Here is a 144,179-nt window from a genome sequence, read left to right on the forward strand (position 1 = left end):
GAAATGAATTGTCGAAACATCATCTAAGGAAGGTTCAACAATGGAAGTTGCAAAGAGAGAGACTTCTCGTTTGCTATCCAGATGGTTGTAATTTGTGGTTGTTGGTTTCACATTTCCATTTGAAACCATATAAAGCTTCCCAATTTGGACAAGGTCATGCAAGGAATTTTCCAAATCACCGAAGACAGAGAGATGGATTTTATCATTAGCAGAATCAACAAGGTCAAACCCAAAGACCTTTCTGGAGCCTTGAGCATTGTTCTAGGAGCGAACGGATGTTTTTCCAAGCACTCTACCTTGGATCGACCATTGTTTACGATAGGGGGTTAGCACCATGAATAGAATGGAAACAGGCAAAGCAGAGGACCACTGAGTTTATGATGACACAGAATCTTGTGTCAAAGCAGTAGTAGACGACGCAGGGGCGTGTGACGTTGAAGATCCCAGTTGGTATGTGGACAGTTGTACAATTTGAAGAAGGTCTGAGTCGCCAATCAAAGTTGCATCACGTTCAAGAAATTCAAGTTCAATAATTTGCAAAGTCCTTAAAAGAAGGAAAGAAAGAGAAAAGCAATGTGGCATTAGTCGAAGTGACAGTGGCACAGAGAGGGAAGGAACAGAAAAACATGAAGAATATGGTAAAGAGTGAACATAAGCATAGTTTTGAAAAAAAATGCAAGTGACTTCTTTGAGAATGATAATCAAGCCCAACTGGAGGGCACCAAAGACGACATGGCCATTGTAAGCAGACGGAAGAAAAGTTATGTGCTGAGAGGTACCATCGGAGAGGGAAATGTGGTAGCATTGGGACGATGTCTTTGTGGAAGCAAGAAGGTCGAGTTCAACGATTTGGAGCGATGGTTGGATCATTGTAGAGCCAGTGAGCAACAAAGTGATGGCATTTGTTGTCAAGGCAACTTCCATGATGACGAGGAAAGGAGGTGTCCTAAAAGGTGAAAGCCTGTAAAATGTTGTCAACGTTGGAAGAGAAGCAGAAATAAAGCAGCGAGCGGGGTCATTCACAGGATTGGCATATTTGGAGCCAAATGAAAGAAGAATAATTTACAATTTAGATTGTTGCCAATAGTCAAAGGTAAGGGGAAAGGAAAAATGAAATGTTTAAGCATAGAAAGTTGATGTCCATATATCGTGTTTCAGAAACTCTACAGGCGAGTGCGTTGTACGTTGTGACAATGCACATAGTATTCTAAGTTATATACGCAGTATGAAAACATTGATACATGCCATTTGAGTTTGGAAGACGATATGGTTAGCAGGTTCTCGATTCTCACATGTTTGCTATTGAAATTCTGGGGCAGTTATCCAGTTGAAGGAAGCAGCAAGACATGCAATAGCAAAAGCAAGAGACCAGCAACAGCAACAAAAAATGCAACTCGAAAAATCAGCGGAATAGTGTGACATGAATAGGCTAAATAGAGCACATGCCCATCTACCAGCTAAGCATAGGGAGCAATAAATCATAGTCAGGACACGTGGCAGAGATCGCGGGGCTTCCAATGACAGAGATGTTTGTCTGAGCGAGAGTAAAGTGAGAATAAATGCACATAGGTGGGTCATTAATTAGATTATTGAATAGAACAGTGCTCGACGGCAAGATGTGTGGATAAGTTTCAAACCTTAATCAAAGGAAAATGTAACATATTAATTAAGTATACCTAGGAATTTCCGAATTTTTAAACTTTGACATGAGAAGAATCCTTTTCGAAATCTTGGAAGTCAAAAGTCTGATCTAGCATATCAATGTGGCTCGTTTGAATAAACGCATATACTAAAGTGTCGAGGGCATAAAACATATCAATTTCGTGCGAGCGAGAATAAAGAGAAAATAAACGCACATGGTTGGTCCATTAACTAGATTAATGAATAGAGTCGCTACCAAGTCCAAGATGCGTGTAGAGGTTTTAAGTTGCAATCGTTAAAAAATGTGGCATATTGATTAAATATATATCGGAGTTTTCGGGCATTGAAACCTTGACACCATAAGAAATATTTTGGAAATCTCCAAAAAAAAAGACCAATCCATCATATTAATTTTCCTTTGTACAGGGGCATAAAACATATGATCCTCATACGAGGGAGAATAAAATGACAATGAATGCACATAGTCAGCTAACCAACGGTAATTAATGAATAAAATAGACAACGAGAGCAATATACGTGCATAGACAGTGGATCTTATCGAAGTTTGTATTCCAAAAACTACGATAAGGGGCGGATGAGATTTCACATTTAAGTTTGGTATGATAAAACAATTGAGGTTGCATATTAGTGATTGGAGGTCCATAGCACAGTTCGGAGGTTCAGAATTTAGATATTTGTTTATTATTATACAAGACCAATGCTACATGTATCGAAAATTTCGAAAAGAATTTCTGCGATGTTATAACTCTGATATAACTCTATTATAAAGAGGTTTGTCCAACCAATAGACCAACAGGAATGTCCTGCAGGTCTGAGGTGTCACTGCCTAATCTGTTTCAGATATCTAGCGATCCTTCTCGGCATCCAAATGTCCTATTTTTTCAAGTTCCGACTTCCAAGATTGTTATTTGCTCTGATATCTGGACCCACTAGAAGTATGAAAAATAATTCAATAGAATATCGCATCCGCTCTCAACCTGAACTTTCTGAGAATGGCGCACATCTTAAAAGAGTGATATTGTGGGCACGATATAATTATAAGATGTGATTCAATCTAAGACTACCTTTGTTTACCAAAAATTTCTTAGTGACATATTTAAAATCGTTGATAATACAGATGGGTTCTTGAAAGAAAAACGGGTTTAATTTTGATTGTGTGTCCACCCCATATCAAAGCCTCCCAATATCGGCGAGTCGACGTTTCTTGCTTTGTACATGGTGTTAAAACCTCTGATTTCCATTTCTCTAATACCCCGCAGTGCTTGCCACTTGTCATTTCTAAGGTATACTTTGACCTCTGATGGATGCAATATTTTAAGTAAATTGTTTTTGATAGTCCTATCAGGGAAAAATCCTAGATCCCGCAATTCGGATGTGCTTGGTCATATCGGCAGTCAAAGGTCCTATGATATCGGCAATTGGCAGTCGGGGGTCCGGGCTATGTACTTTATCTTTGCAATTGAGGCAGAGTGACCACATTTCAAAAACGTCGATATGCGAGTTGCAATATGCGATGAAATCGTTAGGAATGGGTCGCCAGTGTTAAAAGTGTTGGGATGGACGATAACAAATTAACAAAGGATTTGTCTGTTAAACCAAAGAAGCTCGAGCCTTTTCTCTCTCCTCTCAAAGGGACGTGTGGCAATAAAAGATTGGATCCGATAATAGACACGTGGCAAACAATGATTGGATGCGTTAAGGGACGCGTGGCAGCGAGCAATTGGTTGTGACAAGTGACACATGGAGGTTGTCGTCATCATGACGTGGCAACACAGTTGACACATGGTAGGCAGATTCGACAGTTTCAAAGCTCACAATACACCAAAAAAGGGTGACATGTGGCATTACTCCCAAGGTGACATGTGGTAGATACGTGGCAGCGATGGTGTCACATATGGGAGATCGACAGTGGGAGGTTGAGGTGTATTGTACATCGAAGTAAAACCTCTGATTGATAACCTCCGATTGAAGGGCTCCAATACGGGGGCTAGACTACGGTCACATGAAGAGCCATAAGAACAAGGGCCAAACGCAAAAGATGATCGGTGATCGGTGATCGGTGATCGGCGAATTGACATGTCGTGCACCAAGATTACACCTCTGATTGGAGATTGTCGATAGAGAGGGCTCTTATTTGGGAGCTAGCACCACGGTCACAAAGAGTTTAAAGGAATCAAGGATTATTGGTGAATCAAAGGGGTGGCGGCGGTTTAAATATTTGTTCTGTCTATCTAAATCATGAAGTTGGGTGGACATAGGTTAACAAATGTTTTTATGTTAAGTTGGGAAGGAAGGGTTAACATAGGTTTTATATGATAAAATTTCTGGAAGGGGACTTCACTCATTTCCTCTCCATGTTGATCAGGCCACATCACTCATCGGAAATTGCAAGTTTTAGGACTACAACCAAATTCTACATTGTGAAATCATCGATTGCGATACCCCGATATTATAAAGGCCCAGGCGTGTGTGATGTGGTCCCATGAGTTACACATTGGAACCATTTGTAGCACAGTATTTTAAAGAATAAACCCCCTTTCCCAAGCTAAAGGGCTTAGCCTCAAAAGATTAAGCTTATGGCATTGTTCACTAGCTTTATGGTGTAACGTCATTTCCACAGTCATGATGTCATACTCTGCCATATGGTTGGCGCGCGGTTATTAAGAGTTAAAGAACCTTGGGCAGAGCAAATCGAAGATCAGAGGCCCATTGTCAATCACACCATTGAAAGGTATATTCTTTGAAGGCCAACAAATCTACTATAGTGTCGTGAGGAGGAACCTCACCATAAAAAGCCTATCGGCTTAATTACATATATTTAAAATATAAATGGAGAATAATGACGAGGTATGAGTTACTCCGATTAAATAATGATTTATAATTATATATATTTAAAATATAAATGGAGAGAATTATGTGTGTGAGAGAAATTTGTAAATTTAATTTATTAATAAATTAAAAGTTCAAAAAAAGTAATATTTAAAATAAATTTTATTATATGATATTTTGGGATGGTGGTTGTGGGAGGAGTTTTTATTAACTCTAAAAAAATATTGAATTTTCCTATTTATGGAGTTTAGGCTTGGCCTTTAACAATTAGGCGAAGTTTATGTTCTATCACAAGGGGTAATTTAGCTCTCTCTCTCACAATATTATGAAGATCATCATCCATGAACCCTGACTCAAAAAACACAATCTTTCACTTTTAACTAGGAATAACTCCCATGTTCTCAAGTTTGAGTTCTTCTATTCTTCATTAAATCCCACTAACTTTAAACTTCATTCTTATTGTAGAATTCTATCACGTTCTAAGGGCTAACAACACATAAATACACATGCAAACAACATGATTAAGTCAAAAATGAGGTGTGTGTGTGTGTAAACCATGACGAATCAATAACTCGTTGGAGGGATATGTTGATCAATGGCAAGTCCACATACGTATGCCATGATGCAAGCAATACATACCATGATTGGCACTACCCATCTCGTGTTTGAGATCCAAGAGGAATTGTTGCAAATATGTGGACCATTTTTTATGGTGATCATTCTATAACTTCAATGTGTTTGCATAAAGTGCAGGGGTTTGCGATCAGTGTGGATGGATGGTCGTATCCTTCTCCATAATTTAATGTTTTCACTGTCGACATGTGTGCACAATGGAATACATCTCTTTGTCATAGGTGGGATATCTCTCACAATATTAAGAAGATCATCATCCATGGACGCTGACTCTAAAAACACACTTTGTCACCTTCAACTAAGAATAATCCTCATGCTACCAAGTTGAGTCCTAGTCTTCATCAAATCCAACTAGCTTTAAACTCAAAGCTAACAATGCACAAATAGACATATGCACAAACAACATGATTGAAATAAAAATGAAGAGTTATATATATAAACCATGGTGAATCAATAACTCATTGAAGGATATATTGAGCAATGACAAGTCCACATCCTTATGGCATCATGAAAGTGATGAATACTATGATTGGTGCTACCATTCTCGTACTTGAGGTTCAAGTCGAATTATTGCAAATATGTAGACCACTTATGATGGCGATCAATCTATAACATTTATTGTGCCTACATGAAGTATGGGTATGTGATCAGCGTGGATGGATGGTCATCTACTTCCCCATAATATGATGTTTTCACTATTGACATTCCTACACGACGGAGTACATCTCCTTGTTATTGGTGGGGTATCTTTCGATAGTATCACAGAGTGCTTCACTATGATAGGCCATTGGATGCCCTTGGATAGTTCTTTCCAACAAGTTATTGTGGCCCTGAAATGGATATTGTATGCAAAAGTTGTGTCACCGAGAAATTGATCTACCAACTAGCCACCTTAAGGTCTACAAAACTGTTGTTGCTTCATCTTCTTGAGTTAGGGTATTGGACGTCTAAAGTACTGTTAGGGTATTGGACGTCTAAAGTACTTTCTTTATGTTAAAAGGTCATTTTTTCATCTCTCTCTCTCTCTTCATAACTAGTTATCACCATTCGAACAAGTTTATGTTCGACAATGTTAATGTTATTGCATTTATTAATACAAGCTGGGTTCTAACCATATTACTATGTTTCCTATTATATGACTTTGTGTGTATGTTTATTTCCTTCCTTGTCTTTCATTTCATACTTTTACTATCCAATTATGCTCAAGGTTTCTGATGGTGGTTTCAAGTCTGGAAGTTAATACAAAACTTAAATTTACAAAGGCCTCTTAGCAGCAAAATGGAATCATTTTATAAATCATAACATCATAGTTTTCTAAAACCAAGGTTAAGATTTTATCAAAAAAATAAAGCTTCAAACATGCTCACTACCAAATCAAGATATGAAACTTCGATACAAATCATAGTGTTGTAGTTCTCAAGGACCAAGATGATGAGCTTCCACAGACCAAAAATGAAGCTTCAAGAATGCTCACTACAAAATCAGAATATGAGGCTTTGATTAAAGAAACTTTGAATGGTCAAAAAATATGGTGGTGAATGAGGATCTAGCAGCGAGCTTGACCCCTCAAAGTTTGCATGATTTGGCTTGCTCTTTCCAATAAGATTCTTATGTGAGATAATGGGAAAAAAAGGAATTAGATTGTCACAAATAAGTGTATTTTGTCTTTTGTTCTTTCTCAAAGGCTATCTGGCAAAAATTGCTTTAGGTTGTCAATAACACTTTCCACAAGGACAAGAACCCTTCGCTTGACTAATTAAAATCATGGATTTCAAGGACCATTCAACTCTGCCTTGCCATGTCCTATGGGGTTTATGGCTTTCTCAAAACAAAATGATTAATTCAATCCTTCCTTAAAAGGCCTTGTGGGTGGTTTGTGGCTTTCTCAAAACAAAAATGATATTCCAAGGAAAAAATCTATCCATTGGTCTAGTAACTCGTAATCTTAGGTTCCTGTATGGAAAATTAGATGGCCCCTAAGCTAAAGGCAATAAGGATTTCAAAGTAGCTTGTGATAATGACTAAATCTTAGGGATCCTTGGATGGTGCTTGCCCAAGAATCCCAAGTTTGTGTGGTGCTAGGGTATATTATTCATATCACAGCGATTTTTTATCCATTAAATATGGTGAAGGGCTTGGGACTAATAACACCATTGAATTCTTTGCATTATGGTTTTTTGAAGTTCGTTGTTGGGGACTCCAAGTCGTTGATGGACTACACTAACAAGAATTATCAAATCACGAGCATATTGTGCACATATTTAAGTTTGATTTCATCTCCTTTCCATATTTTTTTTAAAGTTTAATTCAAAGATAGATTCCCTCTCTTACATAAGTGCTTTCTTTACATGAGAGAGACGCTTTCCTCTTAATCTACATTGTACCTTCTCAAATATGTACATCATTCTAGTTTAGTTTAGTTGGAGTATTATGAATGGGGCTCAAGCTCTTAGGATGTTAGATGGCATAGACAAGGAGGTTGGTATATTTTGATTTTTATTCAAAATAGCATATTTTATTTTTGCTAAGTTTACTCATGATTGATGGCATTGCAAAAATAGTTATAAGAGAAATATTTAGATTGCTTGGACTAACTAACAAATATATCAACTTTACATCCAAGTTTTGGAAGATATTTTTTTTCAAAAAATTGTTTCTACCTAATTTAATTTCAGTGCTACTTACCATCCACATATAGATGAACAAACTAAAAGAGTAAATCAAGTGATTGAACAATGAATTGAATATGGTAGAAGGTGCAAAAGCACCAGTGAGCTAGGATAATCCAACATATAGAATTGTGCTTGGGCCGGAAATGTTGATTGGGGCAGTAAATTGGTATAGTCAAATAGAATTTTAAGTTTGCCCAAGAAAAGTAAAACAACTATGCAGATAAAAATATAGTACCTAGAAAATTGTCTGTCAAGGATCATGCTTTCCTTCGAGTGAAGCCAAGGAAGAGTTTGTTGAAGCTTGGAAGTTGTGCCAAACTGACACCACAATATTATGATCATTTTAAGTGTTTGATAGGATGGGGCTAATTGCATGTAAAATTGCATTGCTTGTTAACTTACATATCTGAATGAATCATCTTGTTTCGAGAAAGCCATATACCCGACAAGACATTGTAAGGCATAGTTGAATGGTCCAATGACTCAATATTAGGTTCCTATATGGAAAATTAGATGACCCCTAAGCTAAAGACAATGAGGGTTTCAAAGTAGCATGTGATAAACACTCAATCTTGTAGATCCTTGACAATGAGGGTTTCAAAGTAGCATGTGATAAACACTCAATCTTGTAGATCCTTGGGTAGTGCTTGCCCAACAATCCCAAGCATGGTGTTGGTGCATATTATTCCTATCACATCATCATTTTTTATCCATTAAATGTGGTGAAGGACTTGACACTAATAACATAGTTGAACTTTTTGCATTATGGAATTTCTTGAAGTTTCTTGGTGGGGACTCCAAGTAACTGATGGACTGCGCTAACAAGAATTGTCAAATTACAACCATATTATGCACATATTTAAGTTGAATTTCATCTCTTTTCACATATTTTTTGAAAATTTAATTCAAAGGCAGATTTCCTCTCTAAAAGAAGTGTTTTCTTTGAACGAAAAGGTGCCTCGATTATTCAAGAATTCAAGGGAGAGACACTTTCCTCTGAATCTACATTGCACCTTCTCTGATCGGTAGGTCATTCTAGTTTAATGGTTGGAGTATTATAAGTGGGGCTATAGCTCTTAGGATGTTAGATAGTATAGACATGCAAGTTGGTATATTTTGATTTTTTTGAAATAACAAATAAATATTTTATAGGAATATTATTTTATTCAAAATAATGTCCATGGGGTTTTGGATAGACGATGATTGGGTCCTCTGTTAAGGCACTCCTTGATGTGAATTCAAGGGTTCAATTCCCTGCCCCTATAGGGGTGATCTGTTGGACATGATGAAGATGCAGTCCTACCAAGCTTACAACAACAAAAATTAGTATATTTTATTCATGTTAAGTTTACTCGTAATTGATAACATTGCAAAATTATTTATTACAAAAATATTTAGATTGCATGGATTACCTAAAGCAATTGTATCTGACAAAGAAACCAAGTTCTCATTCAACGTTTGGAAGATATTTTTTCTGAAAACTTAGTCTTTACCTCATTGTTTACAATGCACATATAGAATCAACAAACTAAGAGTAAATCAAGTTATTGAACACTTAATCGAATATATTTGAAGTTTTTATGGTAGAAGATGCATGAACACAGCCCCAGGGGTTAGCTCAATTGGTCGAAGCCCCATTGCTAAAGCACCTCGCCATTGGGAGGTCACAGGGTCAATTCTCCTCAATGCCCTCAGGGTTAGGCTCTGATTAGTTTGGCCAGCAGGATGTGATCCCTTCAGGTGGATCTGGCAGGATTTTCCTCAGAAGAGACAAACAAAATATGCACAAACACTAGTGAACTAGGATAATCCAACAAATAGAATCGTGCTTGGGCTGAAAATGTTGAATGGAGCAGGAAATTGGTATAATCAGATAGAATTTTAAGCTTGCCCAAGAAAAGCAAGAAAGCTATGTAGATAAAACTATGGTGCCTGCAAAATTCTGTGTTGAAGATCATGCTTACCCTTCGAGTGAAGCCATGGAGAGTTCCTTGAAGTTTAGAAGCTGTGCCAAGCTAACACCATGATATTATGGTCCATTTGAAGTGTTTGATATGATAGGGCTAGTTGCATATAAAATTGCATTGCATGTTAACTTGAAAATAACATGTACATAATCCTAACCATGTGATTGATTGGAACATGATCTAGATAGGATCAGAAGAGTTCCAGACAGAGCCACTATATAAGCTCAACAATAAAGACTTAAAGAACAGAATTAAAGAGTGACTTTCAGACAGTTTAGCAAAACTATTTTGCTGATCCTTTGGCGAAAACAAAAAAATTACATTTTAATCATTGAAAAGATTATGCTTCCTAGACTTATAACTGCAAAGCTCATTTAGCAGGCAGTTCAGTGGGCATCAGCAGCTCAGGACATGGCTTCCAATATACCAACCAAAACAGACCTAATGTAAATATGAATACTTGTAGGAAGTTGCTGGAGGCACACCACTGCCAATATTGTAAGTTGCTGGAGGCACACCACTGCCAATATTGTAAGTTGCATAACTGGTTGATCCATGAAAAGAGCCAGCCCCATACAACGATGACTGTAGACTGTCTGATGGATATAAATAAGATCTTGACAGAGATGATGGGTTGCTTCCTACGACATAGGCTGACCGATAGATGCCTTCGCTTCCCCTATCATATACACCCTGACCAGGTAAATTGTAAGACGGGATACTGACCACTGGAGAAGGACGATATAATTCAGAAGAATTGGAAAGGGCAAAGACATTGGGAGGGGTAGGTTTAGGCAGCAGTGCAGAAGAATTGGAAACGGTAAAGGCACTGGAAGTGGTAGTTTTAGGGAGCGGTGCAGAGGAATTGGAAATGGCAAAGGCACTGGGAGGGGAAAGTTTAGGGAGCAGCGAACCATCATCAGCACCAGCACCAGCACCTGCAACACCACCACCACCACTAGGATGAACCCATTTAGTTTGAGACTTGATGTCTTCTGCAAATATTCTCTTCTTGTTCTCGGTTTGAGCCCCTTCAGTTTGAGACGTGACGTCTTCCGCAGATCTTTTCTTCTCCTCCTTGGTTTGAGCCCCTTCAGTTTGAGACTTGATGTCTTCTGCAGATCTTTTCTTCTTATTCTTGGTTTTCTCCAACTCAACCACACGCTCTTCAAGATCTTCAGTAGGCATTTCTGATTCAAGTTCGTGCTCTTTAATGCACTTAATTACAGTATTCAATGATTCAATTTCTCTTTTGGTTGCATCATTCTGCGATCGAACATGAAAGACCTGTGCCCCAACAGCATTGCTTTCCCTTTCTGCTAATTCCTCTAACAGTTCCTTTTGCTCCTTCAGATATGCCTTCAACAAAGGCACAGGTGGAATTTTTTCTACAAGGTCAAATTCATAGATAAACTGAATAGCCTCCATTTGCTTTCCACTTCTACTCAATTTTTCCACTACATCTGCAAGAAACAAGACCAAACATGTCATGCAGGATCTCAACATATCCATTGAAAGCTGAAATTGTTGCAAACAACTTGAGTAAAACCCATCTTGGAAAGGTAACCCAACTTTGTAAGAAATTTCAAAATAATGTAAGAGTCAGCAAGTTCAAGGAATTTTTCTGCTCAAGGCATAATAAGCATAATAATCATCTATGTTTGAAGAATCAAATCATCAGCTAACCAGTATACATACAGAAATATAAACATCAATTTGTAAACAATTGGACCACGATGGAAACCCTTGCAAACAAATTCAGTCTCACATATCACAATGAGTAGATCCTTTGAGCTTCCCTTTGGACAACCCTACATCTGAAGATACAAAAGACTCTGAAACCCTTTAAGACAACTTAGAAAATCACAGTTAGCAGGCACCTAATCTTCTGCAAAAAGAACAAGAATCTTTCCGAAGAACCAAAACATTAAATGATTAACAATCCAGTCCTTAAATTGGCATTCTTTTAAGTGGGGAAAACTGTATGGTATAGTTCACAAATGAGATTAACATTCATTTTATTTTGGGAAATTAGATACATATTTGAAAAAGGATTTTTATGCATTTGGACTACTAATCTAATAAAATCACAAGCAGTCACTTATAAATGCACCTATTATGGACACAATTACATCAAAATAATTGCTCGACAAACTACCCAATACAAAAACTATTCAGAATTGCCTTTGGCCATTACCTGCACAGACAAGTAAAACTGCTCAAGTATCATTCAACCCTTCAGCCAATGGTCCATGTTCTAGAGAAGGCTATAGATAAGTAGTTCAATTGTTTACCAAAATCAATTGGGTTACGAAACTAAACTAACCTAGCTCAACATTTCAGCCATCTGTAAAGTTCTGACAGGATATTGATAGGTAAAAAGAACTTCGAAACAAGGATTGGACAGTTTATCCTATCTTATTTATATCATGATTAAAATAATATCAGTTTAGTGGAGGGCAATGAAATTTGAAACAAGGATTGGACAGCTTATCCTATCTTGATTATTATGATTAAAATAATATCAGTTTAGTGGAGGGCAATGGGTTTGAGTGGGAAAGAGCTGGGCAAGGAATTAGCCATCCAGGTATATGGAGGGTTCAAAACGATACCTGGATGGCTAATTCCTTGCCCCAGGGGACCTTGGAGCAGGTTGTGAACCTGTTCAACCTGTTCATTCAACTTGTTCAACCAGTTTGACTGGTACAAACTGTCCATTTAAAAAAAATTACTAAAATTTGAACATTTTGTGTATTTTTAGCTAATTTACCAGCATATGGATACAGATCCAGATCAAGATAGATCTGCCGTATTTCTGAAAAGCCAGGATTCCTTAACATGGCATGGAAATGACAAATAGAAAAAGATATAAAATAATTTTCATAATAAATCTAAAAAAACAGAGACAAGATTGAACCAGTTAGGAATCACAGGAGTAGAACTACAGGTTGTAACCAAAACCAGAAAAACAGAATGCTCATCCATGTTAATATTCAACATTAAGTGAATTTTGATAAGTTGTAACCATATTTGATTATTGATGCTGTTGAGGACCATTTTGGTGTGAGCATGTAGCAAGTCATGGCTTATTACAGAGTTTTTGTGAACCAGATCCACATGTCCATATCAGCTGTGAATACAGTGGTTTTCTTGAAGGCTAGGGCATGACTAAATAACAGTGTCAATGGAGTGACCAACACTATAGCAAATTAGATTAGAGCAGACCTTAACCATAATGATAGATCAAACATTTTGAACAAAACCTGATAGATCAGACCTCAACAGCAGGTCTTGACATTAGGATAGATCAGGGCTAGGAATGGGTCTAGGATTTTAACCTTAGGATATTAGGTCTTGGAAGTTTTCTTTTCATTAAAAAATATTTTTTGGGGGGAGGACCAAAGGGTTGAAAAGGCACTGGAAGTTTCAGGATTCATTTCATGGCCTCAGGATCTGTTTCCTTCTCCGTGGGATCCACTTGCACGATAGATCCCACCTGGGCCTTGGCAGATCCATGGATCCTACACATAGAGGTGGCACAGATCCAGTAACACATATTTTTAGTGAACAGATTCATAAACCTAGTCATAAGCCAATTCCGATCCCAGTCTAAACTGACCCTGGATCAATTACTAGTCCAATTTCAACTTTTAATACATTGGTAATTTGAAAATTCAACATGTACAGCATATCAAATAAAATATTAAAAAGACTTTTTAAAAAGAGACCAATATATTCAAAGGTAATTTTGGACTTGAAATTTTACATCTTGAATGGGCTTATTGGTTAAGAACATGTGCTTCCTTCTAAGAGGTCACAGGTTCAAATACAGAGTGGGGTAGAGTATGTACCAGTGTTATTGGAACCAGTGAAACCGGCTGGTCCGACCGGTTTGGGGAACAAACCTGTCCAGTTCAAGGTCTGGAACTGGAAATGGTCAGTTCAGTACTGAACCGGGCAGTTTTGTCATCAAACCGGCCCATTCCATACCAAACAGGTCTTTTTTCACTAAACCTGCCGGTTTCATTCTGTACCGGCCAGTTCTATAAAATTTGGCCAAATATGCTCAAAATGCAATTTGCTTTAGAAAAGACAAAAAAATTTGAGTGGGACAGCCCAATATTCAAACCTATGGCCCTAGTATTGCTATGCAATTCATGGTAATGTTAAATTCTTGAAGTAAAATGATGAAAATGAGAATGTCACTTTTACTTAAATTTTTAACATTACCATGAAATGACTCGAGATGTTTGAGAGTGGTTCCGACCTCATTGGATTTCATATGCAGAAAGTAGAATTTTAGATCACTTAAAATCCAGCAAGCTTAACAGTTTTTCAAGATTTTGGGATTGGGCGGATTGCAAAATCTCCATTGGATTTTGTCATGTACGAGGATATGGAACTAGTATTTAATCAAAAGCACCAAGCCCTCATTGGTTATCGAACTCCTTTATCATGACCCTATTAAAAATGTACCCCTTGCTGAAACAAAATATTGACTTGACATGCTACATTTTTTTCTATGTTGCACGGGGACTCGTCCCCACCAAAATTTATGGTATTTCCTTTGTCTCAACGATCTAAGTACATTGGAATTCGTCGAAAATGTCCCCAATTGGCCAAGGACGCCATTGGGGACAGGGGGATGTGGGGACTTCTAGGTCGTCCCTCAAAAAAATGGGGACTTTTAGGGGACGTCCCAAAGGTCCCTCAATAAATCGGGGACGTTATGGCGTCCCCCAATATCACGCCTGATTTAAACTTTAGAAAATTGAAATTTAAAAAATAAAAACTAAAGTTCAAAATTAAAAATAAAACTAAAGCTATCCTAAACCCTAAACCTATCGCATACGACCACTCGCCATACACTCCACTCAAGGCAACGAAGGTGAGAGAGGTGAGACAGCGGGCGAAGTCAAGACGGTGAGTGAAGATCACTAATGAGACAATAAGTGAAGGTGGGAGCAAATAATCTAGTTAATTTGATTGAGAACAGACAGGCATAGAAGGCATTTGATCATCTCGCCGTAACATTAGTGGTATAGTTCTTAGACGCAGAGTAAAAGCACGTGTAACAGGGAGGAAGGGAGGAAGCAGATTTCCTTCACTACCAGATTAACGGTGACGAAAGGAAGCGCTTGTAGCCATGGCGTGAGGAAGGGAAAAGCTATTGCTTTAGTGAAAGGAAAATGGCCTGAAACAAGTAGCAAATTCAACCAATTGAGGATGTTCATTGTTTGGAAACAGATTTTAGTCTATTGTCTCAGATTTTTAATTTTTCTTAAAATTCTAAAGCAATATATTGCATTTTTAAATTTTTAAATGTCATTTTCTTTTAATTTTAGACATCACCTCCAAAAACAGATCAAATGGACAACAATACTTCAACAATTGCTCAATCCGAGGGTTAAACATTAGTAGGGGGCAACAGAAAATTATGTTTTAGTTAAAAACAAAGAAACCCTTGCTTCAATTTGTCAAAAAAAATCACCAAGAATAAGAAGAAAAACAATGGTGGTTGAGAGGATTAGGTATGTAACTTTTACAGTCATAATTTTAAGGGCAACTACACTAGGGTTTACGATCATCTTTTGGCTATTTCTCGAGATGGAGTAAAGGCATGCACCTGTTCATTGGAAAATAGAATTGAACTTACTAAACTTCACATGGTTGCCATAGGTGGCATTGTAGAGATGGAGGACAGCCCTACTGTCTTCAAAAAACAAAAAGTTTTAAGCACATAAGAAGAGTACTCTCAAAGAGAAATCAATGAAAAAGATCCAACTGATTTATTTGGGGGTTATGGTTCCAATAAATCTAGTTCAAGTAAAAAAGCCAAGTTGTTGCGACAGAATGGTTCAATGTGCAATGCAAGAATGAGGCAGAGGATGCAATGGTTGAATTCTTCTTTGCCAATGGAATATCATTTAATGTCGCCCATTCCCCTCAGTACAAAGAGATGATGAAGAAAGTCATTGTTGTTGGTCCATCATTTCAACCCCCTCGTTACAATAAATTGAAGACAACATTGCTAGAAAGGTCACAAAAAAGCAAGGGTGATGGACGGCCTTAAAAAATCATGGGTTGAATATGGGTATTCAATCGTCATGGATGGTTGGACAAATATTCAACAAAGGCCTTTGTTGAACATCATTGTCACCTCTCCAACTGGACCATATTTCTTAAGGGAAATTGATTGTACCAAAATATGAAGGATGCAGCCTTTCAGTATGAGGTATTAAAGGATGTAATTGAGGAGATTGGTCCTACAAACATAGTTCAAGTTATCACAAATGTTGCACCGGTTTGTAGGTCTACAGAGTTGATGATTCAAAGCATATACAAGCATCTATTTTGGACTCCTTGTTGTGAGCATGGTTTAAATAATGCACTTAAAAACATTGGTAAAATTCCTTGAATCACTCGCATTATTTTGGATGCAAGAGAGGCGCAAATGTTCATTTGTAACCACCATGCCTCTCTAGCTATTTATAGAAGCTATGCAAAAAAGGAGTTCTTGAAACCAACAGATACAAGGTATGTCACCTACTATATCCTTCTTGCCCGTATGCTAGAGGTGCAACATGCCCTAAAGGTCATTGTTATAAGTTTCGAGTGGTCTACATGGGGGGAATAGAAAATAGATCAAGGAAAGAAGATAATGCAGTTGGTGTTAAATGATGATTGGTGGGTTGATGTGAAATACATTGTCTCTTTCACTGCTCCAATGGTGGAGCTAATTCGTCAAAAGAGCCCTCTTTGGTGTTATTTAATGAACTCCAAAAATTGATAGAAAAAAAATGGAACACGTTAAGCACACCTCTTCATATGGTTGCTTATGCACTTAACCCAAAGTCGTATGTGTTGAATTTCCACGAAAATTCTACAATTGGTATGATGAACAATCTGAATCTAAAAATCTCCTAAATCCTAGCACAAAACTGGTAGCAATAAGTCACTCTATCACAATGTATTGACTCCTCCAAAGTACGCACTCTCAACAAGATCTCTCACACACACGACCTTGTGCATACAAAAATGAGTAAATTTGTGCCTTCGTCCATCCTTTATAAGTTCGATCCATGCTAAAATTGGCAAGTACAAATTTAGAATAGTTGTTGTGATTGACTTGTTAACTAAATTTAACTTGTCTCCAAATTGACTTGTTTGACTTGTTAACTTGCCTCTAACTCGTCCTTGCCTCAATTAGAAACTGGAGCTCCCAACTCATTTTATCTAAATTTATAACTACAACTTGATCTGTGGTCAAACCGAAGGAAGAATCCTCATAACTTGTCCTCCAACTCTATGCATGAATTCTCCAGCTCCATGAAATCGTCCACGGTAAAAAAAGATTGACTGTGGTCTTTCTCTAGCTAAGGCACATGCATAGAGAAGACCTTCTCTCACTACTATTTTCAACTGTATGTGGAGAGGGAAGGCAGAATTTCACCAGTAGATGACCATGAAGTGAAGCAAGGCTTTATTGATCCCATGGAAAAGATGTATAAACTAGAGCAAGCAACCATATTTCAAGAACAGTTTCTTGATTTTGCTTTGCTCAGTAACCCACTTTCTCTAAAGCTACAAAGGAATATTTGTTGGTAATGGCACAAAGAAGTCTCAGTGGATGGTGGAGGATGTATGAGGACAATGCACCAGAAACACACACTCTTGTTATGTGTTTACTATTTCAGGTTGCTAGTTCTTCAGCTGCAGAAAGGAATTGCTCTACACTTAGCTTTATCCACTTTATTAAGAGGAATAGGCTTACCTCTAAAAGAGCGGAGAAACTAGTTTATGTGCACAACAGTCCTTACCTTCTTACAAGGAAGACACTAGAGTATTTACAGAGATCTGCATCACAAGGGGATGTAGATCTTGAGGATGCTTCCCAGAAGGATGATGACGATGATGATAATGATGATGATGATGGGCCATCTATCCATGCAAGATTGGTTAATGTACCATTAGATGACATTGTGGCATTGTGCCGCAGTTGCAAAGTATTGATGATTATGGGAAAGAAGAAAGTGGTGCTCAAGCATTTTCAGATAGGCTTGATGCAAAAGATATGAATTATTGAGTAGCTTCAGCCTTCACTCTACTATGGATATTGACTCATACTTCCTTTTTTGTTGTCTTGAGGCATTTTGATTTTTCCATTTAGCACCTACACTAGTGACTATGTATTATTTTTCCATTTTGGACTATAGTCTATAATTTATAAATTTATAACCCATGGTCTTTTAGACTCTTAATTTTGGATTTATAATTAACTTCTAAAATGATTCATCATGTGTCATAGGATGATTATGTAGACAGTGGTAGATTGTAGGATGTAGCAAACTAATAGTACTTCTTACATTCTTGACAATGGGCAATGATGATGAGATTTGTTTTTGTGATGCACAATGATGATTAGATAGTATTAGTATTTTATTTTGTAATTTGAATTTCAAAATTAGTAATATTTCTTATTTTTATATTTTAATGTACCATTCATGTTTACGCTAAATTACTAAATTTTATTTTCATTTTCATTTTTTAATAAAAATAAAAATTAGTTGTCGCACTTGTCGTCCCCAACCTGTCATCCCCTGAAAATTTGGGGGTGTGCTCTAGCCATCCTGGAAACTCATCCCTCCGTATACTCCGTCTCCCTATCCCCACAGCGAGTGCAACATAAATTTTTTACATACATTTTTTCTATCTTATTTTAATTCTTGGAGAGTGATATCGATGACAAAGATTCCAATATGAGCAATGATTTTAATGATATGTACGTATTTGTTGTAGCGTGATTTTTTTTGGAAGCTCGAGGCCATCTAGAGCCTGTTTGTTGAAGTATTTTCGATTCGGAAATGGACTGCACTCAATGCTATTTTGGTTATGTGCAGCTTTACATGCTATATAGATGAGAAATTTTGCTTATTTGTGTATAAATGGTTTGGACCAATGTTACTTGGAAGCGGGATCAGGAGTGAAAACGGGTGTGGGAGCGACTTTTCAGAAGCTCCCAGTTTAGGAGCGAATCCCAGAGCGTTTTTTATATAATATATATATATTTTTATATTTTTTATATTTTGATACATATATGTCAACAAAAACATGTAGAATGATGAATTAGATATACAAATAATATCTAACATGAAATGAAATGTTATAAAATTAAATGAAATGAAACAACTTTCAACTTTCATGAAGCATCATATTCATAATTCATTACTAATGAGCTAAGTACCCTAACAAGGGGATTCGGGATTCGTAGGATACGGGGATTCGAGAGTCTGATTCGGACACGTTGACCCACCGGAACAGGACACGTAGGATTCGTTATATATTATTTTATTAAATATATATATATATATATATTAAAAATTAGATATTTCTTACACAAATTCTCATTAATGATACAAATTCATTGATTTCAAACATAGATCATCTAGATGTTAGTTTTATTGTTTACAAAGTAAGTTAGTAATAGTAACATACTAACATTATAGCAATTAGCATGCATAGTACATACCAAATTCAAATACATCAACATGTCATATAAAATGATAAATCATGATTCATAAATGAAAGACAACTTACAATTACAAGATGGTAAGACAAAGACACTAACAGCTATAGTTTTCTCATTAAGTCATCAAATCAAAATGTGTTACATAGGTAGTGCAATGGCAATGCCGCAATGGCAAATAGAAATAGAAAATATAAAACAACTACAGGTATACAAGCCTCAAGGCAATAGATAGCCGAAGCCCATGACTCATGAGTCAACAATCCTCATAGTCATCATCAAAATCAGCATCAATGTCCTCATCATCATGGTCACCATTGCTCTCCTCTGCATCGTCCTCCTCCCCTGTATCCATAGTCGCCTCTGCATCTACTGGTGTGGAGGATGACCCCTCGAAAATATCACCGTCATCAAATCTAATAGGCTCTAGCACTGGATCATTAAGATCCATGTTGGCCAATGCCAACTCAACACTGTTGTCCAGACCCATATCATCAGGAAAGACATCCCACATCTTTGTCTTTCCCCTCAACCACTCTTCCCTCTGCCTGTAAATAAGACGAAGTTTGGTGTGCACATACACCATTATCACTGCCCTGGACTGCTCAAGCCTGCTCTTCTTTACATTATACAAATTCCCATATGTGCTCCAAATCCTGTTGCAACAAAAGGATGAAGTCACCTGAGAGAAGAGACTCATGGCTAACTGCTGAAAAAGAGGCCTTGTTGCCCCATGATTTTCCCACCAAGAATAGGGCTTCTTAGCCCCCTGTCTCTAATCACATCATATCCTGCAAATCGACTAGTGCCAGTGGAAAACTCTGCAAAGGCATGCTCCACCTCATCAAGGGATGCACTATCCTGGAAAACCCGCTTAAATGCATCTTTCCTCCCCTGTGAGATTTCACCATCCATGTGAGGAGGGAATTTGTGGGAAGGCCCACCATTCAGCCACTCATGGTTGTAGTATTTTGGGTTCAATGAGTGAACCAAACAATGTAAAGGTTTTGACCTCCCTCAACCTATTCAACATCATGAATGAAGAGGCAAATCATGTATCAGCAATCTTCAACAATGATAGATTGTTGTACTCCTTGTAGATAGTGAGGGCATTTGTATGATTTTGCACAAAGTTACGGATATGTCATGCATCCTCAATAATGTTACTAATCCAAAGCATATCAGAAGCAATGGATTTCAGTGCTAAGTTTAATGAATGGACAATGCAAGGTGTCCAAAACACCTGTGGATATTTAGCTTCCACAATCATGCCAGCAACCTTGCAAACAAGTGCATTATCTGTAATGATTTTCACACAAGACTCAACACCTACATCTTCAATAACTTTAATAAATAACTCACCCATAAATTGTGCATCCTTGTATTCTCCAAGTGTATCCACTGCTTTCAAGAAAGCTAGACCATTCAAGGAAGACACCATGAAGTTGATGATTGGGTGTCGTGCTAGATCTGTCCATCCATCAGAAACAATGCTAACCCCAGATGTTGGCAATGATGCTACAATAGGCTCAAGCATTTTTTGCACCTCTTTTTTTTGCCTTCGTCAACAATGTGGTTCTAAGCTTCTCTGAACCAGGAGGCACATACCATGATGGAGACCTGTGAGTTAGAGCTCGACACATCTCAATAAATAGAGGTGAGCGTGCAACATTCAATGATATGAAGTTTTGATAGAAAAAGAAGGCAATTGTGAGATCATGCTCTTCCCGTTTCTCTTTTTGAAAAATCTTGTCCATTAGACCAAGTGTAATTGCTCTTCATTTTGCTGCTTGTCCCCCAATAGAACTCTCAAATGGAAATTTGGTGGTGCCTTTCCTCAAAAATGGAAGGGGGTCTTTGTTCTTGGTTTTTCTTGATTTTGTAGCCACATTTTCCATACCAACAGTGAACTCCTTTTCCATTTCTTTCCTCTTTTGTAAAGGAACAGCTTTACAAGCTCCAATTCCACAACCTGGTAAAGCCAACAAATGGCCTTTCACACGGTAATATGTGCTTTTGAAAGAAATGTGGCAAAAGTTGCATCTCCATTGCACATTGCCTCCTCCCTTCCCCTTGGTGCTTGTCCCATCCTCTCTTGTGACATATTTCCACAAGGGATATTCTCAATGTTGCCTTTAGGTCCTCCTCTTCCCTCAACATTACTTGCAGCAGACTCTAATGATATTGGGGGAGGAGGGGCATATCCAATGGAGACATTCTTCCCCTTCCTTTGCCCCCTAACTGCTACCCTTGATTGAGCCATGAATACTGTAAAAAAAAACAAAAAAAACAAAACATGCACAAATTTGTAAAAAAAAATTCATATACAAACTGTTGTAATAGAAATGCAAAAAAATAGAGATGAAATGCACTTACCTGGTGCTTGAATCTCCTTGCCGAATGCTCCACACCCTTAGCTCCTTGCTCCAAACCCTTAGCTCCTTGCCCACAGCTCAATGTATGCAAAATTGAAAGAGAGATGGTAAAACACTGAAAGAACAACGCCTTTTTTATGCCCGCGGGTTTCTTTTTTAGGGATTCGAATCTCAAAATCGGGACACATTGTGTCCTAACAGGACACATACGAGATTCGTACGTGTCCCCTTCTGGGATTCGAATCGTGTCCAATTAGCGGGATTCGGACACGTGGCCTCCTTTCAAGGAATCTGCTATCTTAGCTAATGAGTAATAATTGCCAATTTCAAACTTAAATTGTCATATATTGTTTAAAAAATATATCATAATAAATATGAAAGAGTCAATAGTTATAAAAACTATTAGAAACTAGAAAAGACAAGTAAATCTATGTTATAATTGGCAACTAGTGCCAAACTCCATGTGGGTCATCTTATTAATGGCAGCTGATATTTTTATTGGATCCCTCTCATTGAGAGGTGTAGGATTGATCTAAAGATCATCCGATTCCGATAAGTATTTATGAAGTTATGAATTTATTTACGTTATAAAACAAATTGTCAACTCGGCCAACATCCTATGTAGGCCCAGAAGCCCAATAGACGTGTCCATTCATCATCCAGGTTTTAGTATAAATAGGAGAGGACTTGAAGTCATTTGAAACACACTCTTCATGTGATCTCCTCCTCTCCACGTCTTGGATTTTTGGTGAAGGAGAGACACACAAGAAGATACGTTGGGACAAGTGAATGATGTCCTAGCTTATACGCAGATGATGCCCTAGCTTATACACTGTAGTGGAAACTCCTAGCCGCAGTAAGGGAAGGAATTCATACGATCTAATGGAGACACCTAGCCGCAGTAAGGGAAGACATCATATGCTATAACAAAGACTCTAAACGCACTCTATACGTAGCAATATATACGCACAGCATGGATCACTTATATGTTGTCCAACATAAAGGGTAGCCGCAGTAAAATAAACGAAGCCGAAGTCATAAAAGGTAGCCGCAGTGATATAAAGGAAGGTGCAGTCAAGACCTCGCATGTATGGGAGCATATCCGCACTGCAGGAAGAATGACATTGATCTCAGGTGAGTACAGGTTCTTAATATCAAGTTGCAGGTTCAGTGTTTTGTAAAAATACAGTGTTGGTTCAGTATGTATGATAAGGGTTTTGGTGAAGTAATGAGGATGAAAATCAAACCCTTGCAACCCGCACTACAGAAACATCACTTCAGACCTACCTTCTAAACAGCGTCAACACATGAAATATAAATGTATATGGGTACTCTCTCAAACACTGTCTCAGCTAAATGGAGATTACATTAAGTGATTATCTTAGTCATGCATATATATGTTACTATCTTGGCATAATAGTCACAATGATGAAATATGTGATACTCGACATACCTGTGACCTGAAGGAAATATCTTCAAATGAATAAATCAGAGAAGGCTAATGATGATCTCAATATATCTATGAGCAGCATCTCGACATACCTGTAGGTGTTGTCATCAACCAGATGGAGCTGAAGGATCTTATGTCCTGTAACAAGGATCTCAGCATACACTTATATTTGTTTCTATTAACTCACTTACCTCAATCATGAACAGTCTCAGATCATGATGATGAAAGATGCAACATGATGGGCGTGTTAGTAAAGGATAGCATGATAATGGATGCTGCATAATAAGGAGCAGCATGATGATGAAAGCAGATGAGAGCAGCTCAGCACTGTGATGGTACAGCATGGTGCCACATGGTAAGGTGCAGCGAATGGACGAAATGCAACACTACGATAGGTGAAGTCGTCACCTTGGAGAATCAGTTGAAGCAGAATGTCTCCAACTGATCTCATGTATCATCGTTATAAGAAATGATCTATGCTCAAATGTAAATAAGTCAAAGTGTTGACTTCTGTTGTAAATGTACTCTCTCTCTCTCTCTGCTGAACTTTGAAGAACATAAAAGAAGAATTGATCAAGGGTTTCCCCACATTGGGGTTTGTCCCAGGCTAGCGCCACATCTTGTGTCATCTTGTCTTGGCTTGTCTTCTGCGATTTACATTTATGTCCTATCTGCAGTTTACTTTATGCTGATGTGACTAATCTGGAAAAGAAATTGAAATAAATTGTTCTAGCATAGAATATACCTAAAATTAACATGGTATCAGAGCTGAGGTGAAGACAATGCCCAAGCAAGAGTGAAAGAGCAATCACCGAAGACAATTGGGATAGGACAAAAGGATCAATGAGTTCCTCATCCCTCTTCAAATCCACCGAGGGAGAAGTCGAAGCAGAGAATATTATCAAAATGGTGCAGCGAAAGTTTCTGATGGCCTATCTTAAGATCACTTCATTGGAAGACCGAATATCAAGATAGGAGGAAAGGCGGATGCCTTGGTTGCAATAAGTTCGGCCATTGTGTGAAGGAGTGTCTAAATGGCAGAGACACATCTCTTGATGAAGATAACAATCATTCCAGGGACATCTTCAATGATTAGAGGAATGACAAGTAATGCAAGTCATCAAGGAAATGGCCGACTCTTCAAAGAAAGCAAGGAACCCCAGGTATGAAGAATCAAATATTGTTTCTGATAAGATAAAGAAGTGTTATCTTGTATTGGCCCTCTCCTTCAGATTCTTTGGGAATCTGGTTTATTGATTGTAGTGCTTCAAGGCACTTCATCGGAGAGATGGGTGCACTCTCTAATTTGGTAAAGATGGAAACAATCGTGGGATTATACTTGGAGCCGATGCCACCTATCCCAGAAAAGGTGTAGGGAATGTTATCCCTCAATTGAATGAGGGTAACTTGATTCATTTACAAAATCTCTTTTATGTACTTGGTCACAAGAAGAACCTGGTGTCCATTTCAGCAATGAAAGTCAAAAGTTTCAGGGTGGCACTCATCGATGGAAAGGTACGTGTTTCAAAATAGAATTTTCAAAGATGTTTTTGAGTTCAGGGTTGTATCAAGTTGCAAGAAATCCGCTAGGGACCATGCCCATTGACACATAGCACCGAAGGTCTATGAGTCAGATGGTGGCAAGGATGCCTGAATTCAAAAATAGCATGAAAGCACGTCTGAGATATACCAAAAGAAAATCTTACAAGGGGACCATTCCCCTCATGTAGCAGGTTCGCAGGGTTGGAACAATCTGAGGAGTTTGAGATTCATGATCACGAATCTCATACAAGTGAAAGAAAGCCCTCTATGGCTTGAGGCAAAACTCCCCGGGCATAGTATGAGAGGATTGATAGCTGTCAAATGAAGCTGAGATTCACTAGGAGTGAAACCGATCCAAACCATTACACGAAGGTTGTGGATGATTAACCTCTCATACCAGCACCTTATAAGGACGACCTATTTCTGACAGGTGCAGACCCTCTCATTTGCAGAAGTAAGAGGGAGTTGGATTCCAGATGTGAAATGATAAACTGCAAGCCTGTGACTACCTCGAAGATCTTAAAGTTATATGGTAGTGATGTCGGACCAGATTTGGGAAATGCCTCTGAGTTCCATAAACTCATTCACGTTGATGTTCTTGGTGAACTTCAGTTCGGACATATGTTTTGCAGTTAGTATGGTGAACTCATATTTGGTTGAGCCTCATTGGATTGGTGCCAAGAATCTTCTTAGATATCTTCGGGGCACTATCTCTCATGGATTAAGATACACTGTCGGAAATATGAAACTGCATGATTATTTGAATGTTGACTGGGCAAGCAGCGTGGAGGATCACTAGAGCACTTCTCAGTGTTGGTTCTCTTTGGATTCTGCTTCGATAGCATAGATGAGTAGGGAGCAGAAATCGGTTGTTATAAGCACCATCAAGACTGGATACATAACTACGAGTATGACCTTGTATGAAGCTGCCTGGCTGAGGAAGCTCTTCAGAGCGTTGTTTTTATACATGATGAATACCACTGTGATTCTCTGTGACAACCAGAGGCAGGATTCGATTATTGAGGAATCCCGTATTCAATGACTGCTCCAGCAAATAGACATCAGATACTACCTTATCTAGGATATGGTGTGTCATTGAGCAAGGAAGCTCCATCACTGTGAGATGATGTACAGGTTGCTACACTTTGTCAAAGCCCTGGGGGAAAGATCAAATCTGTGATTTTCCCGAACGACTTGGTGTCATCGAGAGACCCTTGTAAAAGGGCCCTACATGTTGCATTCATTGAGCTCTGGGTGCTCTAAGGGCCTGGGGTTCTTACTGAAGCAACATACAACCACAGGGTGACTCACCCTCCCCTGGTGGCGCGTGCTGAACAGGATGATTCGTTCTCCGTGGCGACTATGGAACAGGATGATTAGTTCTCATATGGGCCTGGATGATGTGTTCTCCATGGCGATTGAGGACAGGATGATTCGCTCTCCTGTGGACAGGATGATTTGCTCTCCTGTGGACAGGATGATTCGCTCTCTTGTGGGACAGGATGATTCGCTCTCCTGTGGACAGGATGATTCGCTCTCTTGTGGACAAGATGATTCGCTCTCTTGTGGGACAGGATGATTCGCTCTCCTGTGGACAAGATGATTCGCTCTCTTGTGGGACAGGATGATTCGCTCTCCTGTGGACAGGATGATTAGTTCTCCTGTCAAGGCATCCTACCCATGCAGTCCGAGACTCATGGGAAGTACCTCTCATCTGATCAATGAGCAGGGAAATGAGGATAGGGACCATAGTAGTACCAATGGACACATCATTGTATCTACCGTACTCCCTATGCTAGGATGACCTTCATTGATCTGGGACCAGTGGTAGGAGTTGTACCCACTATGACACTGACTTCGGGTCAGTAGAGGACTAGTCTGGGACCAGTGGTACATACTCTGAGACTAACTTCGAGTCAGTAGAATACTGGTCTGGGACCAGTGGTAGGAGTTGTACCTACTATGACACTGACTTCGGGTCAATTGAGGACTGGTCTGGGACCAGTGGTACACACTCTGAGACTGACTTCGGGTCAGTGGAGAATGGTATGACACATTCTCAATCAATTCTTCTTCTTCATGGTTCAGCAGAGCTTAGCAAAGCAGAGCAGATCAGTGCAAGGGCATTGATGGCAGAGATAGTACAGTCAGGACATATGGATCAGCGGATGGAGTTCTCCCTAGTTGAGAGGGAGTGTTGAAATTGGAAACTAGGGCCAAACTCCATGTGGGTCATCTTATTAATGGCAGCTGATATTTTTATTCAATCCCTCTCATTGAGAGGTGTAGGATTGATCTAAAGATCATCCGATTCTGATAAGTATTTATGAAGTTATGAATTTATTTATGTTATAAAACAAATTGTCAAGTCAACTAGCATCCTATGCAGGTTCAAAAGCCCAATAGACGTGTCCATTCATCATCCACGTTTTAGTATAAATAGGAGAGGACTTGAAGTCATTTGAAACACACTCTTCATGTGATCTCCTCCTCTCCACGTCTTGAGTTTTTGGTGAAGGAGAGACACACAAGAAGATACATTGGGACAAGTCAATAATGCCCTAGCTTATACGCAGATGATGCCCTAGCTTATACGCAGATGATGCCCTAGCTTATACGTAGTAGTGGAAACTCCTAGCCGTAGTAAGGGAAGGAATTCATACGATCTAATGGAGACACCTAGCCATAGTAAGGGAAGACATCATACGCTGTAACAAAGACACTCTAAACAAAGTCTATACGCAGCAATATATACACACGGCATGGAGCACTTATACGATGTCCAACATAAAGGGTAGCCGTAGTAAAATAAAGGAAGCCGCGGTCATAAAAGGTAGCCGCAGTGATATAAAGGAAGGTGCAGTCAAGACCTCGCATGTATGGGAGCAGATCCGCACTACAGGAAGAATGACGCTGATTTCAAGTGAGTACAAGTTCTTGGTATCAAGGTGCAGGTTCAGTGTTTCATAAAAATACAGTCTCGGTTAAGTATGTATGATAAGGGTTTTGGTGAAGTAATGAGGATGAAAATCAAACCCTTGCAACCCACACAACAAAAACATCACTTCAGACCTACCTTCTAAACAGCGTCAGCACATGAAATATAAATGTATATGGGTACTCTCTCAAACATTGTCTCAACTAAATGGAGATTACATTAAGTGATTATCTCAGTCATGCATATATATATGACTGTCTTGGCATAATAGTCACAATGATGAAATATGTGATACTCGGCATACCTGTGACCTGAAGGAAATATCTTCGAATGAATAAATCAGAGAAGGCTAATGATGATCTCAGTATATCTATGAGCAGCATCTCGACATACCTGTAGGCGCTGTCATCAACCGAATGGAGCTAAAGGGTCTTATGTCCTGTAACAAGGATCTCAGATCATGAACAGTCTCAGATCATGATGATAAAAGGTGCAGCATGATGGGCATGTTAGTAAAGGGCAGCATGATGATGAAGATGCAACATAATAAGGAGCAGCATGATGATGAAAGTAGATGAGAGCAGCTCAGCACTGTGATGGTACAGCATGGTGCCACATGGTAAGGTGCAGCAAATGGACGAAATGCAACACTACGATAGGTGAAGCTGTCACCTTGGAGAATCAGTTGAAGCAGAATGTCTTCAACTGATCTCATGTATCATTGTTATAGGAAATGATCTATGCTCAGATCTAAATAAGTCAAAGTGTTGACTTCTGTTGTAAATGTACCATCTCTCTCTCTCTCTCTGCTGAACTTTGAAGAACATAAAAGAAGAATTGATCAAGGGTTTCACCACATTGGGATTTGTCCCTGGCTAGCGCCACATCTTGTGTCCTCTTGTCTTAGCTTGTCTTCTGCGATTTATATTTATGTTCTATCTGCAATTTACTTTATCCTGATGTGACTAATCTGGAATTGAAATTGAAATAAATTGCACTAGCATAGAACATACCTAAAATTAACAATCTATTATCTATTGCTTATGCTTGGGCCTCTTGCCACCACGAGAAATGTCTAATTTTTTAGTCTTGTTGGAAAATCAGGATCTTTGTCATTAATATCACCATATAAGCATTAATATCCATAGGTATCTTTGTCATTACCTTTGTATCTGTATAGGGATCTTTGTTATTAATATGACCCTCTAAGCATTAACAAAAGATAGAAAAAGCATAGCATGTCAAGTCAAGATTTTGTTTGAGTGACGCGTACATTTTTAGGAGGGTCATGATAGAGGAGTTCAACAACCAATGTCACTAACATCAAGGTACATAGAGGGATTGGTGCTCTTGATTAAATACGAGTTTCATACCCTAATACATGACAAAATTCAATGGAAACATTGCAATCCCCCAATCCTGAAATCCTGAAAAACTAATAAGTCTAGTGGATTTTGAATGAAATCTAAAATTCTAGTTTCTCCGTATGAAATCCAATGAGGTCAGAACCACTCTCAAACATCCTGAGCCATTTCAGTTAAAAATTTAAGTAAAAAGATGAAAATGAAGATTAAGGAGAATGTCACTTTTACTTTAAGAATTTAACATTACCATGAATCGCATATCAATACTAGGGCCATAGGCTTGATCATTAAGCTGCCCCACTCAAAACTTATTTGTTTCTTTGAAAAAAATTGCATTTGAAATATTACTACACAAAAAAAATTGCAAAAAAGGCTAAACGCTCCTGAAAACGCAGGGAGCGTTTTTTTTTGGGAGCGCGCTCCGAAGCCGCTCCCGCTCGGAGCACAAATTAGGAGCAGGAGCGAGAAGGGGGCTCCCCCACAACCCTGGTTTGGATTGCCCATGAATATATATGTTTTTCTTTAAAATATGAATATTTTATGTGTTTTTCGTCCACTGGTTTTTTGGTCTAGGTTTTTACCATTTCCAGTACAATTCTCGGTTCAGAAGGTTTTTCGATTCAATCACCGGTTAGTTTCTTATAACATTGATATGTACACCTCCATAGACTTTGGCAATCAAATCGTTGTGTGCAAGTGGGTCCCTTGTTCCACAAACAAGGGAGTCTCATACACCAATTTGGTGTCTAACTTGGTCGTGACTTTAAATGATTACTATTATTACATCTTAATGAGACTCATTAGGAAACACGGGGTACATGAAAAGACACTAAAAAGTCACAATTCTATCCATACACCACACTAAATTAAGCTCTAAACTAGGCATGCAAATACACAAACAGCACAAATCCTAATATTATATATATTTTAAAATCCAACTAAAAATTGTTCAAAAAACAAAGTTGTTGCAACAATCTACCTATACCAAGTTTATGTGGGTTTTGGTCAAGTGGTTAAACCACTAAACTTTAACAACTCATACCCAAGTCCAAACATGCAGAAGACATAGTTGTGTTAATTTGGTCAGCAAACATGTAATGTCCCCATCCACTTAGGAGGCATAAGAGGAAGATTTCACTAGCCTAATTAAGTTCACGTAGGCTAGGATGAGAAAATTAATTAAGGAAACACAATTCGCCCAAGAGAATGTTAGAAGATCGAAAACCCAGAAAGATTTTCTTATATAAACAATTACTTGTGTTCTTATTAACTTTGTTTATGTTCTTTTATCTTCTTTTCATCAAGCAATCATCGAATCAAAACATGAAGATCAAAGATACTAGATATAGGTACTCAGCCAAGGCTAAAACCCCTCTATAGAGGAAAACCTAGTCAAACTCTTCCACTAACAAATTCAAATTGAGATAGACCAAGTCCTAGACTAAAAGACCTTCCTCCTCCACCAAGTCAACCCTTAAATTGTCCTTCCAAAATTCAAAGATCAACTCCAACAATATTGCATCACTGACAAAATTACGGCCCTACTGCTTCAAAATTTTGGTCCAGCTTCAAGACTGCAACTTCAGCTTCTTCGCACGTATGAGATAAGTGAGAGAAAATTCAATTTCTTTTGCTTGACAGAGACTTCTTCCTCCATCGCTGGGTTTTCCTCCTCCTTCCTTGAATTTCGCACCCTTTTCCTGCTTCCAGATACTGCAAATCAAACTTCTTGAGATGTGCTCCAAGTGAGATCGAGTTGTTGCCTATTTATAGTGGTTGTAGCTCCCTTTTGAGGCCAACTTGTCCTTCTTTGAGACCGAAGTGGTGGAGTAGGCTTAATTGACCTATTTTATACAAATAAATTTCTTTGTTGATTGATAGTGCCTAAGAACGGTCTATTACATTATGACATGGACAAGGACACTTGACATAAACCCTAGAAGCCTACAATGGAAGCTTTGACCTATAAACCATTGGTCCAAGCATGAAACTTTAATAAGTCAATTTATTTCATAATAAAATTTATTTTTCTTTTTTTTGAAAAATACATTACATCATGACTCAAGTACAATTACGAAGACCGACACTAGTTACATTTTTCAATAGAGAAGACTATATAAAAGCTAAAATGGAGAAAAGGAGAACATGGGTTCTAGGCTAATGAAAATTCAATTTTAAATTATAAAGTGAGAAAACCCACTAAAGTGACTTTATTAAGATAAAAGGTAAAAGGGTGACAAAAGGGTCAAGTGAGATATAAAAAGGGGAAATGGGAAGTCTCTCCTCATTCTTGCATATGTTCACTTGAGAAATAGATTTTGGGAGAGCTCTTAAGGAGACTAGGGTTTTTGGAAACCCTCATTCTGATAGAGTTGGTTTCAGTGTTGAAACTATACACCCTAGCTAGTGTTGGAATGGGATCACTCAGATTTCAACATTGCACTTCATTGTTGAGGAATATGAAGGCAATGACAAAAATGGGGGAAATCTAAAAGTGTTATTAGTTGATTTTATAAGTTGTCCTTCACTGTTCCTTACTCATCTATACAAGCCAAGTTCTAGGTTACATTTGGGCGAAGTTATTTCTAGGTAGTGGGTCGAGTTTATCTCCTGTTGTTGGTTGCCGAGTTGGGTTATTTAAGGAAGCAGAGTCTCATTTTCATAAGCCAAGAGCAACCAAGGTGGGGCAGAGATCCATCCCTTTTCCACAAGTCAAGTCACACTTATCTTAGGGGAAAAGAGTCGCCCTCTTTGTCTGGCCATGAGCACACTAATTTAAGTGGGGCCAAAACTTCCTTTTTTGTAGGTCGAGAATATCCCTGTTAAGTGGCCAAGGACCTCACTCACTAAGGACCAAGTGCATATTTGTTTAGTGGTTGAGTATCCCATTTTTGGAGGCAGAGGTTTTATTGATAATATTCCTGAAGGGGTCGAGTTCCTTGTTTCCTTAGAGTTGAGCAGACTATTGTGTATGGAGGGTAGTTTCCAGACTATTCATATCAGACTTGGGGCCTGAACTTTTGAGTTATTTACAGAGGAGCTCAAAGGGGTCATATAGTAGCAAGCGTTTATCAATGGCAATTACACCCTTTGAAGTTAATATAAATTAATTACTATTGATTTGAAGTATTTTTCATTTTGGTACTGTGTACACTTGTTAAAATAAAAAATAAATACACCTACATCCATACACAAGCAAACTGTTTGACAAAGCACCATAGGGACAAACTTAAACAACTACTAAAATTTTAGTGGGAATTTCAAGATATTCCTATGAGGGTATCTTACAAGACAAAATTACCACATCTGAGATTGGTGGGAGTCTTGGGCATCCTTGACAAGCAATAGATACCAAGTCTCTAAACAGATGAGACAATGTGCAAATATTGCGAAAATTTGAAAGAATAGCCCCTCTAGTTGGACCATTTGAGCCAAAGGTAGAGTTTGTAATGTCCCCATTGAATTAATTGCAAAAGGGAGGATGCAATAGCCTATTTAATCCCATAGGCTATAGTCATCATTATTTGATGTTAAGGTAACCATAGATAATAATAGTTAACTTTGTGGCAAATGGAGGGAAACTTGCTATTCACTCAAAATTGAAATTAGGAGGGAAAAGCCACAAAGAGAAATTGTAAAAATGAGAGAGGAGATTCCTTATGATCATCATTGATTGTCATTCTTCTTGATTTTAGGGTGAGGCACTGGGAGGGTATTAAGATCCCTTTTCTCTAATTGGTTTCAATGATGAAAGAATCCATCCTAGCCAATCCTCCTACCTTTCTTTGTTACATGACCAAAATCTAGCTAGAGGATCATCATTTTGTGGTAGCGAACCATCTTTCTGTGGAAAACAGGTGCTCGAATCTTAGCTTTTGTGGTAGCGAGGGCTAGAACCAAATCCTTCTAAGGCGGTGAACGATTTTCCTGAGGTAGTAAAAGGCTGGGATTATCAGTCAAGGGAAACGAGGGCTGAAAAGAGGGCAACAATTGAGTTACCTGTGGTAGCAAGGAACAGAGGTTTATCTAAGGCCTCAAAATAGTTGGTTTGCTACTCCAGTACAACATAAGGTCGACTTCAAGGCAACTGATGGCCTACGAGGGTCATGTTCAGGGTTTAAAAGGTGCGACTGATTGAAGTTGAAGTAGTGAGGGTCATTACAAAAGTACAGAAGCAACGAGTTAGGCACATAACGTAGTCCAATAGCAAATCTAAGTAGTATTAGTTAAATTAAGGTTAGGGTAGTTCCTGTGACCAATTGTTGAGTAACAGAACCGTGGATAGTTTCATTTGTAAATAGAAATTAATTGGTGTTGTTAGCCCTATTGGTGGGGTCTGTGGAACTTGAGCTACATGATAGATTGATGAGTATTGCAACACTATTATGAATTACAATTTTGTCATATATTTATTGAAGCCTTAACTCATAATTGCATCCCAAGGGAAATTCCAAGAAAGGGGCACTATAATGATATCAAAGTTGTGCATCCTGCCAGCCTGTGAGCATATAATTTATGGATGCTCCCAAAGGATACGGAAAACGTTACAATTAGGAAAAAAAGGGTACCAACAATTCAATCATGGTGAACAAGGAAGAGCAGCCACTAGAAATTAACCCCTTTAACATCTTGGGGAAGCTAGCAAGAGAGAAACAATAGATGGCTCAACAGATGGCACAAGGGCAGCAACATATGACTCAACTTATGGCACGGGGTCAGCAACAAATGGCCCATCCTTTTACCTATGTTTTGGCAAATTTGAATAATGCAAGTAACAATGCTACTAATGGTTCAAATGGAGGCAACAAGAATTTGGTCGAAGGAAGCAACAGCGATAATCTTGGTCCTTTTAACATCTTAGCACAAAATCACACAAGTGCAACTAGAAGGAGGACCCCTAGACCTCTACTACCCTAGTTTCTAGATGGTCGGGTTAGCAGTAAACCGAGGACCTACAAAAAAGAACAAAGATTTTTCAAAATATTCTAGGGAATATGCATCAGTAGGAAAGGATGTTCGAGTAGCCATAACCCTTATGAAGTTCAGTAACATTAAGTACAAAAACAGGCCCAGGGATCATAACAAGGGCACGTAGCGAAACTACAACCCACTATGCAAGTTTGGGAAATTGTTCAACCCCTCTTTTGATGGGTCATCCAATTACTCCACAAGAACCTGGTACAAAAGTTAGAAACCTACTTCCAACTTACCCAATGATGGAAGCAAAGGCTATCAAATATTATTAGGTAAACTTGACTCAGGGAAAGAGTCAAAGTTGACTAGGTCAACAATAACGGTTTTGGACCCATGGTTTTTTGGTTGCCCAGTGGTTTTCTTTCCATGGATTGCATGTAATGGAGCCTTTAAAAGGCTGGGATGAACTCTATTATAATGGGCCAAGGGAGGTAAGCGGTGAAGGCTCACTTGACCGACTTGGCTAGGGTTTTGGCTAGGGACTAATTGAATTCCATTAGCCGAGACATTCCCTCAAGTTGCGGTTTTCCCAAGGTAAAGATTATGTTCATTGTATTTATGCTTTGTGTTTGGTTGTTGGTTTGATTTTCCTCTCCATAAATATTGTTTCTCTCCAGTTAAATTCTACATTTGGTATCATAGCCAAATATTGGCTTCAAAGAGACACCTAAGTTGCCAAGGGTTTATATCTCCTGATGAATAAAGCTACGTGAGGGTTGTTTAAATTGAACGAGGTCCAATCTACTGCATTGATGCAGATCACGATGTGGAAACCAATGGTTAGAGGAGCTAGCAATGGATCCCTATGGCTGAGAAAGGGCGGCATAGAGTCAACAAAAAATATGGTGTGAACTGTGTGTGCTCCGCAATAGAGCCACTGGTGATCCCCGTGGCCATGATGGCGAACGCCCATTGGTACAAAAAATATTCATCGTTGGCGGTAGATGTGGAGCATGGAGCTAGAAGGCAGGACTCAATTGGCTCTGTGAGGTCATTTGCAGCCAAGGTAATGGTAATGGTAATGGAATGGTTCTGGTAGAGGACAAAGCTTGGGGTTGGGCGAGGGTTCGTTCTCGAAGAACGAGATGACATAGAACTACAAGTTTGATAGCCGAGTTGGAAATGAGAATGAATTACATGTAAGTTTTGTGTGTTATGTGAGTTCATTTTGGGAGTGGATGTTGTGGATAAGTGGTTGTGGGCACGACAGTGTTGTGAATGGAGCTATTCGTGGCCCATAAGCATCAAAGAAGTAAAGCATTATTCGATAGTACTATAACATGAATGATTGTTGTGAGGGGGCTTAACATTTTAGGCAGTGCATTTGCAAACAAATTGGAAGTGGATCGATTTGGAGATTATGCTTAAACGACCAAAGAAATGTAGATTAGATGTGGAATTTCCAAGATCAGCCTGAGTAATGGCCCTAGCAGTGCTGGTGGAAATCATAACAAGAGCAACAACAATGTTGCCAAGAGGCGCGTGGGAATGAAATCAAGGGTCTTGGGGTTATATGTTACACTAGCTAATTATAAGTGCTTCAAAGGTTGGTCAACCCTTAGCAGAAATCCTTCTAGCCTGGTGATGATGAGGACGATTCTAGCTGACACCTTTATTAAGCTAAGGAGTTCAGGAGAGTATTCAGGATCAAGGTTTCTTGGAAGCAAAAGCGAGAAGCAGCAATTTTTCAAAAGCTTTTGGGTTAGGAGCGATTTTGGGAGCGTTTTTATATAATATATATTTTTATATAATTTGATCCATAATGTCAACAAAAACATGTAGAATTATGAATTAGTTATAAAAAGAATAAAAACATGGATTAAAACTATATAACATCAACCACAAGTCCACAAGTTACAACATCTCGATTCTCATCATGTTGGGTGTGGAGCCTAATTATCTTCCTAACTTAGAAATATTGTTTTGGCCATGTTTGGATCTTAGTACCCAATGGGGGAGTGTGGGGGGGCTTGTCCCCCCACTACCATTGCAGGTGGATCCAAGGTGGGCAGCAAAATTGCCTTGTAAAATATTGTAATTGTGTAGTCAATCTCTACAGTTCATTAGGCAAAAGATGTGATAATAGAACTCATATTAATTTAGGGTTTTTTGCTCTAGAAGGCAACCCTCAATTTGTATGAGAGAATTGTATTGCGACTGGGTATTATTTTGTATCCATTCATATCTTTTGCTAGCACTTGATCACAAGTTTTGACACATACAAACTTTTATTTTGATCACATTGCATAATCTTGTAGAGATGCTTTCTTACACAAACATATGAACTAGTGTAGGTTGTTTTACAATGGGAGCATGTAAATTTGTTATTCCAACCCTTTTCCTTCTCACTAGCTTTGTCGCATGATTTTACAAGGGTGTTAAATAGTAGATCGGAATTCTTTTTGCTTAGTGATTTTTTTTCTTTTTTGCAGGAGTGCTCTCCTAAAAATCACTCCCAAACAAAGCGATTTGGAAGTGTGCTCCTTGTTTTGCTCCCTAAGCACTTACATTCGAAGCACGCTTTAGAAGCGGATGTGGGGGGGCTGGAACCCCCCCGCGACCCTGTTTAGGATTAACCCAAATGTATCACCATTCCACGTCAATGAACATGCCCCTATGGTTGAAAAGTAACTAGAGTTCTATGAAATCCCAACATATGGCAAACCCTAGTTTGGAAATAGAGGTTAATGCAGATAGTTTATTTAAAGATCGGACAACCATAGAAATTTACTGCTAGTTGTAGCACCTATGATTTGTAAAAGCAAACTTTGTAAGGATGGATCTTAGAGAAAGTAGAGTGGGTTGTGGAGAAACGATGGTGGAAAATGTCATGATAGTAATTGTGGTTGGAATTAGTTACAATTAAGGGTTTTGATAGGGTCAAGGACAGCATCGAGCCGAATGGGTTATACACATTAACTAATTATGTGAGTTGGAGACATGTCTGTGTAGGTTAGTGGTTGTAGGTATGTTAAATGTTTAAATGAGAAACAACCATGGAAATTAGCTTTGGAGAGGAGAGAATGAGGCTTGGAGCATGTCAAGGCAATAGGATGGATCAACATAGCATCAACAATAAACAAAAATTATTATATGGAGTCAAAAAGTTAATTGCATGTAAAAGAGCATATTGGTGTAAGACCTAGTAAGGCATGCGTACCCCTGGGAAATAGTCGGTAAAGTCTAGAGTTAGACCTATGTGATAGGGGGGCAAGCGGATACCTTGGGTATAAACTTTGAGGGGGGGATGGGCTAGAGTAAGCGAGTTTGACTCACTGTAGAAATTTGATCGAAATTGCAACTACTCAAGATTTCAAACTGAAAAACAACAGACACAATTCTACTCTATTGATCTACGGAATGAAATTCACAATTAAGAATAACATGCATAGACATGCAATAAGAAAAACCACAAATACATTGATTTCTAGGGGAACCAACTGGGAAAAACCCCTCAAGGCTCTTTGCATTAATCAGTTGGATAGAGAAACTATTACAATTGCTAGCGCCAACTCTGAGCTCAACCTGCAAAAGAATAATTGTTCCCCTGCTCAATGAGAAACTTTGGCATAACACTTAATCAATTATTTGTTCAGCAAGCCTCCTATTCCCTTGCGCAATTCATGAGGAAATTTGCCCCTATTATTTAGGAATTTCCTCCTAATTGATTGCACAATTCCCAAGGATTGATCTTCTGACTCATGCAACACTTGTACACTCAAAACTAGTCTACAACTAATGTTACACTGCCTTGTCATCTCAACTTCAACAGAGGAACTCAAATTCCTTGCATGCACTAGCTATTTTGAGTTGATTGATCAGTTAACTGACAGATCTCTGAGTTAAACTATTATCCCATTACACAACTAACCTTCAACTGACTCAATCAATAGTTAGAGGTCAGCTAACTAAATACAACTGAAAATAACTAAAACGGATTACTAAACTTTAGCAATCACACTTGCATAACTGAACTCCAAGCCCTCTAACTCGAATTTACTGAGCTAATTGAGTGGCAATATCCATGTCACACTAGTTAACAACCTCCAAGTTGTCTTGTTGATGTGGAAATTCGATTTTACTCAACTTGACTAAGGCTAAAGTCAAATTGATTCTTTCTTGCTACATTTTTTCAACACTCCCTTTTAGCAAGAAAGGGATTTTCACCACACCTATCCTGCACCTATGGAATTCAAATTTACCTCTTGACAATCCCTTTGTCAAGATGTAAACATATTGCTCCTCAATTGGAATGTACTATAGCATCATAATTCTCCTTTGCACACAGTCTCGCAAATGATAATATCGGATATCAATGTGCTTGGACTTGTGATGAACACTGGATTCTCAAAGAGCTTAATGCAACTCTAATTATCACAATATATCACTGTTTGATCCATCCACTCATTGAAAAGACCCACAAGTACTTTCCTCATCCATATGGCCTCACATGCTACTTGACTTGCAGCCATGTATTCATCCTCTACTGAGCTAAGTGCCACAGACCTATGCTTCCTGTTGTACCAGGAATAGTTGCAGACCCAACACTAAAGATAGCACCTGAAGTAGTTTCCCTGTCTGATGGACTCCCTGCCCAATCTACAACGGTGAAGCCTTGGAGCTTCACTCCCTTTGTCCTCATGTACCATAATCCATACTCAATAGTGCCTTTGAGATACCATAGCACATGCTTTGTTGCCTTCCAATACAGCTAGGTAGGCCTCACCATAGCTTAACTAAGTCGGTTTACTGCATAGCACATGTCAGGTCTTGTGTTCACAAAATACATCATAGACCCCACAGGCTGCCTGTAAATGGTAGCATCAACCTCTTCACCAGAAGTGGCATTCTCCTTCCTCTAGTTTATAGCTAGAGGTGTGTCCATGGGCTTACAATTCTCCATGTGAACTCTCTGAAGTATTTCAAAAGCATACTTCCCCTGAGATCTAAATAATTCACAATCACCTCGCCATACTTCCAGCCCAAGGAAGTAATGCATGAGGCCCATGTCTTTCATCTCAAATTCCCTTGGAAGATCCTCTTTGCAAGAGCAGATTAGCTGCTCATCAACTGTCAATATTAAATCATCAACATACAAAACAAGAATAAGCAACTTAGCATCTACCACAGTGTGATAGTGGTTCACATCTGCTTCACTTTTTGGTGAAGCCCAATCCACTGAGATAATTGTCAACCCGAGTGTACCATGCCCAAGGCTCATATTTGAGACCATACAATTCTTTTTTGACTCTGCGCACATGTAACTCAATCATATCTCAAATTCTGGCTACTTTATGTAAGTTTGTTAAAATTGGCAACTAGGGCCAAACTCCATGTGGGTCACCTTATTTATGGTAGGTGATATTTTTCTTGGATTCCTCTCATTTAGAGGTGTAGGATTGATCTAACAATCATCCGATTCCGACATGTATTCATGGAGATATGAATTTATTTGTATTCTTGACAATTTGTCAAGGTCGGCCAGCAAGCAAAACAGTGTTTTACACCCCCAGCTTATCCTCAACGTGGCATATAAAAGGAGGAGACCTTGTGGCATAAACACACTCATCTCATCATCTCATTCTTCTCTCTCCTAGCTTGATTGAGTATGCGTAGGAGGAGATGATCTCTCACACATGTGGCTAGACAAGAGGACACAAATTAGGTTAGGGCAACATTGTCTTGGGTTGACCAAGGTGCAGGTGGATTGATTTTTGGCAGCGTTGATCAGCGTAGGGACTCCTTTGACTGTGGTTTCGGTTGGGCAGCCTCTCCTAGGCTAGCCGCATTTCTGGGCAACAAACATTGACCTGATTTGACCAGCATTGATTGTCAAGGGTTGACCACAGACATGTACCTGCGTTGATTGTAGTTTGACCATCATTTTGGATTGTTTTGGGCTATACATTCTTGTTGTTGGAGGCCGAGTTGACTGGGGTTGACTTGAGGTCAATTCTGACTTGTTTGACCAACCTTGACTTTGTTGGTTAGGGTTTTGTTGCAGCTGTCATAAAATTACAGATTTGTATAATTGTACCATCTCTATCTCTACTGAATTATTGAAGAATATAAGAAGAATTGATCAAGGGTTTCGGAGTCAGTTTCTCCGCATTGGGGTTTGTCCCTAGCTAGTGCCACATCTTGTGTCCTCTTGTCTCGGCTTGTCTTCTACTGTTTATATTTATGTTCTATATGCATTTTACTATCATGCTGATGTGATTGCTATTCTAGAAATTGATATTGTGTTAATAAGAAAATTTGCAGTAAATTTCTCTTAAGCATAGAACATACCATAATTTAACATGGTATCAGAGTTGAGGTGAAGACAAAGCCTAAGCAATAGTGAAAGAGCAATCACCGAAGACAAAAGGAAAGGACAAAAGGCTCAATGGGTTCCTCATCCCACTTCCCGCCTGAAGACAAGCTCCATGAGAAGTCTGACTATCATGGATGGAAGATGTCTCTTGATCTGACATTAAAAGAGCAAGAAGTGTCGAACTATGTGAGGGGTAAAATTTTGGAGCCTCCATCAAATGCACCGGCTGCTACAAAGAACAAGTACACTAATGGTGATGTCAAAGCAAAGAAGATTATCCGAGATTCAATTGACAAGTGTCTGGTAGCCTTCATTTCCGAGTTGAACACCTCCAAGGAGATCTATGACAGATTGGTAAGCTTATTTAAAGTTAGTGATGCAAATCAAGTTTTGTTCCTCAAAATTAAGTTGAAGGATATTAAGAAGGGCAAGGACGAGGATATTCAATCCTACTTCTTAAGGATCACTGAGATCAAGAATGGTCTTCTATCAATTGGAGAAGTCATTCATGACAGGGAACTAACTATCACTACCCTTGGAGGGCTCCCATCTGAATGGTATATATTTAGAACCACTCTTCTCAACAATGATCGAATTCCGGGGTTTGAAAAATTGATGTCGAGATGCATTCGAGAAGAGACAAGGATGGTGGAGCAAGAAATGCATTCTAACAAAGGCAACCCCACTGCCTTCTCCTCTCATGCCAAAAGGAGAAATAATTATGGGTTTAAAGGTCATTTCAAAGGAAAGCCCATATCAAAGGGTGGAAGGAAAGGAAGATGCTTTGTTTGTAATAAATTTGGCTACTATGCGAAGACACATCACATGATGATGATCAAAATCACTCCAGGGGCAACTTCAACAACAATCAAAGGAATGGCAGGTTCAATGGCAAAGGAAAAAGGAATGCGGGAAATCAAGGAAGTAGTCAACCCTCCAAGAAAGCAAGAAACTCCAGGTATGAATCAAATGTTGTTAACAATAAGCAAGATGAGTATTATCTTATATCGGCCCTCTCCACTACCTCTCCTCCGGACTCGTTGGGAAATTGGCTTATTGATAGTGGTGCCTCAAGGCACTTCACTGGTTACAAGGAAGCTCTCTCTAATCTGATAGAGAAGGAGACAAACTTGGAGATTATTCTTGGAGACAATTCCACCTATCCCGTAAAGGGTGTAGGGAATGTTACCCTTCAATTGAATCAGGGTAACACGATCCACTTGCAAGAAGTCTTATATGTACCTGATCTCAAGAAGAACCTGGTGTCCATTTCGACAATGGAAGACAAAGGCTACAAGGTGGCATTCATCGATGGAAAGGTACGTGTTTGGAAAAAGAATTTTAAAGATGCTTTTACTCTTGGGTTCCAGGTTGACTCTTTATATCAAGTTGGAGGAAGTCCATTGGGGGTCATGTCTTGCAACACATCTCTACAATCTGAACTATGGCACCGGAGGTTTGCCCACCTTCATTATAAGGCTCTACCCGATGTGAGACAGATGGTGACAGGGATGCCCAAGTTCAAAGTAGAGCATGAAGGTGTATGTTCAGAATGTGCTGAAGGAAACTTAAAAGGGGACCATTCCCCTCAAGTAATAGCAAGACTACAGAAATATTGCAGTTGGTCCACTCCGACATATCTCGTATGATGACCGTAAACTCTTTGGGAGGATATCTATATTATCTCACTTTTACAAATGATTGTCCTCGCAAGACTTGGATCTACTTCCTGAAAAAGAAGGATGAAGTGTTCACCTAGTTTTGTCACTTCAAAGCCTTGATCGAAAATCAAACCGAGAAGAGAATCAAGATATTAAGGACTGATAATGGGACCGAGTATGAATCAAATGAGTTCCATGACTTTTGCAAAGAAGCTGGCATTAAGAGGGAGACCACAACACCATACACTCCTGAGCAAAATGGTGTGGCTGAAAGGAAGAATCGTACGATTGTGGAAGATGTTCATGCCATGCTCCATGATCAAAAGCTTTTGAAGTTTCTATGGGCCAAAGCTGTGAATACTACCGTATATATTCAAAATTGATGCCCTCATCAAGCGTTGGACTCAAAGTCTCCCAAAGAAATGTTCACTGGTAAGAAACCCGATGTCTCTCATTTTAGAATTTTTGGGAGTCCCGTATACATTCATGTGCCGAAAGAGAAGAGAAGCAAATTGGGTGCATCTGGAAAGAAAGGAATCTTTGTGGGCTATAGCGAAAATTCTAAGGGCTACAAAATTTATGTGGCTGGTCAAAGGGAAGTCGATATAAGTCATGATGTCACCTTTGACAAAGATATGGCTCTTAGCAAGGTTGACAATCTACCTATTCTAAGGAAGGATAAAGAAGTTGACACCAGGAAACCAAATGAAAAAGAAGATGAAACGATGTCGGATGTTGAAAAACCTATGGATCCTATTGATCCTCCTCCTCAAGAGCCCTCCTCCTCTAGGAAGAGGCCCTCATGGCTTAGGGAGACTCTTGAAGATGCCGAGAGACATATTGCACCCAGAGGGACTTTCCATGAAAGCAAGAAGCTGACCAGGTATTAGGGATACTTGACCATTATGAGCACTATCATTCAAAATGAGCCCACATCTTTCGAAGAAGCCATGTAACATCAAGTATGGAAGGATGCTATGAATGAAGAATACGAGTCCATCATGAAGTATGATGTCTGGGATGTGGTCCCCAAACCCCAGGATAAATCAGTTGTCACCTCGAAATGGCTTTACAAAATTAACCATGGAGTTGATGGTAGTGCTGAAAAGTACAAGGCTCGCTTTGTTGCTCAAGGCTTCTCTCAAAAGGAAGGTGTGGATTACAATGAGATATTGCACTAGTTGCCTGATACACCACCATTTGCTCGATCATAGCCCTTGCTGCATCGCAAGGATGGAACCTACATCAGATGGATGTCAAGACCGCATTCTTGCATGGTTCGATTAAAGAGGAAGGTTATGTGGAACAACCCAAGGGGTTTGAGATTCATAATCGGGAATCTCATGTATGCAAGTTGAAGAAAGCTCTCTGTGGGCTGAAGCAAGCACCCCGAGCTTGGTAAGAGAGGATCGATAGGTATTGGATGAAATTGGGATTCACTAGGAGTGAAGTCGATCCAAACCTTTACTTTAAGGTTGAAGATGATAAGCCTCTCATGCTGGTGTTTTATGTTGATGACCTCTTTCTGACTGGTGCAGACCCTCTCATTCACAAAGGCAAGAGGGTGTTGGCTTCCGAATTTGAGATGAAGGACCTAGGACTGATGCACTACTTCCTAGGGTTGGAGGTCTGGCCAAAGACAGGAGAAATTTTCCTATCTCAAGGAAAATACGTGGTGAAGATATTGGAAAGATTTGGGATGGTGGACTGCAAGCCCGTAACTACCCTGGTGGAGCTTAACTTTAAGAAATTATGCGGTAGTGTTGTCGGACCTGTATTGGGAAATGCTTCTAAGTATTGTCAACTCATAGGAGCATTGATGTTCTTGGTGAACTCCCGTACGAATATATGTTATGCAGTCAACACATTGAGCCAATATATGGTTGAGCCCCATCACTCACATTGGATTTGTGCCAAGAATCTTCTGAGATATCTTCGGGGCATAATCACTCATGGACTAAGATACACTGCCGAAGATGTGAGACTGCATGGTTATTCTGATATTGATTGGGCAGGCTGTGTGGTGGACCGAAAGAGCACTTCCGGATGTTGTTTCTCTTTGGGTTCTGCTTCAATATACTGGATGAGCAGGGAACAAAAGTCGGTGACTTTGAGCACCGCTAAGGCCGAATACATTGCTGCGAGTATGGCCTCCTGTGAAGCTGTCTGGTTGCGGAAGCTCTTTAGTGAGTTGTTTGGACATACGTTGGATACTACCGTGATCCTCTGTGACAACCAGAGTGGGATTTGTTTATCAGAGAATCATGTATTTCATGATGTACATCGATATCAGGTACCACTTTATCCGAGATATGGTACAACGAGGAGCAGTAAGGCTCCATCATATTGGGATTGATGAGTAGATCGCCGACATTCTAACGAAGCCCCTGGGAAAGGTCAAATTCTTAACTTTCCGGGAACGACTAGGAGTCGTGGAGAGACCCTCTTATGAGGGTCCTGTATGATATACACATTGAGCTTTGGGAGCTCCAGGGGGCGTGGGGTAGTTCTTGGAGGTATGAGCAACCATAGGGTGAGTGATTTAGCCTTCCCCTAATGGTTTGCTATGTACAGGGTGAGTGGTCAGCCTTCCCCTGTGATACCCCGTGGCAACATGTAGGTAGGATGAGTGGTTCATCCTTCTCCAACTGAGACATCCTACCCATGCAGTCTGGGACTCATGGGAAGTACCTCTCATCTGGCCAATGAGTAGGGAAATGAAGATAGGGACCATAGTAGTACCAATGGACACATCATGTAACTATTGTACTCCCTATGCTAGGATGATATTGATTTGGGATCAATTGAAACTGACTTCGGGCAGTAAAAGTGGCATCAGACACTCTTTATTTAAAACTAATTTCGGATCAGTAAGAGTGATATGACACACTCTCTTCATTAGGATTGACTTCGGGTCAGTAAGAGTGCTATTAGACACTCTTTTATCTGGGACTGACTTTGGGTCAATAGAGGATGGTATGATACATTCTCGATCACTTCTTCTTCATAGTTCAGTAAAGCAAAGCAGTGCATTGATGGCAGAGATAGTACTGACAGACAGATGGATTAGCAGATGGAGTTCTCCCTAGTTGAGAGCAAGTGTTAAAATTGGCAACTAGGGCCAAACTCCATGTGGGTCACCTTATTTATGGCAGCTGATATTTTTCTTGGATTCCTCTCATCGAGAGGTGTAGGATTGATCTAACGATCATCTGATTCCGACATGTATTCATGGAGATATGAATTTATTTGTATTCTTGACAATTTGTCAAGGTCAGCCAGCAAGCAAAACAGTGTTTTACGCCCCCAGCTTATCCTCAACATGGCATATAAAAGGAGACCTTGTGGCATAAATACACTCATCTCATTCTTCTTTCTCCTTTGGAGTCTTGGGTTGACCGAGGCGTAGGTGGACTGATTTTTGGCAGCATTGACCAGCGTAGGGACTACTTTGACTGTGGTTTGGGTTGGGCAGCCTCTCCTAGGCTAGCCGCATTTCTGGGCAGCAAATGTTGACCTATTTTGACCACCCTTTGACCAGCGTTGACTGTCAAGGGTTGACTGCAGACCGGTATCTGCATTGACTGCAGTTTGACCATCATTTCGGACTATTTTGGGCTATATATTCTTGTCGTTGGAGGCCGAGTTGACTGGGGTTGACTTGAGGTCAATTCTGACCTGTTTGACCAACCTTGACTTTGTTGGTTAGGGTTCTGCTGTAGCTGTCATAAAATTACAGATTTGTGTAATTGTACTATCTCCATCTCTGTACTGAATTATTGAAGAATATAAGAAGAATTGATCAAGGGTTTCCCTGCATTGGGGTTTATCCTTGGTTGGTGCCACACCTTGTGTCCTCTTGTCTTGGCTTGTCTTCTACTGTTAATATTTATGTTCTATCTACTTTTTACTATAATGTTGATGTGATTGCTATTCTGGAAATTGATATTGGGCTAATAAGAAAATTTGAAGTAAATTGCTCTCAAGCATATAACATACCATAATTTAACAAAGTTTCCTCCACAACAACATCGTTGAGAAAGGTGGTCTTCACATCCATCTAGTGGATTTTCCACCCCATCTGCGCAGTGAATGCTAGAATGGATCTGATTAAGGAATATCTTGCAAATGGTGCAAAAGTTTCATCATAGTCCACTACCTCTATTTGAGAAAGTGCTTTGGCTACAAATCTGGCCTTGTACTTCTCGATGCTCCCATCAATTGCATGTTTCACTTTGTAGATCCATCTGGAACCAACCATTGATTTCCCTTCTGGTCTCGACACCACCTCCCATACATTGCTCTTCATGATGGATTTGTATTCTTCCACAATGGCATCAACCCAAACTGGTTGATAAACTGCTTCCTCAAATGAAGAAGTTTTTGTCTCAATGAGCTCTATCATGAGAGCCATGTAACCAGTGTACCTGCCAGGTGACCTCCTCTGCCTGCGCTGTGATGTGGGAGCTCCCACATTCTATCTTGCATCTTGCAACAATCTATCAACTTCTTTGGTTCTCTTTCTCCCCTCTCTGGAAGATTCTCGTTGAGAAGATACCTCCACTCTGTCTCTTATCTTTGTTGCATGTGGCTGCTCCACAACCTCTTGAAGCTCATCCTAAGGCTCCTCCTTTGGAACTAGAAGCTCCTGCTCCAGTGGGATACTCAACACTTGTTCCAGAGAGCATCTCATGGCCTTCTCCTCATCGAACTTAATATCTCTCCTCACCACTATCATCCTCAGAGAAGGTAAATACACCCGGTAATTGTATGGAGTTTCGGTGTATCCTACAAAAACTCCTAGCTTTGTTGTAATCTGAAGTTTCTTCCTCGAATCCTTGGAGACATGACAATAAACTGAAGCTCCAAAAATTCTAAAATGGGACACATCAGTCTTTCTCCCAGAGAAAGCTTCCTTTGATGTGATCACAATGAGGACTCCGGTCCTGCAAGTAGATTGTGGTGTTGCATGCTTCTGCCCATAGATGCAATGGCAGCCCTTGATCATGCAACATGGCCCTTGTTGCTCCCACTATGCTCCTGTTCTTCCTCTCAGCTACCCCATTTTGTTGTGGGTTATGGGGTGCTATCAACTCTCTTTGAATACCTTCTTTGGCACAAAAATCCTTGAAGGCATGCAAAACAAATTCACCTCCATTGTCGCTCCTGAGAGCCTTCACCTTCTTCCCAGTCTCCTTCTCAACTAATGCCTTGAATTCAACAAATTTGGAGAAAACTTCATCCTTCTTCTGCATGAAGAAGATCCAACATTTTCTAGAGAAATCATCAATAAAAATAACATAGTACTTATGTTTTGTTGTGGAGGTTATAGAAAAGGGTCCACAAACATCATAGTGGACTCGCTCCAAGATTGCATATGTTCTGCTCTCTTGGTCATGTTAAGTGGATTTGACATATTTCCCCAATGTGCAACCCTTACAGACATCTTGTTGGTCAAGGGAGCCTTTAGGGAGACCAATGGTAATTTGTTGCATGATCTTTAAGGCACCATGGTGTAGATGACCAAATCTCCTGTGCCAGAGTTCTCCAACATCTCTACTCTACAGTTTATCAGCCTTATTGCTCAATGCAGCACAATCTCCCATCTCAAGTTTGTATATGTTCTTTACTTGAACCCCGATCTGCTTCACCTGCCTGATAGCTATGTGTCTCAAAAAGGCTTTCCTTCTACTAAAAATAACATCATAGCAACAATCCTCCAATATTGCTATGAAGATCAGGTTCTTTTTCAACCCGAGTACAAACATAACATCTTTGAGGCGAAGAGGAGAGGCTTTCTCCCTCTCAAAGGTGACAGTACCAATTCCTGTAGCATTGTACCTCCCATCATCCCCCATTTCGATATGCATCTGGAGATCCTTCTTCTCCAAGTTACTAAAAATTTCCTTACACCTTATAATATGGAACAAGGCACCAGAATCAAGGTACCACACACTCCCCATAACAGTGTTGTCCATGCATGCTATTAGGGTGAAGTCTAATTCGAATTGTGAAGCCAGTGCTTCACTTCCTGCTCCTCCTAAAGGCTTCTTGGTAAACTTCTTGTGCAGACATTTTGTTGCACAGTGCCTGAATTCGTGGCAGTGGAAGCACTTGATCTTGCTCAAGCCTTCTTCTTGCCATTATTTTGGTTGGATTCAAAATTACTCTAGTTCTTCTTCCCTTTTCCCTTCTTTCCCTTTCCAACCAAGGCAAAATTCTCTTCATCCTATGCTCTAGATGAAGTTCCATCTCTAGTATTTCTCCTAAACTCTTCGTGAACCAAATCGGACCACAACCTTTCCTAATTCGTTAATTTTTCCCTTCCATTCACAAAGTCCTGGTAACTGTGCCAAGATTTTGGAAGGCCTAGAAGAGCTAAGCTCACCAGGTAATCTTTTGCAACAGTCACCCCAACCCCTCTAAGCTCAGCACGAACTTGTGTAAATCTGGAGAGATATTGTGGAATTGTGACATTCTTTTGCATCCTTATGTTTCGGATTTCGTCTTTCAGGACCAATTCTCTATGGTCACTCCTATTTTCGAATAGCTCCGTCAGCGTCTTCCACATAGCAAATGGTGTCTCTTTGCCATGGGGATTTGAGACCACATGGTCTCTTACACCTTCTAGAAGAATTCTCCTTGCCTTTGCAACATCCTTCTTCCATTAGACTAATTATTGTGCATCCGACTATTGGGGTTTTGCAATATCAGTTTTACTATATCTAAAACACCATTGTCATCGAGCACTGCTTCAATTCAATCCTTCCAGGCTATGAAATTCGAGCTACCCTCCAAGGCATACTCCAATCTCAATCCGTTGAAAGCCATTCTATCGATCCTAAAGAAAAAATTGTTTCATTGAGCTGCAGAATCAAAATTCTTGAGAGGCAAGTTCAAAATACTAGTTCTAATGTGATTTTAGGGCTCTGATACCATGTAGAAATTTGATAGAAATTGCAATTGCTCAAGATTTCAAATTGAAAAACAAGAGACACAATTCTACTCTATTGATCTACAGAATGAAATTCACAATTTAGAAAAACATGCATAGACATGCATTAAGCAAAACCACAAATACATAGTGATTTCTAGGTGAACCCAACTGGGAAAAACCCCTCAAGCCTCTTTGCATTAATCAGTTGACCAGAGAAACTATTACAATTGCTAGCTCCAACTTTAAGCTCAACCTACAAAAGAATAATCGTTCTCCTGCTCAATGAGAAACTCTGGCAAAACAAATAGCCAATTATTTGTTCACCAGGCCTCCTTTTTCCTTGCGCAATTCCTGAGGAAGTTAGCCCCTATTATTTAGGAGTTTCCTCCTAATTGATTGCATAATTCCCAAGGATTGATCTTCTGACTCATGCAACCCATGTACACTCAAAACTAGTCTACAACTGATGTTACATTGCCTTGTCATCTACACTTTAGCTGAGGAACTCGAATTCCTTGCATGCACTAACTATTTTGGGTTGATTGATCAGTTAACTGACAGATCTCTAAGTCATATTGTTGTCCCACTACACAATTGACCTTCAACTGACTTTATCAATAGTTAGAGGTTAGTTAATTGAATACAACTAAAAATAACTAAACTCGATTACTAAAATTTAACAATCACACATGCATAATTGAACTCCAAGACTTATAACTCGAATTTACTGAGCTAATTGAGTGACAAGATCCATGTCACACAAGTTCACTGCCTCCAAATTGTCCTACTAATGTGGAAATTAGATTTTACTCAATTTGACTAAGGCTAAAGCCAAATTGAGTCCTTCTTGTTACATTTTTTTAACACTCACTTCGCCAGTTTGGCCGAATTTGGTCAAGGAAACCCCAAGTCAGGTTTAAGGGGAGATTGTTAGGCAAGTTGTTGTGGTGATAAACATATATGGGCAGAGGTTGATCATGCTCTTCATAGAAGGATTAGTCGAACCCCTATGTGGCTGGGTCGAGGCCTTCAAACACACCACTTTACAAGATGCCATCACCAAGACACGAGACATGGAAGATGCAGTAACTAAAGCTAAATTTCCATCCAAACCACTCATCCTTCATAAGAACAAAAACAAGAAGCCATTTCAGAGAGAGTAGGTTAGCAAGGACAGGTTGGATGATGGGACTCAGAAATAGTTGAGAAGGAAGAAACTCTACTTCACTTGCAAGGAACCACGAGAACCAAGTCACAAACAATCGAGCAAGAGAAAGACCCATTATATTGAAGTAATGTCAAGCAGCGACGATGAAGAAGATACAATGCCAACAACAAGCAATGAGCCTAGCAATTCAAAGGGGGAGCAATCCCAAGAGGACGCTAAACGAGTTGAGAAACCTTTTACAAGAATTAAAGGTGGTACCATCGCCGCTCTTTCTGGAGTCCCTAGATACTACACCTTCAACTCGTTTAGCGTCCTCTTTGGTCAATGGTCAACCAACCCATAACTTCATCGATGCAGTTTTGGTGACAAAAATAGGTAGCCCCACAGAAGAGTTTGATGTCTTTAACATAGTGGTGGTTGATGGATGTGAAATTATGGTCACCCCGCAGATGCTATTAACCAGTTAATTATTTCTTGTCACTTATTTACGACAAATGAATTGATTTACTAGAAGCAATGAATAACAATATAAACAGCACCAATCACAAACTGAAAATGCAGGAAAATTTGCGAGAAACCAATCACACAATTTACACTAGTATTTTTGGACAAAACGTCCCTGGAAAAACCCCAATGTGGGGAAACCCAGTTTTCAAATCTAAGGGATTTTATTATTATTCAGCAAATAAGTTTCTATTGAAAACTACAACTACTTGCCTCTCACTACCAAAGCTCCGGAAAAACATTTCTATACGTTTGTTAATCTGGAAAACCCCACGACTTCCTTTTTCCATAATTCGCACTGCCTACAACAAGACAGGCTAGCCTCTGGCAATTCGCACTGGCTATTTTTGGCAATTCGCATTAGCTTCCAGCAAACTCAATCCGCCGTCTAGAATACTCGAATGACCTCCAGCAAATTCACATTCGCTTCAAGTGAACTCACGCTAGCACTAGAAAACTCGATCTGACCTCTAGAAGACACATTGGCTTTTGATAAATAATCCCAATCTCCTCCTGCTCCTCCATACAATTAGTTGTCCATATAATTCAAGGCCTGACACTGCCTGCGCTCTCTGGCTCTTTGGACTGTCCATAAACGTTTTCTACCATACTTATTCCACTGAAAGCTATCGCCTCCGCCATTATCGTGAGCCCATACAATCTGTTTGAGGAACACTGGTGCATGAGTCGAGCTACCGCCATCACTGAAAGCCATCGCCTCAGCCAAGGTTCTAACTATTCAGGAAAGGGTTCTTTTCTTGGGTAATCTTTACACTTTCGAATCAATGCTCAATATAAACGTTGTTTCAAGTTTTCCACATAACGCTGCTCCGGTATTTTTTAACGTTGGACTGACAGAACGTTGCTGACCAACAACAACTGCAACGCTGAAGACCAACCAAGGCGAGTTGAAGGAATTCAAGGTCGAAACTCCTCTGGTTGTGGAGGAGTGCAGTGCCTTAAGGGATAAATTGCAGCCCGACAGCAGTCTTGTTGTCGATCTGGATGCCTGCATTTTGGAATTGGTGGTGAGCTTCCTCTAGTTCAGGAAAATGATAAGAGACCAATTTCTGGGCAATGATTTAGTGAACAGACTGGCCTGGAAACGATATTGAACTTGTATCTCAATCTGCCGCCTTGCTTAATCAGAAATGTCACGTGAAGAAGAAGGATATTCGAAAGTTTTTGGATAGTATATATGTAAGTGAGAGAGCCACTATTGAAGATTGAAGGATGTGCTCTCCCATCAGACAAAATTTTCTCCATCATTTTTAAAGATGCGGAGTAGTGCATTCGCTTGGGGTAGCGAATTGAGCTTTATTTCAGGGTTTTGCTAATCTAAACACATAAAATTCATATTTTTTTGTGTTTGAGATGATATCGTTATCGTTGGCATATACTTTGAAATTTTTTGGTATATACGTTGAAGACTTTTTTGACATGTAAAATGTGTACTCTTAACTCTGTTTAACACATGGAATTGTATAGAGCCCCTTATTTTTGGTACGCTGACTGCATGGTATTGGCGTCCATATTGGTATATAAGAAAGAGATTTGAAATCTTTTGAGAATGCCCTTTTGAGTACAATTTTACTGTATATTGGCATAAGTATTTTTCTATCAGCAGAAATATTTTTTTTACAGAATGCATTCAATCATATCCATGGTGGGAATAGTTCTCACTGGCAAGGAGAACTATCCTGAATGGTCTGGGATGATAAAACACACCCTCATTTTCAATGAGTTGTGGAAAGAAGTGTGTGTCGGAGACGGAGACAATGAACCAGTACAGCCTACCTCAGGCAAAGAGCTCGTCATTTGGGAAAACAAGAACAGCAAAGCTTATGCATTAATTGCAGCATCTGTAAATGAAGAGGTGAGTCACCATATTTCATCATATTCAACTGCCTTTGAAGCCTTACAAAATCTTAAAGAACTCTATGACTCACATTCTTCACTTGAAGTTGTTCAACTCATGATTAAACTTTTCACTCTTGAACTGCAAAATAATGATCCTCTTGCTCTTGCATCTGAAGTAAAGTCTATAATGCATGATATCAAATCCACTAAGGTTGAATTGGACATTCCTCTTATTGCTTTTCTCAAGGCACTTTATCCTACTTACTCCAATTATCTTGAGTCATTGCAAGCAAATGGAAATCTCAAAGATATAACCTTTGACTCTCTTGTGAAAAGGTTTGCTAAAAGAGAGAAAGCTTTTGAAAAGAAGACAGCTCTTGAATCTTCTGAAGAGTCTGTGTGCCTTGCTCATAAAGAAAAGCATCCTACTCAAGATTCTACAAGAGGAAGAGGTGATCGAAGAGGAAGAGGAAGATATTTCAGAGGCAGGGGGGCAAACATTCTCAAGGAGAAAAGGCAGATTTGCACTGCATACGCTGCAAAAGAAATGGATCACATGATGCCTCTACATGCAAGCTACCATGGGACAAAATTGGGCAGAAAATAAACCAACAGAAAGGTAAAACTGATGATACAGACAAAGGTAAAGCACCTGAATCCGCTCACTATGTTGTGGCACAATGTAACATTGGAGTAAATGAAGATTTATTTAATGTTTCACTTGCTTCTTGGAAAAATGATTGGTTGCTTGATGCAGGAGCAACCTGCCACATGACTCATAGAAAAGATTTTTTTGAAGATTTCACTGACAATGTTGATGGAGCAGTATACTTTGCAGACCAATCAAAAATCAAGCCATCAGGGCTTGGCACAATCAGGCTTAAACTGCTTGGTCTTTCTGCATCATGTTCTATATCTCCCACAGCTCAAGAGAAACTTGTTGTCCTTGGTCCACATCCACCAGCAAGGTCACTCCATTCATATGTTTGATGGCAAGCTTGAGGTAAGAAAAGCATCTGACCACTCACTGGTCATGAGGGGAATAGAAGAAGAAAGGCTTCTCAAGTTGCAAGAAACCTCTGCTCGTGCACAACATTTCTCATACAATTCTCATCATGAAGAAGGTACACTTCCATCAAGTTTATTATGGCATGCTAGATTTGGACATTTGAACTATGACAGTCTCTGCTTGTTGAAGAAAAATGGTGTCGCTGGTTTGCCTACAATTCCTAGGAAACTTATGCAATATGATGCTTGCATTCTAGGAAAGCATAGCAAACAATCTTTTCATGATTCACATTCAAGAGCACATAGAAAACTTGAACTCATTCATTCAGATTTATGTGGTCCAATGCTTGTTCCTTCTGCAAATGGAAATAAATATATCATGAAATTTATTGATGACTACACTAGAATGTGTTGGGTTTATTTATTGTAGAACAAATCTAATGCTTTTCAAACATTCAAGAATTTTCATAAATGGATTGAAAATGATCCACAATCTCATATTGGGTCTATTCGCACTGATAATGGAAAAGAATTCACATCAAATGAATTTGAAAACTATCTTCGACAACATGGAATCAAACATCAAACAACTGTGCCTTATAATCCCCAACAGAATGGTGTAGCTGAAAGAATGAATAGGACAATCTTAAATATGGTACGATCCATGCTCTTCTTCAAAAATGTAAAGATCATGTTTTGGGTTGATGTTGTTCTACGTGTTGCATATATAAAGAATAGATGTCCATCTAATGCTATAAGAAACAAGACCCCATATGAAATGTGGTATGGATATGTTCCTTCGGTAAAGCATCTCAGGGTCTTTGGTTCCACCTGTTATGCCTTGATACCAAAGGTACATAGAAACAAACTTGGTGCTAGAAGTCGTAAGTGTATCTTTCTGGGGTATTCAAACACCTCCAAAGCATACCGCCTCTATGATGAAGTAAATAAGAATTTTGTTGTATCTAGAGATGTAATTTTTCTTGAATCATCCAAAACTGACAATGTTGTTGAGCGGCAACTTGATCGCTTGGATAGATTCGCAAAAGCAAAATCATTTCAAGAATTTGATAATCAGATTCCACATCTTGAAGGGGGGATTCCTATACTAGATCAACATGTGGAATCTTCTTCTGAAGAACACTCTCCCCCGCATGAAACTCCAACAACGGATGATGCCTTAAGTGATGTGATTGATAGAATAGAGAGACTCAATCTTGATTCAGTCCTAACTCAATCAACGCAGCAGCCTGGACCATCTGAAAAAGGCCCTCCAAAGAGGCTGACAAAGACACTTGTAAGTGTTCACCTGATGAGGTTGGGAACACAGGAACTAGAAATTCAAACCGGCAAAATGGAAGTGATGTGGATGACTCTAATTCACCTATTGATATGGATGTTTCTTATGATTGTGAATTGAACTTGTCTACAGATTTTGAACCAACTTCCTTCAAAGAAGTTGCTTCTCATGATGAATGGAAAGAAGCAATGCAAAAGGAGTATGATGCCCTCATAAAGAACGGCACTTGGAAGTTGGTTGATCCTCCATTAGGAACCAAACCAACTGGCTGCAAGTGGGTCTACAAGAACAAGTATAACGCTGATGGCTCACTTGACAAGCACAAAGTTGGGCTTGTGGCAAAAGGTTTTGCACAGAAGGAAGGGGTCGATTATGAGGAGACTTTTGCCCCCACAGCAAAATGGGCTACCATCCAGACACTCTTTGCACTAGCAGCTCAGAATGGTTGGAAAGTCCACCAAATGGATGTAAAAATTGTTTTCTTAAATGGAGATCTAAAAGAGAATGTTTTTATGCCCCAGCCTGAAGGATTTGTTGTGAAAAGACATGAACATAAAATATGCAAATTGGCGAAGTCCTTGTATGGCCTCAAACAAGCACTGCGAGCCTGGTATGAAAAACTAACTGAACATCTTCTGAAACTCAATTTCAAACATTATGATTTTGATGATGCAACTTTATTTGTCAAGAAAGTTGGCAAAACAGTTGTATATCTTGTGGTATATGTAGATGATCTTTTGATAACATGGAACAATGAAAGCTACATTGCATCCATAAAGAAGGAATTGGGGAAAAGTTTTGAAATGACTGATTTGGGCTATGTTCATTACTATTTTGGCATTGAAATAACCCAACATCCAAAGTCCATATTTCTTTCTCAAAAGAAATACATTGGAGATCTGTTGAACAAGTTTGGCATGACAGAGTGCAATCCTCTTACTACTCCAATGGAACAAAACTTAAAGCTCACATCTATTGAAGGAAAAGAATTTGAGGATGCAACAAAATATAGACAATTTGTAGGAAGTCTCAACTAACTAACTACTACCAGACTAGACATTTCATTTGCTGTTGGAATCCTCTCTAGGTTTATGCAAAAGCCTTGTGAGGGACAATGGTTTGCTGCAAAAAGAGTTCTAAGGTACTTGAAGGGAACTCAAGACTTTGGAATCAAGTATACACAGGGGGACGACTTCAGCTTGATTGGATACTCTGATTCAGACTTCGATGGAGACAAAGAAATTGGGGTATCTACTTCAGGGTATGCTATGAGTCTTGGATCAGGAGTTGTCTCCTGAAGATCATGCAAACAATCAGTTCCAGCAGATTCCACAACAGAAGCAAAATACGTGGCAGCAGCTAAAGCAACAAAAGAAATTGTGTGGCTCGGGAAAATTCTTGAAGATTTGCAGGTAAAACAAGTACAATCAACTCCACTCATGACTGACAATACCTCTGCAATAAAGTTGGCCAAGAACCCAAAGTTCCATGATCGAACGAAGCACATCAATACTAAATATCATCTGATTCGACATCATGTTGAGGCCAAAACAATCCATCTTCGTTATTGTTCCACAAATGAGCAAATAGCAGACATCTTCACCAAAGCGCTTGGAAGAGAAAAGCTTGAACGATTCTGAATGATGCTTGGACTCACCAACATCCCTTCAGATTAAGGGGGAAATGTTTACACCTAATCCTTGTGATTGGTGAATATATGTAAATAGATAAATAAGAACTATGAACAGTCATCGGGAGATGAACTGAACAGTCTCTCCCTCATGTATATAATGAAGACCTATCTGATGGAATAAAAAACACGAATCATTTTTTGCCTTATGGAGTTACTACCTGGCCTGACAAAATCTTCGAAAGGTCTTTCCTCAATCATCGATGTTAAAACCCCCTGGTGTCTTCTGAAAATCACCCACTCAAATACCTGTATATATTTTTGTGTCTCCAATGCTACCCATCGATCTCTTTTATAATCTCTCATTCATCAATGAATGGCTACAATTAGAAGTTCATTTGATCTAATCGATTGCTAAGATCGTCTTAGAAACTTTCTATAAGCGGTTAGAGGAAAATCGACCTTGTCCCAATTAATATCAATTAATTATTCACCTTTCCTAAGTTAGACTTAGGAAATATCACTAATTGGCTTAATTAAAATATCTTTCCTAGATAAAGCTTAGGAAAAAAATTACATAGGCTTGGAGATAATTAACTCATCTATGTCTTTAGCCTCATTGACACCTCTCAAGGCTAGAACACTTGTGAGAGCTACAAAAACTAACACTCCCTCTTAGCGAGGAAGGCGTTCTCCACTATACCCAACTTATCCCTAAAGAAAACAAACTTTGCTCTACCCAAGGCCTTCGTCAAAATATCTGCAAACTATTGATTGTGGTAATTAACTGTAGTTGAATTGAACCAGGTTGCACCTATCATGGAACACTAGATTCTCAGATAATGTGATGCAACTCTGATTATCACAATAGATATTAGTCATCTCCATGCTTTGAACAAACAGTGCCACTAGCAGCTTCCAAAGCCATATAGCCTCACATGTAGCCATGCTCAATTCCATATATTCTGCTTTTGTAGAAGTTAGCGCAACTGATTTTGGCTTCCTATTGTACGAAGAAACAACCCCTAATCCAATACTAAAGTAACACCCTAAAATGCCTTTTTGGTCCACTGCACCACCTTCCCAGTCTACATCTGTATATCCCATCAACATGACACCATCACCTCGAGTATATCCCAACCCACACTCGATTATACCTCGTAGATACCATAGCACATGCTTCATTGTTGTCCAATGCACCCTCTTTGGTTCCACCACGAACTGACTAAGAGTGTTGAAAGCAAAGCAAATGCCCGGTCTCTTATGTTGACCAGATACATGAGAGAGCCAATAAATTGTCTATACAAGGTGAGGTCCACCACTTCCTTGCTTAGACGCATCAATCTTCTTCTAATTAACAATCATAGGTGTAGACAGGGGCCTACGATCCAACATCCTCAATTTCTTCAAGGTCTCCCTAGCATATCTCCCTTTACCAAGGAATATCTCCCCACCTATCTGCCATACTTCTAGACCTAGAAAATAGTGCATCATGCCCAAATCCTTCATCTTGAACTCTGTTGCCAAGTCCCTCTTGCAATCTTCTATGAACCCTGGTGACCCAATCAAAAACTATTCATCCACATATAACACAAGAATGAGAGGCTCACCTCCTACCATCAAATAGTAGAGGTTCGAGTTTACCTCACTCTTCACAAAGCCCATTTGTTGCAACTGTTAATATGACCATACCATGCTCTAGGAGCTTGTTTGAGTCTATACAGTGCTCTCTTTAATCTGCATACATGGGTATCCCTCCCATGTGTCTCAAATCCTTTTGGTTATTCAATGTACACCTCCTCTTCTATCACTTCATTCAGAAAGGTTGTCTTGACATCCATCTAATGGATCTATCATCCCATCTATGTTGCAAGTGAGATTATAGTTATGATGGAAGTATATATGGCCACTCGAGCTAAAGTCTCCTCATAGTTTATTCCCTCCTTTTGAGCGAATCCCTTGGCCACGAACCTTGCTTGACTTACAAATCCAACGAGAACGAACAACTGCCCTATCCATTAGTCTAGTCACCACCTCCCAAGCATCGTTCTACATGATGGAGTTGTACTCTACCACTATAGCATCATGTCACACCTAGTGTTGTGCAACATCTTGATAACAGGAAGGCTCATTGTCAATGAGCTCACTCATCAATGCCTTGTACCCTAAATATCTCTTTAGCAGTCTCTTGTCCCTGGTGCTCGATTTAGGAGCTCCCACAAACTCCTATGAATCTCTTAACATCTAAAGCACCTTGTGATTCCTTCTCCACAAATAGTGGATGGAGCTTCATGCTCCTCATCCTGTTGTTGTTGCTCCACTTGTTGTGAACTCTCCTATGCACCTATACCTGCATATGTACTAGTCACTATACTCGTAGTAGTGCCCTAAGCCTGAGATCCATGTTCATCCCTTGGAGCTTTTGTTGGTTGACTCTGATTAACTGTCGCAACTCATGAGATCTCCTGAAGGCTTTCACCTCCTAGAACTTTACATACTATCTCACAATAATCTTCCTACTACTTGGAATGTATATCATGTATGCCCTCGATGTTTCTTTGTAACCAATTAAATATCCCTTCTCTGCGATTGAATCTAACTTGGTGTGTTTTTCGTCTGGAACATGACAATATGTGATACTACCAAAAAACCTGAAGCGTCTGACTTTTGGTTTCTTCCCTGTAAATGCCTCTACGAGTGTTATCTTTCCCAACAACTTGTGCGGGACCCTATTCTAAATGTACACTGTGTTGTATTTTTGTAGCTATGGTCAGTGTTCATAACTTATATTTTAGCCCTTGTAATGTATAAAGAATTTGTAAGACATGTTTTTCATGTTATTTTGATTATTTAGCCTTTGAAAGAATTTATATAAGACATATTCTTCATGTCAGATTCAAAAGAGAAAATTTCCAAATTTGAATTTTGAATTTTGGGCTCCAAGATAGTCAAGTCAACCCTCCCTCAAGTCAAGTCGGCCCAATGAAGAGACACAACCATTCTAGACAGGAAAAATACTATATAAAGGCATTCAACCTCCCCCACAAAGGCACCATTCAACCTCACACAAGAATGACAATTTTCGAGCGTCTAAACGAAGGACAAAAAGGAGGAAAAAGATCTCTCTCTCTCTCTCTTGCATTTCTCTCTCTAGACCTCGCACGTGTGACTTTTTGGGTTGCAATTAGTGGGCAAGCCAAAGTTCTGGGTAGGCTAAAATTCTGGGAGGCCGAGTTTTATGGGCATATTCTAGAGGCTAAATTTCAGCCTAGGGCAGATTGGAAGGCTTGACTTGAGGGTTGTTGACTAGGTTTGACCATAAGCATTGTTGGTCTGTTTGACCTCATAGTTGACTAGCTGCATTAGATGTATCCCTTGTCGAACTGAAGAAGTTCTCTAAGAAGTTTGTTGGGTTTTCGCAAGGCAAATCTTGTGTTTTCTTTATGCATTGTGATCTCTACTATCCTTATGATTTTATGGTTGAATTTATGAAGTCTAATTACTTAATGATAAGTTGGAATTGTTAAAAGAAGAACTATATCATTTGAAGTAATTTTCAGTATTTCAAAAATATTGTGCTTGTATCTATTGCGCTTGAAAACTCAACATGATGTCAAAGCTTTGTTGACAAAAAGGACATTGAGATCACTCTAGAAGAAGCTTCTCAACATGATGTCAAAGCTTTGTTGACAAAAAGTACATTCAGATCACTCTGAAAGAAGCTTTGGTAAGAGATCACTCTTAAGGAAGACCTATGTCTCAATCTATTGCTTGTCTATGACTATGGGTTTCCATATGAAGGCAGAAAACAAATTAGCAGGCTCTACAAACTTTAGGGCTTGGAAAACAAGGATTGATCTTCTTCTTGCAAAGGAAGATCTCTTGGATATTGTGAAAGGAAAGGCAAGGTCATTGAACCAAAAAAAGATGAAGAGAAATTAAAATTTGAGAAAGATGGTATTACAGCTAGAAGTATCATTACAGATTCTATTAGAGATCATTTGATCCCATTTATCGCAAAGCTTGCCTCTTCAAAGAAAATGTATGATGCATTAATTGGATTGTACACTATCAACAATATTGGTCAAGCAATGAGTTTGAAGAATGAGCTTCGTGATGTTAGAATGACAAGGAATGATATTATAGCCTCATATTTTATGAGAATTTCTCAATTGAGAGATCAACTTCAAGGGATTGATGAAATCATTCCTAGAAAGGAACTAGTAAATACAACACTTAATGGTTTACCAAAAGCATGGGACTCATTCGCAGCAAGAATATGTGCTAGAAAAGAAGCTCCAAAGTTTGATGAACTATGGACAGCATGTACTAAAGAAGAATCTAGACTAATGTCAAGAGGAAGGATTCAAAGATCTGAAGAAGGTGACCCTAAAGCATAGACAGCATGTTTAAGAAGGGTGGAAGAAAGAAGTTTGGCTTTCAAAGAAGAAATGGAGGAAGAATGCCTTAAGAAAGAAGACTCGGACCTCAAAGAAAGAGAGATATGTCAAAAGTTCAATGCTATCAATGTCACAAATTTGGTCACTTTAGACACGATTGTCCTGAAAGATCAAATGATAGAAAAAGAAAAGGAAAGCAGCATGCCTCCGTAGCAGATTTTTAAGAACTTTCAAAAAGACATAAGAATGAAAAATCCAGCGAATAAAGAATTGTTCTATTTCTCTGCTCTTACTGTTTCTGTTGCAGATAGTGAAGACTTGTGGCTATTAGATAATGGTGCCTCAAGGCACATGACGGGAGATTGAGACAACCTCACAAGTACAAAAGGTGGAACTTTGAGACAACAACAATTATGCAATCAAAATAATTGGAAACACGTCCATTGAGCTAGAATAAGGAGATAATGTTCATCTTAGCAACATATTATATGTACCAGGTTTTAAGAATAATTTGGTTTCTATTTCATGCTTGTTAGATAAAGGAGATAGAGTAGCATTTGTTGATGGCAGAGTTCTTGTTTGGACCAATGGCTCTAGTATAGATTTTGCTAGAGTAATTGGAGTTTGTGAAGGAACGTTGTATAGACTTTTGAAACAACCTACTGAAGCACTTGTACATAATGGTATTAATCCATGTGAGCTTTGGCATAGAAGATATGCTCACCTTCACTATAAAGCTTTTCCATCCTTAAAGCAGATGGTTGCAGGTGTTCCAGATTTGCAAGAAGAACACGAAGGTGTATGTAAAGGATGTGCGCTTGGGAAGAATGTCAAGCAACCTTTTCCAAACAGTGAAAGTAGGTCTAAGGAAGTCTTAGATCTAGTTCATTATGATGTATGGGGTCTAATGCCAGTGAAATCTCTTGGAGTCTCTTTGTATTATGTAATTGTTATTGATGGTTTCTCTCGCAAGACATGGATTTACTTCATGAGGACAAAAGATGAAGTCTTTGACAAATTCCAAGAATTCAAGGCTAAAGTGGAAAACTTGAAGGGAAAGAAGAACGAGATCTTGAGATCTGATAATCAAGGAGAATACACCTCCAAGGAGTTCATTGACTTCTGTAAAGAAGATGGCATTAAGAGGGAGTTGATAGTCCCTTACAACCCACAACAAACTAGAGTTGCAAAAAGAATGAACAGATCCATTGAAGAATTTGTTAAGGCAATGATGCACAATCAAGCCATGCCTATATTTCTATGGAGTGAAGCATCAATGACAGTTGTCTGCATTCAAAATAGAAGTCCTCGTTGAATTTTGGAAGATAATAATCCTGAAGAAGCATTCATCGAACAAAAACCCTAGGTTGCTCATTTGAGAATATTTGGTTGTCCTATTAATATCCATGTACCTAAAGATAAGATAAGGAAGTTAGAGCCTTCAGCAAAGGAATATTCGTTAGGTACAATGAGTCATCAAAGGCCTATAGAATCTATGTTCCAAATCAAATAAACGTTGAAGTTAGCAGGGACATGACGTTTGATGAAAATGTTCCTTATTGGAAATCTAAAGAAGTTCCTATGGATTCTGATGGTGGCGAAGAACATGAAGCTTCCCAAGGAAGAAGTTATCAGTCCATCCAATATTGTAGAACGTCCCGACAATCATCTAGAAGAGCCAAAAAGGCCAAGATGAGGCCAGCATGGCTTAGATCTACCCTGCAAGAAGCAGAAGGACACAGCACCACATGGTGCATTCAGGGAAAGCAAGAGACCAAAGAGGTATTCTGGTTATGCAGCATTGATGTCTAACCTCATTGATGTTGAACCTTCCACCTTTGAAGAAGCAGCTAGCCAACAAGTATGGAATGATGTTATGTTAGAAGAATACCAATCGATTATGAAGAATGATGTATGAGAGATTGTACCTAGACCTAAAGGAAAATCAGTGTACTCCAAATTGGTATACAAGATCAAGCATGCAATGGATGGCAGTATTGACAAATACAAGGCAAGATTTGTGGTTAGAGGGTTCTCCTAGAAAGAGGGAGAAAACTCTGACGAGACTTTTGTTTCGGCTACCATGTTCACTACCATTAGATCTATAATTTCTATTGTTTATTCTATGGGTTGGAATGTACATCAAATGGATGTAAAGACTTCTTTTCTTAATGGCGTAATTGAGGAAGAAGTGTACATACAAAAACCTCAAGGTTTTGAGGTCCATGGTAGAGAGTATCGCGTTTGTAGGTTGAAGAAAGCCTTGTATGGACTTAAGCAAGCATTGAGAGCCCAGTATAGATGATTTGATAATTATTTGACAAGACTTGGTTTCTCGAAAAGTGATGTTGATTCAAACCTGTACTTCAAGTCAAGAAGAATCAACATGTGATTCTATTATTGCACGTTGATGACTTATTTTTTATAGGTGTGGAGCATCTCATTATTCAAAGTAATGACGGAGTTGGCCTCTGAATTTGATAAGGATCTTGGGTTGATGCACTACTATTTGGGGCTAGAAGCATGGCAAACGCCCAACGAAATCTTTCTTGGTCAAGGAAAATATATCAACAAGATCCTGCAGAAATTTGGAATGATGGACTGCAAATCGATGCCAACTCCCATGGTTACAAATCTGAGAAAGTTGAGAGACACCAAGTCTGATTTGGTAGATCCATCCATGTACCGAAAACTTATTGGCTCACTGATGTATTTGCTTAATACTAGGTTGGACATTTGCTTTGCAATGAACACGTTGAGAACTTGAGCCAATTCTCGGTGGAACCGAGACATGATCATTAGATAGCAACAAAGCACATATTGAGATATTTGCATGGTATGATTGACTTTTGTTTGAGATAGGTCTCAAACAATGACATATAGCTACAGGGCTATATAGATGCAGTTGGGTAGCAAGTGCTCAAGATAGAAAGAGTACCTCCAGAGGTTGCTTCAGTTTGGGCTCCGGTATGATTCTGTGGATGAGCAGAAAGCAAACATTTGTTGCACTCAGCACTACTAAGGCAGAATATATTGCAGCCAGTTTGGCGAGTTGTGAAGCAATATAGCTTCGGAAGTTACTTGCGGGGTTGTATGATCATGTGTTTGAGCCGACCGTGACATATTGTGATAATCAAAGTTGTGTGACGCTGACAGAGAACCCAGTTTTCCATGACAAGTTGATGCAGTTGACTTACCATGTGTCTAAAGCACTAACCCAAATTATGGTGAAAATATACCATTGGTCTAAAGTGTTGACCCGAATTGTGGTAAATGGTTGATGTTATTGGATTAACATGTGTCACAATTGTGACCCAATTATGGTGATGATTTGTTATAACCTTTTCTTAGAGAAATTTGTTCACAAGTGGAACATTTGTTTAGTCATTATGAACATCTCCCTAGCTAAGAGGGAGTGTTGAATTTTTGTAGCTGTGGTCGGTCTTCATAATTTATAGTTTAGCCCTTGTAATGTATAATTTGTAAGACATGTTCTTCATGTCATTTTGATTATTTAGCCCTTGAAAGAATTTATATAAGACATGTTCTTCATTTAAGATTTAAAAGAGAGAATTTTGAATCTTGAATTTTTGGCCCTGAGATAGTCAAGTTGGCCCTCACTCAAGTCAAGTAGGCCCAGCGAAGAGACACACCCACTCTAGACAGGCAAAACACTATATAAAGGCATTCAACCTCCGCCACAAAGGCACCATTCAACCTCACACGATAAAGGCAATTTCTAGGCATCCAAGCGAAGAACAAGAAGGACGAAGATCTCTCTCATGCTCTCTCTAACTCGCATTTCTCTCTCTAGACCTCACATGTGTGACTTTTTGGGCAGCGGTTTTTAGGTAAGCCAAAATTCTTGGTAGTTTCTAGGCAGGTCGAAATTTTGGGAGATCGGGTTTTTAGGCATATTCTGAAGGTTGAATTTTGACTTAGGGTAGACCAAATCAGGGTAAGTTGCAAGGCAGAATGGGAGCCTTGACTTGAGCATTGTTGACAGGTTTGACCATAAGCATTGTTGGTTTGTATGACCTCATAATTGACTAGTTACATTGGATGTATCTCTTGTTGAACTAAAGAATTTCTCTAAGAATAAGGTTGTTGGGTTTTCCCCACTACCCTAAATCAGGCTGAGTTGCAAGGCAACTTGGGAGGCTTGACTTGAGCGTTGTTGACAGGTTTGACCATAAGCATGGTTGGTTTGTATGACCTCATAGTTGACTAGTTACATTGGATGTATCTCTTGTTGAAATAAAGAATTTCTCTAAGAATAAGGTTGTTGGGTTTTCCCCACAAGTGGGTCTTCCCATGCTAAATTGTGTGTTCTCTTTGTGCATTGTGATCTCTACTGTCCATATGATTTTATGGTTGAATTTTTGTAATGTAATTGCTTAATGATAAATTGGAATTGTTAAAAGAAGATCTATATCATTTGAAGTAATATTCAGTATTTCATAAATATTGTGCTTGTACCTATTGCTCTTGAAAACTCAGCGCACTATTGTACTACATGCCTTTGCCTAGAGATATTTAGGCATGCCCTAGTCATATAGAATTGCCATCGTTGCTCCAACTATTGTCCTGTTCATTCTCTCTGCAACCCCATTCTGTTGTGGGTTATATGGAGTTGCCCATTCTCTCTTGATGCCCCCTTCGCACAAAACTCCTTGAAGCCTTTCTCGATGTACTTGCCTCCATTATCTGTCTGAAAAAGCTTTATCTTTTTGCCTGTAGAGTTCTCCACAAGAGCCTTGAACTCTTGGAAGCGATTGAAGACTTAATCCCATGTCTTAAAGAAGTAAATCCAGGTCTTCCTGGAGAAATCATCAAAGAAGGTCACAAAGTACTTGTAACCCCTGACAGATTGTGTGGAAAATGGGCCACAAATATCAAAATGTATTAAGTCTAGTACGCCCTTTTCTCTATTGTCACTCCTTCGAAACGTTGCCTTTACGAATTTTCCAAGTACGCACTCTTTGCACACTTCATCATGTTATATGCTTACTTTTGGACCTCCTGTCACAGCCTCCCTGAGCAACTTAAGTGCTCCATGATGGATATGTCCCATCCTCCTATGCCATAATTCTCCCATATCTTTGTTATTGTTGTTGTTGATCAGTGCCTTTGGAGCATCCAACTGCAACCTGGATAATTTGTTGCTTCTAACCCCAATCAGAATCATTGACTTCCAATTCAAGAGTTTTAAGTACACCTTTTGTCCTCAAAAGTAGACATCATATCCCTCTTCCTGAAGAGGAGAAACTTAAATAAGGTTCATTCATAAACCTAGTACATGCAACACATCTATAGCTCGTGTACTTCTTGCCTAACTCCCTCTAAAAGGTAACTGTCCTCCCAACTAGAGTGCACTTGGACTTATTTCCCATATATATCCAGAAACATGTCTCCTCTTCCTTGTAGCTATAGAAATATTCTCTAACCCCTGTCATATGGCACAATGCCCCATTGTCAATATACCAGACTCCTGTGGTGGTTGAGGTTAGATAAACAAGTTATAAGAGCGAACTCATCTTCTAGTCTTGAAGTTAGTTCGTTAATATTTGTTGAAGTTGTTGTTTGCTACTTCTTCTTCTTATCACTCTTCTTTCTATTCGAACATTGACTAACATAGTGACCATGTTGACCGCATCCAAAACACTTGATTTTACTCAAGTCCTTTTTCTTCTTCTCTCCCTTTGATTTAGGCCCTTTGCTTGATCCCTTCTTGGCTTTGCCTTTTCTTGCTAGAGCAACATTCTGGTCATCCTCATGTTTCTGGGTTCTATTGTTGCTACCACTAACAAGACTCAACCTAAGCTCCTCTTGAGTGAAATTGCTCCACAAACGATCCTAGTAACGTAGGTCATGTTGTCCATTAATCATTTAGACAAACACATCCCACTACTTTGAGAACCTTCTTAAGGCAGTTCTCACGATCTCGTCATCACTTATCCTCTCTCCAACAATTGCTAACTCGTCTTTGACAAGTTTGATCCTGGTGAGGTTATTGACTACGCCTTCTCCTTTGTTCATCCTGGTGTATCTTAGCTTCTCTCTAAGAATCAATTTTTTGTTCACAATAGCATGCTAAAACAATTTCAAGATGGCATCCCACATCTTTTTTGTTGTATCCAATTCTGCAATACAGGGAACAATGTGATCTTCAAACCCATCCTGGATAATGCACCTACCTTTGGCATCCTCCTTCAACTAAACTGCTAACTACATCGGATCTGATGATACGACTACAACTACCGTAGCATATTCCTTTAGTCCATGCTCCTCCAACAATAATAAGATTTTGGATTTCCAGACACCAAAGTTCGATGCACCATCAAGTTTGTCCTGATCTCTTTATCCAGTTGAAGCCATTTTTGACACTTGAAGAATACATCTGAAGAGAAAATATGTGTGATAAATCCTTGATTTCTCCTTCGACACCCTCACGCTAAAATCACCAATAACCTCAATGCTTCACTACTCTGATACCATGTAAAATTCTAGTGACCCAAAAGGTGTTATTAACCAATTAATTATTTCCTACCACTTATTTATGGCAAATTAATTGATTTAATGGAAGCAACCAATAACAACATAAACAGCGCCAATCACAAACTAAAAATGTAGGAAAATATGAAAGAAACCAATCACACAATTTACACCAGTATTTTTTCACAAAACATCCCTAGAAAACCCCAATGTGGGGAAAACCAATTTTCAAATCTGATGGCTTTCATTATTATCTTCAGCAAATAAATTGCTATTGAGAAATACAATTGCTTGTCTCTCACTAGCAAAGCTCTGGAAAAATATTTCTATACTTATGTTAATCTGGAAAAGCCCACGACTTCTCTTTTCTACAATTTGCACTACCTAAAGCAACACACACTAGCCTCTCGCAATTCATACCGGCTCTTTCTGGCTATTCTCACTAGCTTTCAGCAAACTCAATCTACCTTCTAGAAGACTCGAATGGCCTCCAACAAATTCACACTGGCTTGAAGTGAACTTGCACTGGCACTGGAAAACTTGATCTGTCCTCTGGAATACTCGCACTAGCTTTTGACAAATAATCTCAGACTCCTGCGAATACATTGAGCAATCCAGCCTCCTCTTGAAACTCACTGCTTCACAGGGAAAAACTCAGCCCCCTACAAAAAACATTGATAGCAAAAATCTCCAAAAAATCTTTCCTTATCACTATTGTTGAAACCCTCTGGTGTTGTCTAAAAATCACCCACTTGCATACTTGTACATTTTTTCGTTTCCAATGCTATCCATTGATCTCCTTCACGAATGAATGGCTACGATTAGAAGTCCACTTGATATAATCAATGGCTAAGATCATCTTAGAAACTTTCTACAAACTTCTAGAGGAAAATCGACCTTATCCTAATTAATATCAATTAATTATTCACTTTTCCCTAAGTTAAACTTAGGAAATATTTTAAAAAATCACTAATTGACTTAATTAAGATATTTTTCCTAGATAAAACTAGGGAAAAAATTACATGGTCTTGGAGATAATTAATTACTCTATGTCTCTAACATCAATGACACCTCTCAAGACTAGAACACATGCTTAGCTACAAAACTAGTAATGGATACAACATGCCATACAAGCAACAAATTCCACGCTTAAATGTGACATTGGGCAATTTCACATTTATTGATGACTTCTACATAGTACATCTTGCAGACACCAATGTTGTATTGGATTGGGGGTACAACGGGTACTATCACCACTCTTTTTGGAGTCCCTAGATACTACACCTTCAAGATTAGGAGGTCATACTAAGACAAAGATTCATAACTTTGGTCAATGACTAGGCAACTCACAACTTCATCAAAGCAGCCTTGGTGACAGAGAAAGGTATCCCCACGGAAGAGTATGAGGGCTTTAATGTTGTGGTGGCTGATAAATATAGCATGACATGCACACAACAGATTCCACACTTGAATGTGACATTGGGCAATTACACATTTACCAATGACTTCTATGTAGTAGATCTTGCAGACAACCATATTGTATTGAGCGTACAATAGTTGTACTTGTTGGGGAAGTTCTCAATGAACTACCAAGAAATGGAGATAGAATTCAAGACCTCCAGTGGCAATAAGGTAGTGTTGAGGGGAATGTCAATGGCATTCCTCGAATTGTATCAACTAAGAGAATGGAGGCTATATTCAAGAATGGAGATGTAGCTTGTGTAGCATGTTGAAAGAAGGGTAACTAGGTTTGGTCTTCATAAATGTACTTTTGATATTTGTATTTATTCAAGAAAAGAAATATTATTTTTATAATATATGTCAATGAGTTTCTTGCTCATTGAAATAGGTATAGCACATGTTAAAGTGTTATAGGTGAGTCAAAGAGTCAAAAGAATTATGTTGAAGACCTTAATGGCATGTTACTATAGGTATTAGAGTCAAAGAAGACACCTCCAAGCAAATTCAAGTCTCCTCCAAGCAAAGGCACCATCAAAAGAAGCCATGCGATGCAAAGGAAGTCAAGTCGGCCTATTGTCCTCTAGTCGGCCTCAAGTCGGCCTAAAGGAGGGACAATCCTCTATATATAGAGGTTGTCCACTCCTCTAAAGATAACGCAATCTACCTCTGAAATCAGCGAAGTGAAGGAACGAGTAAAGGGTGAAAAAGAGACGAGAAAGGGAGCCTCTAGTGCAACGAAGAAGGAAGGAAGAACACCGAACCTTAGAGGACTGTTTCTAGGGAAAGTTGCAGTCACACGTGCGAGGAAAAGGAAGGTTGCCTGCGGTCATAACAACAGAAACTCACAGTTGACATATATCTCTATTTAGGCTAGTAAACCAGGCCTATAAGGCTTCCCAATCAAGCAAAGAAGAAAGGCACTCAAGTGAAGGAGAAAAGAGCCTACAACATCAAGTAAACCACCACACATGCAAGAATTTAGGGTTGCAGGACAGTCATATCAAGTTTGCACCTACACCTTGAAGAAGGAGCTCATTTGGTCAAGAAGGAGGGGATCATCACAAAGGGTCTCGTCAAAGATGTCTCTTCTAGAGCAAGTGTAACAAGGTCTATCAACATTTGAAAGAAGAACAAAGTGCCGAAAGGAGGACGAAGTGCCGAGGAACAAAGTGCAGGGAGGAGGAAGGACTTGACTTGTGCTTCGAGGATATTCTAGTCAGGGATCTAGGGCTTGGCATTGATCAATAAGAAGCTTCAATAAGAGAAATTTACCAAAGGGTCTTCCTCTCGAGAGAAGAGAGGTTTGGCCTTGGCAGAGAGCCAACATCTTGTGTTCTTGTTCTTATGTTTTTGGTAACAGTTGGATGAAGTACACACACGTGCATTAATAAGAAGAAGAAGAAGAAGAAGATTAAGCTAACAAGAAAAAGTAAAAAGACTCCACAAATTGTTATCAAGTCAAGAAGAATCACACTACAATGCTACACCTAATTGCCCTTGATTCTTCAACACAGCAGATGTCTAGTTACAAGTCAGAGGTCATTAGATAGCAGCCAATAGTATCAAGAAGATATTCAGTTATTTTGTAATAAGCAAGACCAAGTTTTTGGAGAGATTCCCCCCGGGAGACCTACTGATAGGGGTTTTGAGCACACCACAAAATTAGAGGAGGTGGCCAAACCAATGATCACCGCACCTTATAAGCATCCAAAGAAATTCAAGGATGAGATATAGAAGGCCATCAAGTAATTGTTATCCATGGGCCACATTAGACCCAATTTGAGCCCATTCGCTTCATCAGTGATTTTGGTGAAGAAAAGGGATGGTACCTAGAGGATGTGCATTAACTACAGAGACTTGAACAAGAAGACCATCAAAGACAGGTACCCATCCCCAAGATCGATGAGTTGTTTGGATGATTTGCATGTAGTGGTGTATTTCTCGAAGATTGATCTTTGATCAAGCTAACATTAGATCCGAGTTTGAGAGCGAGTTGTGCATAAGATAGCCTTCATATGCCATTATGGGCATTTTGAATTCTTGGTAATGCCATTTGGGTTGACCAACGCACCAACCACCTTTTAGTCCTACATGAATTACATCTTCAAAAAATAGTTGAGGAAGTTCTTATTGGTGTTCTTTGATTACCTCCTTATATAGAACGAAACATGGGAGGAGCATTTGGGGCATTTGGATGAGATTTTGAGTATTATGAAGGAGCAGTCACTTTATGCCAAGGCATCAAAGTGTCAATTCAGGATGACCGAAATTCTTTACTTGGGCCACATGGTTAATGCGCCCCTTGTATGGGTACATCAGGAGAAGATACATGCCATACTAGATTAGACCACACCCAAGGACCTTACCGAGTTGCGAGGATTCTTTGGGATTTGCAACTATTACAAGCGATTCGTTGAAGGATTCTCTCACTTAGGCACACCATTGACAGACTTAAAGAAGAAAGGGGCGTTCAGAAGGACAAAGGAGTCTAAAAGGGCATTTAACAAGCTTGTTAATTTCTTTAACCCCAACTACAAATTTATTGTCTCAACAAATAATCACAGATCTAAAATAAACAATGCTTTCTAATCTGATTTGTAACAATAAATATTTTGGGTTTTTAACCAAATAAACAACAAAAGAAAAAGTACTCAAAACCAATACATGCAACAAAGAATGACATAGATATATCTTGGAAACCCCAATGTGGGGAAAACCAACAAACATTGGGCTTGTTATTCAGCTTTGTTGGGCATGGAATCCCCCCACAGCATGTTTTGGGGCTCAAAGCCCACGCTTTGCATACCACTGTTGTAAAAACTCCGCGAATTGTGGGCGCGGAGTGCGGATTGTATGTTAGAGTCATAAGGTTGTCCGCCCTAAGTTTTGAATGTAGTGTCAGTCGGCCTACCCACGGTCCGGAGACCATGGAATTGTATAAATAGACCGAGGCTCTAAGTTGTAAAGTAGTTAGTTAAGAAAACCCGAATGGAGTCTAGAAGATAGCGAGCATAGAGTAAAAGTCTAAAGTGCTTTGGGTCATAGTAGTAGGAAGAGGCTCTGCAGCTAAGCGTGCAGAGGCTTAACAGAGTCCGCAGCTGAGTGCATGAACCCCTCCAGCTGAGTGCACAGGGTAGAGTCGGGTCTGTAACCAGGGAAAGAGATAATAAAGAGATGTTTGATTCGAAATCTTGTGTATCTGTTTTGAGTTACTATATGGTTGATATCTTTTGCAATTGTATTGTTTTCTTTATCGCGCGCACTTGTATGAATGATGAACACTGTTAAGTATAACTAAACCCATACAGATAAGCTAAGTGATCAACTAATACCGGGTTAACAGCAAGGGATTGGGTAATAATGCGGATCGAGCCCCGAGTAGGGTTGCGCGACCCCAAGCTTTCCCCCAAGTTGTAGTTGGCAGATGTGTTTATTTCCATACTCATTCTTTTCACATGCTTAACAATGGGCTTTGAAGCAAGCAGTCCAGCATTCCTTTGGACTCTGCATTCCCCGTGACATTCCAACGTTCATCAGGTTGACTCCCTTGGGCATTCGATAGCACTGCAACAACGTTATATACAATGCATAGTCGTAGCAACTATATATATTCAATTCATTCCATGACGTTGATAATGGCAGCAAGCAACATTCAATTTATACCACGGTGTTGATAATGGCAACCGACAACATTTATGTTAAAGTTATGTTGTATTATGTTGGCAGTGTGTATCATATTGCTATGTGATATTGATGTGGCGTTGATATTGATTGTCAAGCAATACCTGGATTTTTTTTATTCATCCACCACATGAGTGGGTATCATTTATTGGTTTTGATGGGCTTTTTCTCATGAGTCGAGAGCAGTCTTAGTCATGTTTGTTCCATCCAGTCAAGTTTGTTCCATTGTTTCGTTATGCTTAAGAAATTATGCCAGTGTTAATATGTAATAGCTCTTCACATTGAGTAACCTCGGCCACACTTCAGTTGGTTGACCAACCAAGGAGATGAGACTTGTTTAGAGTTTGTTGCCCAAATTGATGAGTCGACATGGGTTTTTGATCTTGCTTCAGAGACGAAGTGTGGTTGGGTAGCACGTTATATACGTAAATATAGAATTATTCACACGCAGTGCCCATTCAAACCAGCACAAATTGAAGTCGCACCAACATCAATACCATATGAATTAGTAGCTTCAACCCCACGCTTTCCCCCAAGTTGTAGTTTGCAGATGTGTTTATTTCCATACTCATTCTTTTCACATGCTTAACAATGGGCTTTGAAGCAAGCAGTCTGGCGTTCCTCCAGACTCTGCATTCTCCACGACATTCCAAAATCCACCAAGTCAACTCCCGTGAGGTTGTCTTTCCCAAACTGTTGATAGAGAGAACTCCTTTCTGCAAGTAATGTGGATCTTAATTACAATGGATTGGACATGTTTTGAACATGGGACAACACCATTGTAATTACAAATGGTGAACAGTCGCCCTTGCATGAATTTTCTTCTGTGTACGTGTCTGCCATCTACAAAGTGTTCTGGTGCATATCCTCCAAAATCTTGATTGGAGGTCTTTCATATCGGATAAATGATCAGACTCTCATAGAGTCCTTCGCAACCTTTCGTAATGTCATGGAGGCCAAGGTTGTTAATGACAGCGAGACTGGTTCGACAACATTATAGTTGTTCACGAGATCTTTGGGCTGATTGGTACAATCAGGGAGAGGGGGCTTTGGAAGTTGATCCATCCTGAAACCCAAAAGACCCAAGGATATTGCTTCATAGAGTACAAAACCCCTCAGGAAGCACAAACAGTGTAAGGTCAAACAAATGCATATAAGTTGGCGAATCCCACGTATTTGTTGTGAACGTGTTTGATGATTTTGATAAATATATGAAAGTATCAAACGAATGCATTCCTACAAAACGAAGGCTTGTTCACCTGGGGCAATTTACAACAGCGGCTAACAGATGAGAAAGGACGTAATCAATTTGTTATCTGTGCAAACACTAACACAGAATTTTATTGGAATGATCCTAAACAACTCAAACCAGATCTGGTCTACTGTCGTGGACATTAGACTGAAAGCTTTGTTCTCGGGTCATCTCTTGGAACATACTTAGCAACAATGCACAGACAGGGAGCAGCTATTTGGCGAGGCAGTACAACCCTTAACCACCAGATGTGCTTTGCATATCCACAGGTCAAGTTGATAGATTTTTCTCCTGGTGAAAATTTCCTAGTTACTTACAACAACCAGGAGCCAAGTAATCCTCCAGATACACAGAGGGTTACCCTTAACAGTTTTGAAGGATCGGTAAAGTATTGAGAGAGTATAAAGGAACAATGCATTTGTCTCTGGTTTGACCCCAAGACAGATTGTGACAGCAAACAATCGGCACCTTAGAAAACAAGAATATGCTAAGCAAGTTTTCAAAATCTTAAGTAGGCTCAATATCTTACGCAACATATAAAACATTGTTTTATCATGCTCATTGCTCTAATTTTGCCATATTCAAATCTTAAATGACTGTACCATTTTGCAGACAACTGTATCATTTTGCAGATGATACTAGTAGCTTTAAACTTTTCTACAGCCACATACTTATGGAGATACTAATAGAGTAAATTTGCTCTTTTCTTAGATGTGGAATGTTTCTTTTTTTTTTTCAAAATGGGTAGCCAATTTGCTTCAAGTCAACATCAAATCTGCAAAATGCTTTAGGGGCTTTACAGTGTTTTAAATCTGCAGAATTGCTACTACCATAGACTTTACACATTGGTGTTTAGTGGCTTTACACAATCAAGGAGTTTTGTTAAATTCCAAAACCCCTTATCATTGATGTCAAAGGGGGAGGTAAACAGAGCAAGGATCACAATGATTGCCATCAATGCCAGAGGGGGAGATTGATGGCATTGTTGTCATTGATGGCAAAGGAGCAAGAGCAAGGCATGCAAGAGCAGCAGCAAAGACAAAGGAACAGCAAAAGAACAAGGCAAGAGCAACTTGGACAAAGGAACAACAAAGGAGCCTCACGATATGGCATGTTGATGATGCAGGTATGTTTATGCCTTGGAGAACAGTTTGTTAAAGTTTGCTTTCATATGTTTGTGTCGATTGAGATGTTGTGATGCAAGAAGATTGTTGTGATGCAAGGCAAAGAGATGAAGAATATTGTGGTGTAAGGCTATATTAATGCATGTCATTTGAATATGTTGAAATTTATTTTAGTGACATGAAATTTGGATATCATGAAATTCCTTTTATGTATTTTAATATTCAAGAGCTTTGAAGAAATTGAAGGGACACTTGTGGAATATTAACAGCCATCAAAACATGCTTATAAAAATGTGTGAGGTTGCAAGGCTGAATGGTTAGAGAGTGATAGAATGTGTGACAGTTGATTGAGGTGTTCTTCATTAATTACCTAGCACATAGAAGAGCTGATGTGAAGCAGATTTGAAGAGGAGGAGAAACAAAGACAAAGATGGAGGTATGCAGATTTATAGACCAGGTAACCAGCACATTGTTTTTATTATTACATGAATGAAAGGTGGCTTTAACTGGGAACCCTAGCTGGCAATGGAGGAAAACCTAGCTGAACACTGTGGGAGGCTTCCATGGTGGTTCAATGGCACTGCCGCCTGACGTCTGACGGTCTGGGCTAAGCCCTCAAGGCTCACCAGGCCTGCTCCGATTCTACCAGCCTACCTTGCAATTTACCTAGTGCCCTCAGTTACTGAGACCCTCCTTTTTCTTGACAGTCGTTACTCTGTTTACTATCAGTTACTGAGGATATGGACGGGGCGGACATCTCGGCGGACCCTCATCCCCACGAGGTCAAAAAGCCACACCACCGCACCATGTTGAGTCTGGGACTATTCGCGGCTTCTCGGCGACCTTTGTCAACGTCTACCTCCGCATCGGGTCGAGTTGGTACATCTGTGCCCCATCCCTCCTCCTCCGTGCATATCAATGATGTCCCCGGGTTGGACTGCCCCCCTCTTTCCCCAACGACCCTGAACCTATTAGGCTCTTGTCTACAATCTTCGCCCTCCTTTGATGCGCTGCTCCCCTAACTCTCCCACGTCTTTGCCCCACCAGGCTTCTCGTGCATCACAGGCATTCCTCTTACTGGGACCATCCCCTTCTCAAACCCTCCACTCTCTGGTGGCCCTTCAAACCCTAGTGGCTCCAACCCTAATCCCAGCACCCCCATTCGCTCGGGATGTTTCAGCTCCCCGATTCCTACTCCTAAATCCACTCCATCCACCCCTCAAACTGTGAACCAAGGTATTCGTGGCTTGCTCAAGGATTATCCAACGGTCCGCCGAACAGACAAGCTCAAGAAATGTCTGTGCCTTAGGGCTGGGGACAGAGATATTAATCTCGCACTGGGTGAAGATCTCTCGATGGGCGAAGTGGACGACACAGCCAAGAAGGTCCTGGTTGGCCGTGTCCATGGGCTATACCGTCGAGAGGCTCCAAATTTGGACTGAGGAAATCTGGGAAACCTTACTAAAAGATCTGCCCATTATTCGTGTACTGGCGCGGGGTTGGTTTGCCCTCTGATTCCACCGGGAGGAATACACAGACTGGATCCTATCTCGGTTCTGGCACATTGAACTTGCACCTGTGTTGCTGAAGAGATGGGATCCACTGTTCGATCCTAAGAGGGAACAATTAGGAGCAGGGTCGATCTGAGATCGATTGCCAAGTATTCCATTGCAATATTGGACCCCTACTATTTTCAAGCGCATTGGAAACACGTTGGGCACCTACCTGGATCACGATCAATCTTTTGAAATGTTGGGGATCATGACTATGGCTCGAATTCTGGTTCAACTGGACACTAGAGCAGGGTTGGAGGTAAAGATCACCCTGCATTGGCGTCATTTCACATGTAGGCAAAATCTCGACTATGAAGGAGTGCCATTCTGGTGTAAGTGCTGCCATAAGGTCAGACATCTATACAAAGACTACCCTCTGCTCTCGACTGCTAATCCTGTTGCTACTAAGGGTTCGGAGCACAGACAATCAAAGGAACCGATGGTGGACATGCTGCCCACAGATCCAGATTGTCCAAAGGATGATGCCGGGAACACTGTGCAAACATTCAGTGCCTCCCAGATGCCACCTCCATCTCCTCCTATGACTAGATCCCGGTTTGCGGTGGAAACAGCTCCTTCATCGGGTACTGTCTCTCCCCCTACTCCTCTGCTCTGCATTTTAATTATTTGTTTTTCACTTTGATAGCATCTACATCCTCCTCGTGTTTAATTACTTCTCCCATTACTTGTTCGATTAAGCCTCCATCACCTATCTTCTCTACTACTCCATCAATTATCCCTGGACCGGATGGGCCGCATTTGTCATCCGCCCCCTCAACCTCGGGCTCTCATTCCTACATCCTCCTCATGTTTAATTACTTCTCCCATTACTTGTTCGATTGAGCCTCCATCACCTATCTTCTCTACTACTCCATCAATTATTCCTGGACCAGATGGGCCGCATTTGTCATCCGCCCCCTCAACCTCGGGCTCTCACTCCTACAACCTCCACCCCCTAAACCTCGAGCTCTCACTCCTACAACCTCCGCCCTCGACAGCAATCTATCCCTAGTGTGTTAGGTCTGGGTATTACACCCTATTATTATGAACATAAGCCCTCCAGAGGTCATCCATCCAAAATAGCCAAAGCCATAAAAATAATAGGGGACGATGTCGCCCAAGGTTGACAAAACACCATTGGTTGGGTGCTTAGAGCAGCGAACACCCTCGCTAAGGTTCCCCGATGAAATGGCTCTCCTTCAACTACAGAGGCTTGGCCAGCCCCTCCAAAAAATTGGCTCTCAAGAGACTCTTGAATAGCGAGCCCTGTAACATTATTTTCCTATAGGAGACTTTGGGGTCTTCCGAACTGATTGTTAAGACCCTTCTTGGTATCATGCCTAGGTGGCACTTTCAAGCCTGCAGGGCAGTCTGGGGAACTTGTCCTTGGGATCAACCCTTGATCCATCAGGGTAATTTCATCATGGGGTGGTCAAGGCTTCCTTGGTATGGATTTATTTTCGGCTGAATTGGGCAAACAGATTCGTATCATAAACATATATGCCCCCTATCAACATAGACTGGCCTTCTAGCAGCAGATTCTGGATAACCCGATGATCAATCCCTCAACCATATTGGGGGGTGATCTTAACTTTTCCATAGGACACGAAGAATCCTGGGGTCATCACTCGCAGCTTGATCCACTCTCGGATCAGCTGAGCTCTCTCTTGGATCAATATGGCCTTATTGATGTTCCTATGAATAAGAAGATGCCTACTTGGCATAATAGAAGGACTGGAGAAGCAGCCCTGGGGAGAAGACTTGATCGATATCTCATCCATGAAGACCTGCTAGTTACCCTTACAAACTACAGACAATGGGTGGGCTCCGGTGGCATATCTGATCACTCACCTATATATCTGGAATTGGCTGGTTCCTTTAACAAACCGAGAGCCCCCTACAAGTTCAATTCGACCTGGTTAAAGGAACCTGACTACCTCAAGATGGTCTCGACTATTGGAAATCTCATCCCCCTTCAAATGAGTAGAGGAAGGTTGTAGGTTTCTGCAATAACTTGAACAACCTCAAGCGGTTATCCATTGATTGGGCCAAAAAGACAAAAACCATGGAGGAACACACCCTAACTGACATTGAAAACCAGTTGGCCACATTAGGTAGAGGCTTCAACTCCATTGAAGCAAAATTACACCTAGTGGAGTTAGAAGCCCAGAGATCTAAGATCCTACTGGCCCAGGAGGAAACGTGGAGACTCAGAAGCAGGGCTATCTAGTTACAAGTTGGGGATGGTAACACTAAATTCTTCCACAAATTTGCCAATGGAAGAAAAGCCAGCAACGCCATTTGGCAAATGCCCTCGAATCAGGGACTGATAGCTAATACACATCCACAGCTGACACAGATGGGCATTGCACATTTCAATCAACTGTTCAAAGTTCCTCCAGGAGCTACACTTGCAAATATCATCCGCATCGCAGGGCACTTCCCCAAATTTGTAGAACCTGACTTGTTGGAGGATCTCAATAAACCTATCACTTTGGGGGAACTGGAGGAGCACTCTGAAATGGTTCAAAAACGATAAAAGCCCGGGTCGAATGGATGGTCGGTGGAGTTCTACCTTACCTTCTTCGACATTATTGGCCCTGACCTTCTTGAAGTGGTTGAAGAAAGTCGTATCCTGGGTAGAATGTATGAGTCTATAAACTCCACTTTTATTGCCCTCATTCCCAAACTGGATTTCCCGCTATCCTTTAATGATTTCAGACCTATATCCCTTTGCAACTGCCTTTATAAAATTATAGCTAAGATTATAGCTAATCGTATTAAACCAATCTTGTCGGATCACATCTCCCCAAAATAGTTTGCCTTTTTGCAAAATCGACAAATCCACGAGGCCATTGGCACGACACAAGAGGCCCTCCACTCTATCAAACTGAAGAAACTCAAAGGAGTGATGCTAAAAATTGATCTCTCAAAGGCATTTGACCGAGTCAACTGGCTATACCTTCGGATGTTACTCACTCATCTAGGATTTCCACCAAATTTCATCAGATGGATTATGTGTTGTATTACTTTGGTATCCTTTGCAATTTTAATCAATAGATCAGACTCCCACTCCTTCCGAGCAGAGAGGGGACTCAACCAAGGATGTCCCCTATCCCCACTAATCTTCCTATTGGTCATGGAAGGACTCAACAGAAAGATTGCATCAGAGAAGCGTGAGGGGAGGCTCAAGGGACTCAAGATAACAGATCATTGCATATTAACACATCTGCTCTTTGTTGATGACATCCTCATTTTTCTTGATGGGGGCATATAAGACATCATCACTCTCACGAGGATACTGAGGTTATTCAGCTCTGCCACAGGGATGGAAATTAATCAGGTTAAATCCACTATATCCTTATCATAATGTACTCAACAAGAAACCAACCTTGCCCTTCAAAACTTCCCTTTTCAGAATCAGGTCCTGGAGGACAACTAAAGTACTTGGGATTTAGGATCAAATCAGATGGATACAAAATAGCAGACTGGACATGGTTGATTGAAAAGATAGAAAGAAGATTAAACATTTGGAGCCATCGACTACTATCCAGGGCTGGCAGACTGGTGCTTATCAAATCAGTACTTGAAGCCACACCGGTTTACTGGATGTCTCTGGCCTGGATTCCACAAGGAATTATTCAAAGGATACAGAGAATATGCTGCAAATTCTTATGGAAGGGGCATAAGGAGGGGAAACTCTATGCTTGGGTCAAATGGAGCAGCATTGCTATCCCCAAAAAATGGGGAGGCTGGGGCTTGAAAAACCTATCTACTTTCGCACAGGCTCTTGCGGCCAAACTTGGATGGCTACTCCTAAAACACAGGAGCCTATGGTCGGAGGTGATCACATACAAATACATCTGGCCGAACTCAGTGTTGGATTGGCTAAGACTACCAACTTGGAACAGGAAGGGTATATCAGTAATCTGGAGGGTTGTGTTAAATACCCTCCCCACCATTAGAAGGGGACTCATATGGAGGATTGGCAATGGAGGGTCAGCCCGTATTGGGATTGACCCATGGATTGGATGCGGAAACTCCCACCTTCTTCCACCGGACCTGATTGCCATCCTTAATCAAATGGATATTGTCAACATAGCTCAAATTGGGGACCCTCACAACTCAACAATATACCAGCAAGCTTGGTTATCAGGGACGGTATTGGATATTCCAGCTCAGTGGCACATGGAGTGGAGGACCTACTTGATGGCTTTAACAGAATCACATGTGAGATTAAGGGATGAGCCGGATGAGCTGCTATGGGGACTGGCACAGCATGGGACCTATACCCCAAAGGACAGATATACAACAATACATGCAAGACACAAACCAGAAGTATTGAAAAGTTGGTGGCGGAATATCTGGAAGCTACATGGTCCTCCACGCACCCGATTACTCATGTGGAACATCATTTCGGACAAAACCCCAACTGGAACAAATCTAAGGAAACAGGCATTCCTGGGACCTACATGGTGTGTTCTTTGTAAAGTCGAGGAGGAAACAACCAATCACCTATTCCTCACTTGCCCCACTACTCAGCAAGTCTGGGCACAGGTACTACAGATTCTTAATATACCTAACACATGGACCGGGTATGACATGATTACGGCCTGATACAGTTGGTGGGATACTGCAACACTCCCGAAAGCTAGGAACTTGCCTCTCATAGTGTCCTAGCACATTTGGATTTGCAGAAACAATATTATCTTTCAGGGGAAACAAATTGTTTGGACTCAGATTATCCCAAAGATCTGTAAGAGCTACTTAGAAATCTCGGAAGAGGCACAAGTTACCCGGACAAGGAACATTATACCAGAAGTCATAGATAAAGAGAAACCTTGGGCCTATTTTGATGGAGCAGCACAAGATCAGGGTTGCGGTGGAGGCATCATTCTACACATATCTGAAACACATTTTTACCATATCTGCCTGGGGCTGGGAGATGGCACTAACAATTATGCAGAGCTCATTACCCTACGCCATCTCTTACATTTTGCTATTTCCAAAAATTGTAGACAGCTACAAATATATGGGGATTCAAAGATTGTCATAAACTGGTTCAATTGCACTACAACATGCCATGCATATACACTCAGAACAATATTGGATGATGTATTATTTCTAAAATCACAATTTGATCTTGTTTCTTGTACTCATATCTACAAGGAACGCAATGCATTTGCGGACAGGCTATCGAAAGCAGCAACGCATCATCCTCGAGGAGAATGGCTGATCAGAGAGCATACTCATGCACAGATCTATCAATACTACCATAGACCTTATATGGACCAGGATATACAGAGGGCAGACAGGCCCTAGATCCATCACTTTTTTGTGTTAATATTTATGAATCAGTTTTGGATATGTAAATAATATTGTATATGAACTTTATCAGTATACCCAGCCAAGGTTTTATGTAGGTTTTTATATCAGTTTTGCAACAGTTCATAGCTGACCATGGTCACTTTATAGCATATGCCAATGGCATTTACAACATGTAATTTTCTATGTTAATGGAAATTACGATTTTTCTTTCCAGGAAAAAAGCAGCACATTGTTTTACTTATGTATCAGGAGATTGTAGTCTCCTTTCAAGTTGCAGCTTGATAAATGATAGGTTGGAGCCTGTTGAGGTAGGAGCCTCCTATGGGTTGTAGCCTGCATAAAACTAATTGGAGTTGGAGCTTCCTTGCATGTTGTAGCTTGCAAAAATATTGAGGTAGTGGCCTCCTCTAGGTTGAAGCCTACAGAAAAGCAGGTGCAATAAGGGAGTAGGAGCTTGTATTTGCATCACAACAATAACAATATCGTGGTTTTCTCCCTTTATGGGTTTCCACTTATATCCGGTGTCCATATGTGTTGCTTTTATGTGTTGATGTGATGTTTTCGATTTACTTATTACTTGTTGTTTGCATATTAAATTTGTTGGTCATTATGTATCAATCTGCTCATTTAATGGTTCAGTTAATGAGTTTAAAGAAAATCAAATTAATGTCCATGAATGTACTTAACTGATTCACCCCCCCCCCTCTCCCAGTTTAGTCAAGTTTTCATCAAAAGAGAATTTGTAGGCCACCTAGAACCAGCAAAAGATGTATGCGGAGAGGCAAAAAGTAGAGTGCACCTTTGAGGGAGGAGATTTAGTTTTCCTAAGATTGCAGCCATATAAACAGTCTTCACTCAAGAAAAGTGGTGTCAAGAAACTAAAACCAAGATTTTATGGGCCTTACAAAATAATTAAACAAATTGGTGAAGTAGCATATGAACTGGAGCTGCCAGAGGGAAGCAAAATCCACAATGTCTTCCATTTATCATTCCTTAAGAAGGCAGTTAGTCAACAGGTTACTACTTTAGCTGAGCTAGCCCCTTTGGACGAGGAGAAACAATTAGTATTGATTCTGGAAGCTATCATGGTTGTTTGAGAGAAGAGATTGAGGGGTAGGATGATCTCTAAATATCTTATCAAGCGGAAGGATCTACCTGAAGAGGATGCCATGTAGAAAGGAAAACAAATCTTGCAACACTTGAATTTGCAATTCTTTGAGGACAAGCAATGTTGGGAAGGGGGGACTGCAATGTTCTCTTCAAATTAATTGTCCAAGGGAGGATGTAGTAGCCTATTTAACTCCATAGGCTATAGTCGTTTAAAAAGGGAGAGATCACTATTTAATGTTACTTAGATAACTTCAGATAATAATAGTTAAATTTGGGGTAAATGGATGAAAACTTGCTAGTCACTTAAAAATGAAATTATGAGGGGAAAGCCCCAAAGAGAATCTGGATAATCTGTTCCTGGGTGGAGAGAATAACAAAGAAGAATGGAGTCAGATTTATGAAATTCTAAATGCATTTGGTAAGCCTACAGGTTTGTTTATGAACATAGGTAAATCAGTCCTTATCACAGATTCACAGGTTGCAGCATTTAGTATAAAAATTTGTCATATGTTGGAAATTGCAAAGATTTAGATAGATGAGGGATTCCATTACCTCAGATATAAACAGAACTTAATAAATACGGAAATAAAGACTGGGAATGGTTGTTAAGAAAATTTGGGAAGAAAAATTTCTTTTGGCAAAACAAATGGCTTTACCTGGGGGGCAGACTCACCCTTATCAAATCTGTCCTTCAAAACTTGTCAGTCTACTAGATGCATGTGTATATACTACCAAAGGAAATAATTCATAAGATCGACAAAATTCCGACTAGATTTTTATGGGCAGGTAAAAGCACAGGAAGGAAATACCATCTGGTCCGTTTGTCTTCCATTGCTCGACCCATTCAGAGTGGAGGATGGGGTATTTTAAACGTGAAACGCTTTAATATTTCATTGGTCACAAAATCTTGTTGGCGAGCATTATATGGTACAGGTATTTGGCAAAATATCATGAAAAGGAAATACATACATCATTGTGATTCCACGCAGTGGATTAGAGATGGGGCTAAGGTACAAAAGGGTGTGTCATTCATTTGGCGCAGTATGATGAAAACTATACAGTGGCTCTTCGCTGGAATGAGATGGGAGCTTGGCGATGGTTGTCAGATTCAGGTCGGTTTGGATGCTATCAAGGGTATGGATGGTTACCATTCACTTTCTACCCCATTGATTTATCATTTATCTCAAATGGTTGTTACCAATATCTGGCAAGTGGCAGCTGATCTAAACAACACCTTGGGTACATGCACGTGGCAGAGTGCGGTTTCTATGGGATCGTCAGGGAGTTGGGTTAAAGAATGGAAGGATTACATCCAATGTTTAAATCAAACTAGGGCCTTTCTATCCGAAGTAGAGGATAAATTGTGTTGGGTGGGCACAACAAATATGGTATTGGGACATACCCATGAAGCTGAAATGTTTCAATTGGCTCGTCCTCCACAACGGAGTGTTCACTTGGGACATATTAATACATAGAGGACAGCATGGACCAGGCATTTGTTCCCTATGTTGGGCAGCCATGGAGGACTCTATTCATCTCTTTATAAAATTTCCATTTGCAAGTGCCATTTAGGATGGAGTAATGTCACTTCTCAACATCAAAGGTAGGTGGCGACAGGGATCAAACAAGGGAGTTCTATCTTCTTGGTTCATCACACATAAACAACGCTCCACGTTACCATTCTATATATTCATCTGATCAAATCTGTCCTTTAGAACTTGTCAGTCTACTGGATGCATGTGTATATAGTATATACTGCCAAAGGAAATAATTCATAAGATCTACAAAATTTCAGCTAGATTTTTATGGGCAAGTAAAAGCACAGGAAGGAAATACCATCTGGTCCATTTGTCTTCCATTGCTCGACCCATTCAGAGTGGAGGAAGGGGTATTCTAAACACGGAACACTTTAATATTTCATTGATCACAAAATCTTGTTGGCGGGCATTATATGGTACAAGTATTTGGCAAAATATCATGAAAAGGAAATACATACATCATTGTGATTCCACGCAGTAGATTAGAGAAGGGGCTAAGGTACAAAAGGGTGTGTCATTCATTTGGCACAATATGATGAAAACTAAACAGTGGCTATTCGCTTAAATGAGATGGGAGCTTGGCGATGGTTGTCAGCTTTAGGTCGGTTTGGATGCTATCAAGGGTATGGATGGTTACCATTCACTTTCTTCCCCATTGATTTATCATTTACCTCAAATGGTTATTACCCATATCTAGCAGGTGGCAACTGATCTAAACAACACCTTAGGTACACGCACGTGGCACAGTGCAGTTTCTATGGGATTGTCGGGGAGTTGGGGTAAAGAATGGAAGGATTACATCCAATGTTTAAATCAAACTAGAGCCTTTCTATCCGAAGTAGAGGATAAATTGTGTTGGGTAGGCACCCTTAAAAAGGGTCAGATCGTTGTCAAGAATATATATTTCAAATTTCATGTAGATACATTTGATGAAAGGTTCCAGTGGTTCCAACAAATATGGTATTGGGGCATACCCATGAAGCTGAAATGTTTCAATTGGCTCGTCCTCCACAACAGAGTGCTCACTTAGGACATATTAATACATAGAGGACAGCATGGACTAGGCATTTGTTCCTGATGTTGGGCGGCCATGGAGGACTCTATTCATCTCTTTATAAAATGTCCATTTGCAAGTGCTATTTAGGATGGAGTAATGTCACTTCTCAACATCAAAGGTAGGTGACGACAGGGATCAATCGCAGGGGTTCTATCCTCTTGGTTCATCACACATAAACAACACTCCACGTTACGATTCTATATATTCTGGGGAATCTGCAGATGCAAAAACAAAAAGCTCTTTGAGCAGCAAGAACCAGACATCAAGACAACTATTATTAAGACTGTTGCATACTACGGTGATACTGGACCAAGTATTAGAAAAGTCCACAGAGGTAATCCCATGTATATTGATATCTGGAGTGAAATGCAAGTGGGTTTCTTTGATGGGGCATGTTTACAAACAAAATGTGGATGTTAGGCATATATATTATTGGAACCAGGTAAATTTTATCACTTTTGGTGGGAAGAAGGAAGTGGTACAAACAATTAGGTAGAAATCATAGCATTATGGGGGACACTACTATGTTAAAAATGGTGTGGTATTGAGACCATAAAGATATTCAGGGACTCAAAAAGTGTCTTTGAATGGGTACAGGGACAGTCAATTCAATCCTATCAATCTTTCTGCATGGATGAGGCGTATCCAGAATCTGAAGCAGAACCTTCAATAGATTACATATAGGCATGTGTAGCGAGAGCAGAATGGGGTTGCAAACATGTTATCAAAAAGGGGCATTGCAGCATAAACATGTTTGATTTACTTTCATGCTTTCCAGCAGGGTGCAGTAATAAATGAAGGAACTATTGTGATCTTGTAACAAAGCAATTCTATATAAATGGGGGACAGAGACACATCAGAAATAGGGGATTACTAATAGATTTTCAAAGTAGAATCATAGGGGATAATGGGGATATGATAGGTAAGTAGGATTTTGCACTAAGTTTTTATTAAGAAAAATGACAAACAATTTACAGGTTTTTTTTGTGAAGAATGTATATTAGAAACAAGCTATTATAATCACCTTTTTTTAATGAAAAATGATTTTTTTTTACTCGACAAAAAAAAGGATAGAGTAAATTCATGATGATCATCATGGATTGTCATTCTTCTTGATTTTGGGCTAAGGCTCTTGGACAGTTTTAAGACCCCTTTTCTCTTATTGGTTTTGGTGGTGAAAGATTCCAAGCTAGTCAATCTTCCTACCTTTTTTCGCTACAGGAGCAAAGTTTGGCTAGAGAATCATCTTTCTGTGTCGGCGAACCATCTTTCTATGGAAAACAAAGGCTGGAATCAAATCCTCCTGAGGCAGTGGACCATTTTCCTGAGGCAGTAAAAGGTTGGGCTCATCACTCAAGGGTTGTGAGGGCTAAAAAGAGGGCAACGACTGACAATGGTTGGCCTAAGGCCACAAAAGAGATGGTTTATGACTCTTGCGCAGTGGGTAGCCTATGAGGGACATGTTCAAGGTTTAAAAGGTGCAGCTAATTGAAGTAGAAGCAGCAAGGGTCATTACCTAGGTACAGAAGCAGTGAGTTAGGCACATAACATTGTCAAACAACAAAGCTGAGCCTAAGTTGCATGATACGGGGAAACAGGTACAGGTACGAAACGTGACCCCCCAAATTTTGGAAACAGGGAAACACAATATATATATTGGGACATTTAAGAAATGTTATGTGCAATCATAAAGCATACATGATACATTATCTTTTATTACATTTAAAGTTTTAACATTATGATTAAATTGTCCAACGTCAATGCATAAACTATAAGTCTCTAAATTTACATCACATTTACTCATGAATCGTGAATGATCACATAATGAAAATAACAATGTCGGAATATCCAAAATCAACCTTTATTATATATGCAAAACTTAAAATCAACCTTTATTTTATATATGAGGTTGCAAGTACAATAAAGACTATGAGGCTGCAAGTACTATAAAGACTAAAGACTAATCCTCATCAAAAATAGAAGCAGAAGCATGCTTGACAGTGGATGGTGGAGTTGAAGAAGATGATTGGCCAATTCCACTTCTAGGCTCCCTGTCCTCAATATTCAAGGCAGCAAGAGAGCTCCAAATCAGGACTTTCTAGGTCCACATCACATTCGTTAGAAGGACCACTGTTATATTATGGACCCCTACGAGATGCAAGGTGAAGGTTGGAGTGCACATAAACAAGATCCTTTGCCTTTTGTGAGCCCAACCTGCTGCGCTTCACAGAATGAATAAAACCATAGGTGCTCCAATTCCTTTATGTTGATGAAGAGCTTGCCACTTGTGAAAGAACACGAATGGCAAGGTTTTGCAAATATAAACCATTTTCTCCATGACAAATCCACCACTTAACTAGATTTGTGGTGATTCTCTCCTCCAAAGTTGATATATTTGAATAATCATCTAATCCTGCACCAAAACTGGCAACTTCTTCCTTCACCTCCCTGTGTAGATGAGCTGGAAACATTCTCACAAGGGCTTTTTTCACCCCATTAGCCACCTCTCTATCCTTATGGGGTGCCTTCATCTTCCCATTGCTTTGAGAAAAAAGCTCCTCGTCATAAAATTTGGGGTTCAAGGCATATGCTAAAGTGTGCAATGGAGTGTTGAAATTGTTCCACCTATCAACAATGATTTTCTTGACTAAATCAACAAAATGATCATCAATAAACAAAAGTTGTTGAGACTCTTGTGAAATGATTTCCATAGTTTTCTCAACCATAGTATCCATGCCATCATATACCTCTCCTAAGAAAGGTTGGTCAGTGTCAACATTCTAAAGAAGCTCAAATGCAGGCGTTGTGAACTTTAGCAAGAAATCTATCTTGCTCTGCCACTCCTCATCAAGGCACAATCGATGCACCATATATCCCCGCTCTGAATCTACCTGTCTCCACTCAGCCCAAAGTTGACTCACAAGCATAGAAACTAATGCTTGCTTAACCTCAACAAGACAGCGCAACATTAGGAAGTTTGAGGCATATATTATCTCAACAACTTTTAACAACTCCAATTTGGAGTACTCTCGAAATATTGCTTGAGATTGGTGGTGGTTGGTGATGAATTTAACAATCTCCCTTGTTTCCCCTATGATTTCCTTTATCCATGGAACTTTATTGTCGATCTCATCTAAAATCAAATTTAGATTATGGACAATGCAAGGATACCTCCCCTCAATAATTAAACCTACAACTTTGCAAATTGGTGAATTATCCGTGATAACTTGCACCACCATGTTAGGTCTTATTTGTTCAATAGATTTTATAATAACACCAGCAATGAACTGTGAATCTTTTACCTCTCTTGAGCAGTCCTTCGCCTTTAAAAACATTGCTCCTTTTGGTAAAGTAGCAATGATGTTTATCAATAGCCTGCGCCTTGTATTTGTCCATCCATCTGAGACTATGGTAACCCCAGCGCTACTCCAAGAAAAACAAATTGGTGATAAGATATCCTTCACTTTCTCATAGTTGGGCCCCTTGTACCCTTGAGGAGCTTTGTTAAATGCCTTTATCTTATCTTGTCAGTAAAGAGAAAGAAAAACATTAAATGGGATACCACACGCATATATGCACCTAACCACTCTGGAATCATCTTCTTCTCTCGCTTGCGCATTCACCAATTTAGCAATTCTGCTATCTTGAGCTAAAGAGGATGCCCCTTTCGTATTATTGGATGGTGGTTGTTCTTGTTGTTAAGTGGCTCTCCTCTTCCTTGCTTCAACTACAATCCTTGACTCAATGTTTGGTGGAGCTTGAGAAGTAGCTTGACTAATGTAGCTTGACTAATGTCTTCATGCCTTCTTTTAATTCCATCTGTCTCATCTTGCTCTCTTTCGCATGCCCTCCTCAATAATGGGTTAGTTGTTTTTGTGCAACCTGCAATCCCCTGTCCTCCTCCATGCAAAAGATGTGCCTTCACTCTTGGGTAGAAGCCCTTGTACGAATTACTGCAAAGATTACATTGTCATTCCCATGAGCCACCACCTCCACATCTTTGAGTCTTTTGAACATGCCTCCAAAGAGAATAATATTCAGCCCTCAAGTTAGCTTCGGGCTTGAACTTGCACCTTGGTTGGACGCCATTGTTGCAAAAATAAAAATTAAAAAGAAAAATTGTAAAGAAAAAATGTTTTTCATATTTTTGGAACATAAACCTTCGAAAAATAGAAGAAATAGTGGGACAAAACTAAGAAAATGAATGTTTCTAACCCAAATTAATTTTTTGTAGTTGAAGCTACCCCAAAATGCCACAAAAGACGAGAAATATGGCTATAGCTGAGCCAAAAACCAAGAATGTCGTAGCTGGAAACTCCCCACTCCAAATTTGCTTATGAAATCTCTTTCTCTTGTTGCTGAAATCTCCTTTGCTCACTATTGAAAACACCTTAGCTGAAACCACTACTCTCTTCATCTTTTCTCCTTGCTAAAATCATTCGTCTCCAAGTGAAATGACTTGCTCAATTCGTGTGATGAGGGAATGAGGCAAGAGACTTTTTATAACTTGCGAGAGCCATCTAGAAGCATCCAAAAGATATTTTATTCGCCAAATAAAATAAAATAAACAATTAAATTACCTAAAAAAACACACACAACTTAAAAGCGGAAACGCGGTCGTATGACCTGGAAACACATTTCAGACCGTATTGGGCCATGTTTCCCCCACGTAAAACATGGTAGTACAGCTTGAATCGCGTTTCTAGGCCATACCAAACGCGTTTCTGTGTTTCGATACCATTTTTGCCCGAGCTCAGGACCAGCATTTCCTGCAACATAGACCTGAGCAGTATTGGTTGACCTAAAGTTAGGGTAGTTCATGTGACCACTGACCAGCTGTTGAGTAACAGAACCGTGGAAAGTTTCATTTGAAATCATAGAAAGTAATTGGTGTTGTTATGCCTATTGGGGGATATGTGGAACCTGTGCTGCGTAATAGATCGATGTGTATTGCAGCACACTGTTATGAATCACAATTCTGTCATATGTTTATTGAAGCCCTAACTCAGAATTGCATTCGAAGGGCAATTCCAAGAAAGGGGCACCACAGAGTCCATTTTCTTAAGAAAGAACCATTTACCAACAAAACAAAGAAAGGAAAACCTGGCTGGTAGGGAGGCCACAGGAGCCACAGCATGTGCACATTACATTGTAAAAGGGGAGCTGAATAGGGCTGAATTTCAAAGAATTGTCTGCTCAAATCTAGGGATTTTTATCTCTTCTCAATGTACCAAGGGAACGGCCATGAAGTGCGTATACACAAATGTACAGATTTTGCTGTAGCCGTGTTCTGAAAAGACCGTCAAATTAAGGATGTTAGTTGTTTTATAGGCCATTCTCCTAGTTGTTAACATATAAGACAGTCTTAACTACGAGCAGTTGCCGATGAGTGGACTAAATATGTAATGAAGATAAATAAAATAAGATAATGGTATTGATGACAGGTTTCATTATATAATGAAAATCCATAAAATAGGTTTATTAATGTCTAACAAATAATAGCAAAAGCACGTCAATGGGACTTAACAGAGTTAAAGAGTGGTCGGTTAGACTTGTCGACAATGTAACTTCTTTTGTTTTAATGAAAGTGGTCGATTTTTTCACCTGACAAAAAAAAAGAGTTAAACACTTAAATAGTGTATGTAACAAAAAGTGGGATGTGAAAGCAACTACTAGATCAATGGATCAATACTGAGAGCAGTAAAGTTCAGAGACCATTGTATCAAAGCTAATATCTAGCATCTGAAAGAAATTATTAATAAAGGAAAGTGCAAGACAGAGAAAGAAAAGATATAAAAGAAGGTACAAAGAGCTAAAAATATGCTAGAAACTGAGAAGTATCGGCGCCGAACAGAGAGACTACTTAAAAAAAAAGACTGAAACAGAACACTACAGAAAAGGGGGCAAAACACATTAAAGCGCACAAAATACTGAATTTTGTAATTTTTATTCTACTTATAAAACATTCAGTATAAACTAATAATGTAACCTTAAGCAAACTTTGCCTAAATACAAAAACTAAACTGAACCTAGAGGCCGGCTGATACCAAAAAATGAAGAAGTCCACCAACCTGGTATCTTGTGACTGATTTGAAGGGCATGACAGAGCTCGAAAACCTCCGGGTGACGGAAAATGCGCAAGACTAGCTCACAAAGGTCATCATCCTTAAATTCCTTCGAAATTCCGTAAGAAACCAAGAGTTTCAGGAACGCGCGTGCCTCGACAATAGTGATCGCGCGTGCCTCGACAATAGTGATCTGGGATCCAGAATCAAGATTGAGTTTAGATTTCCATGCAGCAGCAATTTTCTGAGCGTCATTTTTTGCCTCTGACGACACCTTGTCCGCGGTCAAAACAGAACGAAGGGAGTCCAAGAGCAAATTACAGGCATTTCTCTGCCCCAAAAGGTACGTATACGATTTCTGGGCATTACCGTCCACATAAACACACCCCAGGGCTTGTAGAACCAGCTTGGCCGGGTCCGCCGCATATCTTAGCGCCGCGGGGACTTCGTGTCTGCTGATGCCAGCGCGGGAATTGGCCAATAAATTGATGAGGCCCTCACCGTCCATTTCCTCGCATAGAGATATCAGCTTCGGTGGCGGCTTCACGTCGTCATTTAAGGCAGGCGAGGTCTTAGTAGGATTTCCGGTGCTCTTTTCTGCAGTGGACTTTTTCTCTGAGGTCTCATTAGGGTAGCCAGTGCTACTTTCTGCAGCGAATTTCTCCTCCGAAGTCTCATTAGAGTTTCCAGTGCTCTTTTCTGCGGCGGAATTTTTCTCCGGGGTATCGTTAGGGTTGCCAGTGTTCTTTTCTGCGGCAGATTTTTTCTCCTTTTCATTTTCCTTCTCTTTTCTTTCGAGCTCTTCGAAGCGCTTCTGCATGAGCTTCTCCAATTCGTTGAAGTGGCAATCGAGCTCCTTCCATTGGACAATGAAGTTTGCCAGATCTGAAGAAACGGATTGCAGCTCCAGGAATTCCTTGTTGAGCCGCTCCTTCTTGGAGGCCTCCGCGTCCATGACTACTGAGGTCGAACTCTCTACTAATTTCTGTGGTATAATGCACGAGTTTTAACCTGCACGGTTAGGCAAAAGACTGCTATCAAACCTATTCTGCCACCTGTACGTGCGCGTTCCTTTGGCCTCCTTTAATATTCCTGCTTCCTTTGAATTTGAACGAATATTTTAACTAAAATATAGGGATCTTTTTTTTCCATGCTTTTCGTGTTTTGTAATTGAATTCTACTTTTCATCTTTTGTAATCCTTGTGTTGATTTTTCCAATGGTTGAATTCGTACATTATAGTTGTCGAGTTACCGGAAATAAATTTCTTGCTCATAAAATTGGAAATGAAATACCGAAGGGATTCTTTGATTTTATTAGCAAATTAGTTTTGATTTTATTCGTAAATTAGCTTTATTTGAACGGTAAGATTAGAAAGTTTGGATTAGGAATAATGTTAAAAAAAAAATATCCGGTTTTATGGATATAGAGAGAAGTATTAGAAAGAAAGAAAGAAATTATTTTAACTTTTACTAAGCTAAAAATAGCCTATGGGACTATTGCTTCTTTATTTGCTTGATGTATTAGGCCATTTTTCTGTCAAGCTTCACAATAAATGCTCTTAGCTTCTTGACAAGCCGCTCCCTAAATAGATTATTCCAAGAGCTAGCTGCTAGCATATCTGCATAAATTTTCTTGTTGTCTTTGAAGGCCTTGCATTCTAAAATGAAATGTTTTTCTGTTTCCACTTTTCCCGAGGAACAAAAAATGCATATTATTTCCTCCCACACTTCTTTTGGCTTTTTCCAATGCCCTGTTTCACAACGGAGTTGATGAGAATTAGTCATTAAGTGAGCAATAAGAATTTTGGCTCTCCAAGCGATATTGGCCTCTATGTATGCTTTTGGTTGATGACTATGAGTGGGATTAAACACTTCAATATAGTACTTTTTCTTTCTTCCTAGCTCATTATCCCAAGTACGCTTGTGGAACTTTTCCATAACAAAAGTTTTTATCTCTTTGTTGTTTATGGGACACGCGTTCAAGCAAATACCCCATTTACTAAACCATTTGTTATTTTGCTGCATCCAAGTTTGTTTTTTTTTTTTGTTGTTGTTGTTGTATTTTTTTTTTTTGCACAATCTGTCATTAAAGACAACCTTAGGCCATCTACCCTCTTATATTTGCTCATTTTTTTTAAATACCTTATGACTCGCACCATAGCAATTGCTTCAATAGGAGAAACCATGTTTCACTTAACAAGATAGCATATATGTTGCACAATCTATCATTAAAGACAACCTTAGGCCATCTACCCTCTTCCATTTGCTCAATTTTTTTAAATACATTATGACTCGCACCATAGCAATTGCTTCAATAGGAGCAGCGCGTGTTTCACTTAACAAGATAGCATAAGGAAATGCACTTTTAATTTTGAATTTGTTTGTAATCAAATGCTTTTGAATTATAAAAAATATTTAAATAATATAAAATATTTATCTTTTCCTCTCCAATTCAAATATAGTCGTTTTCTTCTAATCGTTACGATGGTCTCTCTTCTTATTTGACCTGCTACCTCGATCTGTTTCTTCATCTTGTCCTGGAGATGAACCACACTGGTTGGTTCGAAACGCGTCAACCAAAATCTTCTAATGTGATTTATTCCGAAAATGTTTTAAATATTCAAGTATTTTTTTATTAAGTTTAGTAAAATATACTAGATTTGTAGGAAGAAAAAATATGAAGAAAGTTTAGACTTTGTAGAAAAACAGGGAGATTGGATTCCTTTTTGGGAAATTCCAATTAATCTAAATTTTAGTAATAATAGAGCTTCAAGCTTCTCCTGAACCCGTAGTAATAGTGGTTGAAGGTCAACGGGTACATCTTGAAACTAGGGTCCATGAAAAAACCATGGAGTCAAATTTTCCATTTTGGACAGCGCAAGTAAAACAAATTTTGCAGAAAATGGAATTTCTGGAAACGAAAAACAACAAGCTTCGTTCAAAAATACACACCCTCTCTACCAAAGCTTCGGAGGTGGAAGGGGATAATTTATCCCTTAAGAAGATATTACATGAAAGAAAAGAGCAGGAAAATCTCTATCCTTCAAATGATACGTTGCATGCAGAAATTCTCGGCCTTAAAAGCAAGCAGGAAGAAATATGATCCCAAGAGGCCACCATCAAACAAGTAACTGAGACACACATCAATTCTTGGGCACAGGTGGTTCGGGCAAAGGATAAAACTCCTACCCCTCTTGCAGCAGTTGAGGAGGTTGTGCAGGCAAAACTTATGGAAGAACGCACCAGACAAGTGAGGGAATTGAATCTTGAGGTGAGAGGTATCCCCTTATCTCACTCCTCTTCGTATCCTATGGAAGTGAGGGCTAAGTTCCTTCAGGATACCCTTAGCCTCCCTGATATAGCTATGGACAAAGCTTGGTTGGGCTACGACTCCACTCTCTTCCTCAGGTTTCAGACTACATCTGATCGAATCCGCGCCCTCAAGGCTAAGCGAAAGTTGTTTTCTCTCCCTAGCAGGATTTTCTTGGATGAGGACCTCACTCGAGCACAGGTTGTGGAACTTAAACAATCCAGAGAACAGGTTATGGCAGCACGACAGGCAGGGAAATGGGCAATTATCAGGAATCTCTGAGCAGTCATTCGAGACTCCTTCCCACCTGGGTGGGAACCCCGAACTAGAGGTTCCAAATGATGGGCCCGCTTGGGTAGACGACAGGGTACAAACATCTCTATCCATTATTGGAATGGCAATGGATCTTTTTGGTCGTCGTCGGGACTTTTGTATGACGCATTCGAATCAATGGACATCCTCTTTGTGACCGCGACTCATGCAAGCCCTGTTCAACCTCTCCAAGATATCACAAGTTACCATTGGTTCTCAGTTTATAGGCAAGAGACGAGGAGTTCGAGAGGGGTTAGAGGGTCAGGTGGAGTTGTTTGTTTGGCTAGTGACTCACTCCGGAACAGGGTATCTCTGGTAGTCGAAGATGAGTTTGCCAGGTTTATGTGGATTCAGTTAGCGTCAGAATCTCTCCTCTGAGGGACATCTACATTGCATTTTGTTACTTTCCCCAAGCCTCTTCACCATTTGCCATCCTTAATGGCTCAAATGGTGACCCCTTTATAGACTTGTACACCGACATCACCCAGTACTTTTTGGTTGGAGAATTCATCCTCCTAAGTGACTTCAATGCTCGCATTATAGATCTCCATGATCAATCAGAGGATGTGTTTTGTACTTAGGGGATAGATCCAGATTTATTTGGGCTTGACCGGATGTCAGATGATGCTTTGGGTCCCACAACAGTTTATGGTAAGCATCTATTGTAGTTGGGGGAATCACAGGAGTTGTTAATTCTAAATGGTCTCCCTCGTTTCCCAAACTCTCGCTTTTTCACGTGTCCTTGCTAGCCAAAACTTGCTCCCTTTTATTTGCCATCTCTCAGTCTCCCCTATCCCCCTTTATGATCATGCACTTCTTTCCTTCTATCTCTGGTTTGATCCTCCCCTTCCACCCCATCCTTCTCCTTAGGACCCACCCCGAACCACCTTTCGATTTGACGAAGGTGACCCTAACATCCTCTCCTCTACCCTACACAAGATGCTCCCATGAAAGACCCAATTCTCCTTGCTTGATTCTACTTCCACTAAATACACTTGTCTTTCATCTGCCATTTGAGAAGCATCACTCAAATCCTTCCCTCACTCCACTTGTTCCTCTTCCACCTCCCGAAGAGTTAGATCTTGCCCCATGAACAAATGGTACGATGACGAATGCAAAATTCTACATCGAGAACTCTGGTATGAATTCAAACCCTTCTACCCTAACCTCAAATCTTCTTACCATCGTCTCCTTCATCACAAGAAACAACTCTTTGTCTCTCATAGAAGACGGGGACTTTCTGCTCTCCTTGCCCACTCCCCTAAACAATTATGGCATACCATCCTTCCCGGACGCTCCCCTCTTCCATTTGACCTTGACCCTACATCCATGTTCTCTCACACTTCCAACCTTTATGATATTTCGGGGCAGGGCCAAATTCATGTTACTTCCCCACCCCCTTCATGTTACCTATTCTTAAACAAAGATATTAGAAAGGCCATTTGGGTGATGAACATCAGCAAAGCAACCGATGAGGAAGGCTACCACGTAGAGTTCTTTAAACACGGTTTTCGTGCTTTGTTTAGTTACTTAGCTGATCTCTTCAACCATGTAGTCCATGAAGGTTTTCCATCGGCATGGTCACACCACATCATCCATTCGATCCACAAATCAGGCTTCAGCTCAAATCCCAATAACTACACAATGATCATGGTGGGCCACACATTCTCGAAGTTGTATGCTATTGTTCTACATAGGAATCTCTCCAATGAAATTGAGCAGAGACAACTCAAAGCTAGGGGATAGGCAGGTTTTCGACCAGCTCATCAGACCATTCACCACATCTTCACCCTCCGCGCCGTGATTGAGGAGGCACGACATTTCTCTTTGAAAGTTTATTGTTGTTTCGTAGATTTTTGGAAAGCTTTTGACTTTATTTCGAGGGAAGCCTTACTCCAGAGACTTAGATATATTGGCATCTCGACGACCCTATTAACAGTTATTACGCGCCTATATGAGTCTGTCCTTGGGCATCTTCGCATGGCTTATGGGGTGTTTGATTTCATCCGAAGCACTATTGGGGTTAAACAGGGTTGTCCATTGTCCCCTACCATGTTTGGGATCTATATTGATGAGTTGGATGCTTTCCTACACGAGCATATCTAGGACACTGATGGTTGTCTTCTTCACCAGGTCCTGATATCTATTCTACTCTTTGCTGATGACGTGGTCCTCCTCTCCTCATCTCTAGAAGGATTACATAGGTAGTTGGATGCCTTAGCTCTGTTTTGTGATCTTTGATAGTTGATGGTCAACTTGGGTAAAACCAAGGTTATGATATTCAATGGGGTGAAGAAAACTTCAAACCTTCACTTCCTATTCAGAGGGGAGGAAGTTGAGATCACCAACATGTATACGTACTTGGGGGTGCAATTCTTAGGTCCCCGTTTTAGTTTGTGATCAGCGCTTCAGCCTCGAATCAACAAAGGATATGTATCCTTAGCCCTTCTCAAGAGACGGTGCTTTCGGCATCACTTCTAGGACATCTCATCCAAGATGAGCCTCATGAACACCTTGATCTGTCCCACTATTCTATATGGCTCAGAGATTTGGGGACTGTCTTTACTTGAATCGGATTGGGCTTCAGTTGAGAGAGTCAAGATTCTTCTTCTTCACCGCATCATTAGATGCAAACAGACAATACCTCAACACATCATCCTTGCAGAGTTTAGAGCCCAACCCTTTCAGCTTGAGACATTCTTCAGTTTGGTCTCATTCTTGCATCGTGTCTGGGATTTGCAAACTCGATAAAGAGTAGGGATCGTTACCCTTACTTAGTGTATTGCTCTTCTAAGACTATTGCCCGTTCTTCTCCCTCGGGTTGCGCTAGATGTTGGTTTACATGAGCTTCACATCTCTTAGAGTCAATGGGCATTCAGTAGGATTGTCTCCCTCCTTTTCGATATTCCTTGGATGCTCCTGGTCACCTTCTACCTAATAGACAGGAGTTGAACAAGATCATCAAGGAGGACATCTACAAGAAGTTCATCTAGATCACCTAGGTCAATCCTCCGGGAGGGTTATGCCCAAAGATGGCCTTTATATTGAGCGCTTCTTAGAGTTGAGAGACGGGCTTATTATTCAACCCTAGTATACGTTTCACCACTAGATGCATGCTCTTCGCATTCCTCTAGGCCAATTTAGAGTAGGTTCTCATAGACTTCGGGTAGAGACGAACCACCAGATTGATAGATCAGATAGAATCTACCAGGTATGTCATTTACAGGAAGTAGAGACTAAGGTGCACTTCATTTTTTTATGCCCTATCTACTACAAGATCAAAGGAAGGTTGCATTGCTTATTCAGAGACTCTTAGACCCTCGTAGAATTTTTCAGGTATCCAGATCAGAGATGTTTGGCCCTATATATGCAAGAGGCTCTCAGGTTCCGAACGTATATTCTTCAGCCTCCCATCAGACCAGACCCCACACAGAGGATCACGACATTTTTCAAGGTACTACCTTCAACAGGGGCTCAAAGAGAACGATTGATATTGTTTCATATCTAGACTCTAAACAAGTGAGGATTCGCAAGACCTCACCCTGCCACACGAGATCTCAATAACAAAACCATATTAGATCTATCCCTGGGAGACGGACTAGGTCCTCCAGACCTCAGTAGTGCGCAAACTCCCCCAAACAACGATTTAGTGGACAGTCCGCACCTCCCACTGGCCCTTCATCGAGGCATCAAACTTTGTGGAGTTTTTTTTAGTGTTCTTCAGTCAGCCTCGGATGTTAGGAGAGATGGGTCTGACCCTCAGACTAGCCCCCGGATCTTCTCCGTCAAGGAATTCCATACATTGTATCTTTTATGTTCCTGCATTGTATTTTTTATAGGAGACCGTTTGGTTCTCTCGCATTGTATGGACCTCATTGTACTCAACAATGACTTTGACCTACTTTGTGGTTATTAGTTGGACATAAATATAATTATGTTATCTTATTTATGGATGTATGTACTAGAAGAAAATAAAAAATATATTTTCAACTTTAAGATTAGAAAGTGTGGATAGGAATAATGTTAAAAAAATAAGAAATCTTATCCGCTTTTGTGGATATAGATGGAAGTAGTTTTTTATTAAGTTTAGTAAAATCGACTAGATTTGTAGGGGGGGAAATATGAAGAAATCTTAGACTTTGTGGAAAAAACAGGGAGATTGGATTCCTTTTTGGGAAATTCCAATTCGTCTAAATTTTAGTAATAACAGAGGAGGAATTAGATATATATTTATCAATGGATGTGTGTACCAGAGGAAAATCATAAAATATATCTTAGTAACTTGTTGGATATTATGGCAATTTGTAATGTAATTAGAAAGTGTAAATGAGTTAATGTTGTATGCACACTCCAACCATTAATTCTATAGCAGGTTAGGCAGGATCTGGCATCAATTATTGGTATCAGAGCTACGGTACATAGAGAAAAAAGTGAAATGGCATTCCACGTTTGATGGGGAAGACGAGGTCGAAGGAGAAGACCAGCAATTGATGTTGGAGATAGGGAGGACATGAGACATGTCCAAGAAAGGCTAAAACCCTTAGAAATGAATAGACAAAGAGATCTAGAGACTAGAGACATCAGTGAATCTGAGGGATGCAGAACATGTCGGAGAGCCTGCAGAAATAAAATTGATGAGGTCAATGATTGGGGCTATTTCAAGGCCTTAACAGAGATACCTACCTACAATGGTAGCTTGGAACCGAAAGAATTAATAAATTAGATCAATGCTTTATATAAGCATTTTGAGTATGACGAGGTACAAACAGGTGAAGTTTGTTGTTACTAGATTGAAAGGACATGTTAGGGTCCTATAATTTTTATAAGGTCACTTGATTATAGCTCATGATTACTATATTTGATATGTTCTAAATAATATTTCATCCTCCAAATTATTTCCAAGAGGGGGTCAAAAAGATAAAATGTGATTAATTTTACATGAAATCCTAATATTTGAGTTCATTATGTCTCTATCCAAAGTTCAGAGGCATTATGTATTATACCAAAGTTTTCTGCTCATGTCATAAGGGTCGAAAATGACAAAAGGAGTTTGTCGCTTGGGGTTAAGTCCCGTGCACCATCCAGCCGCTTGATTGTCACTCTGTTAGATCAATGGTCAACAGGGTTTTTTGTCCCCCCTTACTATCCTACCTTTATTGGTATGGGGGGGGGGGTCTGAAAAGTTGTTCTCCTCCCCACCGGACCCACTCTACGTGTCATCACCTTGCCATTTCAGACCCCCCGCCCCCTTCACAATCCGCATACCACTTTTACCCCCCTCCGAAAACCGCCAACGACCACCTGCCATGTCCCTCCTCATCCTACACTCATATTCTTCCACCTAATCATCTTTCCTCCAACCATGTGTCTCCACATTATCCCCCACCTCCATTTCACCTCCCACCTCCACGTCATATGTCTGTTTCATGGCCAAGTAAAACTATGTTTTTTCCCTATACAACATAGTACTTTCAAACATGGTTTACAAACAACTGAGAACGTATTTTCAAATACTGAAAGAGTTTTTTGTTGCTAACATCCTCTTGTACAAAAACCTCTCTCAGTTTTCTAACAACTGTTATGGTTTGGGAGATGCTAATGATTCTTTGAAGGCATATTTTCCAGAAATTTCTTGTTTCAACCACCTTTTTGCAGAGAATATTGTGGATAATCAGAGATGAATCTTGGGAAACTGGATGAGGTTTTGGTTCCTAATATGCCAAGATACAAAATCCTATCTCACTTTTCACACAGATATCAGGGATTGGGAGATTCACTCTCATCATTTTAGCCTATTTTTTCCGACTACGCAATGTCCTGTTTTAGTCACCTTTTTGCAGAGCATATTGTGGATAATCATAAATGAATTTTGGTAAACTGGAGGAGGTTTTTGTTCCTCAGATGCTAAGCTACAAAAACCTCTCTCATTTTTCAAATAGATAGCTCAGATTGATATCTTCAAAGGTATGAGTGGACCCTATTTTTCAGAATTCCGGGAGGAAAAAGATCAAAGGCAGCTAGTGACTTGGAGGCCACCTCATCAAATAAGAGTTGCTATCAAATTCGAATTGCTCTTATTTATCACCAGAAACCTACAAAGATGGTGCCAAGTAGATTCATTAGTTTTGAATGTCCTATATTTTAGCTCTATTTGTATAAGATAGTTTGTGATATTTGTAAACAAATCTTGATATTTCTTCGAGATATTTTAGTTTAGAATTTGTATAAATACCGCATAGTTTGAAGTAATAGATGTTGATTGTTGAATATAATTTTCCTCTGCGAATTATAATTTCCAAGTTGCTGGAAGCATCATTATCCAAGGACATTCTTCACAAGATTCATGCGGTGTACGAAATGGTGATGTTTTTCTTCAGTTTATGTGTTTAATCATTGTTCCCTTCCTCTGTTATTTATGAAAAAGCTTAATTACATAACATAAACTGTGACGAATATGATATGTTATACAAAACGCCCTATTCTGGCTATTAGTGATTTATATGTTTTCTGTTGAAGTAAAATTAAGGAATCCTTCATTGCTCCTTAGTTTCTGCTGAGTCTCACATTTCTTATGTTTCATAATCCATTTAAAATTATGAAAGATCCAACTAGTGCAACCTAGCTTGCCTTGTGAAACTCCTTCAAAGTTTTATGCAAACCTAGTTAATCTCTATACTCCATAGCCCAATGGAATTATAACAATTTAATTAACCAAACAATCTAATAAAAAAAAATCAATACAATAATAACTAACCTAAAATTCACATAAAACAAAGCTAAATTTTACAGAGATATCCTTCTCTGAAGCTGGTTTTGATGTTTTCTTATGTGTTTACTCCCTCAACCTCAAAAACACAGAATGACAACATAGTGGCGACCATACTGGGGAACGAACCTTTCAGATTTCCCGGAAAAGTGTGTCAAGTTCCAGATCTGATTACTGATGGTGGACAGTGATCAGACACAAGAAGGTTGTATCATTCACCAGGCGACTCCACATTCAAAGTATCCAAAGCTTCAAAGTTTTTAGCGTGACTCTAATGTCAAAGAATCTAGATTTGTAGAAAACTCATGGCGACTCCACTGCAAGTTGATCAGATTTTTTGCTAAATAAGATGACAGGTTATGTGGAAAATCCTCTGTCTTGTGAAGTTTTAAAAGAAGTCAGGGATGAATTAGCCGATTTTAAAATTGATGAATATTTTTAACGGGCATGTGTTCATTGTTTGAAATTAAGCAAATTTTATCCTGAAAGTAAATTTTTTTTTCTTGAGTTAGTTGTTGAAAGATTCAAGAAGGATATTGAACTTTTGGATTATCAAATTCAGTCCTATAATTTCTGAGATCCTAAACAATTCTTGGAAAATCTTCCTTCTCCAAAACAAGAGGAGATTGTATTGCCTTTTGATTTGCAGATTGCTGAGAATTATGTTTTTGAGTACAAGATTGAAACTGAACAGTGGGAATCAGGGTTTAACCTTGAGAATACAACTGATGAAATCTTCCATGCTCAATCAATCAATGAAGGCCTGCAAAGTAAACTAATTAATCATGCATTTACTGATCCTATAGCAAACTACATGGAGGTTCTTTTCAGCTCAAGTGTTCAATCATGTTTTCATGACTAGATCCAACAGCAGTTGCCATTGCACTATACAGCTTTGATTTTATGGACAAAAAGTCAAGTTGTCCTTTTGATTGTGCTAACAAACAGTCAAGCGGCCCACTTGTTTCAACAACTACTTGACCGGCTTCATTGGCATTTTTTATTATTTGATTCAACATCATGTTTAGCAGTGTAAAGTAGGTAGCGGTGTGCAAATAAGCTCAGTCCCCTGAGCATTTTTTTCAAGCATTCTTTCCAGTTTCAAATTTCCGTTCAAGTGTGTATTTCAGTTTTCAATTTGCATAATGGTTTTGATTCTAATTTGAAGATTTTTAGTCACGGAGATTTTTATGACAGAGCAGATTACAGATTTGGGATCGGCCTAATGGATCAGGCTACTAGTCTACAGTGTTCTTGACACTTCACCAGGAAGTGCTATCCCTAGGTGGAGCCACTGTTAAGGTCCTATAATTTTTATAGGGTCACTTGATTATAGCTGATGATTATTATATTTGAAATGTTGTAAATAATATTTCATCCTCCAAATTATTTCCAAGAAGGGGTCAAAAAGATAAAATGTGGTTAATTTTACATGAAATCCTAATATTTGAGTTCATTATGTCTCTATCCAAAGTTCGGAGGCATTATGTATTATAACCAAAGTTTTTCGCTCATGTCATAAGGGTCGAAAACGACAAAAGGAGTTTGTTGCTTGTGGTTAAGTCTCATGCACCATCTAGCCGCCTGATCGTCACTTCGTCAGATCAATGGTCAACAGGGTTTTTTGGCCCCCCCTTGCCATCCTACCTTTATTGGCAGGGGGGGGTCCGAAAAGTTGTTCTCCTCCCCACCGGACCCACTCTACATGTCATCACCTCGCCATTTCAGACCCCCACCCCCCCCCCCCCCCCCCCCCCCCCCCCACCCCCCTTCACAACCCGCTTACCACTTTTAGCCCCCTCCGAAAACCACCAATATCCACCCGCCATGTTCCTCCTCATCCTACACTCATATTCTTCCGCCTAATCATCTTTCCTCCAACCATGTGTCTCCACATTATCCCTCACCTCCATTTAACCTCCCGCCTCCACATCATATGTCAGTTTCAAGGCCAAGTAAAATTATGTTTTTTTCCCTATACAACATAGTACTTTCAAACATGGTTTACAAACAATTGATAACTTATTTTCAAATACTGAAAGAGGTTTTTGTTGCTAACATCTTCTTGTACAGAAATGTCTCTCTGTTTTCTAATAACTATTATGGTTTGGGAAATGCTAATGATTATTTGAAGGCATATTTTCCAAAAAAAAAATTGTTTCAGTCACCTTTTTGCAGAGAATATTGTGGATAATCAGAGATGAATCTTGGAAAACTGGACGAGGTTTGGGTTCCTAATATGCCAAGATACAAAATTTTATCTCACTTTTCATATATCTATCAGGTTTTGGGAGATTCACTCTCATCATTTTAGCCTATTTTTTCCGACTACGCAATGCCCTGTTTTAGTCACTTTTCGCAAAGCATATTGTGGATAAAAAAAATGAATTTTGGTAAACTAAAGGAGGTTTTTGTTCCTAAGATGCTAAGCTACAAAAACCTCTCTCAGTTTTCGAACAACTAGCTCGGATTGATATCTTCAAAGGTATGACTGGACCCTATTTTTCAGAATTTCGGGAGGAAAAATCTCAAAGACAGTTAGTGACTTGGAGGCCACCTCATCAAATAAGAGTTGCTATCAAATTCGAATTGCTCTTCTCACCAGTAATCCACAAAGATAGTGCCAAGTAGATTCATTAATTTTGAATGTCCTATATTTTAGTTCTATTTGTGTAAGATAGTTTGAGATATTTGTAAACAAATCTTGATATTTTTTCAAGATATTTTAGTTTAGAATTTGTATAAATACTTCATAGTTTGAAGTAATAGATGTTGATTGTTGAATATAATTTTCCTCTTCGAATTGTAATTTCCAAGTTGCTGGAAGCATCAATAATACAAGGACATTCTTCACAGGGTTCATGTGGTGTACGAATGGTGATGTTTTTCTTCAGTTTATGTGTTTAATCATTGTTTCCTTTCTCAGTTATTTCTGAAAACCTTAATTACATAACAAAGACTGTGACGAATATGATATGTTTTATAGAACACCCTATTCTAGTTGTTAGTGATTTATATGTTTTCTATTGAAGTCAAATTAAGGAATCCTTCATTGCTCCTTAATTTCTACTAAGTCTTACATTTCTTCTGTTTCATAATCCATTTTAAATTTTGAAAGATCCAACTAGTGCAACCTAGCTTGCCTTGTAAAACTCCATCAAAATTTGATGCAGACCCAATTAATCTCGAGACTCCATAGCCCAATGGAATTATAACAATTTAATCAACCAAATAATCCAATAAAAAAACAACCAGTACAATAATAACTAGCCTAAAATTCACATAAAACAAAGCTAAATTTTACAGAGATCCCTGTCTAAAGCTAACAGGGCTACATTCTAGCTTCAATAGTGGTTTTGATGATGTCCTTTGTGTTTACTCCCTCAACCTCAAAAATACAGAAGGACAATAGGAAACACAACTCTTTGGTGGGATAGATTCCAAGAAGAAAGGAGAAAAAAGAACAAACCCAATTTCAAAAGTTGGAGCAGAATGGTGGCAAAGCTTAAAGGTAAATTTTTGCCCAACGATTACGAGTTGTATTTATTCAGGAAAATGCAAAACTTGAAACAAAAGCCATTCAATGTTAAAGAGTATACTGAAGTTTTTTACAAGGTGAATATTAGAGCTGTATACATCCAAGAAGGTTGCCAGATATATCGATGGGTTGTGATTTGAGATTCAAGATGAGTTTAGCTTATTTTCACCCATAACTGTAGAAGATGCTTACCAATTTTGTAACAGCCCTGGTGAAAACTCCATGTAATAAAAGTTAATAAAGTTAAATTAATAACCACGATTGATGGGACACTTATTCCAAGATGAATGTTGGGCAAGACATCCTAGTGTGGGTATTCATTTGGTTATTAATGGCTAAGGAAATTGGAAAAGGCAATGGCTAAGGCTTTGGAAAGGCGAAATGGCATTTTGGCACAATTATTTATGAAAATAATGGAAATTAGTAGAAAATGAAGGTGAAAGGTCACATGTTGCATGTGAGGAGGAAAATGAAGGAAAATAATGGAAAATGAAGAAAATAGAGGCCTCATTCATAAAAAGGGTTCTGAGATCAGTTGGTAACCTTTGGTCAGTTGAGCTTTGGAGCTCTCTCATTATTCTCTCTCTCACTCTCACCCTTAGACACTTAGAGTTTTCTTGGAGCATTTTGGCATTGGATCAAGAAAGGCAAAGAAGGAAAGAGGAAGCAAGGATCAAGTAGGGAAAGGCAGGATCAAGCAATTACAACAAGATTCTTTGCAGGTATCAATTTGCATGTGTGTTTTCCTCGCTATATTTGGCATGCATGGTATTGCATGTTGTTCTTTTGTTGTTATGGCATGGGTTTTGCCAAGTGTGACAACGTTTTTAGCCTAGCCTTGCCATTTTCGGATATCCATGGTGTGATGGGGTTCTCATGTTTTGGTTGAGATGGATTGCTAGATGGATTCAAAGCTAAGTGAGTTGGATCTCTGAAATGATAGAACACATGGCCTAATAACCCCTAAACTAGATTGTGGTTTGTGGTAAAGTCAGATTTTGTGTTGCCTCGAATGGCCTAGGAATCCTTATCGGTGAATGGCAGGATACACGGTAAAGCCTAGAGGTGGTTCGCTCTCCATTGGGCCTAGTAATCCTGGGTTTGGGATATGTGGTAAAGCCTGGAGAGTGGGTCTCAGTTTAGGGCTTAATAATCCGGGTTTAGACTGCGGTAAAGCCCGAGAGACTAAGAGACAAGAAAATTCCTCACGATGTAGGTGGAGAAATCAAGTGGCATCAATGCTTGTTTGGCTTAGTGATCACGTGGAGATCATGGTAAAGTATGTTATGACATGTTTATTGTGTTGGCCTAGTGAACTGGGATGGATTACAATAAAGCCTAGTTTCTATTGATGAGTGTGAGGTGGTTTAGCCTTGGTATGCCCTGGTTGGTTCTCTTGGTTTGTGTCTCACATTCATGCTTGGAATATGGCACGAGGGCTCAGTAATTCTATGGTTGGGTGGAACATGGAAGTCCCATCATGGGTTTGGATTTCGCATCATTAATGAAAGTTTATTTCTCCTTGTATTTTTATGAGTATTGCACTGGTTTATATGTGGATCATATGGTTGTGATTTCATTGGTATTTCTGTTGCTGTGTGTTGGTTATATATGTGTTTTATGACTAGGACTATCATCATGTTTTTACTTGTAATTGGAAGAACGATGTATCTATGTCCTAATGGATGATAATGTAGCAAATGATATGAGGGAACAATGGTCCTTAGCGATTCTCAGATAAGTATGAGATCCCAATGCTTAAATTTGTTGTATACATCTTCATATTACATGTTTGTGACATGTTTGATGAAATGCATGTCATGGCTAGTAGGGGTCTGGTTAAGGGTTTGTTCAAGTATTTACATTTACATTATTGTTTCCTTGTTATATTATTGATATGAAGGTTACATTGAATTATGGGCAGTGACCTGGGATCTAGGCCTGAAAAAGTGGCTCAAATCCCAGGGACGTTGTCATGGAACTAGACAAATTGGTCCTTGGGCGTTGGTTGGCAGGCCTATGAGAGCGTATAGAGGTCCTTGGACGTTGGCATGCTTATATCACGAGAGCGACCAGGAAACAAGTGATCAAAAACTTCAGTGAGACCCAGGGGCAAGTTACCTGAAGTGTTGGCATGGTTCTCAGGGGTCCTGTAGCTGATGTGGAAGGTTTGTGTGTTGGGTTTCTATCGATTCCATTTTCCTAAGGTCACATAGGAGGTTGAATCTAGCCATAGTAGCCTCTCGTCGCATGTTTACCTCGGTTGGTCAGTTACTTGGGTAGATGTGGGAGGAGGGTGTTACAAATTCACCTTGAAAGCAGAGGAAAATTTGGCTAGAAAGCAAAGCCAAAGAAATATAGGGAGGAGTCATGTAAGTGGAAGAGGACAAACAAACTACAGGGATAAAACTTAGCCTCCAAAGGAAGGCGAAGGAAGTGCAAGCAATCAACCATCAAGAGGAGGTGAATCGAGAGGAAGAAGGCCTTTCTCAAGAGGACGTGGTCGAGCAAAGGCTACCAAGTTCAATGTTACAAATGTGGGAAATTGTGACATATTTCGTGGGATTGTCCAAAAAATGATCCCACAGGCCAAAGAGGAGCAAATATAGTATAAGCACAAGAAGAAAATGTAGCTGCAGTCATCCATGAAGAAACGCCAGAGGTGGGAGAATCATGCTTATTCAAAACCACATGTGAATCAGGAGGCAATTGTTGCATAGTGGTGATGGACAATGGTAGCATTGATAACTTGCTCTCCATAGAAAAGGTAGAGAAGTTGGGGCTGCAAAGAATAGCACATCCCACACCTTATGTTATGAAACCAGCTCACAAAAAGATAGAAAAGAGAGATCCACGACTTAGAATTCAGCCTCTTCGAGGGGGCAACCTCCTTTACATTACATAAATGAACAATTCTTTGATGATACAAATGACAAAACCTCCTTTCTATATATAGGAGTCTAAGGAGTCACCATATAATCCAGCCGACCTAACAATAATAATATAAAGCCACAAAAATAACAATAGAGGGATTCTATGGGGCACAGAAATAACAATATGGGGGTAATAGGGGCACAACAATATAAATAAGGGGTATAACTACAATAGTAATGGGGTAATCACTAGTATTATAGGGACCCAACATGCCCCTCTCCTTCAAAAAAGTGTTGTCCTCAACGCTTGAGTAGTTCTGGATACTTCTGCATAAAATTCTCATCCTCCCATGTGGAATCTTCAGCGGATAAGTTCTTCCACTTGATAAGATACTCTGAAATTGATCGATTTCGTAGCTGTCGAGTTCTTGTTTCTGTGACTGCTTTTGGTTCCAATATAATTTTTCCTTCCTCGTCAAGTTCTGGCAATATTGTTTGAATTGGGAGCTTGTCACCTATAACCTTCTTTAAACATGAAACATGGAAAACTGGGTGCAATCGAGAAGCTGCAGGAAGCTCCAATTTGTATGCCATAGTACCAATCTTTTGCAACACCTTGTACGGACCATAATACTTTGGTGATAATTTATTATCCTTCTTAGCTTGCTTTAGGGACATTTGCTTATATGGTTGTAGCCGTAGGAATACCCAATCACCTACATCAAAACTTCTTTCACTGCGATGTTGATCTGCCTGTTGTTTCATTCTATTTTGTGCCAACACGAGGTTATCCTTTAAGAGTTGGAGGACTTGTTGTTGATGTTCGATGTGATGTTCCACTGCCTGAACCTTAGAATTTTCTCTTAAATATGATGTGATGGATGGTGGTTGATACCCATAAAGTGCCATAAATGGGGTCATTTTTGTTGCTGTATGGAAGGAAGTGTTATACCACCATTCAGCCAGAGGCAACCATTTGACCCATTGTGTCTGTTTATCAGATACAAAGCAACGAAGATATCCTTCCAAACATTTGTTTACTATCTCAGTTTGCCCATCAGATTGAGGATGATAAGATGAGCTATGAGCTAACTGAGTACCAAGACAAGAAAATAATTCTGTCCAAAAATTTCCAGTGAAAATGGGATCTCTGTCACTTACAATAATCTTTGGGTTTCCATGTAGCTTTTGAACTGTTTCCATAAATGCAGTAGAAACTGTACTGGCTTTAAATGGATGTGATAATGCACAAAAGTGTGCATACTTGGTAAGTCTGTCAACTACCACCATGATGACACTCTTTCCCTCAGACTTGGGTAAACCTGTGATAAAATCCATTGAAACCTCCTCCCAACGTTGGCTTGGAATGGATAAAGGTTGTAATAGACCCGGTGTCTTAATTGTTTCAACTTTATTTTGCTGGCAAACCAAACATTCTGCCACAAACTTTTGAATATCTGATTTAAGGCCATCCCAAAAAAATTCCTTCTTAACCCTGTGGTAAGTTTTTAAAAATCCTGAGTGCCCTCCTAAGGGAGAAGTGTGCAATTCCATAAGAATCTTTTGTTTTAGCTGGGAATTCTTACAGAGGTATAAGCGATCTTTGTACCATAACGAATCATTTTTCCAGCTAAATGTATCAGAAGTACTGGAATCTTGTTGTAGCTTTCGAATAAGTGCCCACACTTCTTCGTCATTCTTCCATTCCTCCCTTGCTTCGTTTATCCAATCTGGTTGGATAATAGAAATGGCACACAACAATGCTTCCACATCCTCATCCTTTCTTGAGAGTGCATCTGCCACCACATTTTGCTTCCCTTTTTTGTAGATGATTTCAAAGTCATAACCCAACATCTTTGTGACCCACTTTTGTTGCTCTTCAGAGGATAATCTTTGTTCTAAAAAGTATTTAAGGCTATCATGATCCGTTTTTACCTTGAAGTGTCTTCCCATTAGGTAGGGTCGCCATTTCTTAAGTGCATGGAGTATTGCCAACATTTCCTTCTCATAAATAGCTTTGCTTAAAAACTTTCCCTTGATTGGACGACTTTCAAAAGCAATGGGTCTTTCATCTTGCATTAGAACAGCACCAATTCCATTTCCTGAAGCATCACATTCCACAATAAAGGTTTTTGTGAAGTCCGGTGTAGCTAAGACCGGTGCTTGGCACATTGCCTCTTTAAGATGTTCAAAGGCCTTTGTTGCTTCCGGAGTCCATGAAAATGAATCTTTCTTCAATAATGTTGTTAGAGGTGCTGCTATTCTCCCATAATTCTTAACAAACTTGCGATAATACCCTGTCAACCCAAGAAATCCTCGCAGATGCTTTATGGATGTGGGGATTTTCCATTCCTTAATGGCTTTAATTTTGCTAGGGTCTACCTTAACTCCTTCATGAGATACAATATGACCCAAATATTCCACCTCCTGGACTCCAAAGAAACATTTGGATCTTTTTGCATATAATTGTTTCTCCTCCAATAGTTGTAGCACCCTGTCAACATGTTCAACATGATCCTTCCAAGACTTGCTGTAGATTAGTATATCATCAAAAAATACTAACACAAATTTTCTAAGGAATGGTTTGAAAATTGAATTCATCAAACCTTGAAATGTTGAAGGTGCATTGGTAAGGCCAAAAGGCATGACCAAAAATTCATAATGACCCTCATGAGTTCTAAATGCCGTTTTTGGAATGTCTTCAATCTTCATTCTGATTTGATGATATCCCGAACGAAGATCCAACTTGGTGAAGTAAATTGATCCATGCAATTCATCCAGTAATTCATCAATAACAGGAATGGGGAACTTATCTTTAATAGTGAGCTTGTTGAGCTCCCTATAATCTGGACACATGCGCCATGATCCATCCTTCTTGTGCACCAATACTACTGGAGCTGAGAAAGAACTTTGACTCGGTTGAATTATACCAGCCTCTAGCATTTCTGCAACCATACGTTCAATTTCACTTTTTTGGACATAGGGATATCTGTACGGCCTGATGTTTGGAGGAACACTTCCTGGAATCAGATGAATAGCATGATCATGATCACGCATAGGTGGGAGACCTTTGGGAGTCTCAAATACCTTGGAATGATTGTCCAAGACTTTTTGGAGATCTGGAGAAATAGATGATTCCAATGTGGAAACATCTAGCGAACATAATTGTGCAATTACACCTCTTTGCTCCTTTTTTAGAAGCTTTGTCATACCATTAGAGCTGATTATCTTTCCTGGTTTCCCTGCAATACCCCTTAATTCAACTTCCTTTCCTTTTGAAGAAAATTTGATGAAAAGTTCTTGAAAATTAAAAGCTATTGTACCCAAGGATTGTAGCCATTGGACTCCTAGTACAACATCAGCACCTCCCATTGGAATGGAAAGCATTGGGCTAGTCAATACATATTCTCCCATGGATAGCTTGATATTATGGCACTTTCCAGAGCAATTTATTGTTCCTCCATTTGCAATCATCACTTGACACTCTGGTGCTGGATATAGGAAGCAATTCAATTCTTTTGCTACCCTACAATGAATAAAATTGTGGGTGCTTCCTGAATCAATCAACACTATTACCTTTTTCTTCTTGATTTGTCCTTCTATCTTGATGGTTTGAGGAGTGGTAATTCCCGCCAATGCATTACAAGATATGGTCGGATTTATTTGTTCTTCATCTAGGCTTTGTTCCTGGAATATATCCTCTTCTTTTGACCTTTCTTGCTCCTTTTCTTCTTCCTCTTCACAATCTATGTAGAATAATTTCTTCTCAGCACACTTATGACCTTTTGTGTATTTGCTATCACAATTGTAACAAAGCCCTTTTGCTCTTTTTTCTTCCAATTGTTGTGGTGTCAACCTTGTAGGTTGTGGAAGACTATGGGCAACAACACTTCCGTCTTTATAGTTGTGAATGGTATGCTTCCTAGTTGCCATAATTTTGCTTTCCATTTTTCTTGCTAACCTGAATGCCTTCTCTAATGAATCAGGTTCCCAAAGGCGCACATCATGTTGGATATTATCCTTTAAAGACCCTATGAACACATCAATCCTATGCTCCTCTGGAATATCTTTTACCCTTATGTTCAATTTTTGGAACTCCTCAATGTGCTCCATTATTGAACCCTTTTGTTTGAGACTTATCAATTGGCTAAAAAAAGTGTTGCTTTTTGTATCCTCATAATGTGCTATCAATTCTTCCGTAAAAATTGCCCAAGTGATAAATTGTTTACGAGAACAAAGCCATTGATACCATACAAACTGATTTGGTTCCAAATATAAAGTTGCCGTACGTACCTTTTGTGGGTTTTGCACATTATTGAGATCGAAGAATTGCTCCATCTGTAATATCCATGTGGCGGGATCCTTGCCATCAAACTTCCTCATATCGATTTTTGGAACATGGTGAGTCTTCGATCCAACATTAGAGTCTATGGAATCATGATTAACATTTCTTTTGTTCTCATCATGAGTTTCCTTTACTACCTTTTCACCATTAGTGACCCTTTCTTGTAGCAACTTCTTCAATTCATCCATCTTATCATCCATGCCATCAATTTTAGCGTCCATGCCATCCATCTTAGCTTCCATCTTAGCTTCCATGCCATCCATCTTAGCTTCCATGCCCTTTATCTTAGATTCCACGCCATTTATCTTAGATTCCACGCCACTTATCTTAGCTTCTGTTAGCTTTTGTGAGCGTGACATTTGTTGCACTTGTTCTTGTAATTTTGATATATCATGTAGCATTTCTTCCTCTTCTTCATGAGTCATGCTAGAGCTTTCAGGTTCCTTACTAGGTGTTTGCATTTTCTTTCCTCGGGGCATCAGTTACCGATAATAATGCTTTACTATGCCCTTTGAATTCCGTTAAACCAAGCTTACACAAAAATTTAAAAAAAACTACACACCTTTTTTCACTTTATAGAAGCCTGATATTGAATCTGATGTATCTCTGTAATTTCGGATCATCCAGTTCTGAAATTGCTATCTGTAGTAGCCTTCTGCGTCCTCTTTCCAATGCCACAAGTCTGAGCCAAATTGGATTCTCCAAGGAAGAGTTATGTGAAATCTCCCACAGTGACTTGCTTTTAGACTGGTTCAGTAGAGCGAACTTGTACGACGTGCCACGAGTCACTGTTTCAACCTTTGAATCTGAAACTCACCCACAAGAAACTACAGTCCGTCCTCTTTCTGTACCTTTTTACGAAATTTCAATCCGATCCTCAGAGAGAGAGTTATGACGATTTTCCCCAGGTCACCTGTTTTGAATGTAATTCAGGAGTCTGCAAAAAGGCCAAATTCCTCAGATCATATCTCCGAAAATATCGCGCTAAAAGCTCTGAAATTCAGACCCAAAGTTCAGCGCCAATTCTTCTCAAATGGGTTTTTTTTGCGACTTCTGAAACGTCACAGAAAAAAAGTTATAGCGAAAATGCCACGATGACCTGTTTGGAGCAGCGAAACCCTAGAATCCAAAGCTCTGATACCAAATGTTATGAAACCAGCTCACAAAAAGATAGAAAAGAGAGATCCACGCCTTAGAATTCAGCCTCTTCGAGGGGGCAACCTCCTTTACATTACATAAATGAACAATTCTTTGATGATACAAATGACAAAACCTCCTTTCTATATATAGGAGTCTAAGGAGTCACCATGTAATCTAGCCGACCTAACAATAATAATATAAAGCCACAAAAATATTAATAGAGGGATTCTATGGGGCACAGAAATAACAATATGGGGGTAATAGGGGCACAACAATATAAATAAGGGGTATAACTACAATAGTAATGGGGTAATCACTAGTATTATAGGGACCCAACACCTTATAAGGTGTCTTGGCTGCAAAAAGTGCCATCAGATATTAATGAATGAGCAGTGTAAAGTGGAGTTCAAGATTGGTAACTACAAGGATGAGGTGTTATGTGACATAATGTCAATGGATGCGCGCCATGTGCTGTTGGGAAGACAGTGGTAGTATGATAGGAAATCCATTCATGATGGTAGGCAAAACACCCACACTCTTGACGAAAATGGCCAAAAACATCTGATATTGCCTTTGGAGCATAAATATCCCAAAGAATACGTTGGTCCTAATGTGCTACTTATGGATGGGGAGGAATTGTTGCAGGAGCTCAAAAATAAAGAAGAAATTAATTTTACTTTGATTGGTAAGCCCAAGGTAATTCTTACCAACACAAGTTTAAATGATTTTTCCTAAAAGAGTCAAAGTTATGTTGGATGAGTTCACAAACATAATTGTTGATGAGTTGCCAAGTAAGTTACCTCATTTTCGAAGCATTAGTCATCATATAAATCTAATTATGGGGGCAAGTCTTCCGAATAAAGTAGCTTAGCACATGACACCACAAGAAAATCAAGAGAGAAAGAAACATGTACAAGAGTTGTTAAACAAAGGGTTAATAAAGGAGAGCTTAAGTCCATGTGTTGTTGCCACCGTGCTTAACACAAAAAAAAAGATGGTGGATGGAAAATGTGTAATGATTCAAGGGTCATCAATAAAATTACAATTAGGTACAGATTTCCACTTCCTCACATTGAAGATCTGATTGATTATTTGAGTGGTGCTAAGTATTTTTCTAAAATCGATTTGAAGAATGGATATCACCAGATTATAATTAGAGAGCGGAGTGAATGGAACAAAACTTTTAAAACAAACAATGGGTTGTATGAGTGGTTGGTGATGCCTTTTGGCCTTACCAATGCACCTAGGACATTTATGAGATTAATGAATGAAGTCTTGAAAGAATTTATAGGTAAATTTGTTATTATTTATTTGGATGACATTCTAGTGTAGAACCAACAAAAGAAGAGCATCTCAAGAATCTCAAATTGTTTTGAGCACCTTGCAATAAGAGAAGTTGTTGATAAACTTAAAGAAATGCAACTTCATGAAGAATAAGTTAGTAAACCTAGTATTTTTTTTTTTATTTCGGAAGAAGGATTGAAGATGGATCCAGATAAAGTGAAGGCAAACATTACTGGTATATTCCAAGAAATGTGTTTGAGGTAAGAAGCTTTCATGGTCTTGCAAGTTTCGACCGGAAGTTTGTAAAGAATTTTAGCAGTTTGTGTGCACCCATTGTTGATACAATCAAGGAGAATAAGCAACCATTTAAATGGATTGTAGCAGCTAATATAAATTTTAAAATACTAAAGCAAAGGATAACTAAACAACCTGTATTAGCCTTACCAGATTTTAACAAATGTTTTCAAGTTGAGACAAAGGCAAGTGGAGTTGCCATTGGAGTTGTCCTAAGTCAAGAAGGAAGGGCGGTTGCATATTTAAGTGAAAAACTAAATGAAGCAAGGCAAAGTATTCATCTTATGATAAAGAGTTTTATGTTGTAGTTCAAGCTCTAAAAAAATGGAGCCATTATCTTATGCACAAAGAGTTTGTTCTTTTTACTTATAACCATGCTCTACAATTTATCAATAATGAGGCCAAATTGAATCAGAGGCATGCTAAATGGGTGGAGTTTCTACAAAATTTCACATTTATCATCAAGCATAAAAGTGGAAAATCAAATAAGGTTGTTGATGCATTAAGTAGAGTAAATTTGATTTTGTGTGAGTTTCAAATCAATGCTCTAGGATTTGATGAAATGAAGGAGATGTATAAGGAAGATGTTGATTTTAAAGATACATATGTTGCTTGTAAAAATCAAGCTAGTGGTGATAAAACTCCATGGTTGAGCTTTATGTTGCATGAAGGATTGCTATTTAAAGATAGCAGATTGTGCATACCCAAATGTTCTATGAGAGAAAATATTATCAGGGAAAAACATAGCGGAGGATTACCAAGACATTTTGGGAAAGATAAAACTTTTGCTCAATTGAATGCTTTTTATTTTTTGCCAGGCGTGCAAGCTGATGTGAAAAGGTTTGTTGCAAAATGTAGGATCTATCAGCATGCAAAGGGAAGAAGTCAAAATACAGGTTTATATCATCCATTACCGATTCCAGTTAGGCCATGGGATTCAATGAGCATGGACTTTGTATTGGGATTGCCAAGGACTCAACGAGGTAATGACTCTATCTATGTCGTGGTTGATAGATTCTTTAAAATGACATATTTTATACTTTGTAGCAAAACTAGTGATCTCACCAATGTTGCCAATTTGTTCTTTAAAGAGGTGGTAAGGTTGCATGGAGTGCCTAGAAGCATTACAAGGTTTGTTGGTCATTTTTGGAAAACTTTATGGAAGAAGTTGGGTACTAACCTTAATTTTAGCTCAACCTATCACCCACAAACTGATGGGCAAACATAAGTGGTGAATAGGAGCTTGGGAAGCATCTTAAGAAGCTTGGTAAGTGAAAATCTCAAACAATGGGATCAAGTTCTTGCTCAAGCTGAATTTTCATATAATGTTACACCCAACAGAAGTATAAGTATGAGTCCCTTCTATATCTTGTATGGAATGCATCTAAGGGGAGTATATGAATTGAGAAATTTGGGAAAACAAGATACAAGAAGTGCAAAAGGTGAAGAATTTGCAGTGAGCATGCAAGAATTGCAAGAAAGAGTTAAAGAACAACTATATGAAAGCAATATGAAATAAAAACAAAGGGTTGATTCAAATAGAAGGCAACAAAACTTTGAGATTGGTGATTTAGTCATGGTACATTTGAGGAAAGAAAGATTTCCTAAAGGAACTTACAACAAGCTAAAACTCAAGAAGATTGGACCTTGTAAAATTTTAAGGAAATTTTCCTCAAATGCTTATGAAGTGGAGCTTCCAAGCAATGTTGGTATTTCCCCAATTTTTAATGTTTCTAATTTGTATTCCTTTCAGGGAACAGGAAAAGTTTCAAATGATGAGTCTTCTAGTGAAGTAGATCAGATTGTTGAATGGAAGCAACAACTGCCCAAAGCAACTCCAAAGGAAATTGAAGGGCTATTAGATCGAAAAGTGGTGAAGAAAACTAGAGGAAAAGAGTACTTTCAGTATTTGGTGAAGTGGAGAAATCAGCCATTGGAGGATGCTACTTGGATCACTGTTCCAGAGATATCCAAGCATTGCACAAATGTTCAAGAGATCGTGGAAAATTTCTTTCCCTAGGAGTTTGATGTAGGAGCATCTTACTCATGAAATTGGAAAAAAACAAATGAAATGTGAAAGGAATTAGATTCCTTGATTTTATTAGTAAATTAGTTTTGTTTTAGTTTAAATATTAGAAATTTGGATAGAAATGATGTTAAAAAAATAAGAAATCTTATCCACTTTTGTGGATATAGATGGAAGTAGTTTTTTTTATTAAATTTAGTAAAATAGACTAGATTTGTAGGAGGAAAATTTTGAAGAAAGCTTAGACTTTGTGAAAAAAACAGGGAGATTAGATTCTTTTTTGGGAAATTCTAACTCATCCAAATTTTAGTAATGATAGAGGAGGAATTAGATATATATTTATCTATGGATGTATGTACGCAGTTTTTGCAATTCAAAAGAAAAATAAAAAATATATGTTAGTAATTTGTTTGAGATTCTATCAATTGGAAATGTAATTCGAAAGTGTAAATGAGTTAATGTTTGCACACTCTAACCATTAATCGTATTGCAGGTTAGGCATGATGTGACATCATTATAGTTGTCAAATTACAGTAAGTGAAAGGTATGATGAAGGTTGTGGTTATTAAATTCCAAGCAGAGGCAGATATGATGAAATTATAACTCCCCCTTCTCATTTTTAAAATAAAGAACCATCAACATAGCTTTGATACGATTAAAATACTAACAACGAACTAATTTCTAACAACTTTCTAACTGGCCATTAATATCAATAGTTTGATTCATAACTTGTTGCAGTCAAATTACAGGTAAAGACAGGTATGATGAAGTTGTAAACTACCTAGATATGTTAAAGTTGGAAACTACTGAGGCTTAACTCACCATTCTTCATTATTAAAAAAGAGATCATGAAACATTCTTCATTATTGAAAAACTTATTATGAAATATACATATAATGTCATCAAAATATTATTATCAAATTAGTCTGATTAAATACAAAATTATCTGAGTAGGCTTAATGGTTAAGAGCATGTGTTTCCTATTAAGAAGGTCATATGTTCAAAATTAGAGGGGTAAAGATATGTAACTGGATCATTATTATTATTATTATTATTATTAAAACATTTACTTCATCATACCAATTTGGTGTTGGCATAGTCATGACCTTAAAATTGGATTATTATTATTATTTTTATTATTAAATATTAAAACATTTACTCCATGATACATCTCATGTTATTAATTTTTTTAACCATAAAGATTTACTCTCACTTTATTGTGGAGATTCTTAATATGTAAATAGGCTTTATTCTAATACCATGGTTTATCAATACTACATGCCCAAAAAACTATAACTCACTTCATATGACATTGGTTCATGTAACATTTTTTATTTATTAATCAATTCAATTAAAAAGGCAAAAAGGCCATAATTACTTTCGAAATATATAATTGTTTTGTGTATATACTATTATGAATATTTTAAAATATTTCATAGAGGTTAAATCTCAACCATCCACCTAATAATTATTGATAATTAAATTAAAATTCCAAAAGCCCTATTCCAAAATAGACATGCCTATTGGTGTAACTATTTTTTTTTAATCATTTTTTCTAATTAATCATTAAAACCAAAACAAACTAACTCACTAATCATCTGGACTAAATAATTGATTATTATATTTTTAGCAATGCACAAGCGCTATCTTTGAAACTCACAAACATTTTTTCCGAGCAATTCGATGAAGATATTTGTTTGATGTTCTCTAAATCCACAAAATTGAACGGAAATATCACCATTATTGACATGCTCGCAAATGAAGTGATAGTGAGTGCCAATGTGCTTGCTTTTCCTATGAAACATATGATTATTTAATGATGCATTTACTAAAATATTGTCACAAAAAATAGAAGTTGGCTCCTTCACCACATGTGTGAGATCTTTCAAGAGTATTCTTAGCTATATTGTATGGCATGATGTTGTGGTAGTTGTTAAATATTTTGCTTCTGCGAAAAAAATTAAGACAATGGGCTATTTCTTAAAGGCCCATGAGATCAAACATATGCTCAAATGAAAAGTGTATCCTAAAATGTTTTTCCTATCATCAATATTATAGGCAAAGTCACTATTTGTGTAGGTTGAAAGTGTGTTGTATTCATAAGTTGGGTATCACAATCCGTAATCCATTGTACCTACAATGTACCTCAAAGTTATTTTTCCAACTTTCCATTTTGAGTCCTTGGGAGACTCCATAAGTTGGAAAATGCAACTAATTTCATACAAAACATCAAGGGCTAGTTGTAGTAAGGTACATGATGTTGCCTACAAGACTCTTATACAATGTTGAATCAACCACTAACCTATCATATTTCTTGCTCAATTTTGTTTATGTTGCAGTAGGTGTTTCTGTTGGTTTGCATTTGTCTATCTTGAACTTTTTAAACATATTTGTAGCATACTTTTGTTGACATATGAAATTCCTTATGCAGATCGCTTAACTTCAATTCCAAAAAAGTACTTCATGATCCAAGATCTATCATATCAAATTGTGTTGGATTCATCTAACATTACATTTCTAGTATATATCATGTCATCAACATAAATAAAAACTATGAGAATATTACCTTGTTGATTTGATTGATATATAGAGTGGGCTCATTGCTACTCTCGTTGAATCCATTGTTGAGCAAATAAGAGTCAATATGATTGTACCAAGCTCTTAGAGCTCATTTCAAGCCATTCAAGGCTTTCCTCAGGGTGTACACTTTGTACTCTTGGCCTTTTAAATCAAATCTCTGCCTTTTCAAAACCAGAGGGGTAGATGTATGTATACCTTCATAGCAGTGAAATCACTATGTGGAGGTGGGTACACCAATTTGGTGTTTGGCTTGGCCATGACCTTAAAATTGGATTATTATTATTATTAAAACATTTACTTCATGATACATCTCATGTTATTAAAAAATTTAACCATAAAGATTTACAATCACTTTATCGCGGAGATTCTCAATATGTATATAGGCTTTGTTCTAATATTGTGATTTATCAATACTACATGCCCAAAAAACTATAAGTCACTTCATATGACATTAAGTGATATAATAGCCCTTAGGGTTAGCTCAATTGGTTGAGTTCTTGTTGTTAAAGCACCCCGCCAGTGGGAGGTCACGACGTCAATTCTCCTTGACGCCCTCAAGGTTAGGCTCTCCTATGTTAATGAGTTGATGGTATGTGTGTTGATATTTCACGATCACAAACACCCTCAAATGCCACAATAAAAACACTTTGCATGGTGGAAAACACATAACAGTGAATCAATCTCATGCACATGACGATTTTTAACCCACGAATTATTATATTACAAACTTTTATACAACAATCATAGGGATTCCATACCAAGAATCATGGCCCTTACATACAACCTTGATACAAGACACAATTAGGGCTTGATGTCAACAATTATGACCACCAAACTTTCCCTGAACAAAGTACACTTGACCTGTTTATTGAAAGTGCACACAACAATCCATCTAGTCCACATATCTTGAACACATTTGGCAGGTACTTTGCCCCCTCTTATGTTGATCACTACAACATTTGCAACCTTAAAATGCTTGCATCTCTAGCCATTTAATCTGCCACTATCAACCCTCCTGGCTGCTCCAAGAGGACTGAAGATAGGCTCACTGATGTGCCCTCTAACAATGTCCTCTGCTTCTCCAGAGGATCACATTCGTAATGTCTTTGTACTCATCCCTCCTATCAGTGATTTTCCACACCAAATCCTTGAACTAGGGCCTCACCCAATCTACCTCCTAACAATCCCTTCGTTGCTCCAAGGATCATTGTAAATGAGGTCTTCAAAATATGCCTACTACTAGTTACTCTGCTACTCCAAAGATAACCAAACTTAGGGCTTCAAGGCTACCATCTTATCACTGATTTCACCTACTATAAATCATTGAACTAGGGCGTGTAATTTTGACCCTTACTTCTTCAATGTGACAAAACTTAGGGCTTCACAAAACTCAACTACTAACAATCCCTTTACACCATAGGGGTCACTGTTCTTAAGCTGCCATCAACTAGTCCTCACATAGTCCCTAAACTTCCCTTTCGAATGATTGTACTTAGGGTCTACAAATTGTTGTCCAAACCCTCGTATAGGACAAACCTTCAAACCAACACTTCACTCTATGACAACTCCTCCACATTTTCCATACTTCTCACTATTGTCCATACTTGAAGACTCACTTCAACCCTTCCAAGACTCCTGAAATCAGCCAGGTTATGATAGGGATATGTGAACCTTAATACAATGGCAAGACAAACTTCTTGTCACCCTTATTTAAGTCACAACCATCCCAAACTAGCATAGAAATCACCTCAGATTGTCTCACTCTTTTGAACAAACTTTTATGGCAGCACTAGGTTGATCGTTCATACACTAAAGCAACGCTAACTAGGACATAAACTCACTATCCTAAACCCTTAGGACAGACCCTCCAAACTAGAAATGAACCTCCTTGGCCTTGACAACCCTACTAGAAACCTTAACACAATTTTGGCCTCCATTTTGAGCCATTGTAACCTACAACAAGGACTTTGGCCTACACTTTATCTTTTCAACTACCATAACTCGGTTTGAAGCAACCCTTAACTATGTCTTATTAGCCCTTCTACACCTGCGTTGTTTCCAAAGGAAACTCGAGTCTCTTTTCTATATGTAAATAGGCCTTATGGCCTCCTCCTCTTGGTGAAGAAGGCCTCAACCTTTCTCCACAGACCTTCTTACTTAGATTCTCGGTTCTCAAAGCCCTCCCCAAACTCAGATACCAAAAATAGATTGACCTCCTCCATGAGCTTGGCAAACTTAGACTAGAACAAATCATTACTTCCCTTATTGCTATGACTCCTTAAGGAAGCACGAACCACCTTAGATGCCACTCAAGGAATGGTTGCGCTTATCAATTAGATCTCAACCTCACTTGAATCCCTACTCGGCCATGTAGCTCAACACCTCCTAGGGCTGCATCTTTCTAGCCTCCACACTTAATGAGGTTCTTCTTACTGATTTCTTAGGCTTCTCCCTTTGGCCTCTTTAAATATTTTGTCTATATTCACTTAAGAACCCTTTAGATCTAGGGTTTTTGTCCTATTGACCTTTCGAATTAATTATAATTTCTTTCTTGTTCTCAAACACCTTTCTTGGGTCCCAAACCCCATCGCTTGGGTACACTTGCCCACAAACCCCATGTGGGTCAAGCTTCTATGAAACAATAGCCTAGGGTTGTGGGAGTACCTCCCAAGCTACATAGATCAACACTCCTTCTTAGTGAGGGAAGTACTTCTACCACTCGAAAGTATCTTGTCATCGTCATCCACGACACTGACCTATCTTTAGCGTGCACCATAACATCATACCCTGTAGAATGAACCACACTCTCATTGGTAGTGTCTTTACCATCAATCGTGTCAGAACCTGGAGATTCACACTTCCATAGGGAATCTCCCTCTGAAGAGAGACTCCCTCTAAGTCTACACAACCTTCATTGGCTCACACTGCTCCATGTGCACACTCTGATCCATTGGCCTTCAAAGTAGCTCTTATACCATGTTAATTTTTCCATAACACTCAAGAATCAAGTTTGAGTCTAAGATCACGACCACAAACACACTCATATTCCACAACACAAACACTTTGCAAAGCAAAAAACACATAGTAATGAATTAATCTCATGCACATGAAAATTGTTAACCCACAACTTGTCATATTACAAACTTTAATATAACAATCTTAGGTCTCGTGTACGAGGGATCATGGCCCTTACATATAGCCCTGACACCAGACACAACTAGTACTTGGTGCTAACCATTACGACCATTAATCGTTCCTTGAATAAAGCACACTTGAACTACTTATTGAAGGCACACACAACAATCCTTTCAGTCCACATACCTGTTGACGGTGCCAAACCTGCCAACATTCAGGGGATCCCCCCGGTATGAAGTCCCAACTAGACCTCACACTTTTTGGTATGGGAGTCCCATCCTGTATGATGGCCCGGTTGCCATTGTCTTAACGATTTGCCTCAACTCTTGCTTGTCAGCACAGGAGAGTGGTCTGCTTTGTCTTTGGGAAGTGAGGTTCGCGTGCCTGGTGAGTGTAAGTGTACTTGTGTCAATGGTTCTTTCACTTTGAGGGGAAGAGAGTGAAGGTGAGTTCTAGGTTGAAAGGGATGAGTCTCAACTCGGCTAGGAACACACAACACAAAAGGACATGCACAACTTCCGATGGAGCAGTCCACTCGGATGCGACTGTCACAATATACAAGGTAAGATAACACGTACAACACTCACGGATCAGTCTGAGACGAGTGCGACAGTTGTTATAGCAAGGTTCATGTGAAAGGTTTATCTGGTGTCTGGCAGAGAAGTCGACACGGACGAGACAACATTAACAGCATATACAACACATTTCCATTAATAGATGATGCATTACAACAAATGAATCAGTTCAGATGTAGAACACATGGTTGAAGCAACATGCATTACAAGTGTTAAAGATCAGTCTTACAACAAATACAATAAATGTGTGAAAATGTGTTGGCCTATTAACAGGCTTCTGAATTAAGTGAAAGTTCCAAGACACATTGTTACACCATACATCACTAACCCCGTCAGGGGGGCATTGGAGCCACTACTTACTCCTTAAAGAAAAAATTACAAACTCTCTTGGCTATGTGGGAGGAGCTGAGGTGAAAATTCCTTTCATGTACAAATGAGGGGGGTATTTATAACCAAGGGTGAAACTAACCCTTATGGTTGTTCGACTACTGTCATGACCATTCGACTTCCATGAATCTCTAACTTACATGACTCTATGTTCAACAAGTGGGTCTCTTGGACTTCCACGTTACATCACATTGAGTGACAACAAGCCCATAGTGGAGATGTGGGCAACATGACTCATGCCTTGACTCGACATGGCTTGACAAGACAATGCTGGTACATGTGTGCTGTTGTTGGAGTGCATGTGGAGCCACAATGCTGCTAAGTGATGGATGTCTTCATGGTGTATCATAGCTTCACCTTCGCTTGGCGAAGAGTGTGGAGTCTTCGATGGTTCTTGGTTCACTTGATGAAGCTCTAGCATGTTGTTCCTTACTTTCATGTTGGAAGGCTTGACAGGTTCACTTGTTTGCGAAGGTGCATGTTCGTCCCTTTCGTCTGCTTTGCATGCTTCGTTCGCCTTTGTCTGGTCTTATTCCAGACATAGCAGGACACCGATACCAACCAGGCTGCTAGCTATCGTCATTCTTCCTTATTCTTAATGGGCGTCCGCTTCGCATGCTTTGTTCGTTCGTCTGTTGGTGAACCTATACATATGCATGTGACCCCTTCATTCATCCCGTTCATCGTCTTGACATGTTTGTTGGTGTACCTGTACCTGCAGTCAGTCATGACAAGACGTCATCAAATCCAAAACCTCCTAGTCTACCATGACACATGATCATTCGGATAGGGGTGACCGGGAGAGGCAACAGGGCTGTGATGCGGGATGATGGCTCTGAGTAACTCCTAATGAAAATTGTGCAAGAGTCACTGGAGGATAGAGACGGACAATTTGAGTCGACAGTGACTGACTGCAAGGTCTAGCTCGGGTGGGAGGCAAAATTGCGCAAATTTCCAGAGGGACAGTCCGGGCTGCTGGAAGGCAAGGCATGAATACTCTGCACATTTTCCAGAACGAACGGTCAACTGGGTCTAGACAACCAAATTTGCGCAAATTTCCATGGGAACGGGCCAGGCTGCATGATGGGTCAACAGGCAGGGATGGCGTAATTTTCCTGGGGAACTACTCGAGAGACTGGCAGCCAGATATGCGCAATTCCCAGAGGGAACTGCCAATTGGCTACTGGGGCCACTAGCAGCCAAATCTGTACAAATCCCAAAGGGAACTACCAGTTGGCTGTTGGGGTCACTGGCAGCCAGATCTGTGCAATTCCCAGAGGGAACTTCCAGTTGGCTGCTGGGGTCACTGGCAACCAGATCTATGCAATTCCCAGAGGGAACTTCCAGTTGGCTGCTCAGTCATTGGCGACGGAAACTGCACAATTCTTGGAGAGAACAGACAATCTGCTGCTCGCTGGAAAAAATGCACTAAGGGTGGGAGGTCGGCCTGCTGATCATCTCTGCATAATTTCTGAGCTAAGCTGACTGATGGGTAGCAGGAGACCTGCTCATGAGCACTGTGCAATTTCTAAGATGAACAGTGAGTCGGTTGTTTGGGTGGCCAGCTTGAAAGAACTAGCTTGGTGTTTCTGTGCTTTTCTGGTTGACATTCGATCAAGTCGAAAGCAGGGTGATGGTTTGGGTAGCAGTGAGGAGTCTGGTTGTTAGAACTTCAACAAAATTGACTAAGTGTGTGAACAGTCGAAAGATGCATAGGTGATCATACGAACACACACTCGCATGACTTGATGACGAAATGACCAAACCATCCAGACACAAATGTTCAACACGACTAATCGATGGTGCGAGCGACAAGCGCGACACTCGTGATTGATCATTCATGATCAAGACAACGCTTGTGCGACAGTGAATGTGACTTCATGTGTGAGTGCGACAGATGATTTCATGGCGAACACAACAAACACATACGAAGCAAAGACTTTGAACATAACTAGAACATGGTTGCAAGCATGACTTAGACATCAACATGCAGAGACTTGAGTGAAATAGACAATCAAGGCGAAACTCTTCAAGGGAGGCTCTGAAATTGGTGCAGGCCAAAATTTTGGAGGGTGGTTGTAGCCGCTACAATAATACCTTAAACATATATGGCTGGTACTTTGCCTCCTCTTTTGTTTATCACTGCAACATCTGCAACCTTAGAATGCTTACATCTCCAACCGTCCATTTTGCCACTATCAACCCTCCTGGCTATTCCAAGAGGACTGGACATAGGCTCACTAATCTACCCTCTAACAATGTCCTCTTTCGATTTAAAGGATCACGTTCTTAGGGTATTTGTGCTCAACCCTCTTATCAGTGATTTGTTGCACAAAATCCCTGAACTAGGGCTTCACCCAATTAACCTCCTAATAGTCCTTTTGCTGCTCCAAGGATCATTATACACGAGGTCTTCAACTTTTACCTACTACTAATATATTTGTTGCTCCAAAGATGACTAGACTTAGGGCTTCAAGGCTTCCCTCTTATCACTAATTTCACCCACTGTAAATCAATGAACTAGGGCACACAATTTTTCCCATTATATGGCCATTTCTTCTTCAATGTGACAGAACTTAGGGCTTCACAAAACTCAACTACTAATAGTCCCTTTGCACAATAAGGATCATTGTTCTTATGTTGCCATCAATTATCCCTTACACAATCCATAAACTTATGTTAAGGATGATTGTACTTAGGGTCTACAAACTATTGTCAAACCTTGATATAGGGCATACCTTCAAACCAACACTTCACTCTATGACAACTCCTCCACATTTGCCATATTTATCGCTACTGTCCAAACTTGGAGACTCACTTCAACCCTTCCCAGACTCCTGAAATTAGCTAGCTTATCACAAGGATCTATGACCCTTAATACAGTGGCAAGGTAGACTTCTTGTCACCCTTCTTTGAGTGACGAACTTCTAAAACTAGCACTTAAATCCTCTTAGATTGTCTCACTCTTATGAATAGACTTTTATGCAGAACTAGGTTGATTGTTCATACACTAAGGCGTCCCTAACTGGGGCATAAAATCATTGTCCTAAACCCTTAGGGAAGACCATCCAAACTAGCAACAAACATTCTTGGCCTTGAAGACCCTACCACAAACCTTAACACAATTTCAAACTCCTTTTTGGGCCATTGTAACCTACAGTAAGGACATCAGCCTACACTTCATACCTATGACTACCATAACTCGGTCTGAAGCAACCCTTAACTCAGTCGTATCATCCCTTCTAACATGAATTATGGCCTGAGGCAATTTGGGTCTCTTTTCTGCATGTAAACATGCCTTACGACCTCCTCTTATTTGTGAAAAGCGGCTCAACCCTTCTCCACAAACCTTCTTTACTAATATTCTCAGTCGTTTAAACCCTCCTGAAACTTTGTTTCCCATAACAGATTGACCTCCTCCATGAGCTTGGAAAACTTGGACTAGAACGAATCAGAGCTTCCCTCATTGTTGTGGCTCCTTGAGGAAGGATGAATCACCTTAAATGCCACTTGAGGAATTGTTGCACTTATGGATTAGATTTGGCCTCACTTGTATCCCTACTCGACCATGTAGCTTGACACCTCCTAGGGCTACATATTTCTAGTCTCCACACTTAATGGAATTCCTCTTTTTGATGTCTTAGGCTTCTCCCTTTGGCCTCTTTAAATATTTTTTCCTTTAGCCACTTAAGAACCCTCTAGATCTAGGGTTTTTGTCCTATTGACCTTAGTAATTAATAATAATTTCTTTCTAAGTCTCAAACCCCTTTCATGGGTCCAAAACCCCATTTCTTGCATACACTTCCCCAAGTAGCCCATGTGGGTCAAACTGCTCCCAAACCTAATAGCCTAGAGTTTGGGAGTACCTCCCAAGCTACACAAATCAACACTCCCTCTTAGATAGAGAGGTACTTCCACCACTCAAAAGTATCTCATCATCATCGTCAAAGACATTAGCCCATCTCTGGTTGTCTCTGGTGTTCACCATTGTAGCATACCCCGTATAATGAACCACACTCTTGTCGGTAGTGTCTCTCCATCAATCATGTTAGAACCTAAAGATTCAAACTTCCATACGGAATCTCATTCTGAAGCGAGACTCCCTCTAAGTCTACAAAACCTTCATTGGCTCACATTTGTTCTTGCACACATTATGATCCACTAGCCCTTCAAAGTAGCTATGATACCATGTGGATTTTTCCATGACACTCAAGAATCAAGTTTGAGTCTAATATTGTGATCACAAACACACTCAAATGCCACAACACAAGCACTTTACACAATGGAAAACACATAGCAGTGAATCAATCTCATGCACATGATAATTTTTAACCCACAACTTGTTATATTACAAAATTTAACATAATAATCTCAGGGCTTCATACCGGGGGTCATGGCCCTTACGTACAACACTGATACAAGACACTATTAAGGCTTGGTGTCAATGACTATGTTGGGGCCTTCCTTTTGAGTTTTTGCTAGAAGAAGAGCTAGGGGCAGGTGGCGGTGATAACTGTTTGAGTTGTGGAGCTGACAATCGAGGGGGGAACAGGAACCGAGAGTGAACCGACAGCTGTCGGAAGGTGGTGGGGGAAAGCAAGAGTAGCCGAGCAAGTGGAGAGCAAAGGAAACCAAATGTAAATTTAGTCGAGCAGGAGATAGGTGCAACTGATAGTTTGGGTGCAGAACAGAGGATAAAAGGAAGAAGAAAGGACGAGAAAGGGGTTGTTGTTGGTTATTGATCATACAAGCGAGCCAGGGATTAGTGCAACCTTCTTGAGTTGTGGAGAGGCATGTACCACCCCTTGCTCCATTTGTATTTGTTCTATGGGTTGTGTTACTCTTGTTATTTATGATCAAGCTTTGAGCCTTTTTTAATTCCTTATGTATTTCCTCATGTTAAGAGTAATGAAGGAGATAGTTTGGATCCATGATATGTTATTGAGCTCTGTATTGGTTCTTTAATTTTTTTAAATATATGTCTATTGGTTGTATGGTTTCCTAAGATGATATGAGTAAAATAGTATGGTTGGATTACAGTGGATGCTTGAGTGATATGAGTTAAGATTGTTTGTGGGTTGTGATTCCTTTCGTGCCTCATTCTAACCCCTCTAACTTCAGTTGCGACATGCCTCGGGTGAGACTCCTTACCCTCTCTGGGTAAGGTGAAAATGTCGGTGTTGCTCTAGACTACAATGGAGCCTTGGTGGCCCCTTGTGCTTGAACCCAGGGTCTCTTCCCTATTGTCATTTACGTGCCAAAAAATGGTTCCGTTGTCGGGACCTGAAATAAAAAAGGGGGGTTCAGAATATGGTATCAAGGATTTTTAAGAAGGAGATACAAAACTGGTGGGACGACCAAGTGGATCGGTTTGTATCCCAATAGGCCATGCTTCGCAACCGAGTTATTGCTAGGTGAACGATGAAATTTTGTATTCAAAAGATGCAATTGATCAGTACGATATCTTCTGGGGCTGTACAACTGGTTGCGGAGAATGCAAGGGAAGGGTCAAATGGGAGGACATACGTTATCTCGTCGCGATTGGATTCCCGCATATATCTCGAAACTCCACCATCTTGACATGGATCTGATGAAAGTAGTAGATTTTTTGTGAACATACCACCTTAGAGGGATACGAGGTTGAGTTCGCAACAGAAAGCTACTGACTTTCTCAAAGGATGATGTTGTGTTCCGAACCAGGCTCAAAGGGAAGTTGTTGAAAACAATACCTCTTTGAATTAAGGTTTTAATGGTGGAAGAAGGCTTGATTTCTTTCCAAGGGTTGAGCATGGTAGCGTAAACCCCTAGTATTGGGGGGGAGGACCTAAGGGGAGAAATGTTATCGAGCAGGGGATCTGGATGTTGTTAGAGGAATGGATGCAGAAGATTTGCAGAGGGCTAGGGAAGTGAAAGCACAAATAGCGGGGAAGTGGCAAGAAAGAGCCATGTCGGCGATCAGAGGGACCACACCAAGCAGGAGTGGTGTTGAAGAGTCCATAGGAGAGAGACGGAATGGACGAGAATGTGACGAGAAGGATAGAGACAACAAGGACGACCGGAAGTCCAAAGGGTGACATGGGGCCTCGTTTCTTAGGTGCAGGGCAAAGGTCAAATGGAGATGGTCACGGTGATCCTGAGGAGGACATGGAGAATGAGATGTGATTTATGATGAGAATATTGTTCGCAGAGGAGTTTGCATCTGGAACAATTGAAGATCTAAACCCCTGAGGCTGAGGTAGCATTCCCCCCGACCTTCCCCTGGTACTCTACAATAATCCTAGTAAATTTGTTGCTAAGTTGCTTAAGGCGATAAAAGTGAATAGTGTGCATGTTAAGTATAGGACAAGTACGGCTAACAATGGTGGAAATAATAACAATAGTAATATGGGATTACAAGGATCTCAACAGTCAAGAACTCAAGGATTTATGCTTCTAGCATGAATGCAATCCAACATTGCGGGATCATTTACAAGATATCCAAAATTCTCTAGTAGAGGGAATGAAGATGTCAAACAACATTGGTACCTATGTGAAGCTATATGGAGGGCTCACCAGAAACCTAACAACATGAAACTAATAAAACTCTAAACAACTCTCTAGAACGAGCTCTATGGTGGTTTATAAAATGGGCGGAGTTGCACCAGAACCTGACCGTAGATGAGATTAAGAGGAACTTTGTACAAGAGTTCAAACTCTCCCAAACATATCAATAAGGAATGTTAGAGTTGTAGGATATCAAGCAACGGGAGGGAGAAACTGCCTGGGAGGTGATGCAAAGGTTCAAGGATTCAATGAGTAAGCTCAGTTAAACTATCGATCCAAGTCATTAGAGGGATTGGTTCATCAAGGCACTACTACCCCTCACTCGGACACCATTGACACAACAAAATATCAAGACACTACAGGATGCCCTAGAGCGAGCGACCTGCCTAGAGGCTATGGTGGGATATCTGCATGACTACCGGGGGGGAGTTGCATCACATGATCCCTCTGTCTTAGGTCTACAACACCAGATTTCTAGCTTAATGGAGAAGTTGAAAGATCTGTAGCCAGCTCGTCCTGCAAGACCGAATGTGTGGTGTACCAACTTCCTGGTGGAGGGGCACATCGCAACAGAGTGCCTAAGGTTGAGGACCGTAGGTACCAAAGTAGGGCCAATGGGACCATCGGGGGCTCCACCTACAACGAGGGTTGCGACAGTAGGATCGCAAGGTGCCTTCACAGGCCATAACCCACTAGAATACTATGAAGTATGTAGGGGATATGGACACTCGCCACACTTATGTCTGATATTGCAGAAATATTCGAATGTCCCGAATAATAACTATTGTGAGTTATGCGCGTCCACGACCCACCATACGTACCAATGTCGAGCACTGGATGTGCTAGCGGATTGGCTAGACTGTTCGACGTTCATGATCAATGAAATCGCTCACGGTGGGTGAGCAGGAGGAGGAGTGATAGGAGGAATAAAAGGGGGCAGGGGACATGTGCGTTGCTATAACTGTGATCAAGAGGGACATGTCCCTCAGGACTGCCCTCTCCCAAGAAGACCCTAGTGCTCCCAATGCAGGGTTAATGTCCACGTAACAGAGGATTGCCCTGAATCGATCGCAATGTGGGAAGAGCAAATCAGGAAACGGGGGACGAACTTGATTAATGCAAAACCAAGGATTAACGAGATAGCCCCGTTGTCCAACATAAACATAGTCACCCGGGGTGGTAAGAAGACGAAGGTTGACCACGGAGCCTTGGACCAGCCATACAACCCTGGACAATAGAAGCAATACTACTAGAAGGTGGCAAAATTGTTTGAAAATTTGGTAGACTCTCAGAAGGATAACGTGCCCAACCTTGTAAAACCCACTGTTGCCCAACTGATTGGGGAATGATTTAGATTGCTCCTGCAGATTTTCAGTAATGATCAGATGTTAGGCGAGATGTGCAAAATTCTGAAACTTGTCATGTCGGAGGAGGAGGAAGGAGAAGCGAATATCTCTATGAACTTTCCTGAGAAGCACATAAGGCGAGTCAAGAGAAATAAGAAGAGAACAAACATTGAGCTCAGGATTGATGCACAACTCGCAAGATTTCAAATTAAAAATACCATGTTAGACCTGGACTCCAATGTTAATATCCTACCAGGGAAGATGTGGGAGGCACTGAGAAAACCATAACTGAAGTTATCTCCAATCCAATTACGAATGGCTAACGAGTATTGTATATTGTCGCTAGGGAGATGTGGCAGGGGTGAAGACACATGCAAATTTCGAAGTGATCAATATCATGGGAGATAAAGATCCTTACCCAGCATTCTTGGGTATCGACTGGGCCTACGAGAATTATGTTGTTATCGATCTAAAGAAGGAGCTGATGATATTTGAAGTGGAAGGAGTACAGTAATCTAGCTGCTAGGTCGTTACCAGGGACCTAGATTCACAGAACCAGTAGATGACCGAGACAACCCAAGGATACTAGACCAGCTCTACCGGTTGACAATAGGAAAGAGAGAAGATTATATCAACCCTAGAGGTAGAAGGATCAGTTAGTTGGAGTATATAAAGCTTGAAAGTTGGCGTTAGGGCTGCATGGGACGCTTGGTAGCAAGGCAGATACGAAGTTGATATCAGATGTTGTGCTACAGTTTGCCACATCAACTGGATTGGAACGAAGGTAAGGGATTATCCCACTTTCCATGCCATAGATTCAGTATATGTATTCCTAAATAAGATTGATAAAACCATAAGGGAAAGCCACAAGATACCGTTGCTAGATATTGCACTGCAAACAACCCCGACATGTTGGTGGGGATTCCACCGTAACAACCTACACGACTGGAGAAGGATCAAGACGAACATGAGGGAAAGATTGAAGCAAGCTGGGGATCGGTCGCAAGATATCGCAAAATAGAGGGGGAACTCAGATCCCCGACAACAGCTGGAGAACTGCACATACAGATGGAATAGAGAAAGGGTTCTGAAGGAACTATGGGTACACATGTTCATACACACCTTAGGTACAATCCCTCAAGAATGGTACATACAGGAAGAGGTATGAAGACAAATGGGGGATTGGGATGCCCTGACTGAACAATTCAGTAGCAGTTTCTCATTTAAAGATAGTGACAGATGGATGACTAAGGCTTTGTATGCCATCAAAAGGATCTTCTTCACATCAGGGAAATTGTGGGAAGGATGCATTGACAAGAGGTTCCTGTAGTATTTTTAGAAGTCAAGATACCTAGAGGCAATGGCTTGCGGAAAGGTGAACGCAAATCCGGAGGAAGATGACCTGGAAGTGCTGAGGCACCTGACGTTTCATGAGTCTGAAGGGGAGAGGGATATCGAGGAAGGACCCACAACATATGCCCCGCACTTGCTCCCAGTGAAGTTGTAGGGACCAACCCTATATATATATATAGATATATGTATATATATATATATATATATATATAATCAAAATATAAATACAACCATAAGAGAATAACATTGGGAATTCAAATTTATTAAGCACTATCTAACACATCCCTGAATTTCATTTCATTGAACATATCATCTAATTTACATATATTTAACTAAAGCCATAAAGAAGTCATACAAAAGAATATTGTAACACATAGGTACCGTTCACCAGAAGACGAGATTCAAACTTGATTTGTCGCTACTTGTCTTCCTTTGTTGTCGGTCACCTCCGAGTGTGAATGACAATGTGCTTGATCCAAATGCAGTGACCCAACGGTTGACTCCTAGCCTACTCCTTGGGTACTCTTCTTCCCCGTGGACCCCTGAGCTGCAAAGCGGTTGTATAATGGAGGAATATAATAGCTGGTAGAGGAGAAAACTCTTTGGCTAAAGAGTCCCCTCTCTAAAGTCCTCTACCTCACCAAACTCACTATAGTTCGTAGTCACTACTCAAACATAGTCTCATCCATCTAACCTTAGGGTTTAAAAAGTCCCTTCTCCCATGGCTTGTCCCTTCTTTTATAGGAGTCCTCATAGGTGACACTTGGCATGTTATGCATAATTATTTATTTTTGATAATTCAATAGTTTGATTATTCACCCACCCATGTGTCACTCTCTCATCAAGGATTTCCAAAATTATTTACTTAAATTTTAATTTAAACATAATATTTTTCCTCACCTCAACAAGATTCCTATTTGTTCTCCTAGTTGTCTCTTGATCCCCCATTTTACTCCATAATTTGTGTTCATTACTAAAGCCAATTGATATGTCAAGATTTGATCCCCTATCTACTCCATAATTTAACTCAAGTTATCTCTTAGATGGATATTCTTATGTTGGTTGTTGCCACATGGAGGTTATCTATATTTCTCTAAAATTTAATTTATTAATTTTATTTTAATTCACCATCCTCTTCTCTTAATTAGGTTTAACTATTTAAGGATTAATATTTATCCTTACATTTATGTGCATCTTTCCCCTTTTTAGCTAGTTAAACTACATTATCACCTAATATTTTCCAACATGGGAAGGGTAGGGTTTTTAAGGTAAAATATTTTATTTCTTCCTATGATTCTCTTAACCCAAGTTTTATTCTTGATTTAATTACCTCGATTTCTAAAATCATTAATCCTTGATGTGAATTTTCTTGGTTTTCATATCTTGATTATATTTATTAACTAATTTATTTTTTATGATTCCAAGGGTGCCAAGTTTGGTTGTGCCCTTCAAGAACATCCCTTGAAATTCCAAGGGTGTCATGCCTAACAATTTGTTTTTGATGCCAAGGGTGATGAGTTGGTCGTGCCCTTTAAGAAATTCCCTTGAAGTTCCCAGGGTGCCACGCCACTTTCCCTTCAAGCATTTAGTGGCTACGAGGGGAAAGTATAGGTGCAACAATAGTGACCACTATCATCTCTGAAGTTTCCTGCTATAGTGAGACTAATGGTGTCGGGGATCAAGGAATCTGCTTTGATGTGCGCCCCCGGTAAAATCCTCATGAGCGACCTAACTTTGGGACCTGCCCTCATGACATCGTGATCTTCAAGGTGAAGGTGTTTCAACCTTTCCAGCCCAAGTCATGCCGGGAGTGCTAGTGGGTGAGATCAGGGACACTGTCCCACCCCTCCCATGCAGTTCCATCCAATTATACAACCCCATCACCCATATGTCAGTCATTCGGCCAAGCAACTAATCTCTGCCTGTAACCACTAACATCTCATCAGAATATAGATATACATATGTAGCAGGTTTCAAATTTGACTTAGAATTTCAAAGATAAAATAATATAATTTTTCATCAAACCAGTTGTCGTCAACTCATCATATGCCAGTGCCTCTGGTGGTTTCGTGCTTAATGAAGTTACAAGGTATGAAGTTGCTCAAAACAAATTCCTTACGAAAGATCTTTGGTTTTGCATTTTTCTTTTTCAAGAGTACCCTTTCTTTTAGGATTTTCAACCTTCAGATTGCAGTTTTGCTAATGTAAAATCATTACGAGAAGCTTTCCATTGTATGCAAACAGTGAAAGGAAATCGTATTCTTTTTGAAGCTATTCAAATGGGGGCGTATTTTGTATTTTCGCTAGCGGAGACCTGCTTGAATCCCTCAACCTTCGGTTTTTTCGCATTTCGTCCTACTTGTAAATTTACGTTTTTTTTTTTCAGCAATGGACTGACTTAGTCTGATTAATTTGACAGAACTCAGTTTTGGCCGAGTCTTTAGCGAGATTGTTCTTCGTAAAGTCAGATTTGGCTCCGTTGTTACCTTGCCATGCCCACCATTTATTTGTGCTTGTCGTTTCGAATATGCAATCTGGTTAGGTATCAAACCATATTTTTTTTTTTGTCCAGACTTAATTGTGTGTGTTTTAAAGGACTTTGACATTCTTCTGGGCTTAAATACAAATTTAGGGGATTGTGTTTTGACTTCTTTTGACAGGACTCTAGCTAATTTCTGAGCCATGTGTATGACTCGGCAATATTATCTGTTTGTCATTACAGGCTATTAACTATTTTGGGTTCCTTCTGGCGAAGTAGAGCGGGCATTGCATTGTCTCGTTAATGAAGACTCAAGTCAGGCACTTTTTCTGTAACAGTTGTGCTATTGAATCCCCAAAAAATCTGTCTGAAATTGAAAAAATATCACTGCATCATGAAGATTTGAAAGGAAAAACCTATCTGGAATATTATTCGACTGACTCTGGAATTGACTGCTTGTGGAGTCCAAAATGGATCACTATGAGGCGATGGAGCAGATTGGCAAAGGGGCCTTTGGGACTGCGATTCTTGTACATCATAAGCTTGAAAGGAAAAAGTTAGTAGAAGCACAGTTACATATGGTTCTGCAAGATTTCAGTTGAGTTAAACGACTCCCTTAACGGTATTATCCAGCTTGACTCTTGTAATGAACAATGAGGGTTTCAGTTTAGCTTGACTCTCGCAATGAACAACGAGGATTTCAGTTTGATTTATTTTCTAAGAAAGAAAAAACACAATTAATTCCTACATGTTTAATATGGCCCTGCAAGCCAAGACCATTGTAGCCCCTAGTCTCCTCTTTTTGTTTCCATAGAACATTATGCCGTGCTCTTGGATAGCGATCTCGTTGAGTATTTTGGCCACCTCACCCGATTTTAGCCCTTTGATAATGCTTCTGTAGTGCCCAACTGTCTCGATGACCTTTGGAGTTGCCTGTTTGATGATATGCATGTGTAATGATCCGAGAGAGTTAGGGTTTCTTCCAAGCTATCTACAGGTGAAAAATCCCGGGTTTATTGAGATGCGCTGGTTCTTCGGCTGGTCATTCATCGTGTATCTCCGTGGATGGTTGCTACAGAATGGAACACAACCTCCAGCCGCTAACGTGGAGCCTATTAGAAAAACATATTTTACCTTGGTTGTATCGAGGGTTCAGAATTTAGTAAGGAAACTACATTTTAAGGGATCAGGGTTATCTATTACAGTCTGAACAAGTGCATTATGGTTGTTTCTTACCGGCCATAGGTAGGATTATTGGCATTCAATGGCAATAATTTCATGTGAATTGTTGGCATTGGTGAGTGATTTTAACTTCTGCTTCGAAGAAAGCAGTTATCATGTGTTGGGGCTTCGTGTAGGTAGAATGAAAGGAGTGTTTCAGAAGGGGAGTAGATATTAACAAAACTAGTCACGCATGCATAGGCCCATAGGTCTCAAAGGTTCAACTTCGCTCTGATACCAAGTGTAAGGAACCAACCCTATATTTATTTTTTTTTTAATTTTTTTAATCAGAATAAAAATACAACCAGAAGAGAATAACATTGGGAATTCAAATTTATTAAGCACTATCTAACACATCCCTAAATTTCATTTCATTGAACATATCATCTAATTTACATATATTTAACTAAAGCCATAAAGAAGTCATGCAAAATAATATTGTAACACATAGGTACCATTCACTAGAAAACGGGATTCAAACTTGATTTGCCGCTACTTTTCTTCCTTTGTTGTCGGTCACCTCTAAGTGTGAATAACAACGTGCTTGATCCGAATGCAGTGACCCATCGGTTGACCTCCCAGCTTACTCCTTGGGTACCCTTATTCCCCACAGACCCCCGGGTTGCAATGGGGTTGTACAATGGAGGAATGTAATAGCTGGTATAGGAGAGCACTCTTTGGCTCAAAAGTCCCCTCTCTAAAGTCCTCTACCTCACCAAACTCACTATAGTTCGTAGTCACTACTCTGACATAGTCTCATCCATCCAACCCTAGGGTAAAAAAAAGTCCCTTCTCCCATGGCTTGCCCCTTCTTTTATAGGAGTCCTCATAGGTGACACTTGGCATGTCATGCATAGTTAATTATTTTTGATAATTCAATAATTTGATTATTCACCCACCCATGTGTCATTCTCTCATCAAGGATCTTCAAAATTATTTACTTAAATTTTAATTAAACATAATATTTTTCCTCACCTCAACAAGATTCCTATTTCTTCTCCTAGTTGTCTCTTGATCCTCCTTTTTACTCCTTAATTTGCGTTCATTACTAAAGTCAATTGACAAGTCAAGATTTGATCTCCTATCTACTCCCTAATTTAATTCAAGTTATCTCTTAGATGGATATTCTTATGTTGGTTGTTGCCACATGGAGGTTCTCTATATTTATCTAAAATTTAATTTATTAGTCTTATTTTAATTCACCATCCTCTTCTATTAATTAGGTTTAACTATTTAAGGATTAATATTTATCCTTACATTTATGTCCATCTTTCCCCTTTTTACCTAATTAAACTACATTATCACCTAATATTTTCCAACATGGGAAGGGTAGAGTTTTTAAGGTAAAATATTTTATTTCTTTCTATGATCCTCTTAACCCAAGTTTTATTCTTGGTTTAATTACCTCGGTTTCTAAAATCATTAATCCTTGATGTGAATTTACCTAGTTTTCATATCTTGATTATATTTATTAATTTATTTATTTTTAATGATTCCAAGGGTGCCAAGTTTGGTTGTGCTCTTCAAGAACTTCCCTTGAAATTCTAAGGGTGCCACGCCTAACAGTTTATTTTTGATGCCAAGGGTGACAAGTTGGTCGTGTCCTTCAAGAAATTCCCTTGAAGTTCCAAGGGTGCCATGCCACTTGCCCTTCAAGCATTCAGTGGCTACGAGGGGAAAGTATAGGTGCAACGACAGAGACCACTATCATCTCTTATGTTGCCTGCTATAGTGAGACTAATGGTGTCGGGGATCAAGGAATTCGCTTTGATGTGCGCCCCCTTATAAATCCTCATGAGTGACCCAACTTTGGGACCTACCCTCATGACATCGTGATCTTCAAGGCGAAGGTGTTTCAACCTTTCCAGCCCAAGTCAAGTCGGGAGTGCTAATGGGTGAGATCAGGGACACTGTCCCACCCCTCCCATGCAGTTCCATCCAATTGTACAACCTCATGACCCATATGTGATTCATCCGGCTAAGCAACTAATCTGTGCCTGTAACCATTAACATCTCATTATAATATAGATAAACATATATAGCATGTTTCAAAATTGACTTATAATTTCAAAGATAAAATAATATAATTTTTCATCAAACCAGTTGTCGTCAACTCGTCATATGCGAGTGCCTCTAGTGGTTTCTTGCCATACTCAATAATCAATAGTAACAAGGTTTCTCAGTGTTAGCCATTGTCATAATAGCATCATTAACATCACCTAGTCGTTCGCATCATTGTTCATTGTGAACCAAAACTAATGCAAGTAGGTAATATAGGGGACACCTCCATCATGGCTATCATCATCAAAACATCAATGGAAACATACATATCCATCAAGCTATCAACAACGTAACATCAGTAGAAACATACCTATCCATCAAAGCTATCATCATCATGATTTTAATAGAGAGCATATATATCCTTTATTGCCATCATCATCATAAATTCAATAGAGACCAAACTTAACCGTTTATGCTACAATTATCATAATATCAATAGAGAACATGCATAACCATTAATGCTACAATCATCATAATACCAATAGATAACATACATAACCATTAATGCTATCTACATCATAATATCAATGGAGAACGTACATAAACATCATAACCATTAATATCTCAATCACTAATAATAAAGTCATGTGCCCGGATCCTCAAGCTGAGGTCCTCAAAGAATAATGTGTGGGCCTTAGGGCTAAATAAATGTTAGTGTCATATCACTGTCAGTCAACTAGAGTGGGGCACTACAGAAGTTGCGGAAGCACAACATCGACATGGAGGATAAACCTAAGATGGCATCAATAGGGGACTACTGGGATGAGCACACGACATAGGGAAATTTTGATCTTTTATGGGAGTATGAGGGTTTGTGCCCAACTTCGATTGCAGAGTTAAAAGGAATCAAGGGGGACATTGGGGAAATGAAGATTGTACTAAAAGTTAACGCTAATCCAGTGAAGCACAGACCATATAGACTGAAACCAAGAGTAAAGAAAAAGGTCAAGAAGGAAATAAACAAAATTTTGGAAGCAAGAATTATCTTCCTGGTGGAAGAGGTAGAATGGGTTAGTCCAATAGTGATACAAAATAAGAAGGATTCCACAGAGATAAGGGTCTGCATAGATTATCACAACCTAAACAACGCCTGCGTACATGACCCATTCCCCACACCCTTCATTGATGAAGTCCTAGACAATGTCGTGTTGAATGAAGCACACTCCTTCATGGGTGGGTTTTCATGGTACCATCAGGTCATAATAGCTGAAGAAGACAAGAAGAAGACCACCTTCAGGACAAAGTGGGGGTCGTATGCTTACCATGTAATGTTGTTTGGCCTCAAGAACACACCTGTTGTGTTCTCCCGGATTGTCATCAACACATTCAGAGATTATATTCACAGATTCCTAGAGGTATACATGGATGACTAGACAATATGCATCCTGTTGAAGAAGCACGCTAGCCTACTTAGGGTACTGTTTGATCGCTGTCGACAATTAGAGATCTCCTTATATCTAAAGAAGTGTATATTCGCAGTTCCATTTGGCACAATTCTGGGCCACATTGTATGCAAGGATGGCATCTGCGTGGACCTTGCCAAGGTTGCGGAAATTGTAAACATGGACCTGCCATCCAATGCCAAATAGTTATGATCGACGTTGGGGCACACAGGGTACTACCGCAGATTCATCCATAACTATGCTTGCATCATCGCTCCCAAGGAAAAGCTGCTCAAGAAAGAAGCATTCAAATGGTCGGAGGACTGTCAAGCTGCATTAAATATTCTGAAGGAGAATCTAGTAAGTGCTACAATTTTAGTGTATCCTAATTGGAATAAGCAGTTCCATGTACATATCGATGCATCGAAAATTGCTCTAGGGCTTGTGTTGTTGCAACCAAGAGAAGGAAACTTAGACCATCCCATCTACTTTGCTAGCAGGAAGTTGTCCACTGTAGAGAATAACTACACCACAACTGAGAGAGAAGCATTAGCCATGGTGTATTCCTTACAAACTTTCAAGCACTACTTGCTCGGGGGCCCATTCAAGTTCTTCATGGATCACTCGGCATTGAAATACCTAGTCAATAAGCCAATATTTGAAGGGAGGATATGCATATGGCTGCTATTGTTCCAGGAGTTCACATTCGAGGTAATCATCAAACTAAGCCGATTGAATGGCAGGTCTGATCATATGTCTATATTAGAATCAGGGGAAAGTTGGGGCTCTCTAGATGACCAACTACCTGATGCCTATCTATTATGAGTGGAAGAGATACTTGACTACCTAGAAGAAATTGCAACATTCCTAGCTACGAGGAAATGTCCAAAGGAATATACAACGGTGCAACAAAGTTACATGGTCATGCGAGCAACCGACTACCAGCTTATCGCAAAACATCTATACAAGTTGAGGCTGGATCAGGTGTTGTGGTGATGTGTCCTCCAACATGAATGACATGATGTTCTATGGGAATGTCACTCTAGGGTCACGGGTGGCCATGTAGGGGGGAAGGCGACCGCAAGAAAGGTGTTGTAGGCAGGGATATGATGGCTGCCGTTATACAAGGACACTAAGGAGTATGCTAAAGAATGCGATGTGTGCCACAGGGTTGGGAAACTGTCACATCGCGATGAACTCCTGTTGTAGCTAGTACACGCCTTGCAGATATTTGAAAAGTGGGGAATTTATTTCATCAAGACGATCAACCCTCCAACACGTCGCACTCAGGCTGGGTACATCATCATGGCAACTAAATATCTCACGAGATGGGCTGAGGTGGCTCCTACGAAAGATTGTACAACTGACACAGTTTCCAAGTTCATTTTTGAGAATATCATCTCAAGATTTGGTTTCCTAAGAAGCCTAACAAGTGACCAAGGAACTCACTTCATTAATGAAACGACCGCTTCCTTGCTGCAAAATTTCCTAATCCAGCATCACAAGAGTAGTCCATATCATCCCCATTCTAATTGGATAGTAGAGGCATTCAACAAGATACTTGAAAAGGGCTTAACCAAGGTGTGTTCGACAAATTGAGATGATTGGGACAAAAGAGTGCCAACCACACTCTGGGCGTATCGTACTACAGTGAAGAGACTCCACAAGTAGACGCCATTCCAATTGGTATATGGTCGAGAAAAAGTTGTGCCTGTAGAGTTCACAATCCCTATTATATTCATTTCCTAGGCCACAAGGATGACATAAGACAAGTTGCTAGAGAAGTGATTAGAAGAACTATCGGAACTAGACGAGGCTAGGTTCTTAGTGAAGTTCCACCAATCAGTTGAGCAACGAAGACAGAAGGTGTGGCATGATAAACACATCAAGAAGAAGTCCTTCACGGTCGGGGGATAGGTTTTGTTATATGATAACAAGTTCCAAAAGTTTCCGGGCAAGCTACATATGCACTGGTTGGGGCCAGTCATAGTTGCGGAGATCAGGGAGTCTAGAGCGGTGAAACTCATGCAATTGGACAAGATATTGCTACCATGATGGGTGAATGGTGCATGCCTGAAACCCTTCCACCAACCAAACAATCATGTTCAACACTGATGAAGTCTCTGCACAAAGATTGTAGGTAGAGTTACGAAAGCCAGTAGGAGTTAGTCAGTCAATTCGTCAGTAGTTTATTTTCAATAAAACAAACCAAAGAGTCATTTTCATTTACGACTTACATGTCACCACACCACAATTGATTTTGGTTGGGGGGAATGTCAGTCACACATACCAAGTGTCTTTTCTGTAACAGTCAGGCATAAATACCACAGTCAGGCCAAATTTCAGTAGGATCTTTCTCGTTATAGAAAAATTTAACTCCTAAACACCTGCCATTACGCTAACATTATTACCCATCCTCCCCACCTTGTCTTTTCCAGAAATACGTTAGCCACGTCAGGGACAGATCAACTGACCACGGATTAACACGTTCGAGTCTGCATAGGGAAAGTTGCCATAGTAATTAGTTAGCGATTCTAGTCAGAAACATTGTGTCGAAGCTGGTCTACTTAATTTGCATGGATATGCCGAAGGTTTCAGAGTTTCAAGCTTAGGTGGTAGAATTGTTTGAGTAATAGTTCGAGTCTCAACAACGTCGCACAAGCATTCGTTATCAGCCTCCAATGATTGCAGTCTATCAACAACGCTACAGGACGAAGCCAATTATTTTAGTGCCAGAAGACGGGGTGGATGAAATAATTACAGTCATAGAGCCATTATATAGGAAGTATGATAAAGCCATGCTGGTGGACAATGATTTGTCAGATTTCTTGCAGTTCCCAACACTAAAGCGGGAAGTGTACATAGATACAATTACAAAGGAAGATGGAGAAATGGTGACCAAAGCCAAGGTGGAATTCAGGGGAATTCAGAGACCAACGCTGCTACATCTGAGAAGTTTGTGTGTGTTCGACACAAATTTGGCTGCAATGCAGTGCACAAAATTGTTAATCAATAGGATGCATGGGGGGTCGCTTTGGCTAGACAGAGAATACCCAATTCATGTAGATGACATTCAGCGACTTACAGGGTTATCGGCCACAGGAAATGCAGTCTCAATGGCATTTCAAACAACGTCGAAAAGAGCAAAGAAGGAAGGGGACAACGTCTACTACACCAAATACAACACCAAGTGAGGCAGAAAGGGTGAAAAGATTGACTTAATTAACAAAGAACACATTAGATTCGCCTGCTATATCATCCCCAGGAAGGTGATGCAACGCTTTTCAAGAAACGAATGTACTCTGGACACTATCTTCATTATGGAGCACTATGCTGAAGGTGCACAACTCAATTGGTCGACATTCTTGCTGAAGGAATTGTTTGAGGCATGCGAGGATGTGAACAGAAGAAGCAATAACTTCATTTTCAGCTATCTGATCATGACACTAGAAATGTGGAAGTGGTGCCCTCCCCTAGGAATGGACTTGGCACCGATCTATGAAGACCAACCATTCGCCCTCAGATACACGCCATGGTGAACGTTAAGGGACGCAACAACAAAGAAATCAACGTGGCAACTTTCAGTGAGTGGTATGTTAAAATGTTGGGGGTCGTTAAGGTCGTTGAGAGGATTCGTAGGTCGTTTCTTGATGAATATTTAGAGGTAATTTGGTTCGGGGTAACGCACGACAACACTTTCCTCAGGTCGAACTATTTCCATCTAGAGACTTTCTAGATGCGGGCACAGAAGTTTGCATTAACAGCTGAAGCATTCCACAGAGAAGTCGAGTCGTGGCTAGGATTTTCCTTTGAGATAAGAGAAGGAAGATGCTGATACTTGTTCGGGGG

The 144,179-nt window shown here is 39.6% G+C and overlaps 1 protein-coding gene across 1 annotated transcript; it reads right to left on the minus strand.

The window, feature by feature from the left end:
* Window positions 1-9,868: 9,868 nt before the first annotated feature.
* LOC149201388 (uncharacterized) lies at window positions 9,869-92,478 on the minus strand. Its single transcript, XM_089402940.1, has 2 exons — window positions 91,387-92,478; window positions 9,869-11,226 (listed from the first exon to the last, which is right to left on the minus strand). The coding sequence occupies exons 1-2, from the start codon at window positions 92,333-92,335 to the stop codon at window positions 10,205-10,207; spliced, it is 1,971 nt and encodes a 656-aa protein (XP_089259066.1). The 5' UTR covers window positions 92,336-92,478; the 3' UTR covers window positions 9,869-10,204.
* Between the last annotated feature and the right edge of the window lie 51,701 nt (window positions 92,479-144,179).

This window comes from Pinus tabuliformis, chromosome 2_1 (assembly GCF_031772625.1).
Source record: "Pinus tabuliformis cultivar Carrire ecotype Pingquan chromosome 2_1, CPIR1, whole genome shotgun sequence".
Lineage (NCBI taxonomy): Eukaryota > Viridiplantae > Streptophyta > Pinopsida > Pinales > Pinaceae > Pinus > Pinus tabuliformis.

Bases quoted from the DNA above. Each gene is read 5' to 3' on its own strand.
- LOC149201388 (XM_089402940.1), bottom strand. From the start codon at position 92,335: ATGGACGCGGAGGCCTCCAAGAAGGAGCGGCTCAACAAGGAATTCCTG. The intron at 11,227-91,386 runs GTTGGTGGACTT...TGTTTCTTGCAG, and splicing joins AATCAGTCACAAGATACCAG to ATGTAGTGGAAAAATTGAGT.